The following is a 142,879-nucleotide window of genomic DNA, read 5'->3' as shown; positions in this document are numbered from 1 at the left end:
AATGGGGTTTTGAACTCACTTAATTGTTCACTATGTAAAGTCACATCCGCAATAATTCTTCACCATTGTACCTGCAAAATTAGCAACAACAACACAACTATTGGAGAACAGAAAACAACGCACAAGAAGAGAAGTACTAGAGAAGAGAGAAGAATGCGAGATTGAGTACTACAATGGTGAAGTAAGCACTACAATTGTGGAAGAAATAGATTAAGAACCCTAATTTACCTTTCAATTGATTTGATTTGGGGGAGATTTGCCCTAATTTTTCATTGGAGTGATTTGGGGAGGCTTGCCCTAAGTTTAATTACCCAACAATAGGCTGCAAGTAGGTAAAATAAAGGGTCAACGCCTGAAAATTCGAGTCAATACCGGAAAAGAGAAGAGAGGTTTCATTAAACAAAATAAGTGATCGTGGTGGTTTTTTTTTTTTTTTTTTTTTTTTTAACAAAGATCCTTTTAAAAGGTTTTTTCTTACAAAAGGAGGCATTTAAAAGGTTTTTTTTGACAAATTTTCCTTTTATTTATAAGACTGAATTACCGTAAATGATTAATATTTTCCTTTGACGTGTAACATATGCCAGGGGGATTAGAACATAATTCAAAATACAACATATATTAGATTGTGATTAGTTGCTTATCTTTTTACTTTAGTAATCTTATTAAACGAAGTGTAAGATTTCTTCGGTATGTATTTTGGACCAGTTGGATTATGATTCCAATTTCAATTTTCATAAGGGCGGATGTTGAAAATCGATCTTGGGATCAAAATAATTTTTCCACTGCCGATATGTCAGTTAAAAGAACCAAAGAAGTGTTAATATTCCCTCCGTTTTAAAATACTTGTTCCACTTTCATTTTTCGGTCATTTTTAAACATTTGCTCCATTTCCTTATTTGAAAAGCTTTTATAATGATTATTTCATTTCTTTCATCTAGTGAACCTAACATAAATTATATTTTATTAATTTCATATTCTCTCTCCTCCAATTCTCTCCACTACTTTTACTTTTTACAATTTTATATTCTTCCACCTACCCCACTATATCTCTATATTTTATTCATTTTTTCAATTTATCTTAAAATTCCGCACATGAAGAAATAGAGCAAGTATTTAAAAACGGAAGAAGTATTTCAATATTCAATTCAGTCTAGTTCAATTTAATTCCTCTTTGAAGCGATGAACCAAACCTGTAAAGCTAACTCCGTATCTACATAGAAGGTCAGGTGAAAGTAAACATAACATGAGTCACAATCAGCTTTAATTGAACCATCTCCCCACCATTAAACCATCTCCTCTAAAGCTAAAACATAATTACAGTGGACCTCACACAAAGCAATCACCGCTTTATAAGTCCGGCAAATCCGGAATCCTGACTACACGGCGGCGATGAGGCGGAGACAACAGCGGCTGCTACAAACCGGGTGGCGGAAAGAAGATTCAAACTTCAATTGGAGTCGTACATGGCGGAGACTCGCCGGAAACCACCGGAATCTTATAATGCTGCTTGCTGTCATTGCTCTTGCTCCTCCTATCTTCTTCCACTTTCGTCTTAGACGCTTTTATCAGGTACCCATTTTCACCTTTACTTGCTGCTCTTTTGAAATAGCTTTTTTGGTGAATTTTTGATGCTGAATGAATCTTATTAAATGAATCAAACCCAATTTATAAATGATCAATTGTTTTTTTTTTGGATCATCTTCAATGTTATCCTATTGAAAGTTGCTTTATTGACTGTGATTTATGTATGGTTATACTTGGTTCAAAGCTAGGTTGGAAAAGTTTTGATTTTTGCTGCTTAATTGAGGTGTCTATTATACACTCGGGAGTACCATGTCTTTTGTTATGTTCATTGAAAAAAAAACCTGGTGCACGATGCATTCAGGTGTATACTGTATAATGGAAATTGTTGTAAACATTTGCTTGGTCTTAATCTTCCTCTATAGAGTGATAGAGTTCATATGCAATTAACATTAAGCAATTTGCAGTGGTACATTAAAAGGGTAGGAGGTTAAGAACTCCTCTTGCTCATATAAACCCATTGTCATGTTTAAGATTTCCCCATTTTCATGCTTTTCACTTACATTACCTCACTTTTATTGCATACAAATTTCAAGTTTATAATGGCTTAGTATCTCAAAGTATTATCTTTAATCTTTATCTAGTGTGGAAGTTTGATGCGTGGCATTTCATATTAGATGAGCCTCGTTATTCTCAATGTTGGTGTATGACTAGATCCTTTACATTGAGTTTTTGTAGATTCAAATGAAGAATTGTGGTTGGATGAGACACCCACCTCTTGTTTGTGCTCATGGTGGTGACTCGACCAATGCTTTCCCTAATACGGTATGATTGCTTATTTATTGCCTTTTACAGATCTCTAGGGTCGACTTTTTGAAGTTCTTGTTGCCTAAAATACCCCCCCCCCCCCAAAAAAAAAAAAACCCAAACACACCCCTCTCCATAACAGAAAACTTGTAGGAATCCCAGTGTAAAAGATCTATTAAGATTAAATGCAATTCTATTCGATGGTGATTACAGGTGGCTGCCTACCACAGCGCGCTTCGTTCTCGAGTAGACTGCATTGAAATTGATGTTTCTTGTTCAGCTGATGGGGTTCTTTTTGCACTGCATGACAGGTATATTAAGCTATCAACTTATTTGTCAAACTCTTCATGATGTTTCTTTGCTTTCATTTTTGGCATTACTATTGTTTGATGGAGTGCCTATTAAACTATCATCAGAATTCCAACACATTTTTCCAGTTAGGCATGCAACTGAGAGATGTGGAGGGTATCGGGGTAAGAGAGAAGAAATTTGAAGTTATGGAACGCTACAAAACACAGTGCAATAACACTTCATTGATAGCAATTGCCTTAATTTTGGTGCCAAACCCTATTATATAAAAAAGGACAGTGGGAGTAATCTAGATTTTCTTTATGTGCAACTATGGCTTTATCAAATTTATTTGGTTGTGTGGCTAGGTTCAGCATTCTCCACTTGTAGAGTTTCATTGTTGGAATTGGGAAGGATATAAGGGATAAGAAATTAAGAATTATCCAACAATTAAGGTCAGCCCATTAAGGAATTTTTAATGTGAATGCCCCTTTTTACTCAATTTATTGGCTCATCTCAGAGAATTTTTTGCTGATGTCAGCATTTTTGAGTAAAAGATGTCACTCCTCACAAATATGTCACTTCTCACTTGTAGCACACAAATTTGTTGAGTCCTTTGAGAGGGGTCATTGTAGAAGTGGAGGGAGACCAAGTAAAGGGGAGTAAGATTAGCATTCATTTTGTAAGAAATTCTCTAGAATGACACTATTTTGGAAATTGTCAATTATTGAAGTGATAAAGTTATGGTTTTGAAGTTTTTGGAGATTGATTCAAATTTGACATAGACAGGGAGTTGCAGCGGATATCTGGAAATCATACTTCTAGAGTGGGCTACTTGAGTATGAAAGAAGTGAGTATCTTTGTTTACTTGTTAGTTCTAATTGTCACCGTAAGAATTCTAAGCCACTCGGTTTGCTTTCTTACACTCATACATGCACACACACAAATTCCTTGTGAGTTGCAAGTCATCATCTTGATTGGAAAACTATATTTGTTGCTTATATAATTATATGGTATACTACTAATATTCCTTCCTGGATGTCAGTCTTCAATTTAAGGAAGACAAGCGACACCCTTTTGTTGCATACCTTCTATCCCAGTAAACCAAATCGCTGCACAAATCCTGGTTGTTTCCCCATTTTCTGTATGGATTAAACTCACATGGAAGCATGATTATTTTTCTTGTTTATTACTCTGATCTGGGTACTTGTTTCAACATGGGTGTATATCCAAGAATTAGACTCAACTATTTTATTTAAGCTTTCAATATTTCTGATCCAAATTCCTATATGAAAATGCCACGGGTCTCTGTCGGAGTGTCAAAGATCAAACACCGGTACTTAAGAATGTTGAGGTGAAATGAAGAGTTTGGGACTTTGGGTTACATAGATAGGATGTATAAAATTATAAAATTTCTATTATATTTTTCTTGCCAGGTTGCTGAGTACTTGTATGAAAAAAACAGTTATGAGTGAAGGGAGCTTGGTTAATGTCGTAGTTATTGTCGGCAAATTTATATTTCTTTGCTTTGTCATTTTGTGATTGACTTCTTATTGATCTCTTTGGCACTAAGCCTTGAGGAAACTTAGTTTGAAATGGTGCAGGGTTATTATATCTATTTTTTGTATCAATTGTGAGATCAAGATTCAATAATTAAGTCTCCTTGCTTAGATTCTAAAACATGTAGATTTTGGTATTTTCTGTTGAATATGCTTATCCACCTTTTTGCAATTTTAAAATAGAATTTGACTTGTTGGTAATGCAATAATATCTTTAACTTTTGCATGTAGATTAATGAACTGGATGCAGCACTTCAATTTCCAAAAGTTCTTGATGATCAGAAAGTTCCTACGCTTGAAGATGCTTTAAGGGTATATCAAATCTCGTTACTTGTACTGCTTTCATGCTATTTAGCAACTATTGGATTTTTTTGTAGCTTATATCTTTGTTTATGAACTTTTCTTATTCTTGTACACATCACATTATTTGTTAATACTGTTTGTGAGAAATTATTTCCAGATTATAGTGCAATTATTTCTGGCTGACTCCTGGTTGCTGTTCTTATCAGTTGGTGTCAGGTTCAGTACGGCAAGTCATCCTTGATGCAAAAGTTGGGCCTCCATTATATGAAAAAGGTCTTGTCGAGAAAATTTTAGCTGTTGTAAGTTTGATGTTTCTATTGTAGTATGCTTTGTCCTATCTTGAGTGTAATCCTTTCTTTCTTTCTTTCAACTGAACATCTATGTTATTGGCTTATTGCTGTATGAATTTCTGAAAAAAGTGAATTTATCCCCAAAATCATATTCTATTTTTGTTCATGAACTCTTAAGGGTCACTGATGAGTTTGACATGTTAAAAAATACAAAATTAGTTCTCTACACTTGAAAGAAAATGTGTTTTAGTTCGATTTTATTAATGTTTGGTCTAATCTGATTTGATCTGATTAGGTCTAATGTCTTGGTCTGTGTAAGCATTGACTGTATTTTTAGACCCGCTATGCATATTAACCATATATCTAATCTTCCTGATTTTTTATTCATATGCACTTAATGATATATAATAACAACTTAATAAGTATATGGATTAAGAAGTTTTGATCTTGTCTGGTCTGATTCATTCCGTCCCCACTTTATTTAGACTTCTGATATATTTCAATGTATTTCTGAGCTTTTTGTTGCTGTTGGGAGAGGAAGAGTTACAATATCAAGTCACTTAAATACGAGAACTGAAATAAGCACAATTAAGTTGAACACTGGGAGGTTTTTATTTTGGTTGTTCTCTAGTTGATTATCACTTGATATCCTCAATTTGCAAGTGTATTCTTTTTACAGTTCTCAGCTGTAGCTCCTGTTCTCTACATTAACCTTGAAGTATCTACTGTATACTTACAGGTAAGGAGAACACATTGTGCGAATTGCATTATATGGGCAAAAAGTGACACTTTAGTGAGGGAAATTATAAGACTCTCCCCAAACACTACGGTAAACATCTATTTTGTTCTTGTAAAATCATTTTCTCTATAGGACCTGTTCTAATTATGAATGCTTGTGTTTTCATATCTGTTTTTCATGAATTTGTTAAAGAAAAGATCAATATGCTTTTTCTATGCTTATGTAATCTGGTGGCAATTAATGGCACACTGGTCAGTAATTTGGTAGGTAAGCATATTTATTTTGCTTGTGGTGCATGCTGGCTATTTGTTCTTAGAAGCTATTCCTGCAAGTCATGGTCCTGTTTAGAGTTTGGGTAGAGTAATCACTATTGAATAATTGTTCTTGCTGAACATTTCCTTAAAAGATTGCTCTTCACAATTTCACAAATTTTCTGACTATTCTAAACAGCTTTAGTCATTTAACATCCATTATTGTTGTTTGAGCCATTCCTTCTGTTAGCCTTTTAAGGCCCTTTTCTTATCTATGTCATAGGTCATATTTTGATGTCATCTTGTGGTGTTCTGTAGGTTGGTTATATCGTTATGAAAGATCCAAAAACTGGGTTTCGATCCAATTTGCTGAGGATGAAAAGGGCAGGAATTGTTGGGGTTTACCATCCACTAATTGATGAAAAGCTTGTCCAAATCCTTCACTGGTAAGCATGTTGACAAGTTTTGTTGGTCAACTTTACACAACCGCCTTGTACATACAATTATGCCCTTATTGCTGGACTAATACTGTATCGGTTTGGCAGGAGAAACAAAAAAATCTATGCTTGGACGGTGGATGACATGGTTTCGATGCAGGATATGTTAATTAATAGTGTTGATGCTGTTGTCACCAGTAATCCAGCTCTTCTTCAGCAACTCATGCTAGACACTAGAACTCTGTGTCTAGAGGAAGGCTTTTCTTTGCTCTGATGATGCTGTTGTGTCTTCCTGTTGATTCTGCCTGAGCAGATAAAGACCACAACACCACATATTACTTGAGTAATCAGGTTGGCTCAACACTTCAGTTGATTAAAGATTCTACTAGCATCAACTCTAGTTGTGTTATTCAACGCCAGCTTATATTCAGATCAATTCTAGAGTGCCAGAATGTTGGCACTTATTAATTACAAACAGATTGGAGATTGCACAGGGAGTACAGAAGTATACTAACAGCAGGGATTCAGATGGCTTGTTTTTTTTTGGTGGTTGTCTAGTTCATGTCGGTAAGGAAGGCTCTACTTAATTACAATAGATGCAGTAGGTTCTCGTTTGCTCCCTATATAGGCTCCTAATGTTTCCTTGACTGAGACTGGCATTATTGTGTACGAACAATTATAATACGATCAAAGTTATACATATTTATAAAATATACGAAGTAACTCTTTTATTTTCCAAAAAGATTACTCCTAGCTTATAAGATGTACTTTACGGACTTAACATCTGTGTTATTAAACCTAAAGAAAATGTTTTTGGATGAAAAACCATTAGATATTTCTAGTGTAAAAGGCTAAGATTAGGCTATTCAGGTTCAATTCAAAGTCAAATCAGCTAACTTGTTTATAGGTGAAAAAATTACGATGGTCAAAGTCTAAAGTATAGAAAGTTAAAAATGATGATGCATGAAAGCATATAAAATCTTAGTGTATTGATGTTGTGAATTGTGATTTGTTAAGTTGTTATGAAACGTCATCAAGACATGAAACATGGTAATAGCAAGTGGAAGTTGATTACAAAATCTCCTAAATAATTTTGTTAAATATATGTCATGACATCACTACAACCATTTGCGACATGTATTCGAGTTTAATGTGTTAGTATGCCTAATATGGAGCAAATTCCAATTATCTTCTTATGGCTTGTTTTTTTTTCTACTGAACTTTCTGGGAAAGAACTTAATTGAGGCAACTATTCGAACGTGACTATAAGGTACAAGCATTTGGAATTCTTTTTCATGGATGTGTGAGAACACTCTAAGCGATAAAATCAGAAATGAGATTATCCGCAAGAAAGTAGGCGTGGCAAGCATTGGAGACAAACTAAGGGAAAATCGTCAGCGTTGGTTTGGGCATGTGAGACGGAAATCGAGGGTGTACCAGTGCGAAGAGTGGAAGGGTGGGACCATGGAGGGGTTAAATGAGGAAGACTAAAAATGACTTGGTTGGAAGGAGTTAAGAAGGATATGAAGTATATGGACTTGCGTGAGGATGAAGTATTGGAGCGTAAGGGATGGAGGAGGAAGATTTTTGTGGACGACCACACGGAATAATCATATTTGGTTCATGTAGCCAACCCCATATGGGATTAAGGTTTTGATTGATTGATTGATTATGCATTCTAATTAACATGTGGCAAAATTGTATGCAATTATACTTGTTATATTCAACTTGTTTGAAGTTAAATAGTTTTTATTTTATTTTATTTTATTTTATTTTATTTTGTTGAAAGGATGTTTGAAGTTAAAGAAATGGTAATTTATCAATTCAGATATTTTAGCTGATATGGTCATAAAAGGAAGTGTACAAGTATTGGACTATATTTTAATCCACCATGAGTCCACAATAAATTATAATTGGGGTTGTTTAGGTTTTGAATCAGGCAAGGTTTCAACTTTCAAGCATATAATGAAGTAGTCAAATTAGGGGCAGGAAGGATTTAGTGTTTTTAATAATTAAGTTTGGAGATTTTGCAATAAATAGCAAATTTGGGGGAAAATGTATGAAAAGAGGGGTAATAGAGCATCATGAAGAATCATATCTATTGTATATATATTTAGTATTTGTTTATTATTTTTTTCCATTGACTTTTACTGCACAAATTCACATTGTAATTCGGAGTAATAGACATGGCACATTTTCCACAAAAAGTGAATATCTACATTATATGTTTCATATTTTTTTTAAAAAAGGTTTAGTTCATGTATGATTTGAACTTGAGATCTCAATGTATATCACTAAACACTTAACTATTGAGTCATATCATATTGCATGTTAGTGTAAATTTCACCCTTAAAAAAAAGGGGAAGAAGATAATATTTCAAAGAGATTTGGTCATAAATCGTGTAAACTAGGAAGAAGAAAGTGTGACAAATATGGAGTATATGAAGAATTGGAAGTAGTCTCAAATGGAAGGCAAAAACAAAATATACTCTCTATTCGTATAAATTAAGATAAAAATGCTCATTAGTAAATCGACCGACTTGAAACGATCTACTCTAAGCATGAGGTTCTTTTTCTTCCAATAACAAACATTATTTTCATTGAAAAGAAAACAAAACACTTTGCAAAAACTGACCAACTAATGACTTGATCTAAGTGATTTTTCCAAACTCTAAAACTATAAATTGAATTAGATAGTGTAATTTTTCATCAAAATCTGAATGCACTCGACCCCACCTAGTATTAATAGAATTGAATTTGATTATACCAAAACAACCTTTTTCAATCCAAATCAGTGACAATACAAATAACGAATGAGAATGGGAGAATTTGAACATGTGACCTGTTTTACACTAATCATTAATTTTCATAATCTCATTGGTATCATACGAAGTAACAAATTAAGTTACATGAGCAATTTAAACCGAATAGTTTAATCTCACCCTAATAAGGTTTGAAACAGATTAAAATACACCAAATCTGATCCGTTGATCCGAATAACCCATTTGTCACCTTAAAGATGAGGAGGGGAGCAGCCAGCTCTCTCAGCAGGAGAAGAAAGCTGACCCGGCAAGACACCGCGTCAACCCATAAATTATGAACAAATCAGTTACCCCATCATTACATTTTTGCTGATACTGCTTTCCCATAAACTGCCTTCCAATTTCCCTCCTGTGACCAGGTCTACCACCATGGAAGCTTTCCAAGAAGGTGCTTTTACACGCAATTCTGCTTGCTTTCACTAGAATTATTCCTTCCTTCTACTTCAGTAAGTTCATTCTTCGAAATTTTTGTATAAGTTTTTCAGTATTCTTGACAACTTCGCCATTGAATTTCCTGTATTTTGATGGGATTTGTTTGTTGGTAATACTTAATCCAAAAGAACGAATTTTTATTGAGTTTCAATTAGGTTATGATGTGGGAATTGATTCACTATGTTAGGGATGAATCATGACTGACTTTTTTCTAGAGTTTGAAGATTTTGCGTTGGAATTGTTCTGGTATTTTTTGGATGCTTTTGAGTTACTTGCCGATGAAATTATTGCTTTCTGCTTAGTATTTGCTTCGTTAATTGAAGATTTGGTTCAATTCTACTTTATTCGAATCAAGATTCTTGCTTAATTGGACTGGAATTGAGTACTGTAAATGCTAATTGATGGGTTCCATGGAAAAGGGTTTTGTGCATTATTGTTGTGTTGCGAAAGGGGGTAGGATATTACAGGCATACAGTGGAGGAGACGATGAAATCGAGAAATTGGCGGCGTTGTGTCTGGAAAAAGCTCCTCTATGCCATAGATGGTATTCTCAGACCATGAGTAAGAGGACTTTTATGTTTTTGATGGAAGAGGGATATGTTTATTTTGCCATTGCCAATAGGGGTATTAGAAATCCTGCCCTTCTCCGTTTCTTAGAGCATGTTAGGATCGAGTTTAAGAAGATTGCCAAGAAGGGTTCGGGTGGTCGGAAGGGGGGTGCTTCCAATGTTAACTTACAGGAACAATTGGTTCCTGTGATTCGTCAATTGATTACCTCCTTACAAAATGTTTCACAAACCGGAGCAAATGGTGGTAGTGCGAACACATCTTCATCTCCTTGTGTTTCGTATTATGGGGAGGTGGTGGAAGTTGCAACTTCTACTAAGGCGCCTTTGTTAGGTACTAGTAAGCCCTTTAAGCAAGACAAGAAAGTTAAGGATCATCACATGATTGCCATGAGAGGTATTGAGCTTGAAGAAAGCCGCAGGTCTACAGACCGAGGGCACAGGGGTGATTCAGACTCTAATCCTGCAGGTGCAACAGTTTCTCCATTGGCATTGCACAAGGATATGAGCTCTTCCATGAGGCTGAGGTCCCAAACCTCAAGAAGAAAATGGTGTCGCCTAGTACGGTTAGTTCTTATCGTTGATGCTGCAGTATGCATTATATTGTTTCTAGTTTGGCTGCTGATTTGTCAGGGTCTTCAGTGTGTTCGTCGTTGAGTAATTTTTTTTTTAAAAATGTTATGGATATTGGAGGACATAGTTCCAATAACCATCATTTTACAGGATTCTGGAGTATGTATAGCAGTTACTTTTTTAGCCTGTGGCGTAAACATTCCTATTCTGTAGCATTCAGTGCTAGAATATGTGTACAGGTCTATAGTTTCAGAACTCGAATGTTACATGAGCTGTAAGCTATCATATTATTTAACAGGATTACTCGATACTTGAGCTCTCAGCATTTCCTGCTTCTTAGTTGAAATTGAAATCCAACAGTTTTACTTATTTAAGTTGTTTGGGTTGTTTTCAAGCCTGATCCAGGTTCACAGACCTGGTATTGTTAACGGAAGGGCACTTAGGCATAAGCTCAAGGGTCAATTACTTTGGCCACATAACCTTTGTTAGCTCATACTCATGTTATTCTTGTGAACTGGTTTTGCATTAAACACTTGTTCTTAGTAGTACAATATAGTATCATTTTGTACTTTTTTTTTGGGGGATGATATACATATGTAGCTCTCTTTCTTGGTAAAAAAGCTTCATGATAACTGGTAGGTATCATTGTATTAACTTTCTGATGATTGGTGACAGTGACTCCCCAAATCATTTTGCGACTAAGGCTTTGTTGTTGAAGACTGTGTTTCTGTGAGACCAAGGTTTAGTGTAATTGTGAGGCAGTTAGACTTGTTCTAGATTAGCTTTGAGTTTAATATGCATCACAAGAGCCTATGAATAGTGAGTAAGACCTTTTTACATTCAAGTTCGATGGTTAAAAATAATTCTTTATACTTTCCTCTTACTCTTGTCAATTAAGCCCATCTGATTTACCATACACTAAAATTAGTAAAATATAAATACACGTATTATGAAGAAAAAGAACGAATCCATATTACTGTAGTATATTTTGGTAAATTGATGCATGAAGTGATAATGGTCAAGTAAGACTTTATTTGAAATGGACCAAAGGACATAAGCAGAGCACTAGAGCAGTAGTTGGAACATTGGTTGGATCGAGTTCAACAATGTGAGATGTTTGGTTGATGCATGAGTTCATACGACGTTTGATTGATGCATGAGTTCATACGACTTTTGACTGATGCATGAGTTCATATACTATACGTTAGTGTAGTTCCTTCTCTGTTACAATTTAATTTGGTTTCCTGATAAGCTCAAACATTGGTCAGTATACTTAATTACTTAGAGGCATTTTCTTATAGTTTGAGAGGATATCAGGAGTTTGGCTATGGTTTTTGGTCGAGAAATTTCTAACAGGAAGAAACCCAGCCGAGCAAGGTTGGGCTTTAAACCAAAACCAGGACGAAGAAAAAATTGCTCGTGAAGCATAGATACACAGCCTCAAATAATGGTTTGAGCAATCAGATTGGCAAATGGCAACCCAATCCCGGCTTAATTTTGGTTGAGTCAGACATGATCTGCTGTTGTTTAAATGAGACAACTCAGACAACACTCCAACAGTCCTACCATGCCTTAAAAGAGGTTGATAAGTGGTTGGAGGTGCTACAGCTCATAAGGCCAGGTTATAGAAGAGACCACGCTTGTATAATAAGAGTAGCATACAAGTTCTCGGTGCATACATTCTACAGATAAGAATTCGTATACGTAATATGTGAATTAAGTAGCTATGGAACTTTGTTACATCCTTCGTTTTCTTTTACTTGCTACATAACATCTTGCACTTTTAAAGAGATCGATGTAAACGTTAACGAATAGGGGCTACCTTGTAATGTAAATAAAAGAATATGGGAGGAAGTATATTCTAGCTTCATGCAAATTCTCAAATGTTACACGAGACAAACCAGGCTTATACATTTTGTTTTAACAACCGTTACAAAGTATATTAAAATTAGATTTTATTAAACTTATTTGTGCATAAATTAATTTGGAAAAAAACTCATTATCCGAAATTGTCTAAATTAAACACAGTGTGTCTAAACTTATTTTATTTTAATAAAATCTAAGGCCTTATACGAGAACAATTTAATGTTAAATTTATGATCGTTCTTACTAAGTTCGACGTTCAATCCTCCTCTCAACTCCAGATTAGAATCTTCTGATTGTCTGATTGCCATGACAAAACCTTAGCAGCATTGACTAATCTTCTTTCCCATGTTTTATACACATGAAAACATTGATTAAAAAAAATATATAATAATTTTACATAATTTTACTACAAGCAACTATAGGAGATAATTTAAATAGCTTACTAGTTTTACATACTTCTACACACATACAACGAGACAACACAATCAATATCTCTCTTTGGAGTCTGGACAAGTGCAGGTTCCTCGGTTGATAAACACACTCGCAGGATACAATGCCATTTGATTCAACACTGACATAAGAGTTCACATGATATCAATTTCATAGGAAACCCTTTCTTGCTCACTTAAATTCAGGCAAATGTTCCAATACAGCCGAACTCATCCAAAACACAACAAGAAGCAATGAGATTGCTGATAAGATTTACCTACAGCCATCTCGTATCCTAGATTTCTGTCTTCCCTGTACAGGTTCCTACCTTCTTTAAAATCATCTCACACATTCCTGTTTCTCCCATAAAGGAGAGCTAAATCACAAAACCTGCACTCTGCTTAGCCGAAGGGTATCATCTACATTCTCTGAGTCTTCAGATCTACTACTATCAGTCTGATCGTTACTCTCAGACTCCGAGGCTGGTGGGGTTTTGGATGAACTGATAAGGGAAAGGCGACAGAGTGGACAGGTGGTATGAGTGGCTAGCCAAAGGTCGATGCAGTACAAATGAAATGTATGACCACACCCAGGTATCTGTTGAAGCTTATCTTCTGCTTGGTACTCCCCTAAGCACACTGAGCATCTGAGATGTGGTTGATTTAATGAGATATTTATACGTGCAAATAAGCAGAAATTTTCTGGAAGAAAAAAAAAAAAAAAGAAAAAAAAAAGAGATGCAAGAAAATAAAGAGAAAGAGAGTAGAAGTCAATTGACAATGTAGGCTGACATGATCAGCTCAGTTCCTAGATCACCAACAAAACAAGGTGAGAGAACTCAATCAAAGAAAAATCTATTTACCAGTAGTATTGGCAAGAGTTCATATAGCACAACCACATCAAAATATACAAGGTGAATGGAAATATATCAGCTGAAGCTATTCATCAGTATTGGCAAGAGTTCATAAAACACCACCACGTCAAAATATAGAAGGCGTACGGATATATATCAGCTAAAGTTATATCAGTATTGGCAAGAGTTCATATAACAACACCACATCCAGATATACAAGGCGTATGGTTTACCGGTATCGGCAAGCGTTCATATACCATCACCACGTCAAAATATACAAGGTGTATGGAAATATGTCAAATCTCCAAAAATAATCAAATCTTCATCTCACACTTTCCAGTATCACTCTGACACTGAGCAATCCCTACATAGTAACTCTAAATCTTCACTAAAAAAAAGGCCTCATAGGAGTCATATCGCAGATATTTGTTCTAGAAAAAAAAAGAAAAAAAAAAAAAACAAGCAAGGTACGTTACACAACTCAAATCAAGGAAAGTTAGCGCATAACTACCTTTTATGTGGGATCTCAAAAAACAAAATCACCACTTATGTGGACTTCTTTTTCCTAGTGTAATACCTTATAAGAACTATGACTTTTTTTTTGACAGGAAAGAGAACTATGACTTTTTGATCAACTATCCCTTTACAACTTTAAAAAATAAACTTTTAAAAGTATGATGCTCTAACTTAATCAGTAAGGGTATCAAAACCTCTTTTAACACATAATGGTGACTAGATGGAGGTCACACAAGATAGCTGCATTAGAATCATAGGGAGTGATTTTTAGGGTGTGTGTGTGGGGGGGGGGGGGGGGGGGGGGGGGGACAGTACACAAAGTTTAAAATGAATTTTACCAGTCAGATGATTTCACAACAATGGTGAAGGACGATGGAGAAGATCTTTAGAGAATTGGGCAGATTGTAGGACTCATGAAGAAAAACAAATCAAAAAGCTTTACAAAAACAATTCTACCAATTAAAACAAGAATTTTCACAATTAAATAGGATTAATGAATCATATAAACCAAATTTGAGTATTCTTTTTTCCTATTCTTTCCCCCCAGCAATCACATCCTACACATGGACATAACTTTCTTTAGTTACTATAACTAAAACGTTAGATGGGTCAAAAATTCACAGTGATATGCACCTCCGTATTCTAAAAGCTCGCTGTGACCAAAGATTACTCTATCGACTGATCAATTATTTTCGATAAGGAAAGAAAGAATAACCCACGGGTTGTTGACAAGATAAATATAATCACCACTGAATTGTTTTAAGTGCCCATGGAGCAGTTTAAATTATAAGGTAGAATAAATCCAAGCTTTAACGGTAGTTCTAAATTGAAGATGATGACCACATGTATATCAATTAACATCCAAGCACCCAGGTATAACTCTTACATCAGTTACGTAGGAGCAAAGCTACCACTTGATAGATTTCAAGAATGAAGTAACCAAAGAAACAAAAAGAATAATACATAGAACTAATTGAAGGAAACCACAATATCACCCATCTTATGTAACATCCTTGAAAAATTATTACTTGTATAAAACTTGGGACTGGGTTTTAAATAACCAAACATAGTGAAGATATAACGATGTATGAAAACATGACACTGCTTGGAGTTCAAGGAAAATTGTGTGAACCGTAGGCATGACATGTGTTCTGAATTTGGCACGGCCAAGCCAAACCAGCTCACAGGTCAAACCTGGCTGCAATTCAACACAGGCAAGAAAGATGCATTACCAGGCAAACCAATTCAAGTGACAAGTGGGCATAACAGAACCAAGCACAAGACCAGCTTGGCCTGTTGGGACAAAAAGCCCACCCACCTGGCCTATGGTCTAATCCAGGTCATAAGTTATGTGGACCAGTTTGGGGATGATTAGGCCCCAGACTAGCCCACAGATCATGTATAGGAAATTGGTTGATGACAAATATATATAGACCAGCAATTAGAAAAACAAAGTTAGTTGTGTCACGTTATAGAAAATCAAAATGGCTTATCTTGAATACGTTTATTGATCTTAACTACTCTGTCTGTCTGGATTCTGGAGCTTTCACTCGTCACACCATGACAATTTCACAAGATTACATATATCATATACCTTACCATATATCTTTATATTACTAGTGGTATGTCTATCACTCTATCATACATCACTTGCTATCGTCAAGACGCCAACCAATTACGTAGTACATAATTTATGTAAGGAAATATTAGGGATCTGATGATTTGATCATAAATCATTACTATTTCATTCAAGATTAATGACATTATTCAATAAATCCCGATATAGTATCTAAGATTCCAAAGTATTAACAAGATGAAAACACCATACACAAAATTTCTACTTAGGATGATAATGGACCAGATCAACTATCTGGATTCAACAACTAGACACATTTTCAGTTGGCCTTAATTCGTGCTATACTGCTATCTAGATTGTAGTAGGCTTGTGGGGATGCTATTTATGTACATAGGAACCCCTTGACCATGTTAAAAATGGGAGCCTTATGCACTCATTTGACATTGAGTTGCATGCTATAAGATGCAAACACAAGTAATACTAAGAGTGTATCCATCCTACTACTCGCTTTGTCTCAAATATGTTTCAAAAGCTGAAAAAGAACAAAAATACTACAAAACTAGTTTAGATAAAAGCAATTTTTTGATGATTTTAAACATGTAAAAGTGAGTTATGTCATGCATTAATTGATACTTACCATAATGAAATGTGTGAAAAGGAAAACATGTTACTCCATATTTGGGTGTATACAATAGAAACTAGAAAGCAAACAAACGTTTCAGGGTATCCAAAGAAAGAATGTTGAACAAAAAGGGACAGAAGGAGCATAAATAATATCTTGTTTGTTGACCAATGGCCATATCGATTAATGATGACCCCACTTATTTAGCTGCTAGTGCTCTCATAATGTTTTATTTTATTTGAATCACATTAATTCATTTATTTATTATATTCAGGGGTGGAGGAAGTAAATTAAGTGGAGCAATTCTAAAGAGATCAAACTAGTTAGGGGCAGGGTAATTTGGATAATTCTCCATGTTGGATGGTCATTCCTCTTTAGTCTGTACAAACTAAGAATAAAATCTAATGAAAGTTTGAATTCAGTCGGCCCTAAAATAAAGTAACAGACTAAGAGTAAAACCTAATGAACATTTGAATTCATTGAAGTCCTTGAATATGAATGCAGAACATTGCATACTCCAAATTTCACGCTGGAAGACTATGAGATGTGCCATTAATGATTGGTTTGATAAAAAAATTAGTGACCCAATGTAAAGAATAAAAACTTCCTTATATGTACGGATCATCTTACATAAGACAACTAGGGTTTTATCACTGGTGACGTAGTAGTTTGGATGATTGCAGTTGCAATAGGAGTGCATGGCTTATATAGTTATATTGTTTCTTGACCAATTTTATTGGGAGGTTAGAAAGGTTCCAGGTACAATAGTTAAACAAGCACATACTAACCAGTGAAGACCCTGAATAGCATCTCTAACAGCATGTTTGGATAACAATTTAGAAGGGAAAGGGAGGGGAAGGAAATAGGAAGAAGGGAAGGGAAAGAAAGGGAGGGAGAAAGTGGAGCTTCACTTTCCCTCCAAATCTCTCCAATCTTGGAGGGATAGTAAAAAGAGGAGGGAAAATGAATCCCTCCCTTTCCCTCCCCTTGTGTCCCTCAATCCATTATCCAAACAAGGTGATTTATCCCCCTCCCTTTCTCTTCATTTCCTCCCATAAGGGAATAAAGAAAACATGATAGAAAATAAAATATACTCAATTCACTAATCAGAAATAAGTGAAGGGATGGAGGACATAGTACTAAAGGAATCAGTTTGGGCACCACAAATCCAACTCCAAGTTGCTTCAGGCACAACATTAGGTTTGGACTGAAACTGCTCCACATTTGAAAGTTCTATTCTCCATTGTCCCTGTAATCATGTCATTGCACAGATTCACCAAGTACGCATACAATACATAATCTCATCACACTGGCTATGTCACGTGGACTCTACAACAAACATCCAACGCCAGTACATTTTCTCTACTACACCATTTTCCGAAAATTTTGCATAATTTAACTTTTAGTCAAAGTGGCTAAATCTCCATACTGAAACTTGAGGTAATGTGATTTGTGAAGAGTCCATGCAACATAGCTCATCAATTACGATTCATAAAATCATGCCTGTCCAAGGCCGCCCCGGTTCCCCAATTGTTTCAAACTTTCAACCATAATTGCTAAATTGAAAGATTTAAAAAACCGCTCTAGATTTCGTAACCTGGAAAGAAACCCACTATAATATCTTGTTTATCCACTATCCAACAAGAAAATTTGAGTCTCAATGAACAGTTGTCTAATCCAAATTCAGTATCCCCACATCTTTAATAACTTCTAAAATCACATAAATACTTCCATCACTTTATAAACCAAACTCCACTACCTTAATTTAGTACACTAACTACTTTTTACTATTAAAAATTGAAATTAAAATTAAAATTTAAAAAAAAAATGCATATTAGTACAAAAACAAAAATGCAAGAAAAGGGAAATTACTCACTGTGTATCTCTAACAGAAAAGCTCTCCTTATACACAATAATTGGCAGCATCTCCCTAAATTCTTTCTTCAACCCCAATTCAACCACCTAAAAATGAAATCAAACCATATTTCATCATACAAATCAATAAACAATGCTTGTAAATCCATCAATCAACTAACAAACAACCATTACCACAACAGCATCGGAAGCGGCGGCGGCAACAGCAGCAGAATTAGAAGCTCGCATACGAAGAGACGACCAATCAACACTATGCCTTCGAAGATAAAAGAAGTAAAACAAGAAAATGATGATCAATGTGAACACGATTGGCCCAGAAAATATAATTGCTTCATACAATTTCACTGCTTCTGGATTACTACCACTAACACCGCCGCCATTGTTGCTTGTAATCAAGCTCGTATCACTTTCCATTGGATTCGATTCAATAATGCGGCGATTACTGCTACTTCTCCTACCATTGTAGGATGCATTTGCAGTCGACATTTACAGATCAAGCCTTAAAATTGTCCGATATTAGGGTTTTGAAGCAATGAAAAAGGGAAGAAAAAAAGAAATTAAATTGTAAAATCCTAGGATTTAAGCAGATTTATAGTAGAAAAATGATGTAATTTGATAATGATGTCAGATGAAATCATGCCGGGAAAAGATTAATCTGAAGAGTGTAGCATGCAGTTCCATCTGTCAAATAATGAAGACAAATTTTCTAAAATGACGAAACTCCCAAATCTCTAGTATGAGTCATGCCCTATATTTTTATATTAGGTTTAATATAATAATTAATCTAAGTATATTGTCAATTTTCGGATTAGCGATATCGATATGCTACACTACAAAAATCTCATTCAATCGGATTATTTTATGGTGTTTTATTAAAGTCTTAGGAGGCGGTATTTTATATTGGATTACATAGTATTAAAAATTTAATCTAGTTTATATTTCATAAATAAGGGGAGATATTTTGATATTAGTACATATGGATATTAAAAACAAGTACTACTTGTAATAATCTGTTGTCAATTTTTGGATTAGCGATATCGATATGCTACACTACAAAATTTTCATTCAATCGATTTATTTTAAGGTGTTTCGTTAAAGTCTTAGGAAACGGTATTTTATATTGGAACATTTAAGAAATGAATTTTATCTATTTTATAGAAAACAAGTGGTAAGGTTTTAATATTAGTATAGATATTAAAAAACAAGTAGTCCGTATTACTTACAATAATCTATTTTACGGTGTTTTGTTAAAGTCATGAGAAGGTAGTATTTTGTTTGGACTATTAAAATTAAATCTCGTCTATATTATAGAAAACAAGTGGTAATGTTTTGATATTAGTATACCTTCATTGGTTTATTAAATGCAAGTACAATAATCTTTAACAACAAACATGCTTTGTTTTGAACAATTATTTTGCTCTAAAAACAAATTTAGTCTTCTAAATTGTTATAATAATCACTTAATTTGTTATGTGAGTGCTTAAAACAAAGGTATGAAATATCTATTGTTTTTGCTTCACAAGGGTATAAATTCTTTTATCTTTGTCGGAAAAAAAATAATCTCATTTGACTTACTTTTGTGTAAACATAACTTATTTTTGAAAAAGTTTAGCTTAATCTATTTGTGCTTCTCATTTATTTTCATTTGACTTACTTATGATAAACATAACTTATCTTGTGTTTTGCTTTAACTCAATTTATTTTACACCTGGCAATTCTGACCCAAATCCGATGACCCGAAATCGACCTGAAAATAGTGACTCAAAATTGACCCAAAACCCGAATCAACCCGACCCGACCCCATACCCGACCCGAAGTGAAATTGACCCGACCTTAACCCGAAACCCAAAATGACCCGACCCGAAAATGACCCGACCCGAAGTGACCCGAGACCCGAAGTTGACTCAATACCCAAAGTGACCCGACCTTTAGCTTGAATTAATTGACCCAAATAGACTCGAAACCCAAAGTGACCCGAACCAAAATTATCTTATACCTTAAATGAGCATAATCTATTTAAGCTAAAGACTTGACCTGAGCAAACCGAAATAGAAAAAAACCGCAATCAAACTAACTTAATTTTTTTTATTAATTTGTAATGTGTAACATTGTAAGTAATTTAAATATTTTGAGTATTACTTTTCTCGATTTTTTCGGTCTTTTATCTCTATAAGTTATTAAAAAATCGTAAAAAGATTGAAATTTAACAACTATTCTACGGAGTTTGTTCATAAGATTAAAAAAATTAACTAAAGCTCGAAATAAAAGTCACAATTCTCACAAGTCTAGAAAAAAAATAGTACAATAATAATGCGTACATAACATAATGTTCAATACCAAATGAAATTACAAAATAATCTAAAGTCACACAATTACTGTATTCCATGAAAAAAGTAGCCTTAATAAATATAGTGAGTTTCTCGTCAAAAAATATATAAATATGTACTTATATAGAGTTGAATTTAACCCAATGCATCGACCCGAATATGACCCGACCCGAAAATTGGACCCGAAAATTGGCCCGACCCGAACTGACTCGACCCGAAAATTGACCCGACCTAAACTTGACCCGACCTGAACTCGACCCGAAATGTTGACCCGAAACCTGACCCAACCAGATTATCAGTTGACCTGAAATCAACTCGAAACTCGAAATGACCCGACCCGATAACTATTTGACCTGAACTTGACCCGACCCGATAACTATTTGACCTGAACTTGACCCGACCCGAAATGACCCGACCCATACCCGACCCGAATGACCCATTTGCCAGGTCTAATTAATTTATTTTTGCTACTCATATTTCCTCAAACATATCCTATATATAAAGTGAAAGGAGGTTTTGGGTGATAAATTTCACTTTCCCAAAATACCCCTCTCATTTTTGTTTTTGTTTTTTTTTTTTTTTTTTTATAAAAAAACTACAATCCTTAAAATTAAAAAAAAAAAAAAAAACTATTGCCTAAAAATAAACTACCATTTGAAAAGAAAAAAAAAATCATCTGAAAAAAAACCGCAGAATCAAGCTTAATAGATACAAATAACTTATATTCACACGCACAAATTTTCGTGCGTCTCTTAGCTTGTTTAAATTAGGTGAGCAAAACATAGTAAAGTCTAATTCAATGTTTATAACCGTTTAGAGAATTCGAACTTCACCCTTTATGGTTAGTGTAATCTTAAATTTACGTGTATTACCTTCACCTTCCATAAATGGTTAACTTCTCTGCCCAATCGAATGCAAAAAGTACCCTGTACTAAACAGAATCAAACTAATTCTTGTTTAGGGAGTTAATCTAAAATCTTCTTGGATTCGGTTTTAAGTGGGAGTAGCTCAAAAAAATCCAACTTAAATTTTGATAAGAGTTGATCTATTAATCTAGTTGTCTATCCTGCATAACCCTTTGATGTATGTGCAAAGAAGCCAGATAAAGATGTCACCTGCACCTCCCACACTTAAGTCTAGGGTTCGAGTTACCACACTTCATTTGGAAACCATACTCAACTAGCCAAAGAGAGCATGTTGCTTTCAAAGTACATACGAAGTGCTACGTACAAATTTTTACTATAACCGTCATTACCACCAACTGAATAGACCGTTTGAGATTTCGGGCTAACCAAATCCTCACTAAGGAGTGGTAAAAAGTCAAAGAGAGCACTCCATGAATCTTTTTCACTGTTTCACAAACATATATGAGTACGAAGTATATTGCAGTATCAAGTTGGTACTTGGTTGTATGATGCTGCAGTTGCCTGATAAAATCCAGCCAGAATTGCACATTCATGTATAAACAAACTGTGATGTCAATAATATACAATCTTCACTAAGAGTTCATTGCCTCATCTTCATGATAGAATGTATATGTGCCTTCTCTCTCCATAATTTTGGTTATTTACATATTTGAAATGGAGGTTGATAACTGAATAGGACAAGAAGGGGTTTCACTTTAGATAGTTCTTTCAACAGCAATCCATTGGAATCGATCATCCTCCATACAGACAGCAGCATAAATTGTTCAACAGAGGTCATTGTTTTTGCTGGGATTCACATGTACATAAAACGCTGAACAAAGATCAGTTCTTTGTGAAAAGAGCAACTCTTGATCAGAGCTAGCAATTCAACTAAACATATCCACGAGCATATAGTCTATACTATCAAGGCCTGGAGAAAAAACATGGATGGCCTGAATGCCTAACATTTATAGGAGCAAACTACATGTGTTCTAAACATAAAATAGATCAGGCAGCCCTCACCTTGAGCCTAAGTTCTTCATCGCCTTTTAGCTTCTTAGGGCTTAGGGGGGCAGAGCTGAATTTCTGCACAAGAATCTTGTAACAAGGCAAAAGTACGACATAAAGTAGGGCCAGGATGAACGGTGCTGCAAGCAGCCACCCCACCAACTGTAAACAGAGAAAAAAAAAAAAAAACAAAAAAATCAAATCAGCATCACAATTTACCGCAAGTGCAGAAAATAACTTAGACAAAAGAACAGTACAAGCATGAAAACATAACATTGAGAAGGCCACTGATGTATAAGTTTATAATAAGGGGAACTTATGATGTATTAATGTAATGGGTTAGTAACTTCGGATGAATGATCCTAAGCAGCACAATAAAGCAAGTTCTATTATATAATCACGCAAAAGAAAATCCAGTGTCTTTTAGAGTATGTTCTACTCAACTTATTTTGACTTGTCTCAGATTAAAATAAAAAAAATTCAAAAAGTTCAATAAGTACAGCATAAAAGGGGAAAAAAACAACATAGGTTTAGATAAGTCAAATTGAGCTGAAAAGGTTATACCCCTAGTGGTGTTGTTTTTTTTTTTTTCCTTTGGTTGACAACAGTAGAGTACCAGATTTCAGTTGAGAAACAAATTGATGACACAAAAGTAATAATGAACATGTTAGGAAAGGTCAGTTTGAAACTTAATAAAATATAAAGAAAAAGCACGTTGAAATATTAGGTGGTTAAGTGATCATCATCGTCATCATAAGCTTCTAAAATTTCAAATCAGTTTGGTACATTAGGATCTTTCATCAAGATTTCTAATGGATAAAACAGTTATGATCAAGGATAAAAACAGACCATACAAACAAAAACCAAATTCTGATGACTGAACTTAACCTAAAGAGATGATGTTGCACCAAAGATTAAAAAAAATAATAATAAGGAAAACATGTCCCTTTAAGCTAGATAGATAGGAGCACCAACATGAGAACGCCTTGATGAACAAAAGGTTTCACGGCACCTTGAATCATATCTATAAGAAAATTTATATACCCTTTCTCCATATTTTTGGATCGGAACTTTCATACAAGGGGAATATGTTGTACTTGCACTTGAATACTAACAATTTCTTTATGAATTTTAACTGACAGTGAATCTAATGAACCCATATGATATATATGATCTATATTTTGCTCTATTATTGCTAAATTTGAATAACAAGGAGAAGGAGCATATGACTTTGAAAACGAATTTGATAGAGGGTCGCTATTTTTTTTTTTTTTTATTTAAAGACTGGACAATCAACTAAATGAGATTTCCTAATATCAACCATAGGAGTACATTTTTTAGGAAACCTAGGGTTGAGTGTTATCCACGTGAATATAATTTTAGCAATGAACTGTCATCAAAGAATGTCTAACAAGTTCATTTAACTCATTAGCTGCCTGTATTAATTGCTTACTTGAGAAAAGCAGTCAACCAAACAACAAATTTCTGGCTATTATTTGGTAGCTTATGTTTACCATTTTGAAGTGATAGGGAGGTTAGATATACGAAATAATCATATATCTAATCTTCAAAACAAAGAAAGGTATTTTATTCCACCTTTTATCCATCCTTTTTTGTTAACTATACATAACTGAATCAATAAACCCGAAAAAGAGGTACCAATACATACTTGGTATCTTTTAAACTGCACAAAAATGTAAAAGCCATACATAATAGCACTTTGGATTTTGGAATTTAAAAGACCAAAGCAAATGTCTCTTTAAACTCTACATATATTTCCTATATGCTGCTATAACTAGATTACCAAATAACCCTTTTTCTAATCATCTTCAAGACGGAGAAAAAAGCCATATGAGATTGTCAAAAAGTCTCTGAAGTTGTGTAGAATAGGCTGGCACTGCCACCTTTCCTTCTGCCTTACCCATGGTAGAAGTTTCATACTTTCATTAAAGCCACTAGGGCTATGGTATACAGGTGTTGTTTGGTGTGCAAGGTATACTGTACACACTTGCCCAAAATAATAGAGAGAGCAAACAAGTAGAGGGGCGGGAAGAAGAAATATAATAGGTTGAATTCATACCGCATGAACAATGCTTAGTAGAACATCAGTTGAAGCTTGGCCCGTCAGAACCTTCTTCAAAGCATCAGAGGTCAATGGAAATTGAGGACCACCACAGATAGCTTCACCAAGACGCAGGAAGGGTATCACCAAACTACAAAGCATAGAAACTATAGTTTAGTAGATCACTAAATTAAGGGTACAAATGAACCACAAAGGTGGTTACAGATGAACCACAAACGTGGGTACAAATGATCCACAAAGGTAAAATTATAAGACCAGCAACCCAATCACAGTCAGAAATACATTGAAGTAGACTTAACCTCATAGCAGCTGTTTACAATTATTCATTTAAAAGAAAATTACCTCAACTCAATGGGAGTAGCCACAAAATTTGCCAGCAGCACACTTGCAGGATGGCAACGTGACCCCAACAAAGGAATAGCAATTCCACATAAAAAAACAGTTACCCCTGTTAAAGTTAAACTTAGCATGTGCATTCTCAAATGAACATTACTTAAGCTCAGTTGTCGCACTTAGAAGCATGATAGCAATAAAGCAATTATAACAATCGACTTCTACTGCAACTTCCAAGGGAACACACTCTACTTAATACATGACTATCTTATTTCAGCAATATATACATGGTGTGTTTACGCACACACACGAGCCCACACACACACACACACACAAACGCTATAATATTACCTAAAACGCATATACTCTATTGGAAGTCACATATGTGAGGCATGATTTATCATTTCAAGACAAATAGGTGAAGGTAAATGGTGAACCACAATGGATGGTCGAAAATAAATATTTTTATACTAGTTTAGTAAAAAATTCTTAGATATTTGAGTAATAAATAAACTCCCAATAAATTGAGACGTGAAGGTAAATGGTGAATACCACAAAACAATAAAATGAGTCAAAAATCCTTTGTGAAGATAGTTTCAAAGTTTTAAACTTAGATATTAATTCTCTAGTTACTAGTTGTAGAGTTCCAAATAACTTCACAAAGCAATTTAGAGGTACAACCATACAAACATGCATCTTAGAGCAAAAGAAGAAAACACTGAGAACATGGAAACTAAAACACATTCATCATCACATTATTTATCCCTTTGAAATGCGGAGTATACATGGCCCATACAGTATATGGTAATGTATGGAGGTGATGTAAGAAATGTTTAATGTCAATATTCAAGGTTAAGCTTTTCCATCTCTCTTTTTTTTTTTTTTCATAATTTCCAATTTTCCCTAGCAAGATTAACAACTCATCAACAAATGTAGAGGTAGTAAGGTAGTATTTTTTTTTTTTTTTTTTTTTTGAAAGAAAGGTAGTAATGTAGTATTGAGTATTGACTATTGAGTAAAAACTAGGAACTTGTGAAGAAAACACATATTTAAGGATTGGAGTTCCATCAACATGAACATTAGTAAGTGACATCCTTTACAAGATTATATAGAAATGACTATTCCTATCACCCCCCTTATTACCACTTACCAAACAGGCCGATAGAGTAATACATATCACAGTACCAACAATTTAAATCCATAAAACAACACCATTTATAATTGCAGATAGCTCAACACAAACACATTTTTTTTGAGGCAAGCTATATCCAAAAACACAAACACATAATCAACTTTAACAACAAGCTATATCCAAAAACAATTCATTTAAACAGCAAAAAAAATACTAAGTATTAAATGTAGTCATACAATCATACCCAAAAGCTCAAAATATCACATCAACAGTAAAAACACAAAATTTCTACTCAATTAAACAGGAAAATTGGAAAAAGAGGAGATAACATACCACATATTGCCCGTCAAAAAAAAAAAAAAAAAAAAAAAAAAAACATACCACATATTGGGAATACACCCAAGGTAAAACCCAGAGCTGTTGAAAATGCCAATTGCTTAGGCTCAGCACCCCTGTAATCATTCCAGTTACACAATAATTAATTACATTAATCATGATATAAAGCAATATATGCTAATTCCGAAAATGGTCAATAAACCCAAATAAAAGCTCGGAAATTTGAACTGAAACAAACATTAAAAAAGATTATTTGACATAGATTAGGGTCAATAATTTGGAGATTATCAAAGTAAAAAGGTCCAAAATTTAAGAAAAATGAGTAGAAAAAATACACAAATAATCACTAAAAATAGATAGAGAAGACTAGAAGATTACCTGCGTAAAATTTGGAGAAGGGGTTCGACGATCTTGTTGTGAAGCCATGTACCCAAAGCAGACGTAGGATTCCGCATTTCTCGGGTCGGGTCGGGTCGGGTCGGGTTGAGAGAGAAAAGAAGAGTAACAATGATTTGAGATCCGAAATAGAGTAGAGGCAAAACTGAAATTAAAGTTTCCAATTTTGTTCTCACTTCATGTTTATTTTATTTTTATTTTCTTGTGACTCACTATTTTCATTTTTGTTCTCACCTCATGTTTAATTATTGTTATTTTCATGTCACAATCACATGATATATTCTATTAGTCAAAAGATATACGGAGTAGAAGATTTAAGAACGAAATATCAATGGCTGAATGACTCAACTTGAAAAATTTAGTATACTTTTGAGTTTAAAGTGTACTATCTTGAATAAATTTTACTATGGAGTACAATGTATAAGATTCATTTTAATACTCGTCAACTTTAAAAAAAAAAAAAAGGGTTTTTCTTACAGTAACCTTGTTTTTTGCACTTTTCTACGCTGTACCCTAACATATATGAGTTTCTACGCTGTAACCTTAAATTTTGAAAAATTAATGTACGGTAACCTCGCCGTTAAAACTGCAGTTTCTTGCTTCCGTTAAATTAAATGAGTCAGCGTTTTAGTAGTCTTTTATTAGATTTTGGGGGGAATATTTCCCTCCAAAAAGGCTCTGCTCCCCTCATTTCTTCTTCTTCTTCCTTTTATAAATCCCCTGATTTTATTTCATTTATTCTAGGATTCCAATTTTTTCACTTAAGGTTTATGCTCAATCAAGAAGCCATGTCTAGTTCTCACTGCTCGTTTCCCTCCAATTCGTCATGTCCCCTGCAATTTTTGAGCCCACGATGCTTTTGCAACCCTCCAAAGATGGCGAAATTGAAGGTTTCAACCACAACTCACAACCCTAGGAAAGCGTTCTTTAAGTGCAATGACTGCGGCTTTTTCAAGTGGATGGATGAAGGTGATGTGCAGGGTCTTGAAGCATTGAGAGGTGATGAAACTGAGATAGCATCTGTGAAGGAGAAAATAACAGACTTGATTAGCTACATTAGGGAAGTAGTTAAAATTGGTCTTTTTATGTATGTTGTGTTAGTTATAATTGTGCTGTTAAAAAGTGTGGGGTGAGGTGATTGTAATAGCAAACTGTCATGTTACTTGAATGTGTTAATGAATGAAATGGGTGGAAAAACCCTTTTTTAAGTTGAATGAAATTTCAATTTGTTTTAGTTGTTGTCATAATGTTAATATGAGGAATTTCACAATGAAGCAATATATACAACAATAACAGTAACAGCCTACAACAATCAAAAGAAGGAATAAATAGGCAACACATAATGCCAACAGCCCAATATATACATATTGTTAAAAGTTTGATAGCCATGATCTACCATCAGTTTTTTACACCCAAAAAATCATCCACCATTTCCTAGCATAAGTGTGATAACACTAAACCATAATTACATGTTATATGGGGCTTAAATACAATATTCAACCAAGTTTGATCCCAAAAAAAAGTTCAAATGTCCAAAAAAAGGCACTGTCATGCTCAAATCATCCTTCAATTGTCCAAAAAAAATCCACTGTCATGCTCATAACATGGCTAGCTTGTTCATGATCTTTTGCCTTTTAGGGCTGATACTTTGGTGCAAAGAAGATGTAGCTGGGACAGGCTGAGAGAAAGGTCCTTCAGTAGCAGGGGCACCTCTGTTTCTGTTCCTGGTTGGAAGTACAGGTTGGCTTGAGCACTCTGCATTTGACTGTGTTAAGTTGGTTCCAATCATCTGCTCAATCAAGTTGAAATCCATCTGAGTGTGGCAGGTTTGCTGCCTTGTTCTCTTGCCTTTTGTTGCTGTGGTGGGTGCTTTACCTTGCTGCTTTAGGATTTCCTTCTTAGTCAAACCACCCTTGCATGTAGCAGAGTTATGCCCTTTTTGTTTGCAAATCTTACACTGAACAGTAGCAAACCTCTTTCCTTTTCTCTTCTCTCTTTCTTCTCTTCTCCTATTTCTGGAAAGTCTGCCAACACTTCTTTTCATTGGAGGGGGGACAAGTTTGGGAACATCAATGTCAGGCCACTAGTCAGGGGATGGAATGGGCAATATATTCCCACTGTATGCCAACTTATACCTAGAAAGAGAGTACCATTCCCTCACAAAGTCATTTGGATCTTTCCCAGCATCAAGTATGGCCCTAATTCCATGCCTACATGGAATGCAACTTACTTGCCACCTTCCACAAACACATGAATGGATGTTCAATGACACCGGGAGCATACTTCTTCCATCAGACACTTCATACTCTCCCCTCCCAGATGGGTATGCATGGCATAACCTAGATTCCTTGGTGACAACCCTTACCCTCTCTCTAATGTTAGGCAGATCCTTGTTCTACCCATTGCCGAGCCAATTGTTGCCTTGTAGCATGCCTTACCATAGCAATCCTCCTAATTCCTGTCATTGTAACAAAAGAGTACACAAAGTCAATAATCACATATCCAAATTAGATAGTGATGGTGTAAAGAGATATGCTTTACCTTCAAGTAGTGTCTGGATGGGATAAAAACTATCTACACCAATAGTATTGTTGAAACTTTCAACAAAGTTATTGGTATTCTCATCAGAGGACAGTTGGGGGTCAAATTTCCATTTTGTCCATCTATCAAGGGGCCCCAAGTCTTTAAACCACTTCACAACTCCAACTCCAGCAACAGACTGTAGTTTTTGCATGCCTTTTTGAAACTGAAGGCAGAGAATGCATTAGTCACAGCCCAAAAAAGTTTATGCATGAGGATACCTGGATAATCACCCTTAAAGTTTTTGCATAAATGCCTTGCACAGTATCTTCTAGGTACTTTTGGCCACACTTGATCCAAAGTAGGGTCAATTCCCTAGGACAAATACAGAAATAGTAATTAATATGACTATGATTATTACAAAAAGAGAAAACTAGAATTAATATCTGACATTATAGTCCAGTCAATCCTTCCTGTGCCAGTAAGAATGTTCTTGAGGTGATGAAAGAACCAAGACCAGCTAGTCTTGTTCTCTGAATCTACTACAGCAACTGCAACAGGGAAAATTTCATTATTCCCATCTAAGGACACAGCTGATAATAATATCCCTCCATAGTTACCTTTCAAATGGCAACCATCTACACCAACTAATCCCCTACATCCTTGAATCAGTCCTTCAAACTGTGCTGCAAAGCTGATGAAGATTGACTTGAATTGGAGAGGGTGTTCAGGTTGCTGTAGGGCTTTCTAGGTACAAAATGCCACTGTCCTTGGGTTTCTCTCCTGTAGCAAATGACAGTACACATTCAAATTTTGATATGACTCATCATGCCCTCCCTGAATGAGCTCCATTGCTATACTCTTCATTTTGTATATGGTTGAGGTAGCCATTGTAATACCATATCTCTCCTATAGTAACTGATTAAGGGCTTTCCCTTTGATATCTGGGCTGGCTCTAATATCCTCTAACAACTTCTCAGCTGCCCAATTACAATTACACATTGGGTTGTTGACCATATTCAAGTCACATGTGTGCCCATGCTTGATGCTTTTGATGGCCCAAGTAAACCCATCAATGAGTAAAGTTGAATAAATCCTCCACCTACATCTGATGTTAGCACATTCAGCAGTGTATCTGTCATGTTCAGCTTTCCTAACTACTAAGCTGAAACCTTCTTGGATGCAATAGTCCCTAAGTGCATCCTTGAAATGATCCCTATCAACAAATAATTTCCATGGCTTTAAAGTAATTCTCCCAAACTCTACATCATCATACACCTCACCCTTATTATACAACTTTCCCATGTAACCCCCATCAGCATCATAATGTTTCTCATTACACCTGAATGGCTCCCACCCTCCATCAACATAATTCTGCTGCATTAAGTCAGCCACATTCTCCTGCACTAAATCAGGGTCACTATCCTCACCTTCACTCTCACACTCAACCTCTTGCTCTGCTTCAGGCATGTATTCACCATCACTCTCAGAACTGTTGTCATCATCACCATGCAAGCTTTCATCATCATTAATCTGGACCCCTCTTGCAGCTGATGGCCTTAGTACCCTACTACTCCCACCTTCTAGTGTAGTTTGGGAGGACTGACTATTTGGAACAAACACACCCTTAACCCTTGCAGTGGTGTTAGGTAATTTCTTACCATGAGGAAAGAGAACAGCTCTGCTTTGGCAAGATCTAGTATTCTTGGTAGGCTCAAAAAGGGCTGCATTTTGCTAAATTTGTGGTGGTCTCAATGGTGCTTGCCTAAGATTTGGGCTGGGGTTACCTTGTAATAGCCTTGGACTTCTTCTGGGTGGCGGAGATGACAATTGGGATTCAGAGTTATTTCTATGGAAAAACTCATCATCACCTACTGTGATATGTGGGGGAGAATCAGGGGATATTTCTTCTAACATCCTAGGTAACCTCCTAGGCTGAGTGAATGAGGGATTTAGCTTTGGGGGTGATACAGAATAGGTCAACCTTGGGCTCCTCCTAACAGGTTCTACTGTACTCAAGGTCCCTGATTCATTATAATTATGTTCAGCTTGTGCAGGTTTTGTGATTTTCCAAGGGGTTAATTTTGGTCTAAAAGGTTTGGGTGGGCTAGGTTTAAAGTTGCCTGGTTTAGAAGAACAAGGTTTAGATGTGGATGGGTTGGATGGGCCTGCTACAAATGGGCTAGTGATAGGTGGTTCTATGCAAGCAGAAGATGGCCCAACAACAAGAGCTGGCCCACTAGCAGAATATGGGCCAGTGGCAGAATCTGGCACCAAAGCAAAACTTGATGCCTGTGGCTTAGGCATAAGTTGTTGGGGTTTCACTGTCCTAGCCAAATTTATTATAAAACTAGGCTCAATCAAACAATGCACCCACAAATCTATCTCTTTGTCTTTAGTCCCAAACATTTTCAGCAATGTAACATCATCCACTAAATTAAAAGCCTTCTCATTATGGCAATAATATAACCTAGGATACTCAGGCAACTCAAACCCACTATTAGCAAATTCCTCACACATATCATTAAACACATCAATTAGCAAGCACTTATCAACATCATCAATTGTTAATTGAACATAATTAGCACCATAGTGGATTTTCAAAATCCTCTCTTCATCCATCTGCAACATTTTACCAATACATCTATCAATACTTAAGCAACTTCATAGCAGTTACAGTCATCATACCCAACAACAAATTAGCCACAACAAAACAAAGAAACAATCACGAAATTATACAAATAAATACCCCCATAATTAAAAAAAAACCCACAAACGAATCTACCTACGCCTAAGCTCGCAATTTTCCATTCCACAACAACAAACACACTACAAACCACCAAAATTCACAAACTTTATCAAATATTCAACACAATACCTTCAAAATTCATCAAAAATAAAGATTCACAACTGTGAAGGGCTAGATAAACGAGCGAAATACGTACCTCGATTGATGCTTCTCCTCCACAATTAATATCCACGAATGTGTGGCAACAATAACCCCAATTTTTCGCGTATGATTTCTCTGAATTTTGTCTGAAGTTCTCTTTTTAGGGTTTATGATCAACGAATGAAACAGGGAGGAATGAAGTGACGTAAGAGAAGAGGAGGGATTTTGAAAGGAGAGAGAAATTAGAGTGTACAGTATTAGTTAGGTGACGGAATAAATGCCAACCACCAACGTTCGTCATAAATGCATGCTGACATAGCTTACCGTACATTAATTTTTCAAAATTTAAGGTTACAGCGTAGAAACTCATATATGTTAGGGTACAGCGTAGAAAAGTGCAAAAAACAAGGTTACTATATAGAAAAACCCAAAAAAAAAAAAAAAAGTGCGGGTTTGAGCAAATTTGGAATACCAAAACCCAGCCTAGCGACCTTAGCCCTAAGCTTAATTAGTGTATTAATTTCCATCTTTGCTTAAAAACTTGAGGTGCACTCACATTAATCTGATTAGACATTCCATTTGTCCTAAATTACTACACATCCTTTACATGTATAGGATTTTTATCATCATAAGTTAGTTACATTATATATTAGTGTATAATGAGATTATTTTTTAAGTGGATTCAAAGAAAAGTGAGAGTTGTTATAAAATAACGAAACATATATGTTGTTTTGCAAAAATGTTTTAAGAGGTATAAGATAGACGGATGGAGACATGTTTCTTTCCGATATAGACAGATAAGTTTATCTTGGTGGTAAAATTATAAATAATTTCACATAGAAAAAATATTTATAAAAAATATCATCTTCCTCCTACCCAATCATGACCGACCTCTATGGTTTCATGTTCTTCCTCCTTCGAATTCCACCCAACTTTATCTTCTTCCTCCTCTGATCCTCACCCATCTTCAATTCCTTCTTCGAGTTGCTTCAACGGAGAACACCAAACCCCAACACCACCTTTGTCAAATCCAACAATAACCCTAAGATAAAAATTAAGGGACTTGTTAACTCTAAGTGGAAGGTATGTCTCGTTTGCTTGTGTGAATTCCCTCCTCTATTGAGTTCACCATTGATGGTGTCCAAGGTGTTCGTGAGCTTCTTTGTACTCATGAGTTCTCCAATCTTCATTGAAGTTGTTCTAGAGTGTCTCTTCTTGAATATGGCAAAAATAACCTTTAACTTGAGAAATGACAAAAATGTCATGTAATATAACTTGTATTTTCTCCAAGTATAGGATGGCCTAATAAGAAAAGTGTAACAAAACATCTTGAACATATATAAGTGCTTAACATATAGGTCGCCTGCCTAAAACATCAAAAAGAAAAGTGGAACAAATGGATTATAACAGCATCATGGAATAAATGAACCAGGTACAAGTCCTTTGACATAATATTCGCAAGTCATGTACCTTCCATACACACCCCAGGTTTAGGGCAACAAAACTCAAAGAAGCATAAGAAGGATACAACTAACCCCATACCAAATTCAGGCCCTTGAATATTGCAACGAAATTATGTACTATATTACATATACTGGCATCCTAGGATAACTTTAACAAAGTCGACTTCCTAATCATCATGGAGTTGGCAAAAGGCGTTCCTTACAAAATGAAAATTCGATTGGTACAGTCCAAACAAGTCCTATGTTCATTAGTCTGTCGTGTCTCAGTTCATCTATCCCATTCTGAATCCATGCTCCGCAAACCAACTTTCGTTGCATTCTCCTCCTTAAAAACGGGCGGCTGGCTGGAGTATCGATCCCAACCCATGATGTGAGGCAATGCAAACTACAAAACCAAGTCAAATCAAAGGCCAGCAAGAAGCAAATATACTGATGAAGTGATGATAGAATGTGGCTATGTGCTGACAAAATAGATGCATTCAACAGAACCGCGGCAACTGTCAGTCACTAAGTTGACAAGCAGTACCAAATACTAAATCAGTCACTAGATGGTCTATTATTTGAGAAATCGTTTGAACTCTTCTTTTGTACTTAGTATTATTTTCTTAATTCCATACCACACCCCCCCCCCCCCCCCCCCCCCCCCCCCCCCCCCCCCTCAAAAAAAAAAAAAAAAAAAAATCTCTACCCTAAGACCAGGTGGAGAAAAAAGGGCAATACAATTCAAGGGATAGAGTTGGAGAGTTGTAGGAGGACAACAGACATAAGATTTGCAAGAATTGGTTCCTTTTCACAGCTGTTATACTAGCACCAAAGAAAGGGGGATATTACACCTCAAATATTTGAGTATCCTATCCAATATCCACAAATTCGTAAAATTTTATAATGCAACTCTTAACATTTAACAAAAAATCAAAACCTTTGCAAATTTCCATTACTGCTCCTACATAAACTTATCAGTTACAATAGAACACCGAAAAAAGCTAAAAGTTATTGCTGGTAGTTTCTTCAAATTAATTACAGGCAACTAACTACAAGATATCTCCACCTTTGAGTATGGAGAAGAGAAATGAGAAAAAACTTATAATTGTTACCCAGAAGAAATAATAGCTGCCCTTACATTTATAAAGCTAGACATCTCCAGCTTTGAGTATGGAGAAGAGGAATGAGAAAAAAAACTCATAATTGTAGTCCAAAAGAAATAATTAGCTGCCCATACATTTAAAAAGCTAGACAAACTGAATATCAATAGAAGGGATGCAAGTATATGAAACATCTTACAAAGGTTCCAAGTCATGAGCATGATAATCAAGAAGCGGAAGTCTGAATGGTCATACATTAAACATGAAACCACCTAATCCCACTAATATTGCATATTTCCAAGAAATGATTGATTAGTTTCAGGAATTTGATTACAATTGAATACAGTGACGTGATAGGAGCAAAGAAGAAAATTGAAGAAATGTACGACAATGACTACTGTCAACTCTGACTATTTTTTGACTGAGATTAACCCTTGAAAATCTCTGAAATTAACAAAGAGATCCCGATTCCCGGCAAATACCTCTTGGTCCACATATCCAACTACTAATACCCATCACCAGATTTTTCTTCAAAATTATAAGTGAAAACTGAGGTTCACTTATTATCAATTAGAGTTCAGATTGTTTAAGAACATAAGAAAGCAAGCAACAAATTTCAAGATGAGAAATGTGCAAAACTCTGTCAGAGTAATTTTTTTATTAACCAGGATACAATAATATTTACTCCCCTCCCACCCACCGAGCCACTGGCCACCACCCACACACAAATTTGAATAATGCGAGGAATCTAAAAGAGGGAGTTTAAGGTCTCATACACTGAATGATGTGCGCATGACAGCAAATTCAGCACTTGTCACAGGAACAGAAAAGCGATCATTGGTCTTCGTGATGTTATTGGTGACACCTAGAAAGATGGAAAGCAGAAGGATCAATTGAATAGACAAACAGTTATCTAAAAAATTGTTGCAGGCCAAGGTAACCTTTAACTCTTTAAGGCAAACATCCAGTGAACTAGTATAATTGAGAAAGGAAATTTATTCAAATTTAACATATTCATAGCACAGTAATTTAAACTTTAAAAATAGGTGCCTATTACTCCCTCCATCCCTTTTTACTTGCCCCAATTCCTTTTTAAGATATTCTCTTAGTTTTTTCTCTTGACCCACCTGTTATTTTTTTATTTCTCAGCTATTTTACTTGCATAATACCTCATGCAAATGGCTATGGGACTAGTAAATAGGGATGGAGGAAGTATACAAGAATTTTAAAGCTAACCTTGTATGAATTTTTCTAGCAAACTGTAAGCCAATACCACCAGGCCTACATATAATTAATAAATACATAAAACCTGATTTGGCATTCAATTATAGAGGATTCAAAAGGCAGCAAAGTATTCATCTACAGCTAACCCAAACTTGTAGGAATGAACATAGAGAGAAAAGATACAGTAGAAACAAGACTTACTCAAAGACATGAAATAACCAGTACCGTCTGGACTTGGTTTAATTGATAAGCTCTTTCGCACTTGGCCAGCATTACTAACATTGTCATATACAAGGTAAGGATTAATTTCACGACGCAGTCATGCAAAACATGATAGAAAACTGTTCTATGACAAAAATTAACCTTGTCTGCATAGCAGGATCATGGAAAAAATCACAAGAACCATTAGGACCCAATGCAAGCAAAGAGCCAACCTCAGTGGGTGACAACGCAAACATCTGAAGAATCAGACCAAGTCAGTCAAACAATAAAAAGGTAGGAGAATGACAAGAAGAATATGGGACACTTGTCTCACCTTTAACAGAAATTTATAAACTAAATAGGTGACTATGTGACATACAAGATGGTAATGCAGATCAACAACTGGAATAGTTGAGCTACATGCTCCAAGTCCAAGGTTAGCATCTACTTTGTATTCAAGGGATAATGCTCAGAAGATCAGTATATATACCCTTGCTTTCTGACTTATGAAGAATCATATACACTGATCTACTTCAAAAATGATTCTGAATATTAGCAGATAAGTATCAATTGCTCAGCCCGTCAAACCAATATTTCTCTGGTTATTAAGGATAGTTACATATTCACTAGTCACAATTAATGGGACAATGAAAGAATAATTTGGCCAATAAGAATGATATATGAATCATGCCACATCAACTATAATTTTTATGAGACATCACAATAATGCATGCTTCTACAATCAGCAAACATCACCGTGTTATAGACTACAACTACAATTTAAAAACCTGTTTTGATCTTGATTGCAAACCAAGAACAGGTCTCTTCCATATGATAAATAGTCAAGAAACTGTAACAGATGATGGGCAATATCGTATGCATAATCTCAAAACAGAAAAATCAACAGTGTCCTTGCAGCTTTTCCTAAGACTGCTTGTTCAGCATACGAAGTAAAGAGGGTTTCATGCCTGAATTTCAGGTAATGCAGCCCTGTGAAGACAGAAAGCTAACATATACTATGTACTACAGCTATTCATCTGTTTAAAACTTAAACACTATGTTCTTCAAAAAAAACTTAAACACTATGATCCAATCCAAACATAACAGCTACGTTGAGGAGTCTATATCTTAGTGGGAAAAAGGATGTATCAACTTATCATGCATATAAGCCTGACAGTAAACTGTTCAATAGACCCGCAGAACAAGCAATTGTCTACCTGCTTCCTCTGCCAGTCGTACTTGCGCTCTCCCACAGAAGGAGAAAAGGTCATCATAATAAATCCTTGACGCTTAACTCTGATACCAGACTGCACACCAAAAATTTTATTATTAACCACCACAGAAAAAATAATTAAGAATAGCTTATGTTCATACTTCATACATCAACTTTACAAAATTTTGGAGGAATGGGTTCAGCAGAGAATGCCGCTTTTCCCTTGTACACATAGTATGGTGCAAAAATGCGATCTGCACGTAGTAAGAAACATCTCAGATACATGAAAGGGCTCATCAAACTCAATCAACCACGATGCAATTCCAAAAGGAAGAATAAAAAGAATCCATTTGATATTGCTATTACCATTGGTAAAAGTCTTTTGCCCAACTGTAGACATGCCAGCACAGCCCATTAAAGCGTGCAAGCCAAAGACATCTTGTGTAGGATTGTTCCGGTTGAGGAGTTGTCCAGAAACATTGCCCCTTAATCTCAAGAGAAAATAGAATAAAATGTCACTAACAAAAATCAGAAATAAAACAGCTTATTCTACTTTGGCAATTGGCATCCTCATAATCAAAACAGCATTGATGACAATGCTAAGGTAGGGCTCTATTTAATTAAGAAGAAAATGATTTACTTCTACTTGATGATAAAACTAAGCCGGGAAAATTAGTAAATAACACTTGTTCCATCACAATAAGAGTGTATGAACAAGCTCCCCAGTCAACCTCCTCCGTCAGTCAATGCATTACCATCACTCTTTGCGGATTAGAATTCTATACCATAAGGTCATTACTCTAAAATATGTGCTAAAACTTTCTGCATCTGCCACCATTTCAAAAACTTCCCTTCTAGTCAAATCAATTTACGCCGAAATCTATTTGCAAACCCACTTTTATTTTGGCGAAACATACTCCGAAACATCAATACAAAGTACAACAACCTCTTCAGCCAAATTCAGTCAGCCCAAAAGTATCCCAAAGCTCCAAATGCATGAAAACCACTTAACCATCAAAACAAAGAACAAATTCAAACGTTTCAATCCACATTTTAATCTTAATTTTAATATATTTATTAGGAGGAAGATTGCCATCAAAAATCAACATCACTCACAAATTATTAACAAATATTTTCAATTAAACAAGCAAATACGAAATCAATGCTTAAATAAAATAAAACAGAGAAATGCACATTCAGTTCGACGCAAGCATAAAACTATAGCAGAAATGTAGTCAATTTACAGAACAATGCTACAATAAACAGAAAACCAAAACCCTAAAAGCAGCATATAAAGGGTATAAATAAAATTGAAAAGACGAATTAAAGGAAAGGGGAAATAAATAAGAACCCTAATTGCAAAGATTGAAATTAAGCAGAAAGTAGAGTAAACCTGGACTTAAAAATGGAGGCTAATTTCATCATGTTGCTATAAATTTCGGAAGAGAATGTCAGAAGCAAATGGGGTTTTCAGCGGGAAGAGAGTGAGAATACAGACTTGACTGTCTAGAATTTAGAAGTAGACTGTATATTAAGATTTTCAAATTTTTGTTTTTAAAATAACAAATAAACAAATAAAAATGTAAAATACAGGTAAAGTCTAGAACAGACCTGATACATAAAATAAAAAATGCTTTGAAGTAAATAGGTTAAAAGTTTAGGAATTAGGAGATTTTTAGGGCATTCTTTATTCAAGATTATTCAAAATTGGATATCTTCACCAATTCATCTTAGTGGAACTACTCGGTTCTTCCATTCGGTTTGTTAACACAGTTTCACGGAAAAAATTGCAAAAAAAATCATGTTATATATAAAAACTTTTAGTTAAATAAAAAAAAATTGCAAATCATCATGGGGTTTTATGAAAATAAATGAGGTTTCAATAAAAAAAAAAAAAAATAAATAAAGATTGAATATTTAAAGGTTTCAAGTTTACGAATTGAAAATTAATTTAAATTGATAATGAAACAAATTACTTCGTACCAAACATATCCTTGGAGGCGTCAAAAGTGGTGGTGGTGGTTGTGGTAGCTTAGCTTCAAGGTTAAAGATAAGAGGGAAGGAAGATGTAAGGATAGTATGGATTAACCCACCATTATATTTGAACGTCAAGCCTAAAGGAACGGTTGAGTAAACCATGCAATAACCACCCAAAATATACAACTCAAGGCTATAAGAAGTGGCAACCATTCCACCTTAGGGGATGACCAATCAAGCGAAAATCACATAATAGCAGCCATGATAGGTGAGTATTTCGACTAAATGTAGTTAAATAGTCCCAAAAGAAATATTTTTCTTCATCTTAAGCAGGGCAATAGGCACCTGTGATAACATTTTCTTTGTTAAGAGGTTTGAAATTAACAATTAAGTGAGCACACCTGTCATTTAAATCTGAACTTTTGACATAAATGTTAGAATTATCCCAACAAATCCATATAAGAGTGTGATATTTTTGAAGATATTATGTGTGCATGGTGCATCTATAGTTAAGATATTGTGATGTTAACAGAATGTATATGTTCCATCCAATAGTAATGATTCATCAAATAAAAAAAGGTTTAATAGTAATGATATTGGAAAAAAAAATTAGTGTGATTATATACACGTGTATATTAAAGAGTCAATTTATTATAATCAATTTATCACAAAGAATCAATTTATTATAATTTTGAATCAAATATATTCATTGTTATATAATGTTTCCTATTATGATATTTATATGTTTAAAATATTTTATCAAAATATATTCAAATATATATTTGATATATATAATTAAAAAAAATTAATAGTGAAAAATATTTTATATAAGGAATGAGATAATTTAATTAAAAAAAAAAAGAGAGAGAGAAAAAAAGAGATTTTGGAAGGAAAATGACAGCACCGGGAAGTGACATGTGTCATTCTAGGTGTTTGTTTTAGTATTATGTTATTGATTAAGTTTGAACAAAATCTTACATTAATTCGAATATTTATACTCTTATATTTTCCAAATCACACATGAAAAAATTTGAGTTATTATAATACTGATTTTGTAAATTAGTGTTACAATGATAAAAGAGTACTTTATATCTTTAGTCAGTACTTCTTATTTATTAGCTGGAACAACCATTAAAATTGCCAATCTAACAAACTCAAATGAAATAAAGCTCCACATAAACAAGCCTTGTGATAATCATGCATAAGGTCTACATGCATTGCCTTCGCCACAATAGTTTCTTCCACAGCATAAGGGGGTGACTCCCTCGTAGCAAAATCCACCCGCAGGCGTGCAATGTTGCTTGGGGTCTACAAACAAAGTTTTACGAAGCATATTGCATTAGGAGTAAAAGTGTCAAAATCTGACTCGACTCAAAATAATTTGACTTGAACCAAATTATCACAATTTGTTGCCAAAAAAAAAAAAAAAATATTATCACAATTCAATTACTTATATCATAAGAAAATAATGACATAGTTTGTCACTTACCTTCTACACATTTGTGACCAGCACCTTTGTTGCACCTATATCCCGTACAACAACTATTAAAAAATAAGAAAGATGAACATTTTTCTCCGGTAATACCGCAACTCTCAGATTTATCAACCATGATTTGCACTGCAAAAGTTTCATATATAGCATCAATTTGTAGGGTTAATAATCTTATGATCCATTTGATACATGTATGCAATAATAAATCAAGGTCATGAACATGAATTTGTGTTGTAAGTTTATTTAAGAGATTCAATTCAAACACTAAGGTCCATGGTACGTAATGCTAAGTTAATTGACCTTATTTATTATAAAAACCATATTAATTATGATGTTACTTTATATCTTGTCAAAATTACACTCAAATTCATTCTCATTACCGTCATCAATTATCAACTACTGTATCGAATAAACCATTAGTACTTAAATGATAAAGTTTATCTAATAATGATCGAAATACCTACAAAAATATAATGGACTAATTAATTGCATCATATTTGATTACAAAGAAATTACTTATATTACCTAGAGTCAGGATGAAAAGAATGGCTACTACATTCTTCTTGGATTTGTAGAAAACCATTTTCCCCTCCATTTCGAGTGATAGATTTTTGAAAACTATTAGTAAATTTATTTATTAATTAAATAATTTGGAAATGTTTGTCTTATATAAGGGATTTTCCGTCTATTTATATACAAATTTAACTGGCTTAATTTGATATAATTCTCCTATGTACCTATATAATTAGTACTACAACCTAGCAACCAACATCGGTGGTACATATTGTTTAAATTTGGATTTTTTTAATTTATCCATCCATCAAAATACAAGCATGAATGCATATGGTATTAAGAATTTTAATTAGTGCCTTCTTGGAATTTGCCGTGAATTCCTTGGAAGAAAATAAAAAGTACTTGTATATCTCTTACAGCAAATTTTCTTAGGAAGCGCACTTGATTCACAGAATTACTTTAACCCCAGTTACATCCGAATTAATCTCATGCCACATACCAAGCTTATGGTGGGTGATTAACACTTGAATCTATAGTTAGTATACTATTTAGCTTTTAAATTCGTAGCTTTTCGACTATTTTTTTTAACTTAACATCTTGTTCATTCTCTTATGTTCAAATATCAAATTATTATTCAACTAAAAACAAGTAATTAAGCCCAAATCATTCTGATTCTCAAGCTATCATAGTACGTACTAATGACCATTACATTGTGACCTTTATGTGTTAATATTTTTTACTACTTAGAGTTTTTTTAAAGTTTTTTTTAAAATTGTAATTTAATTTATATTTGTATCTCCTCGTCAGCCACAACATTATTTAATCTATATTTGGGGGATTTGACAAGTGGATAATTCATTACTACTACTTCGTATTTATCTTCTATTTGTTATAGATGTTACACTTTCCATAAACAAGAATGTCACGATACACGTTATGATAAGTGTGTATGCTATACTCTTTATTTTGTCCAAGATTCGCCACTACTTGACATTATCATCAGTCATCAAGTTATTCGAAGCTCTTGGAGCCAAAGATAATTGAAGAAAAGAGATGACACTACTTACAAATCATCACTTGGGCCACGAATTATGCTACGGGTTTTCAAATTTTTTGGCAATTTTACAGCTTGTCACGGTAAAAATAGAATTTTCTATAAACTAAAAGTGACAACCAAAATTTATGCCACAGGTAAACAAATTTTGTGGCAAGTAAATACTTTCGCCATGAATTACGTCATGGCAAAAAAGTTTTAGAGGTGATCATTGGGTGGGCCGGGCTGAAGCTAAAAAATTAAGCCCACTTCTCGGGCCGGGCCAAGCTTCGGGCCGGAATTTTTATGCCTTAACCCGCCCAAAAAGATCGCGTCGTACAGGCTTTTCGGGCCATTTTCAGGCCGGGCCTGAAAAATCAACGAAATATGCATAAAAACGCATTCCCAAACCCGCCCAAAAAATTAAATTTTCGAGTCGGGCCGAAAAATTCTGTCCAAAATCAGGCCGGGCTAACCTTAATCACCTCTACAAACAAGTATTTTTGCCACAATTTATGTCGCAGAAATATTTAACGTGGCAATCTAATAAAGTTGCCACAAGTAATTTTTACCATGGCATGAAAATCACTTATAGCCACAAAATTAGCCACGATCTCTCTTTTTGCATGATAAAATTTTCTTATGGTATAATTTTATCTATGTGTACATTTTTTAATATACAAGATTACACTTAGTACATTGACTTTTTATATTGGGGTTTACTAATGAATCTTTTATATAATTTAAGAGTTATTTTGCAGCACTTAACCTCAACTTTCAAAAACCCTAACTCTCAATTCTTATGCATTCTTTTTTTTTCTTTTAGAAAATAACTTCCACAACTCCAAATAATTAACCTTTAAAAAAAACCATAACTTCCTTTCCACAACTCCAAATAATTAACTTAAAAAAATAAATAAATAAAACCACAACTTCCTTTTCAAAAAAAAAATCTATAACTTCACTTTACTAATTTTTTTTTCAAAACATACATTACTTAATTTTGATCCATATATCTCATGTATTAGCATGTGTACATTCTAGTGACAATAAATTGAATAAATTGCAGATTGTTGTAAAATAAAGAGAAACATAAGAGATTGAGAAATGATTATTCTGTAGATCTTTATTCCATATAATGGGATATGTATATACATACAGTATAATTAGAGTTTGGTTAGATAACAGTATAAACCTTAGATCTAGAATATTCCGAAATGATACAAGGAGGATAATGGATATCCATAAATATTTCATAACACTCCCCCTTGGATAGGGGTGTCCATTATTCGGATAAAAATCGAAATCCAATTCAATCCAAACCGAATTATTAATTTGGATTGGATCCAAACTTTAAATCGAATCGGATCGGATTGAAATTTTTGAAAATTCAGATTTTCGGATCGAATCGGATTGACCTTGTTTGGATCTAAAAAACCTAATTGACCGAAATATGAAACATGCTTTTACAAATAAGGATACTTTATATAAATCACGTAAAATTGTGTTGATGAGTACATTAATATAAATTATGTTTTTAATATTTTTATTAATCTCGTACAACTATATATGTATTTAAGAAAAAAAAATTTATAATTGCATTTTTATTTTTATAATTACTTTTGGCCCCTAAAATTTGCAATGTATTTTAATTCGGATTTTTGGATTGGATCCAAATAACCGAATTTTTATTCGGATTGGATCAAATTGGATTCATGTGAAATTTGGATCGGATTGGATTCATACGAAATTTGGATCGGATTGGATTTAAATCAAAAATCGAATTTTATTTCGGATCGGATTGGATTTAGACTAAATCCAAACCGAAAACCGAATAGACACCCCTACCCTTGGATGTCCATTATTGAAGACTTTGCCTCGTTAAAACCTTATTAGGAAAAACCATGTGGAATAAAAACCTATTGAAGGAAAAAAGAGTACAACATTCTTCGTAATACACTCGAAATGCTGCCTCATTAAAAACCTTACCAGGAAAACCCAATATGGGACAAAACCATGGTTAAGGGAAAAAAAGTGCAGTGCGTAATTTCTCCCCCTGATCAATACATAACTTGAGGTCTTCTAATGTAATAAATCCAATATAGTTGAGTGTCTTCTCACATGACGCAGAATAGTATCATTCTTTGATTTTCGATCCTCCCAAATCTTCAAATCTTCACGCAAACAAGTGAGCTGAGTCTTCATATCACCATACCTGTAATAATAGGATAATACATGTGTTTGTCCACATTTCATTCGAAATCTTAGTTTAAAGTTGCCTTAACCATTATACTTATACCTTCTTCTAGAGGATGTGAATAACACAAATTGATGATCATTATTTGATCAAGCATTCCTTAATAATTATATGACAACACATGATATTATTAATGTTGTTTTTCAATCTTGTATGAAATAATAATAATAATAATAATAATAATAATAATAATAATAATAATAATATAACACATGTAATTATATACACTGACCATGGTTCTTCTAGACCATAAGAAAACAGTCTCACACATAAGTATCCTGTTGATATTCTTTAAAAGTTTCATAAATGACATGATAATTCTCATGCAAATACAAATAGTAATTCTCGATCTCACTAATTCTCATATGCTCAAACTTTAGTTTGAGATATCAATAATATAGTCACATAAACCAAAAGTTTGATGTAATTATAAGAGTTTATAGGTACTATAATGCGGAAAAACATGAATCATATTCACAAAGCACCTAATCCCAAGATCACATGCATAACACACAAGACACGTAATTATACCTTTAAAGTGTGAATTCCATGAAGCTATTTGACAGGCAAATCAAGAAGAGAATAGAGCCCCCAAGCGTTGCTCCTCTACTTAGTCCACGGGATTCGAACGAGTCGTCCACAATACTAGATTGGTCGAGTGAAGGGAAGAACTGCGATCACCACCTTTAACGGACAAGACCGACCACCACGAACCACCTTAAGCAGCGCCGGGGAGGAGAGAGAGCCGTGTGAGAGAGAGAGAGAGATTTGAGAGGGATTGGCTTCGTGTTTGCTAATTCGAGTTTGATCAAACTGATCACTGAATTCTTTTTTTTTTATCAAACCCTAGGCACCTAGTCTATATATAATCCCTATTATAATTAAAATAGGTCACGAAGCTCGAAATCCTCCTTATTCCTCCATATGGCCGGCCATCATGGGCCTCGTCCTCTCGTGCTCGATCTAGGCCCTTTGTGTGACCTTATAGGATCCGTCCAATTGGGCTTTGGCCTATTTTACTAGGCCAAAGATCGTTATTACCTCTAGTTATGATATAACGACGATCTAAATGTACGAACTTAATTATCTCCATAATTTGATCCATTTATATATCTAGTAATTGCACATGACAAAGACATGAATCCTTCAATAATTACAATATTCAAAGTATAAAATCTGTAGGGCTGGATATATAAATACGTCGTACATAATAAGTTCTTCAGGAACTCCACTTACATGATTCATAACATGCTATAAAATCGACGTCATCAATAATTTCATCAAACTATAAGCCCATTGGAATATAAATATTTCTTTGCAATTTTCCATCAAAGTTACAAATACGCCTTACTTTATTTTGAACAAACATTCGATCACATATACCAAATTATTGTATTGAAACTAATGCAACAATATGAGATATAGAAAACAAAATATACATAGAGTAATTCATCTATCAACTTTCGATATATGCAATGAATAATACAATAACCTAGACTCACACATGCATAAGAACATAAATAGGACTCAAAATAATGCAAGACATTGTACAGTGTGGATTTAAAAATCCATATTTCATTGGACTTCTAATCCGTGATAAAATTATCATGATTATTATTATGACGACATCAAAATGGACATATAGTCCAGATACCTTATTTACTAGTCCATTCTATCATGCATATGAATGCATTATTTAATTTATCGGTTCCATCATATACCGATATCATCACATAATTCCTTAAGGTACAATTTTAATTTGCATGCTATTTTGACAATGATATCTGAATACATTTTTCATTGTTACCATCATAATTTTTTCTTACATCATAGGCCATTTATTGTAATAATTCAGATAACTATACCACTTTTGGAGTATTTATATACTATTACACTATTAAAAGTGTTAACTACACAATTGGTATAAGTCCCTCGAGTAGGGTTAAAAAATTCTCTCTACTAGGGTTCTGTATTTTGCCTTCTTAATAACTTTCGTATTCCTTTTGATGCGTATTAATCCATAAAATCAATCAAAAATAGTGTAATTGTGCCTTCTAGGTGTGATGGATGATCAATTGGTGAAAACCTAGGAGAATTTGAAGTTGACTGACGAAGAGAATTTCGTGCTTGAAGGGTCGAGTGCTATGAAAGACGAGTTTGCTCCGAATCAGAAGATATCCCTTTCGCTGGTGGGTAAACTTCTTACCAAGAAACTTTCAATGTCGAGGCAATGAAAAGGGTGCTGAAAAATTTATGGAGAATTGATGACAACGTTTTTATCAGGTCTGTCGATACAAATTTGTTTGTTTTTCAATTCTTTAAAGCTGAGGATCGGAAGAAGGTTTTATATGGGAGACCATGGGCTTTTGACAATCAAACCCTCTTGCTGAAGGAGATTTGTGCAGATGAACAACCCTCGGAAGTTACCTTTGACTCATGCACTTTCTGGATTAGGCTTCTTGATGTCCCCTTTGGTAAACGCTCCTCGTGGTTTGCTAGGGAGGTTGGAGATTGTATTGGAGAATGCTTAAAGGTACGTGGATGAATCTGATCCTCTAGGATGGGAGGAGTATATGAGGGTTAAAGTGATGGTGAACATTAACAAACCCCTTCGTAGAGGCATGAAAGTTGTGGTTGACTCGGGGCACACTAAGTGGGTGGGCTTTAAGTGTGAGCGTCTTGGTGATTTTTGCAATTATTGTGGTCGGATTGGCCACAATGATAAAGATTGTGAGGAGAAGGATAGCTGCAATGATGATTTGCCAATGGTCTTTCAATATGGCCCTTTCTTGACCGCTTCCCCTCATCGCTCAAAAGTGTCTGCTTTAGAAAGGGAAATGGAAAAGAAATGGGTGGAGAGTCTATCAAAAAGAGGTAGGGTGCAAAGGTCTGACTGTAATGACCCTGCTGCGATCCGTCTTGGACCACCTGGCGCTACCAGGAAATTGTTATTCTCGTCACCATTTGTGAGCTCTGGTGATACTCCAAAGCCTAGAGCTATATCTCTGAAAGCTGTGACTAATGTGGCTGGGAATAAGTTGGTGTTGCGACCTGTCGAAATTCAGAAGGAGGGTGATAAAATTACTGATGGGCAGACCTCTCGTATCGAGGGGGAGAATCCGAGTGTGGGAAGTATGGATGTTCAAATGGGACTGGGGGAAGGCGAGAAGGATGTCAGTATGAGAATGGGGCTGCGTCAACAGTCAGTAAAATGGGTCGTAAAAGGGTTCGAAAGGATGCTGCTATTGACATGGATACGACTGAAAGTAGTGTTGGAGCTAGTTGTTCAAGGAAAAGGAGTGTCGATGCAGTGTTGGATACAAACCAACACGTTCCTGCCTACATTCCAGAGAAGAAGCTGAAACTTTTTGTGAGTAGTGATTCTTCTATTATTCTTGTATATAAAGTAGAGGGTCTTGGGGATGTCCAAGCCCTCGAAAAGCAATGAAAATTTTTAGTTGAAATTGCCACGGGCTTGGCAACCCGAGTGCAGTTAGAGGCCTCCAAGATATGTGTTGGAGGGAAAAGCCAAATATTGTCTTTGTAATGGAGACTATGATTGATGAAAAAATTCTTAATAAAATAAAGAACCGTTGTGGATATACGAATGGTGTTTGCTTTAGTAGTGTAGGTAGATCGGATGGTTTGGGGATGTGGTGGAAGGACATTAATGTGCAAATTGTTTCTTACTCTATTCACCATATAGCTGCTAATGTGTGGATGACAATAATGTTCCTATTTGGAGAGCTATTGGTGTGTATGGTTGGCCGGAACAAGCAAACCAACACCAAACTTGGTCCCTTATGACCCAACTTAAAGGGGTCAATGATCTCCCATGTATCATGTTTGATTCTATGCTTTTCCAAAAAGGAAGGTGGGGTGCCGAGGTGTGAGAGGTTTATGGATGCATTCCGGGAAGCAATTGATAGGTGTGTATTCAAGGACCTTGGTTTTTCTAGGAGTATCTTTACATGGGAAAGGGGAAATTCTATGGCAACTTTTGTTAGAGAGCGGCTTGACCGGTTTCTTGCGGATGAAGGATGGTGTTCTTTGTTCCCTGATATTGAGGTCCGTCATCTACCAATCTTGAAGCCAAACCATGCTCCAATTATTTTGACAACTGAAAACAAACGCAATGATGACTGGGGTTATTCGGCTCTCAAGTTCGAAAGTTTCTGGTTAGCAGATGAGGGGTGTGGCGACGTGGTTAGTGAAGCGTGGGCTGCCTCGGGTAGGCTTGGTTTGCGGCTGAAATTATCAATGTGTGGGGAGAAATTGGCTAGCTGGGCAGCGCTAACATTTGGCTCCATAAAGAAGAAAATCAAAAAGGCAGAAAAAGCTCTCAAGTCCCTAAAAGAAGGCGCCATGGATGGGGGAAAATTGGAGTTGTGCCACTCACTTTCGAAGGAGCTAAACTCTTTATACTTACTTGAAGAGTCATATTGGTTTGCTCGTGCAAGGGCAAATGAGTTGTGTGATGGTGACAAAAACACAAAATATTTTCACCATAAGGCTAGTTAAAGAAAGGCGCGGAATAGGATAGCTAGTCTTTTTTATGATAATGGGGTATGGAGGAATAAAAGAGTCGACATTGAAAAACTGATTGCTGCATATTTTACTAAGCTGTTTGCCACAAGCTCGCCTACCGAATTTCAGGATGCAATGGAAGGCCTCGACACTTTGGTAACATCAGAGATGAATTCAATCCTGGATAGAGAACCTACGAGGGAAGAAGTAAAACAAGCGTTGTTTCAAATGCACCCAAACAAAGCTCCGGGCCCTAACGGTATGCACGCTCTATTTTTTCAGAAATTTTGGCATGTTGTAGGGTCAGATATTATTGCTTATGTTTAGAGTTGGTGGAATGGGAATGTGAATCTGGCTGAGATAAATAACACTTGTATTGTGCTTATTCCGAAATGTGATAAACCTACTCTAATTTTGGAATTTAGGCCTATTAGCTGCTGTAATGTTATTTATAAAATCATCTCTAAGGTGCTGGAAAATAAATTGAAGAAATTTCTTGGGGAAATTATCTCTCCAAATCAGAGTGTTTTTGTCCTGCAGAGGCTCATCACTGATAATGCTATTGTAAGATTTGAGATTTTTCATTCAATGAAGAGAGGTGGTGAAGGGAAGGATGGCAAAGTTGCTTTAAAGTTGGATATGAGCAAAGCATATAATATAGTGGAGTGGGTTTTTTTAGAGCAGGTGATGATCAGATTGGGGTTCTCGAATAATTGGATTCATCGTATAATGTGTTGTCTTAATAGCATTTCTTTCGCTTTTAAGATCAACGGGCAAATTTCTGGGAATGTGATTCCATCTAGAGGATTACGCCAGGGTGATCCGATTTCTCCGTACTTATTTCTGTTGTGTGCGGATGCTTTTTCGACTCTAATTTCAAAAGCGGTCAATGGTAATTTAATGCATGGTGCTAGAATTTGCAGAAATGCGCCAAGAGTATCTCATTTATTTTTTACGGATAATAGTATACTTTTTGCTAGAGAAAATGTGCAAGAATGCTCGGTTATAGCTGATATTATCAGCAAATATGAGAGAGCTTCGGGTCAGAACGTCAATCTATGCAAAACTGAAGTTCTCTTGAGCAAAAAAGTATGTCTGAATCGAAGGCAAGAAATTATTGATATTTTGGGAGTAAGAGAGGTTGAAAGACATGAAAAGTACCTTGGGCTGCCGACTATCATTGGAAGGTCAAAATAAGCGATTTTTGCAGGATTGAAGGAGAGATTATGGAAGAAATTGCAGGGGTGGAAAGAAAAATTATTATCGAGGCCGGGAAAAGAGGTACTCATCAAAGCAGTGACCCAGGCTATTCCTACTTATATGATGAGTATTTTCAAACTTCCCGAAGGACTTATAGATGAGATTCACTCTATGCTTGCGAGATTTTGGTGGGGCTCAACGGAGACTACAAGTAAGATGCATTGGCAACGTTGGGATCTCTTGTGTCGTCCCAAAGCTCTTGGTGTATTGGGATTTAGAGACTTAAAATGTTTTAACCAGACGTTGTTGGCTAAGCAGCTATGGAGACTACATCACAATCCGGGTACTCTGATTCATTCAATTCTAAAAGCAAAATATTTTAAGAATTGTGATGTTCTCAAGGCTACATGTGGCTTTGATCCTAGCTATGCATGGAGGAGTATGTGGGGTGCTAGAGGTGTGCTATTAGAGGGTCTTAAGTGGAGGGTGGGGAATGGGAGTGCTATTAATGTTTGGAGTGAGGCTTGGTTACCAGGAAACTCCTCTGCAATTGTGCCAACCCCTTGTGCTACGAGTGATATGGGTCTAAGGGTGAGCAATTTGATCAACCATAATTGTTGCAAGTGGGATTTGAATATAATTGCTAGCAATTTCAGTGATGAAGACTCGGCTAAAATTTGCACAATACCGCTGTCTCCAAGCAGCCCCCCTGGTAGGATGTTTTGGTAGCCATCTAAGGATGGAAATTACTCTGTAAAATGTGGTTATTGGCTGTGCAAGAAAGTACCATCTGTGATGCAAGGTGCTGATATGAATGAGGTCTGGAAAATCATATGGTCTTTAGTATGCCCTCCTAAATTGAAACACTTTTTGTGGAGGGCATGTAAAGGCTTCCTTGCTGTCAAGGAAAGATTATTCTACCGCCGTATTGTTGCTGAACAAAACTGCAGCATCTGTAATGCTCCAGCAGAAACCATATTTCATGCCACTTTTGAATGCAAATCAGCTATGGAAATCTGCGCAGCAAGTCCGCTTCTTACACAGGTTAATGCGGCACCAACCAGCAGCTTTGTGGAACTTTTTTTATGGTGCTTTAAGAATGTATCAAGGGAGGACCTTATCACAATTGCTTCTCTTGCGTGGGCAGCATGGCATTGCAGGAACAAAGAGGTGTTTAAGCAAGAAACGTACAATGTGATTGATGTTGCAAGGGGATGGTTGCACTATGTCAAAGAGAGTAATGATTATGCGTCTAAGGTGTACAACAGAGCTATCTCTATGAGACCCCGTTCTGCTAGCTCTTGGAAGTACCCCGAGGCAGGTGTGATAAAGGTAAACTATGATGCCCATATTGGTGTGAAGACGGGGTTGGGTGTTGTCATTAGGGATGAGCAAGGCTCCCTTCTAGCTGCTGCTGTTCGCCATGTGGGAGCTGGGTGGGACGTAGGGACTGCTGAAGCCGCAGCTTGCAGATTTGGGTTACAAATTGCGAGAAGGTTGGGGTTTAGCGATGTCCAACTTGAATCAGATGCAGAGATTGTGGTTAATGCTGTCAAGTCAAAGGCCAAGGGGTTCTCTCCTATTTTCCTATTATATGATGATATTTCTAGTTTGGCTTCTTGTTTTAATTCTTTTTCGTTTTCTCATGTAAAGCGTGCGGGTAATACTCTAGCTCATAGTGTGGCAAGATGGGATGCTAGAGGTTGTAATGAACTTGTTTCTCTTGGTCATTTTCCCCAAAGCTTAACATCTTTTGCGGAAATTGATCTTCTCTAATTTTATTCGCAGCTTGGTTTCAAAAAAAAGTGTTAACTGCACTATCTTGCCACATATCGTATCTATATTTTGGAACCGATCATACAACCTACACTTCAGGTGTAGTGATTCAAGTATTATTGGCAAGATTTTATCTCAATGTACACTCATAATTAATTAATATGACCAAAATGTATCTTCAACGCTATGCAACATGAGTCGATCATAACTGAATACGAATCAAATCATAAATGTTTAACATATCTTGATAGTATATAGAAAAAAGTTGGCATATAACTTTTCAAACTACCATTATAGGGATCATAATTATTATTTATTTATTCATTTAATTTTTTCAACTTTTGCTAATTTGTTCTTCTCCCCCTAAATTGGTAAAATATCTCATTTATAGGGTTGTCTTATTCTATACCAACTTAGTAGATGAATTTGCATTAATAAAATTCACTTCATTGGGAGGATCACAATCAAAATTTATTTCTCATAAAATTTGTATTAAACAAGTTTCATCTCTTCTGGAGAACAATTCAATGAAGAATCATTTTTTCATTAACTTTACATTGCATGTGTATTTATTATTAACCTTTTCATAATATCTTCTGGAAAACAATGTCAATAGGGAGACATGTGTTGTGCAGTGGTACGTTTTCTCTTCTTTTCCAATTTCTTATGTGCTGACATATAATAGCCCCAATCAAAATAATTGTTTTACAAGCATAAATCATTTGCTTGTAATTCTACTAGGTGGTGATTTTCTAAATCTTTAAAGACTTAAATAGTGTTTTTGATGAGCTTCTAGTCACATAATTGTCGATAATAATATATAATAAGTTATTTTGGTGAACTTCTGGTCACCTATTACTTTTTTATATAAGAAATCAAAACCTATTAACTCTTGAAATTTTCATCAATACAAATTATTATCAAATGAAACTTCAGGTTTCATAACGGGTAATTATTAAACCCGAATGATCTAATTTAATTATCACTCCAATCACTTTTCTAAATTTGAACGCTGGTCAGTTTTCCAACACTAGTGATCACTTTATAAAACTTACTTTATGCATGGTCATGAATATGATGTGATATTATAACACCAACATGTGTTTCTTTATACAATTGGCAAGACAATCAATTAATATTATCCAATAATTACTCATACACTACAGGAATTTTAACTATAAACTTGATACATGTTAATCATGTTGGATATTTCATACTCTTCTGGAGTCTTTTATATAATCATGGAACATAAGAATTTTACTAAAAGTTATTTCTTTTAGAAATGTAATGTAGTTTATCACTTCCTGAAATTTGTCATTGAATTGTCAATATAGTGGCTCGTTTCCTTTTCAAAGATACTTAATTATCTTTAGATTCTATTGATCAATCACACTTCAAGCACGTTATGAGTTCATTAGCAATTGGTGTTGTCCTGACATCAATTTTAGTTGGAGCATTTACAATTAGTATATAATCAATGACATTTATTTATATCCATCTACATGATGGTATCATTTCAAAATATTTAATTAACATGTGGTCACTTTCATTAAATAAATCGTTATTACATAAAATAATGAAATGAATACAATATCCCCCTAATCCTTGCATATGGGGCATAAAATGAATCCAACATTAAATCTCATCCAAATTTTAAGGCATAAATTCTTTTAACAATGCATGCATGTATCAAGCATAATAAAGTTATTTTTTTATAAACTCTTATTCGTACATCTTGCCCAATTATATTAATTTCTTATTAGTATGGGCATAATAAATATATTTTACAAGTAAGTTTTCCACAATGTCATCTATCTCTTGCTCAAATAGATATTGTGCAATCATGTTTAATTTGCACATCGTATAACTTTTGCATGAATTATAGAAACATGCATGTATCATCTCAATCATACAATTATTTCTCATTCATTTTTGGGAATAAGAATTTAGTAATTTATGAATCATTAATACTTACCCAAAGTGTGGTATCTATAATAACCACCAAATTAAATTTAATATACACATCAATCAATACTTATACCATCATGTTAGTATATTTCATAATAGTACCCTCTTATAAGGTTACTAACAATATGACCATGGTACAAAGTTAATGTCAATTATAATATAATGTATTTACATGAGATAATATAAGGTACTTCCTCCGTTTTTTAATACTTGCAACATTTCCCTAAAATGGAAATGTCACAATACTTGCAACACCATAAATGGAAGTTATTTTGGGGAACAACTATAATATTTCTCTTATTTAAAGCACATGGCCCACTAAATTACACTCCTAATAACCACTCACCCCATGTGAACTCCACATACCTTAAATACTGTGAAAAAGTGTGTGTTGCAACTATTAAAAAAAAAAGAGGAAGTATATATTAAAAGAACAAAATTTGGAACTTCAAGTCCAAGATTGAAAAAGGAGTATGCGATTATAGAGTAATAATTAGCTTGCAACTTATTATCATTGATTTTATAGTTTAAATATAATTGTACAAACATGCATCTGACCCAAGCATCAAGCGATTCCTCAACAAAACTAATTAAGATAAATTAAAGTTGTAGATGAACACAATAAATAAAATATAGATATTTTAAGGATACAAAGTAGTCATGAAATACAAATAAAATAGTCTTTTGGTTAATAGTGCTCCATTGATAAAGTTAATCTTATCTTTATTAGTTTCTAATATATAAATATCTTGGTGAGTAAAATATCTTAGAGCAAGTTTAGCCCCAAGTCTTAAGACTTGAGGTGACATTATCATCTTGAATCTTAAGACTTATGTTTAAGACTTTTCTCATTTTTCTTCTTAAATCTCAAGCAAGTCTCAAGTTGAGTCTTAAAATTCCAAGACTCAACTTAAGACTTGAGATTGGGACCCACCTCAATTTTATTTTATTATCCTTTTTTTTATTACACTTTGTTCATTAATGTTGTCATTATATAGATAATATAAAGAGATAAAAAAGTTAATGTGTCATATATTTGAGTCATAGGGCTAAAGTGATAAATTTGGACAAGTCTTAATGAGTTTTAACAAGAATTTGATGATATCATTTTCAATGAAAACCACCAAAAATGATGTCACATCCAAGTCTTGGGCTAAACTTGCTCTTAGAATTATGGTTAATAAGCTAAAGACCTGATATTATGTGAGATTGTGAGGTAATAACCAAATACTCCATATGCAATCAAAATAATAAAATCAAACATCTCACAGTAATACTTATATCATGATTTATTATAATAAGGTAGCAACAATAATCATAAATCATGCCTTAAAATAAACAAGGTAACATTGTTTAATAATATAACTTGGCATATGTTATAATCATGTAACAAAAGCATATGTTAACTAGTATGGAAGTAATTATTCCTCATTTAATTTACATCTTCATTCACTTGAGGTATAAAGCAATACAAAGAAAAACTCATACGGAGAAATAGTTAGAAATAATACAAAGTAACAATTAGTCTTGCAATAGTGACGCATATATCCTCAATTATGATCTTCTAGTTATAAATCAAGGAGCCCTTCGGTTTGATTCAGTTACTCATTACCATACAACAACAAAAATAGAAAAATACAAGCACAATATTACGCATAATGTTCTGAGTTTATTGATGTACCAGGTACAATATTTATACAAGGAAGAAAACAAAAGCCTTGCTCACCAAGGTTGTTACTTGTTAGTTTCCTAATAAAAGATATACTTAATAAAAGATATCCTACCAAAACGATAGTTCATCAAATATACGAGAATATATGAAATTATTATCCTTTATAACATTAGTATATTCTATCTATCAATATATTTTATAATTTGATATAATGAGTCGTACCAAATAGAAAGATTTATACACTAGTAGAAAAATATAAAAGAGCACCGGTTCAAAACCCCCCATAGCACCGGTTTTGAACCGGTGCTCATTTGAGGGATGCCAAAAAACTAAAAAAATCGCACCGGTTCAAAACCGGTGGCAATTATTACCTTTGGCATCGGTTAACCAATGCGATAAATGCCTAAAGAAATTTTTAAAAAAGGTTTTTCGCACCGGTTCGGTTCTGAACCGGTGCTAATAATGCCCAAAATTTTATTTTTTTTTATTGCTTTTTTTATTTTTTGCATTTTTTTCATTTAAATTGACATATAAACACTAACAAATATATAAACTTAAACTTTTCATTAATACAAAGCTATGATATTACAATTTCCATTTAAACAAAAGGTTACAGAATATAGTAAAACATTCTAAACAAACCAGCTGTAATTCATTAACACAAGTTTTGGGGGAGGAGGGTTTTTGGGTTTGGTGGTTTTTGGGGGCGAAACGGTTGCGGGAAAGGGAGGGGGAGAGTTCAGGTGGTTGGGGGTGCGGGTACGTCACCGGTGGTGGGTTCAGGAAGGGCGGTGGTGGGGCGTTTGGGGGCCGGGTAGTTTTAGGTTTTTTATTTTTATTTTTAAATTTTTTTTTTTCTTTTTTTGGCCAATAATAAAGCGACACATGATTTTATAGTCCCACTAAACGGAATCAGTTAAGTGGTGGTAAAATCCATTTTTTTAAAATTTTTCTGGTGTTAAAATAATTTTTTCTTATGGGGGTTTTAAAAGTCAATTTCGGGTTTTTTTGTGGTGTTAAAATCTAAAATTTCCTTTCTTAAACTTGTGTTAATGAAAAGTTATTGAAAAAATATAAACAATTATACTACAACTCTGTATATTACATGAAACAACATTTGACAACGAAACTAATAGGATCCATTTAAATAATTTATTTCTAATTAATGTGAACGAGTGATCAACATTCTTAACCTTTAACTCTCTAAAATCAAATGTAACAAACATTAAAGGGAGAGTATCAGGTTAAATTTGACACCAGTCTACCTAATTTGTGCAATTAAAAATTGATCCCTACACGTCATTCTGTCTTTGTACTGTCTGATATTTAAGGATACTCATTGATAAAAGCGACCAAAATGTCAAAAGTATTTCTTCAAATCTCTAAAAATTCAAATAAAGGGAATCAATCCATTACAATGAAATCATCATCATACTATCTGTATCAGAATTCAGAAACCAACTTTCTGCTGCTTTCACACATTCTAGTACTGATTCCTTCTGGAAAGTCCTCTGGTCTCACTAGTTACAACCAAAGTGAAAGTTGTTTTTATGGAAACTGTTACATCGTGCTCTTGCAGTTAAGGTGGAACTCCATCATCGCGGTGTTCCAATTCAAGATGTTTTCTATGACCTCTGTAGATCAGACCCAGAGGATTTACAACATCTCTTTAGAATGTGCTTTAGTGCACGAACAGTTTGGAGGGGTGGATGCCTCGGTGTCCGCTCAGAATTTAATGGAGACCTTTCTCTCTTAGATCGGATCCAAGATTATATTCGACTTTTTATTAGTCAAGATGGGCCTTCTTGTACCCACTTAGGTACCTTTGTTGGTACGCTTTGGAGTCTGTGGTTATATCGGAATTCCAGAATCTTTAGGGATTCTACTACTACTTCCCGGCCGTTTGCTTCTCAATTTGCGGAGGTTATGGACGCACATACAATTTTTGTCAACTCGGATGCATCTACAAATTCCCCCGGTCTTGCGGGGGATGATGGTGGTGCCTCTCCTCCACCAGGTTTTTACAGCACTCAGCTTGGACTAGGTAACCAAGGGACAACTTCACTTTCTCTACAATTAGATGGGTCTTGGTTCAAAGATTTTCATCAAGTTGGGATGGGATGGTGTTTGGATAATGATGATCCATTGGATGATAGGATCATTGGCGGAAGTAACTTCGGGGTTTGTACCTCGGCTTTACATGCGGTGGCTTTGGCATGCATGTATGGGTTACAGTGGGCTTTGGATCGGGGGTTTCATCCCCTTATAGTTTTTACTGATTCCTACAATCTTGTTTCCCTTTTTCGAGGGGATGGTCATGGTAACGTTGCTTGGCTCTACCTTTCAATATTGTAGCATACATAAGACGGATCGTCAACGCATTCATCCTGGAGAAACCGCGGTTAATTTTATTTGCTTTAGTATTAATATGTAATATGTTTGTATCCTTTGTCAAAAATAAAAAAATAAAAAAAAAATTCAGAAACCAAATGTGTCATTGACTCTTTGATCTTCTTTTATACAACAGTAGTTAATTTTCTCAAATAAAATTAAAGTAGAAAAGAGTTTGAAATGGTGAATTAATTCACAATTCAAAAAGAATTTTGGCGGTTGATAAAGTTAGATAACAAAACATGACATAAAGCTAACAGTGCTAACACCATAATGCAAAAATAATTACAGTAAGCAACTAATACAGTAATAACAGTTATACATTGTCGTAATTCAGAACATCAGAATATCAAATCTAAACAACTAATAATAAGGATTAACATTTAACAAGTCTTATTCTTAGCAACACACCACAATCCTGATTGATGGTGTGAGACCATGAACCAACAAAGGTGAAATACATGAAGAGCACCGAATTTAAAAGGAGATACCGAAAGTTACTTATGAGCTACTACATTCATAGACATTAGAGACGTAAAAATGATGGATCCCATTCCACGCCTCCTTTCTTTTGGGTCGAGGAGAGGGGAAGAAGGATGTGTTATGAAGTCACATTATTGAACTCTATTAACCATTAATAGAGTTCAACGATGTATTAGAATGCTACATGCTGATCAATGGGGATTACCAACTAAAAGAAAATCTCCCCATGACTAGTAATAATAATAATGTACAGCGAAAATAAGGCTAAAATTCCAAGTTTAGCCACCATGAGCCAACAATGAAGATATTTTGTCGACTCAAAGATGGATTCCCCTACCGCGGGGAAGCTCCACTGCTAGATGTTTTCACAGGTAAACAATCGCTAAAATGATACAGAGGTAAGAAGTAATAGGGCAGCCCATGCCCCATACTCGTCGAGCAAGTAGCCTTGACATTTGACCTCATCAATAGTCAAGACTTGTTAGTTAACATCAAAGTAGGTTAGTGTGACTAATAGCTATACCCTACATCACAAAGCTATGTACTTCCATATGCCTTCACTATTACTGGCACAATTGAAGCTAAACTTGGTAGTAGTTGTCACGCGGTTAGCCTTTCCTGAGGCTAAATGTACGATCAATCTATATGCATCCAACTTCGCTCTCCAAAATAGCCAAGTTGGTTGATGGTTACTTCAGGAGACTTATCTCTTTGATTAAGACTCCTTGAAGATAAATGCAATGAGAATGCATGAATGAAGTTTTTTTTTTTGGGGGGGGGGATCCCTATGGGGGACCAACAAATGTTTCTCAACCTCAGCCAACTGCCTACACGAGTAGGGAGTCTGGCATGAGATGGAGATGGTTCATGAGTGAGGAAAAAAGAGAACCATGGTTGGGCCAAATATGGCTTTAAACATGCAGAAGGATTGTGCTGATACGAGCTAAACCAGTTGCAGCGTGTCCCATTAACAACGAGGAATCGGAGCCTGAAGAGCCATGGTCATGCCTGTGGAACAGCAAAACACACTATTATAGAAGTCAGTTGACAGTAAACACATTAATAAGTATAAACAGATGTAGTAGGACAGTTCAGAATTCTGGGAATGGGTCAATTCCTTGTCCTAATTTTAGCAACAAGAAAATCTAGTACGGATATTTCTATGAACAAGATCGTCGGATTAGTCACACATATGTAGGGACTAGGACAGCACAAGGAGGGACTGGTACAAGCTGGGTTTCCCTAAAATTCCAAAACAGTACTTTGACAAATAACAGCTTTAATTTTCATTTGTTTGCAATTCTAACAAAATTAAAAGACACGCATTTTCGTTCCCTTTTAACTATCATTCAAGTTCTGCATGCAGTCTTAACTAGTTTAAAAACAACTAAACAAGACTTATAACATGATCAAATATTAAAGATCAGATAACAGTCTTTATATGGAAATAAATTCAAGCATAATGAGAAAATTAAAGTACAAACCTGATTGCATAGGGTTTGTGGCCGCAGCAAAAGACATGGGAGGACTGTAATACTGCTGAGGAGAGGTAGCAGAAGAAAATGGGAATAGGCCATGATGAGCGTAGTGGAGACCATAGGGCTGTGCCGCAGCAGTTGCATAAGCGGTATTAGCTGCAGCATTTCCTCCAGCAGTATTCACTTGATCCCCAAACTGCAGTTGATAAGGATAGAAGCAGTTCATCATGCCTCCTACAGCTGCCCCGGCAGCTCCATACAGCTGGTACTGATTGGCTACTCCTCCGTGCACTCCATAGTAACCCTGGAACCAAATAAGAGGCCAAATTAGTAATGTGAGCAATAATTCACTACACTTTTCCATCAGAAAATCATATTAATAGTCTGTTTTGGGATCTCTACTGAATTATCGTCACATTACCTATTTAGTAATGGATTATTGTTGTGTTGTCCATGAAACTCTCAGATGGAATCCATTAGAGAGCGACAAAAGTTAAGGTAAGAAAAAAAATTCCTAAACCAATATCCTACAGAAATGTTCATCACAATTGAATTTTATAGCTTAGCTTGTTACAATCCTTAATTAGTTGTCTAAATCAAGCACTTCCTTTGTCTTTCTTTGATGCAACTGTTAACACTATTATTTTCGTCCACAAGAAAATGTCTGACACTTTATCTTATACCAGATATTATCTACTATTTACATCAAATACCAAAAATACAAATCAAAACAATTTTATTGAATTAGAAGCCAATTTCAGAACAATGGTTAAGGTGAAGCAATCTTAGAGAGTGCAGAAAAGTTTGCACTAACCGCAGGGTAAGTGTAATCAGATGAATATGGAGGGTACCTGAAAAGTGTCCAAGAGAAAAAGAAATAAAAATAACGTAAGAAGAAGGCAATGATCTAGCTTATACTTCGTATTAAACAACCAATAAAACTCACGACAATTAAGTTTCTTAGATAAAAGTAAAATGAAAAGGATCGAATAATCAAACTAGATAATGCTTTCATTTTCATGATTATAACTCAAAAAGATACTGTAAAAATTGACAGAAAACGACATGATCGCAAATTAAAATGGCACAACAAAATTATTCGAACAATCGAATGATATACCATTTTTGTTCAAGAAAGAAAGAAGAACAAAATTAGCACATATCATTGTTTATAGGGTGTGGGGAACAGATTCATTGATCATCATACAAGAACTGCATTTTGTAATCATATATTTCCTAAGTGCTCTTTCTCCTTAAACAATATACTAGTACTTCTTTGCATTGTCCCACTTCATGCATATGCATATAGTAATTAAGCTTATAAAATGAGATATAAAGATAATCAATTTTATATCTATAATCAAATTCAACATTCTTATTTTAATCTTTAATACCTCGAAACAGTAATATGATACAGTGAAATCATTAGATAAGATCGTCTCACACTTATTTATTACAAGACTGCAATTGGGATAAAATGCAACAAAGAGAAAGACTTGAAGATCATGTAACATATAACAAGTCATCCATTAATCATGATTATAACTATCATTAGATAAAATGCTAGATTAATAATAAATAAATTGACCAGAAAAGTGATTACTAAAGAACCTAAGTAACTGGGCAATGTAATGAGAAGACCACACATGCTAGTCTTCTCAGTAACGCTGTCAATGTCCCAAAAAAAAATACAGGAGAGAGTGAGCATGCGGAGTAAAGCTTTAAATTGGGTTATGAAAATGAGCTGTCAAGCATGTGCATCCAACAGACTGAGCACGTGATGAGAGAGACAATAGGACAGACAAAGGGATACAGAAAAAAAAATCACTGAAAAAGCAAAAGATAGTCAATTTTACAAGTAGACTATACTCAAAAAATTAAAAAAAAATTAAAAAATAAAAAAAAAGGAATGAATTAAATGGAATAATACCCATAGAAATGAGCTAAAGGAATCCCTTGTTGGATGGCATAATGAGGAAAGGTAGTGGATGCTGTTGCTCCAATAAAGGCTGCTCCTCCATACCCACTCTCACCACCATTGTTGTTGTTCATTCCCTTCACATTCCTGCTTATTCCTGTTCTCCCAACCAATTTCGTCAGCGGAATCGAAAAAATTAAGGTAAAGTCTTGTATCAGACAGTCTCATAGTCAAACCAAGTATTAGTCACATAAAATATACGGAGTAAGTAAAAAGCAAGTTGCTTTTTACGTATTTGTATTAGCTTTAAAACCTTTTGTGTGGTATTACTTGGTGTATTAGTCGGGCTATGTAATACAAGACTATGGATAAAAATAAATAGTTATAAATCTAATATGAGGCAATATTTTATGTTGCCTAGAGAAAGTGGTCATCAGACTTGCCACTATATATATTCTAAATGAAGCATAGTTTATGATTGGATTTGATAATAATATGTCGGTAGTTAAATTAAAGAATGGGATAGACATAGAATTAATATAACACAATATTTAAGAACATTGTTTTTGTAAGAGGTTAAGAGACTTAAGACTGGACGACATGACAATCAATAGCCAAATAAAGCAATTGTTGCAATCTTGAAAAACATTGTGATTAAAAAAGAACGAAAAAGGTATTAAATGAAGAACAATCTCCCTCTTCCAAGCAATCAAAAGTGGTTGGAGGACAATCTAGTAATAACTTATCCAAAATAGCAAAATTGGTGGAGAAAGAAATTTTGATGTCTCACAAATTAGGTAAGAGAAAGCTAGAATTAACTTTAGCTAATCCCGTATCAAATTAATTGTGCATAGATATTCTAGGTGATACATATAGAATTATAGAGAATATATTTAGAGCATTCAAATTCTCTTTATGTCAAATCTTAGCCCCATAACACGATCAAATATGCATGATTACCCCTATTTAGGATAATAAACAGCATATTACTATCATAGTATCATGTGACTTTTGATTATTTTCTATAATTATCATCATTGTCTCTCTTAAATCAATATTAAAGTATCAAAAATCATAAAACAGCTTCATTCTATTCATTCTCACATCAGTATAAGCCAATATATCAGCCATTTTATGTATCACATTGCAATTGTAAAACAAGATTAAACGTGATCTATTATTTAAAATAGCGCAAACTAAAAAAAATATAGGATTAGTTAATTAATAAAAAAATGAAGAATGTACCATGAGTGGAGTGGTGGGAAGGAGTGGAAGGTTTAGATTTTTGAGCACCCAAAAAAGCAAGATTACAATTGGCCCTTCTTCCATCAATCACTGGAGTTGCATCAAGGCATGCTCTCATTGCAGCTTCTGGCTCTCGGAAAGTCACCTATTAAATAATTAAATAAAATCATGTATGCAATAAGTAAAAAGCAAGCAAGAATATCATTCTTTTAATTCCCAAAAATATTAAAAATATATTCCCTTTATAACCACCAAATGTATATTCAAGTTCAAGGAATCTCGGGAGATTATAATCTACCCCTCTTCATTGTGATCAAACATTAATTCTACAGAGCCTTGGGATGGATAGTCGGATGTGTATGACGGAAAATTTTGATAAGATCTTTTTTATATACGAGTATCACTGACTTGGATAGTCGGAAGATGAAAATTGAAGGAAATGAACTAGAAAGGCCCCTAATTCGAGTAACACGTGAAAAATGTACAACTTTAATCCTAAATTGAGTAACGGAGAAATTATTTAAACAAGTACAATAATCAAAACCTAAAATTCTTGTTATAATGTTAAATATTTTCTTGGATCATCGTCTCAATTTAAAAAATAAATAAATAAATAAATTAAAAAAAAAAAAAAAAAAAACAACAACAACAACAATTTTTCTTTTTTTAAGATAAAAACCCTAGGAAAATCTACGTAAATCAAAATTAGACCTTCTGTAATTTTGAAGATAAATAACAGAAAACGAAATCAAATGCTGAAAAATCAGCAAAAACGGAAGGATCTAAATTTTTGAAGATTGTAGTGAATGCAAGTAAAATTAAAAAGTAGTAAGAGACGTACAAAACCATAGCCCTTGGATCTAGCAGTAGCCTTATCAGTAATAACGACAGCTTCCAAGATATCACCAAACTGATGAAAATAATTTCTGAGAGTATCTTTCTGAGTTTCCCACGCTAATCCTCCGACGAACACCTTAGTGTACGTCGTATCGCCGAACTGATTATTATTATTGTTACCGGGTGCCGTCGTTGCAGGCGCGGGTGGTGCGGGAGTCATTTCTGATATTTTGAGGCACAGTGGAATTGACAGCGGAACTACTGATTAGGGCTGAGAGCAAGAGAGATCTGGTGGGAAGAGAGGGGAGGGGGAAGGGGAAAGGGAAAGGGAGGGAAGAGGAGAGAGAAAATTGGGAGGGAAGGGAATTAGAAAAGCAAAAGGTCGGATGATATAACTCTTTCAATTATTTAACTATGCTATAAAAGTGACTTGTATTGAAACCACTCTTTCTTTGCTTTTCTTGTTTACGCGCTTTGGTTGGAGTTTGAGTTTCACGAACTTTTTTTTTGTTTTTTTTTTCCATTTACGTGGGAATGGCGTGTGCGGAGTATTCCGTTATATACACTTGGGTGTATCTTTTACAAACTACGGTAGACTATGTGTGTTCATTTTATGTGATCTGATCTGATCTGTTCTGTTCTAAATTCTAATATGAATTTTAGATTTGATCAAGCTTTTACCTAGAGTGAATAATCCTTATATGCATTTTTCAAATTCTATAAGAAATTTTCATAATTTTTTAAATACATAAAGTTATTCAACAATAAATAAATCTAAATGAAAAGATCTAATCTGGTCTAATTATTTTTTTTTCTTTTTTTTTGGTGTTTAGATAGCCACATGGAGCAGGTGATGAGAATCAACTCTAGAATCACATGAAATCGAGAGCAGAGCTTGGTCTAATTATTTGTCAATGTATTAAATTATCTGTTATTTTATTAATTATGAATATTCAATAACAGTAGAAAGTTTATATTTTAAATTTTATCAAAACGTACTTTGTAGTATTTTACAAGATACTCCCTTTGATCGGGAATTTTTACATTGAAACATGTATATACTTTGTAGTATTTAACAATATACCCCCAATGGTTCTTTATTTTTTCTCCTTTCAACTATCCTACCAAAGATTGTCCCATTATGTACCCTATCTAACTCTATGTATTATGGATCAGAGGGAGGATCACATTACGTACACTCTGTGTATCTAAATAGTTGTCATTTACCCATATGATGTAAGCCCCACTACTAACTATCCTTTTGTCATTCTCTTTCTTCCTAAGTTCCTATCCTTTGACATGGGATCCTCAACTAAACATTTTTCTTCCATCATTTTTTATTTCGTATAAGGATCTGTTCTGATTTACTGAAAATAACTGAACTAAATAGAGCTGAAATAAATTGTTTATGAGAGAAAGAAATTAGGAACTGAAATGAACTAAATTGATTGGAGCTGAACTGAAATTAAGCTGAAAAAAACAGACCCTAAATCAAAATGTGTCAATTGATAAAAAATTGTCCAAGTGGTGGTCAGGCAGTCAACGTTGGTCACCAAGGTTGGCCATGGTGGGGGGTTGGTGGTTTACAGGGAAATAGAAGAGAAAAAATAAGTAGTGGAAGAGGAGAGTACGTGAGTAGGAAAGGGAGATGCAAATTCTAGTCAAAATTGAATACTCTACTCTATATTCTCCCGTGACGATGGGCCGCTACTAGGTATAGACCATGCAAGGGGCAAAAACAATATAAAATCAATAATAACATTATAAAATCAATAATAACAATACAATTAAAAAATATATATATGCTCTTTCCACTTTTTCTCTTTTTCCATTGAAAATCTGGTGGAATAATTAGGGATGTACAAGGTTTGGTTTGGTGCAGTTTGGGGGTAAAACTGCACCAAACCGCAATTATGCGGTTTCGATTTTTCCCAAACCGCATTCTTAACGTTTGGTGTGGTCCGATTTGTGGTTTAACCGCAATTTTTCAAAGAAAAAAAAAACACCTCCTCAAATTCATTTAACTGATAGCAACTTATCAGCTACAATAACAAACAACAATCAACAATGAATACAGCTTTCAACTTATACTTTTACAATCAAACACTCAAAATTTGAGAATATACTACCACAGGTACACAACTAATTTCAAAAGCGTTTGAAAGTAAAACAAACGGTTATGATTATACAAAATCTAATCGAAAAAGGGTATAAACATACTATTAATTGAACTAATTAATTGATAATCTGACATATAATTAAACTAATAAGTTGAGAATCTAACATATACTCCCTCCATTTTTAAATACTTACTCCATTTCTCCATGCGCGGAATTTTAGGAGAAATTGGAGAAAGTAGTAAAATATGGAGGTAGTGAGGTTGATGGAAGGATTTAAAAAATTGTAAAAATACAAAAGTAGTGGAGAGAATTGAAGGAGAGAGAATATGGAATTAATATTGTTAGGTCCACTTGGTGAGAGAAATTAATTAAATATTGTAAAAGCTTTATAAATAAGGAAAGGGAGCAAGTATTTAAAAACGGCCGAAAAAAAAAAGCGGGGCAAGTATTTATAACGGAGGGAGTAATTGAAAATTCGTACAACAAATTAAACTACAAACCATCGAACATACAATTAAGCATATCCACTAAATTATTCCCTAAAAAACCCCAAATTCTATACTTCGTTGGAAAATTTTAATTTTCCCCAAAATAAAACAAGAGAAATTTGTAACTTCTCATTCTTACAACAAATTAACACCAAATAATTAAGCATACCCACTAAAAAGTAGCAAAGAAATAAAAAATATATCAATGAGAAGAAAGAGAAAGTGGATCTTGTGGATTTGTAACTTCAAACTTCTAGTAACGGAGGGCTGGAGGCTGTAGACGCATGGAGGGTTGGAGGGTTGGAGGTTTAGAGGAATGGAGGCAACAAATTAGAAGAGAGAGTAAGGTGATCAGTTGAGTGATAAACCCTAGTTTATTATTTTAACATTTATAAAAATAAAAGAGAAATATTTTTTTTTACAAGAGAAAATCTTATGTTTCTACCATATGAAATATCAATGTATTATACTTCGTATAAAAATGCGGTTTATATTTGCGGTTTGCAGTTTTGTGGTTTAAACCACAAACCGTAAAATTGCGGTTAGGTTTGGTTATATTTTTTGGAAACCCAAACCAAATCGCAATAATACGGTTTGGAAAAAATAAAAACCAAATGGCAAATTTCAAACCGCAAAATTGCGGTTTGGTGCGGTCTAAACCACACTCTGTACAGCCCTAGGAATAATAATAGTATAAAATAAAAAATAACAGTATAAAATCAACAATTTATACTACAAAGTATATACTAAAGTAATACCCATAATTATGGCTAAAGTACACGTGTCATTATCTCATAAAAAAATTTCCCGCTAAAAAGTTTGTTATGTTTTAGCCTTATAATTAGGGAAGGGAATGATACATTACCATAATAACTTAAATAAAATTAAAAAGCGAAGTAGCAAAGAATAAAAAATGTTACTCTGTACATAATACTATATAATACTACTTAATTAAGACTAAGAGAATGCTTTGGTATTACTAAAATATTATTACTCCATACTTCTTCCTTCTCACATTACTTGTACAGTAAAATATCACAATATAATGTTTTTTATCCATTTTTCATGTTTTTTCTACTAACAATAATGATTTTATACTGTACAACCATGCATAGCACAAGCACGGGTTCTAAACGAGTAACGGTATAAATAGAAACAAAAAAGAAGAAAATTAGGAATTGAACTAAACTTAACTGAAATTAAGCTAAAGAAAACAGACCCTTACTCTCCTATTCTTTTGGGTTAATCTTTTCAATTTGTCTCATATTTCGTACCTATATCTATAACTATTACTAAATTAAAACCGCTGACATCATCTTTGTACACATGTCATTTTTTAATTAAAAAATTTCCCTCCAAAATTGATTATGACATCATCTTTTTTTTTTCAATCATTTTTTTTTTCAATTTTTTATCTTTCCAACAAATAAATTCAAATATTAGGCAGATTATTTTTTAAAAAAATAAATAAAAGTATGAGTATCAATTATTAAAAACGCACTAATAAACACTTTCTTCCTAAAAGAACTCTTTCAAATGATTTGTTGCAAAATCATTAATTAATTAATTAATAATAATAATAATATCTTTTAAATTCTTAAATCGTGCATTGCACGAGTACTAATCTAGTATATGCTAAAATAACGACCGCTAATGTCATCATTGCCTATGTGTCACTTTTTTATTTAATTTTTTCCCTCCAAAATGCAAGAATGGTGTCATTTTTTTTTTCCTTTTTAAGCTACCCTATTTAACATAGCTTTGAAAATATATTCCATTTGAATTTTAAAATTTTAAATTTTGGGTTTTCTACACATATTATGCTATTTAGTTATTTACGAGACGTTAACAATAGTTAATAATATAATTTAATTGAAATTTCTTAATTAAATATGAAAATTATGCACTTTCGAAAATTGTATATTCATATTTAATTAGAAATAAATTAGGAAAAATGAGAAAGTTATTTTCTTTCAATACGTGTTAAAAGTCTATAATTCAATTCTTATTTTAAAATCGTGCATCGCAGAGGTTAATTCTAATTATAACTAATTAACTACTCATAAGAATCTACCAATCCCTTGCCAAAAAGAATCTACCAATCCACTCTTATAGTCAATGTACGGTCTTATCACTTATACTTCTCAACAATTCTGTCACACCAACTATTTACGAAGTAATGATACTTAATGGGAAAAAGAAAAGAAGAGGGAGGAATTAGGTCAAAGCTAAGTAGATTCGGGGCAATGCTTAATACAGTAGTATAGTATATTGAGGTAGTATTCAAATTGAGGTATTCAACCGCCATAATTACAAATTAGTGACGTTCCTTTAAAGTGTTAGTACAATCACACTACGAGACCTTTCTAGCTTTTATGTACAATAAGAATAGTCCTATAATCCGGAAACAATTTAGCAGTATTGAGGTAGTCGATTTCTAACATCATGAAACGAAGAGAATATTACGTAGTATAAAAGATTCATCTCATACTTGGATGCACCTACCTCACAAGAGTATAAGACAAATTTGTAGAAATATAATATACTCATAAAAGTCGTAATTCTTAAGTTAGGAATAAGGCAACAATATCCAGCACCCCTGAGCATATGAAACCATCTGTGATAATATAACAGCAGTCTTGGTTAACATAGTCATTTGATCCCCAAAATTACATTAATTAGGCGGTGTTTCTGTAGTGCCAATGTTAGGGTCGAACCCTATCAATGCATATACTCTTGACAACACCCCCCCCCCCCCAAATGGTCCGCCTCATGGTCTAATGACGAGACCAAGTTCTCCTTTGCCATGTGACACTATAAAAGCGTGTGTGTGCATAGGCTACAATATATAACTACTCATAAAAACTAGTCTAGCCAATACTTCACCACAGCAAGACCAAACCAAAAAAAACACTTATTAACAAAATGTCAAAATCAAATCACGAGAAGAAATGAAGAATATATTGCACGAGCAGTTGAGCATATTAAAAGAAAAGAGGCTAATTAGTGAAATAGACAAGCATGTAAGAGGTCTGGATTAGATTTTCAACGAATAACAGAGCAAGCTTTAATCAGACAATGACTAATTGGCTCGTGTTTCTTCAGTACTTTAATAATCGACCAGACGACCACCATCTCCTTCATACAATGACTTGCAAGGTGCATAGCAGTTCAAAATTAAGCTTATCCTCCGGCCCCATATACACAAGGGGGAAAAAAGTCAAAAACCACCCACATAGATAGAACAAGCTACAGCTATGCAACCTTTACAACCGCAAAAAGAAACAGCTACTGCCCACTGAATATGCTCAATAATGAAACCATACTATGACATATCTTCATGGTAGAGATGAAGCCCAAGTCCCAATCGTGCACATGCTCGACGGAAGGCCATTCCTTCAGCCTTCTGTACGGCGTCTCCATAGCCTTTCTCTTCCACTGAAGCAGTTCCTGTTGATTCCCTATATATCTTTTTGATGCAGAGGGGTAATTAATTCAGTACCATTTTCATCTTGAGATGTAAAATTTAAAAGGAAAAACATATTACGTATGAAAGTAATTGGGACAGACATTTTCACATCAAAATGATTTCATTCATGAACAAACTACAATTACCCAAGTATCTTAGCAATGTTAACATAGTGGATTACGATTGCATAATGCTTATGTAATAATGTAATTATGGCTTTTTTTTTTTTTTTTTGAGGTAAATTATGGTTAACTTTTGTCTGTTCTTTAACTTACACAAATTCCTTGTGGGGTCAGACTCCGATTCACAAATTACAATTCTTTAGTTAGGGGCGCACACCATTATGATTTATGAGGCATGAGAATGTTCGTTACTGAGCAATGTCAATGGCCTCAATGCAGTCTAGAAGAAGACTAGGTTACTTTTCTAATTGGTACAACCTGCATATTATTACTTGACTACTCCATTTTGGGAGGCAAGAGGAAGCTTGGTGGTAAGCTCTCAACCTAATGACTCTGAGGGCACAGGTTTGATTACCATCTCCCATTCTCGTCTCATCTTTCCCTCCCCCAAATGAGTGGGCATTTTGAAAGTTGGGTAACCAATCTCAGGTAAAACAAGTTATTCACTACTCCATATGTTCCAAAATGACAGGCTACAACAGAGTTTTATGGTCAAACCTTCTCAACTTCATTACATTACAATTATAATATACAAGTACATGATCATCCTTTTCATGATAAATCAAACAAATTTTCACATCATAGCTCATTATAGACTTTGACAAGTTACCGATTAAAGATGGAAGCTTTAAGTATTAAACTATTAAATACTTCCAATGATTTTGAATTAATTGTGGCATATTATTATTAATCATAAAGAAAAATCGTGTAGCCATGACTATAATAATATGGAGCTATACAATTGATATTGCTCAAAAAAAAAATTGATATTGCTCCAAGGAAATTGATTTGTCCAGGGAAATTCAAACAGTATGTAACCTTTTATCCCACTAAAAATTGCACCCAACATTGCTAATCCAATCAAAATCATAAGTATAACAATCCAACAATGAATGACATGGGAGCTAATAAGATATAAGAACATATACCTCAGCATCTGTCCCATGAAGTGTAACGCGATAAACAACAGTTACAGACTTGCCATCAGGTGAGTATGTGATATTCCGAACCTCGCCCGACCATTCTGAAATCCATGATATTATGGCAAAAACTGAGCTTTCAAGAAAAAAAAACATTCACCTAAAAATTACTACAAAACCAATGCTTTGTTGAATACCTGGAGCATGTAAGTTCATAATTCGATTCACAATATGCCTGCAATAGTGCAAAACATTAATTAAGCAGCAAATCAAGCACAAAATTCATATATTATCATCAATACTCAAACCTAAAACACACCAAAAAGAACCCCACAATATCTTAATCCCCAATAAGTAGACATATTACCCGACAGTAACAAAAAAAAAAACAATCATTAACAGACCAAACAAAATGTAGCAGCATTATAATTTTGAAGAAAATTTCAAGTTGACCAAACACCTACATTACTCCAACTCGTCACTTAACCTCAAATACCCGTGCCGAATCCTCAACAAGAACTAGCCAAGTCTAACTCTTGGACACATACCCATGTCTAATAGACTAAAACCAGCATCAATTTATCAATTTCAAGTTGACTAATTACCTACATTACTCCAACTCTTCATTTAACGTGTCAAATCCTCAACACGAACAAGCCTAAGTCTAGCTCTTGGACACATACCCATGTCTAGTAGACTAAAACCAGCATCAATTAACCAAAATTCATCTAAAAAGCACCAAAAACTGTGAAATTAAAACCAAAAAAGTTGCAGAAATTACCATGGAATATATTTGATAGAAACCCCATTTTCAGGGCGAACGCTAATAAGAGAATCAGGAACTTTTTTGTTGAGCTGTTTGAGAATTTCAGACATGGGTCTGCTAATTCCTTCAGTGGGTATTTCACCATACTCTTCTTCTTTACTTTTTCTTCTATCGTCATTTGCTGCGTTAGAGTAGCATAACTTGTTCTGCAACTGCGCACAGCCGCAGCCGCAGGGTTTGAGGAAAGAAGGGGTTGATGATGTTGAAGAAATCTGATTCAGAAATGATGATGATGATAAGCTGATTGATGCCATTGATTTTCTCAGGGATTTGAGCATAGAAAGCGCCATTTTTCTCTACATTTGTTAAACCCTTGTTGATAATGGATACTTTCGAAGTTTCGATTGCCAAGAATAAGGGTTTTAGGTTTTTGAATTTTGAGTTGGAAGTAACTTGGATTTTCCCTGAGTTTTAGCTAAAGGACAGCGGTTTGTATTTTTGATTCACTTAAAAAAAAAAACTAAAAAAAAAAAAAAAAAAAAAAAAAAAACTTTGTATTTAATAAGGAAAACGCTTTGACTTTTTGCACTATTAATTTAATTCACGTTGATTAATGTTTGAGACTTATAACTATGAAAAACTTGTTGGAATCATCTCAATAAATAATTTATTAACGAGTAATATTCAATTGTTATATTGTTTTACTAATTGATAATTAAAGATATCATCCGTTCAATTGGGGTGAGTGTGACGGTTTCCCTTTTTTTTTTATTTTTTTTTATTTTTTTTTTAAAAAAAAGGAAAAATAAAACGATGGATTTACAAATTATGTTATTCAAACTTATCAATTGGGGCTTCTTGTAAAAAAACTTATCAATTGGGGCTTGCTCTACACTAATATGAGAAGATTTGTAACTAAACTTAGGCTTTGTTTGGTTCACTTAACTAAGACTTTGTTTGGTTGTATTTAAATTATGGAAAAATACATATTAATCGGTAATTATTTAGTTAACATAATAAAGAAGTAAAAATGTGAGAAGTTGAAATTTCTTGGAAATTTAGAATTCCAACAAATCATAGAAAATATTTTACCCACCTCTACATGGGCTATATTAATAACTCAAACTTTCCACATTTATTTTGGTATAAAATTTCATTAGCTTTTAGGCTCGGCCGATGCCTCAAGTTACTGCATTATTCCATGATTGAAATCTTTATTTATATTTAAGTTTCATAACATGATATAATATGGTGATAGCTTAGTGGCTAATACTTTAGTTTTTAAACTTAAGAGTTCGTTTGACACCACTGTGGTTTTTCTGTTTTTTGGTTTTTGTTTTTCAAGATTATACGATATATGTCATATAATGAATAAAAAATTACTCAAATTTATTAAACTCATGACAATTTTAAAAATTGACAACTAAAAAGTGAAAAAAAACTTTTTCTTATTTTATGTTTTTGGTTTTTTGTTTAAAAAAAAAAAAACAAAAAACGATGCCAAATAGTTGTGGGTTTAAATATTGTACGGAGTATAATCTATAAACAATTTTCTTTAATGTCAATCAAACATGATAATGGAATTTCATTAAGGGGAGTACTAAATGCAGGACAATTTTACCTAAATACAGAATAAGTTATTTTTTTAAAAAAATTATATTCCAATTTTGTCCTTGTTTTAACTTAATCCTTTACACTTTTTTAAATGATTAAAATTAAATCAATCATTCCAACTGTTTAATTTACAACCATATTCTAACGTATTCAATCTTATATCCTATTTAATACGGAGTATTCAATACTAAACAAATTCCTAGACAATAATGATATGCACTACGACATTTTTTTGAGGTATGAAAATTATGTGTTGTAATAGATGAACAATCAAACAACATAAAATTTACATCTTATACGGCTAAGATTTTTGAAGGTCTCTAGCATCCCCTTATACAATTTCTGGGGGTCTTAAGTACCCGCCGGCTAGGAATTCCGGGGGTCTCCAATACAACATTTTTAGTCATTTTATTATTTTCATATTATTAATTAATTTCTGGATTTAGGTTATTTTGTACAGCATTTAGTACTTGCGTTTTTAAATTGATTATATTCCAATTTTGCGCTTGTTTTTATTTATCCTTTACACTCTTAACAATATAATCATCCGATCCTATTTTATTATTCAATACTATAAAAATTCATGGACAATAATGAAATGCAGTATGACGATTTTTTTTGAGGTATGAAATTTATGTGTTGTATTTTTTTTTTCCTACAAAATGAATTTATAGATAAACAATCAAACAAAGTAAAATTTCGATGTTACACGATTTTATTCAATGTCAGGGTGTAGGGATGTGTTTCTGGGGGTCAACAGTATCCCCCGGATCAGATTTCCGGGGGTCAATGGTAACCCCTGGATAAGATTTCCGGGGGTATACAATACCCCCCGAATCAGATTTCCGGGGGTCAATGGTATCCCCCGGATCAGATTTCCGGGGGTCAACAATACCCCCGGAAAAGATTTCCAGGGGTCAACAATACCCCCCGGAAAAGATTTCCAGGGGTCAACAGTAATTCCCAGATTTAAAAAAAAAAAAAGAACAAAACATTATATATATTTTAAAAAAAGAACGAAACATTATATATAAAATAAGAATGAAATTACACATAAATTTCTTTAGATGGGAGGAAAATTGAATGTAAAATTTATGGGATTAGCAAAGTGGGGCGGGATTAGCAAATGTAGATCATAAAAATGGAGAATTTTTGAAGTTGAATTTTACGTTCAAGTTAAAATGAGATATTGAGTTCTAAAAATTAATTAAGGGTATTTTAGTCTATTATTATTTTCATATAAATAAATAATTTCTGCATTTAGGTTATTTTGTACTGCATTTAGTACTTGTGTTCATTAAGTTATAATATCAATCTATCATACTTCTTGAAAATCAAGAATTATCTGAGACTTGCAAACTAAATAGACCAGATAAGTCTAACCATTGTTCGAGACCAAAAATTAGATAGTCCATGTTTATATAAAACAAAGGGGATACACCGATGGGTCATGGACTCATGGGTGCAAGTGGGTGCAACCGTGCAAGTGCAAGCGCAAGCGCAAGCGCAAGCGGTTATATAGGAGAAAGCAGACGATTGAGAGAAACAAAAGGAAAAAAAAAAAAAAAGCGAGGGAAAACAAAAATGCTCAACTCTTCTCATCTCTCTTTCTCCTACACTTTCGCTTCTTCTCCAATTCCTCTCATTTCTTCTCCTCTTTCTCTCTCCTCCATCACTTTAAATCTACCATTTTTGCATTCTTCAAAGCTCCAAAAATGTCTGCCTTATTCCATTGGAGAAGGTTGTTGGGGCAATCTGCGTTGCGTCGAATCCTCTTTTCCGGCGATGATCGGTGGAGGAAGATGATTCAATCGCCGGCGATCATCAACTTTCCGGCGAGAAATCAGGAGAGATGCAATTGGGGCGGCGATTTCCCTAATCGTCGGAGAATTATGGCGGAGGTGAATTGCCCTAGGTGTTCTAGGATTATAGATGTATTTTTATCTAATAATCAAAATCAAAGTCATGTTCATAATTCGTCGATTGAGGGTGATAATGTTGGAGTATTCGATTTTCAAGCTGTTTGTCTTTGTCCTAATTGTAAATCTGAATTTTATTTTCGTCCCCATGAAATGGATCCTGTTCATGGGAGTTTTCTGGAGATTGGGAGCTATGAGAATGGTAGAAATAATGCTAATAACAGTGTAATCAATAGTGATAATGCTAATGATAACGACGAGAAATTTAAGAATAATGAAGATTTTAGGATTTCCTTGAAATATTGGGAGGCTATGAAGAATTCATATATTGGTGGTGGTGGTGGTGGCGGGAGTAGTGGCGAATCGCCTTTGAATGTTGGAAATGAGATGATGATTCACAATCCACCAACTCCGCCGTACATAATGGGGGTTCATTATTCTAGGGGTCGTGGTCATGGTCATGGTCGTCGTGGTGGAAAGGGGAAAGATCGGCGAAATGAGAGTGATCAAACTGGTTGGGGAGGAGCATATTTAGGGAAGAATTTGCCTACACCAAAGGAAATTTGCAAGGGATTGGATAAGTTTGTCATTGGACAACACCATGCCAAAAAGGTTTACTCTTAACTATGAACTTATTGATTTAGTTTTTGAATTCCTGCTGTTTTGGGTTGATAGTTGTCTATTTGAGTTTATTTTATTTGGCTTTGTAGCTTAGAAAAAATTATTACTTGTTTGTAGGAACTAGTATTTTGTTAACCTTGTTAACTACGATTACATCATTTTGCACACTTTCCTTTGACAATTGACATAGTGATTAATGGGATGTAGTTAAAACTGTAAGGTTGGAGGAAGAACAATCAGTACACTGCACACCATATGAAGTTTACTTTAAATGGCGCTTGTGCTATTAGTTTCTGACAACCAGTTAAGGTAAGTGTGCAAGACCTATACGGTTAAAATTGCACCATACTATATCACACCATTGACCTAGCGCTTGAAACAAGAATCTTGCTTAGGGTGTAGCAGAATAGGCAACCGTAGGTCTGTAGTAATTGTAGAAACATTGTTGTCATTTGACCCTTTTCATCCTTGTAGACCTATGTGTACTAGTGATAATTTTTCTCCATTTCTTGAAGAAGATTCTATGGTTTTAAATAGTTGGATACTTGTTTTAGTAGTTCCCATTTTGCAGGTCCTTTCTGTGGCTGTCCATAATCATTATAAAAGGATTCAACATGCTTCGATGAAAGGGTTTGTCCTGAAAACCATCCCCTTTTTTGCTGCTCCTTATCATATTTGCGTTTCTTTTCAAGAGTGCAACAGCACATGCTCTGATCAGCAAGTTTTGAAGTTATAGCAATTCCATTTTTCTTAAGCTATCTGTTGCTGGTTATTGTGTGCCGTTTTGTGCTTATATGATTTTGATACTAGATCAGAAGTGCAATTACATGTTATGGGGTCAGAGGATGACGATGTAGAGTTAGAGAAGAGTAATGTCATATTGATGGGCCCAACTGGTTCTGGTAATGATTTCTGATTCCTTTCTATTATTGTAAACAATGTTTTTCTTGGCAATTTTAAGTAATATATATGTTAAACCTAAATTTGTTGGTTGCCAAATACAAAACAGGAAAGACACTTCTTGCAAAGACACTTGCTCGTTTTGTAAATGTGCCCTTCGTTGTTGCAGATGCAACAGCCTTGACACAGGCAAGATTTCTCTCCTTAGTTCATTATAGGGGTTTAAGTTGTGACCATTTTACTACAATTTGGCATACTTTGGGTCCAAAAAAAATATCATGTTCCTAATTTCATATCAGAATGTTAAACTTCAACATTGGAACTTGAGGTAAAGATTATATTGAATAAGGGTATGAATAACATAGGTAAAAGAAAAAGTAGAAGTCCACCAAAAAAGAAAAAAGATACCTCACTGATGCTTACTCTTTTAGTACTCCTGTTTGTTTCCTCCCAATTTATTACTCCCTCTGTCTTTTTTTATACAAAGTAGTAACCATTTCTCATTTTTCAGGGGTATCAAGAAAAGAGGAGTATTAGAGTATATTATTGAAAAATTAATCAAAAAATTTATAAAAGTGCAACAATTATATTAATTTAACTCTTTAAACTGTTTTCAAGGAAAATAATAACAGCACGCTGCACAGTTAATCATGGATAAGTGTTGAAATGTAAAAAATTTGTTTTCAATGGATAATTAATACATTTCGGCTCAAATTTTTAAAGTGAAATGAGGAAAAATTTGGGACAAAAATTAGCGTTATGAGGGCAATTTGGTAAAAGAAGTATGATTATAGAGGAAAGATTCCAAAGAGGCACATCATTTTGAGGCACCCAAAAAGCAATACAAATGTTACAATATGGGACGGAGGGAGTTCATCCATATCCTTACTATGTAAATATAATTTGAATTGGGGAACTAGTTACTAGTGCCGGGGGGGGGGGGGGGGGGGGGGACACTATATAGTATATGGAGTCTTGACTTCCAAATTGGCGTTGGAATTTGAATCCCATATACTTTATCCTCATGAGCGTATTATGATGTTCAGCTCAAGCCTCTTGGCAGCATTCTTATCCCAAGGCTTGGTACTCTAGGGGTTTATAGGGAACATCTTGCCCAAACTTAAACAATTATAGCTCATATATATTTAAATCTATTCTTATCCCAAATGCTTGTCAATTCACTCTTGTCCAGAAGGGTGATAGGCTGATGGGTGACATAGTTAAACCCTCATTTCGGTTGAGTTCTAACTTCCAAACTTAAACAATCATAGTTCATAGATATTCAAATCCAATTTTTTTTTTTGCCTTTAGCTCCGTGTGCTTTATAAAACTGAGTTTGTAATACCTTTTGTAATTTTTATTGTCTTGGATTCTCTAGCAGTCTAGCCTCTTTCAGGGTCCTATAATGTGTGATTCCTTTCTTTGCAGGCTGGCTATGTTGGAGAAGATGTCGAAGCAATATTATACAAGTTGCTTATGGTATGGCTAGGTTGCCACAATATTGAAGTTCAGTGATTCTTTCATTTATTGGCTTATTTTGTTTCACTTCAATTACTTGCAGAATTATGTGCATTGATTTTAAATTTTTTCTTTGGATAAAGGGGTGTTTTTTTTTGGGGTGGTGGTGATGGTGCATGAACTTAAAATTACCCTAGGCAGAGCTTATGGACTCCCATTAGTTTAAGACAATGGGATCACTGTACTTGTGCTTCTTTACTTTTATTCTTCAACTTTTTGAGTTGCTAGTTCATGGTATGGGCTGGGTTGAAGCCAATTTATGGTAATATGAGTAAGGTCAGTTCTGCCTGCAAAAGTGCTGAGAGTGCTCGATTTGATATTTATGAAATTTCATTTCTTAGTGCTTAGACTACTTCAATGTCATTACTGGTTTTGCCTTCTTGGTGAAAGACTTTAAAGATGTCATTTTTTTATGGAAGTGTTTAAAAATTGTTAATTTGTACAAGTGAGGTTGTGCTTGAGTAAACTAAAGGATTTTCTACTCTTTGTGAGGAGTGCTCATGGTTTGGACATGCACAATGGAAGTGTAAACACTAAAGATTTGCTAGACCAACCATTATTGTATGAGTGTTGCTGGGTTAGGAGGTTTTTGGATTTCCATCAAGAAATTCTTGCCAGTCTAGAAAGATTGAGGAGTAATTTTGTGATGGGGTAAAGTTTGAAAGCAAAAGCTAATTGTCAACTGGTAGAGAAGCTATGATATGATAGGAAATTATCTATCTTATGTTCACATTAAAATGATTAACTTCTCAATTTATGTAAAATTATGCATGTTTTGCAGCTACATGCAGCTGTTCCATTGCAAATCAAGTTTCTTGTTTAATACTTTAATGTATTCCCATTGAATCTGTACTACTAAGGCTTAATATTTGTGTTATATATAAGGCTTACTCCTTCATTATCTGTTTGTAACTTTGTGCTGATTCATCTGTTTGAAACTTTGTGCTGGTTCATCAAATTTCATTAGTCTTTTAACCATTGTTATAAAAACTCTTATATGATATGTAAACATAAATTTTAAAATGCTCAGGCTGCAGATCTCAATGTTCAAGCTGCTCAGCAAGGAATAGTCTACATTGATGAGATTGATAAGATAACTAAAAAGGTTATTTGATTTCCGTAAAGAAATGCTCTGATATTTCTATGGTTTCATGCTCTAATTTTTTATAAAAGTGAAGTTGGTGATATACAGGCTGATAGCATGAATGTTAGTAGAGATGTGTCTGGTGAAGGTGTTCAGCAAGCCTTGTTGAAGATCCTCGAAGGGACTGTAAGTGATTTGTTCCATGTTAATCACTTGTTATTTTATTATTGTGCTATGACAGTTATAACATCTATCTATAGTTTCTAAACTCCGGTCCTATGATAATCTAACACTTGGTTTTGGCACAATTACAAACACTAGATGATAAACGTTAACGAATTTTGGAAGTGGATTTATAGGGTAAAAGATAAAAAGGTGCAGGTATGGATTGAGAGAGAAATGGAAAAAAGACTCAATTATTGACTTTAACTTAATTTTGAATTGTAAAATAAATTTTAGATTGACAAGATGGAGAAGGAAAAGGTTTGATGGGATGAAGAGACATTAGGGGAAAGATAGCTATTTTTTTGAAAAGGAGAGGGACTTAATGATTTATTGAGCACTCGGAGCCTCGATATACATGATAAAATATAAGGTTGTTTGTAAGTGAAGGATTGATGTAATGGTCTTGCTATTTATACAGTGGTTAGTTGTTTCTTATATCGTTCAAAAAGACACCATTGGGTTTGAGTTAAAAAGGGAAGAAGAGAGCCTAACCTTTTATTTTTAAATACTGTTTGCATTTTTTTCTATTCTGTGTGGCATTGCAATTGATGTTTGTGGCATTTAAGTATTTAACTCTTTGTCAGATTGTGACTGTTCCTGAAAAGGGAGGAAAAAAGCCTTTTTGTGGAGACCCTGTTCAGGTACTTTCGTACTTACAATCGAATTATCTTCCATTAAATGTTTACTTTTCACACAATTTCAATGATACTGGGGTGGGGGAAGGCTTTGGGAGAGTGGCTGTATCACTTGTGTGCGAGAATAGTTTCCATAGCTTGTGATTGTTTTCAAGGGTACGAATAAAGGACCAACATAGCAGAAAAGACATTAGTCAACACATCAAATGTGAAATAAAACTCTATTAAGAGGGGGGGGGGGGGGGGGGGGAACCTGGTCAAGCCAACTTCAAGGTACGATTTTTGGGACTTGGAATGAAAATACTTTTGTCTTATCAAGGATTTTGAACTAACTTTCAGTTTATCTGCTGAAGCTGCTGTAGGCTCCTTAATAGCTGAGCCGTAGTAGTACAGTGGAAAGAGGGAAGGAGCTGATGAAAGATTCAGGTTTGAGGTGTATTGTTTAGGTAGAGAATTAACAATTTAGGACCATAGCATAGTTTCATATGTACGAAGTATGGTACATTAATCTTCCTTTTACTGAATTAGTTTTGTATGCTTGAATTGATTAGTCAGTATATAAAACTTTCTCATCAACCTGTCAAATCTCTTTTCCTTTTTCTGGTTTTATCTTTTGGCGGGGGTAGGGGCTCACTTTTGCAAAATATAAATGTGATCCTAGTAGAGGAAAGACTGAAAATCAGGCATTCAATTATCACTGTTGCTGTATTTGAAAATAATATACCTTGCAAATTATGAAAACAGGATTCTATTAGCTTTAGAAGTTTCATGCTTGCTGGCTCTTTAATCATGTAGTAAATAGTTTGCTTCAATAAATACATAAGTGAGAATATTAATTCCCTTTGAATCAGTGTTGTGGTTCAAGACACCTGTACATGCCAGAGTATGTACACGCAGATCTTATTGACTTAAAAGAATATGGATCCCTCTTATGTGATTGTGTCAACTATATAAAGCATAAATTTCCAAATTATCCATGTCCATGATTTTAGTAACTTCTTGGGGGCGAGTCTTGCCATATTATCTCTGATTATGGCAAGAATGGAGGTTATAAATAAGAAGTGAATATGACCTGAAAGATGGCGTGATTTACAGTCTGTTAGGTACTTCGAGTTTTATTGGGTTCATTTTGCATTAAAGATCACGCATGCATGTTTCATATATGCTCAACCATGAGCATTGTTTAATAAAAAGTTTCTGGTCATTAGCATTGCTGTTGCCTCATTTTATCCTTGACTATAACCCCTGAATTCTTTAGTTTACTGTTTACTCTGGATTGGGTGATCCTGGATTTCTGGTTGCAGAAGTTTTTTAACTTTGTTCATAATCCTAGTATTGGCTTTGGGTCCAAGCAGCTTTTCTCAGGTTTACTTCTCAGGATAAGTGTGTAATGACAAGACTGTAAAAACTTAATAAACTGCCATGCCCCCGTTATGTTTTGTGTCATGCTTCTTGTATTTTCTGTATAGTAAATGATGAATGATTGAATGTCTCTCTGTTTCCACTGTCCAACCCCTTCCCTTGGGTTTCACAGTGATCTGGATTCAGGCTACTGCTAATTGCTATACTAAAAATCATCTAGTTCTTTGAATGCCCTTTTAAACTTCAGCATGCCCCTTGCAGATTGACACTAGAGATATTCTTTTCATCTGCGGTGGTGCCTTTGCTGATTTGGAGAAAACAATTTCGGAGAGGTAATATAAAAGGGAATAGATTGCCAGAAGGAGATCATTTGATATGTTATTTTTTTCCTTCTTGTTTTATATCTTTATTAAAACTTGATTACTGCCAGACGACAAGATTCTTCAATTGGTTTTGGTGCACCCGTCCGCGAAAACTTGAGAACTGCTGGAGTGGCTAGTGCTGTGGTGACTTCAGCTTTACTTAAGACTGTGAGAAACCACTCCCTGTTACATTGCAAAGATTTAATTCTCTTTTACTATTGCACAAATATGTGAAACTTTAACTTATAAGCTGTCTGCCTTAATCATTTTTTAGTTTCTTTTGGTTTGGACTTGCCTTTATTTAGATATTAAGTTTTTAAATAATCTTCTTACTTTCAGGTAGAAAGTACTGATCTTATTGCCTATGGTCTCATTCCGGAATTCATCGGCCGCTTCCCAATTTTGGTCAGTCTATCATCATTGACTGAGGACCAACTAATGCAGGTAACGTGCCTTATGAGTTTTGATAACATATGTTGATGTTATTATGGTGAATAATTGCTTCTACATACAAAGATAACTCAATTGATTGTGAATATAGGATCTTTCCTTGCGTATGAGCTAAAGTTAACCGAACTAATGTTCAAAGTTTCAACTGTTGTTTTCCCTCTTCCTTTTCAAAGTTGTAGCATTTGGCCTTTATATTACATGTTGGGTATTTAGGTAAGCCTCAGTACATTTGTATGTCTAGTTTGTGTGTAGGCCTTTGGGATCCTGTCATATTGACTAGATGTTATCTATGATGTTTAATTGTTCTACCTGTCTATTTATGCATTGAAGATTGGAAGTGGATATAATTTTCTTTTGAGAATATGTCTCAGTTTCTATTTGATTGGGAGGAAGTGTTTACTTTTTACCTTGTGTGTAATCAGTCAATCTTGGCTTGATTGGTAGAAAGTATTGTATTTCATCCGTATACTAATGATAAGTAGCAGAGATGTATAGAAAGACACCAAGGGTGTATCATCCATGTACTTAAGGAGGGTTAAGGAATATTAATCATGTGCTCAAGCTATCATGAAACTTTGATGAGGGGAGGCTTTTCCCTCAAAATTCAGTGGTTTCTTTGTTTCCAAATTTACCACCAAATTGTCAGTAAAACCATCTTCCACATTTCATCAAGCCAACCTTTTTTCTCTTTTTTCTATGATGCCAACTTCATGCAAGATATGTCTTTAGATAGCTTATGTGATACTTTTCTTCCCCCTCTCCCCCCCCCCCCCCCCCCCCCCCACAACCCTTCTTTTCCCAATCAGACAGAGCCTTAGTTGTACGTGCTTATATTGTTTCTGTAGGTTGGATGATGATTCCTCATGTGTATATGTGTAAAAGGTCCAGTTTTGCAGGCTCATGTGTGCACTGGGGTTGTTGGTTTGCTATCTTTGTCTATGAAAATCTAATTCTAGTAGCTGTTCATTTGCTGATCTAAATTGTCTCTGCAGGTCCTTACTGAACCAAGGAATGCTCTTGGGAAGCAGTATAAGAAATTGTTTATTATGAACAATGTAAGATTTTAGGCACTTATCTTTGTTACCATCCTCCCCCTCTTCAGCTTTTGAGCTACAAGAATTTCTTATCATGAATGATTGCTATATTTTGCATATTATATTAATTTCTCTTATGATTTGCGCATACTTGGAAGTATGTTATCTTGCTACACATATAGTAATTCGAAATCATGGCTCTGAGATACTTAGGTGCATATCTTTATTTTGCCACACATATAGCAATTCTTCCGTTAATTGATTTGTGAACATCTTTTATTTCAATACTTAGGTGAATCTTCACTTTACAGAAGGGGCTCTGAGATTAATTGCCAAGAAATCAATGGTCAAGAACACTGGTGCAAGGGGTTTAAGATCCCAACTGGAAAGTGTATTAACAGAGGCTATGTATGAGGTATGTGGTTCCTGTTAACATATGTGGCTATCGAAAACTGTAATAACCTGATATTTATAATACTTATATGAAGGCGTGTGCTCATCTGCAGATCCCAGATATGAAGTTGGGAAATGATGAGGTAGTTGCTGTTGTTGTTGATGAAGAGTCTGTGGGCTCTGTTAATTCTCCTGGATGTGGGGCCAAAATTTTTCGTGGAGATGGTGCATTGCAACACCATCTTGCTTTCGTTGATGATGGAGTATGTTAATTCAGCTTTTGTAGCGTTGTTGCTGCTCATAACCATCTAAGGTTCTGTTCTTTCAACTGTACTTACTGGACCTACTTTTGCTGAATTGAACTTGTTTGCTGAAGTTTGATTTTTTTGTTAAAAACCTATTCTTGCTGAAGTTTGATTGTTTTTACTAAAATAGAACAGAGCCTTAGTAGGTAGTTGTAGAATGCAAATCATAGCAATGATTAAGGGTCCTATCATTTTGTTTCTGCCATTACTGTGTCTGATGGACAGAATGTTTATCTGTCAACTGACTTATGCCCATTTGTTTTTTCCGCAGGAAAGTGCTGAATCGGTGATCAAAGAGTTGCAAAGGGGTAAAAGAGGGATTATTCAGACAGGTGTTAGCGTATAATATAGGATGGGGTTTGTAGAAGCAGCCAATCCTAGAGTTTGTCATACTGTCGTATTCTTTTTCACAATTGTTAGCTTCTCTTTACTGATCTTGCTTGTAGAGTTTTCAGTCTTTACCCTGTACCTTGATCTTCCTAGATCAGGTAGATCTTGCCAATTAAGGATCACATGTTAGGATGTGGTCGTTGTACTGTTATAGATATTATTCTCCTCTCACTCTTATTCATTACCAAGGAATACAGATAGGAAATGGAAGTTCATGTATAGTGTATACTAGTCGCCTCACCATATGATATTGGTGATCAGGTTCAAATCTAACATTTGTAGTATACACTAAACTGATTCATATTTAACATTTTGTATTATACACTAAACTGATTCATTTTCTAGCAGTGAAGTTTGTAAACGGGCAGTTTTTTCTTTAGATTTTCAATTTCTTAGGATCAATTGTATCTTGTTACCTTTTTGTAATCATTTTTTTTGACAACCAATTGTAAGCATTACTGTTTATAACTTCATAATAATATCAAAATATTCCAGATTTCTGCACTTTACACTGTACTTTACATATTTTTTTTTCATGGTCAATAAGAAACTTTTATCTTTTTCGACAATTCTTTGTTTCTAATTTCTTTAGTGGCAAATGGGACCCAAAATAAAAGGAAGGAATGAAGAATTCATTTGTTCTAAATTTTTAATGAAGTGCTTTAATGAAGTGCGCTTATTGAGTTACACGCAAAGATCTTACTTCCTAGTTCTCATGTCAAGTAAAGCATAATAACTCAAAAGTTACATTTAACATTTGTGAGAATTTGTTGTGTTTTTATATTTTTGGTATATTAATTTAATATTTGACTTTAGTTAATAATACTTCATTAACTTTGGTACTAGTATGATTGAAAGTTGTCTTCTCGAAAAGTTGGCATGGTAGTTTAAGTTGGGCAAGGCATCAAGCATAATTTGGTTTAATGGTGGGAGCTTGAGCTTTTAAGTATTTAGGTTCTAAGTTTGGTTACCTCTACAAGTGCATGTGGGAAGTTTAGCTCCATTCCCTTCCCTGACATGCATCAAGTTCATAAATGGACTGACTTTAATATACGTGAGATAGATGGGTCAGACGCAGAATTCATTCAATCATATACGTACATTAATCCAATCAATTATTGAATGAGAAAACGAAAAAAAGGTAAATGAAATGACAATAAAATCATATACTATAATTAGATGCTTATAAATTAGTAATTTTAAAATGAACTCAACTGTATTTTATACATATTATTAGCAATAAACAAAATTAAATCATACAAATCAACATGGAGTCAAGAAGTAATATACAAGTATATCTTTATTAGTGATTTTTTTTGAAGACTCTTTATTTATTTATTTTTTTTCAAATATTGAAGACTCTTTATTACTGAAATTGGTATATGAGAAATTTATGAATTGCTTGTATCATGTTCATAGGTCACTTTCTACAATCCACTTCATTTATTTGTCATTTAATATAATATTAATAAAATTTGATAGCATAGATAATTAATTTCCCTACATTATTTATTCTTAAAAAAAAAAAGAAAAAAAAAATTAGTGTCAAACAAACCACCAAAGAAGAGCAGTATAAAAATGAAAAAAAGCAGAGTCCAAATGAAATGAGAGGAAGAAGAAGAGGAGAGAGAAACAAGTTGAGTGATCAAACAATGAGTGGCGCAAATGACAGAGACGCTGACAAAGGATTACTCTGGAAACTTCCAGAAATCAAAACCAAGGAATTCGGCAAAATCGGTCCTGCTTTCAGCTTCGGAGCTGGCTGTGGTTTTGGCTTCGGTCTCGGAGTTATCGGCGGTAATCTCATTCATTCACTTTCCAATCAACAATGTTTTCTTTTAATACACTACTATGATTTAATTTAATTGTTAATTTTGTGAATTGAATTGTATGGAATTATTCCAATTTGAGCTCAAAAATTTAATTTTTTGGAGATATAAAATCGACTGGAAAGTTGAAGAGAGAATTATTTGAAGGAATTTAATGTTTGCACGTTGCAACTAGATTAATTGAGAATGTTATATTCAAAGGTGATTATTTAGTTTGATTAATGTTATGTTTCCTTAAATATTGTGTTAAATTTCTAGGTCCAAATTCTTGATGGTAATTAAAATTTTACAACTTAGCATGTGAGATACTTGTATGTGTACCAGTCATCGAATTTGAGTATTTGGGTTTTATTATAGCTACAAATATTCGACATGAATTCGTATTTAGAATACGGGTTTGATCATTTTAACCTTGATGGTTTCATGCCTTAAGTTGAAGTGCCCTAGAGGCATGGTTGTTCACAATTTTTATAAAGGATCAAGGGCATAATGCATAGGCAAGGCGTGTCTTTTTGTAGACTGGTTGCTCATACCCATGTTGATGTACTAAAATTTTAATAAGGGATACTTGAGGTGAAATGAAAAGTCCGTGTGACGTTGGCTGGATGTACAATTGTACACTAATACTGAACTAAATGATTCAGTAGAGCAAGACTATGCTTTGATGATATCATGATACTAGATTACTATTATCTTTATGATACAGGTTGATGCTTTTTTGCTTGATGCTAGAGATAAAAACTATTGGTAGTTAGGAGTTATAAGTCTGTTATATCTAAAATTTTTGCCTTTTCCTAATTTCTGTTTGTTTTCTCAGGTTTCGGCATTGGCCCTGGGATTCCTGGACTGCAGTTAGGTTTAGGCGTTGGTGCTGGATGTGGAGTTGGTTTAGGTTTTGGATATGGAGTTGGCAGAGGTGTTGCTTATGATGACAGCAAAAGATATTCTAACATTGGTAGACCTTTTAACGGTTCATATGTTCCATCTCAGTAAGTATATCTTCTTTTCTTTGTCCTGAAATGTTTATCTGGCTCAACTATTTCAGAGCTTTCTTTGTATTGAAATGTTAATTTGGTTCCTTATTTTGCATTCAATCTGTTTTACTCCCTCCTAAATCCAAATTGATTGAGGCCAAATCAGGCTGTAGGACAAATTTTGTTCGAATTTCTTTTCATTATTGAAATTTGAAAATGCATTTGTAGAGAATCATTATTAGGCTTTTCTGATGTACCATTTGATTGATTTTGTTTGGTTATGAGTATTGAGATAATATAATGAAGAAATTGAAAAACACTGTCCAGTGTAGTTGTCTATCTCTTTATTTGCTATTGTGATCAAACGACTCGTGCACCTCAAAACTGTTTGGGATTTTTGTCTAATGTGTTGATGATTGAATTGTTTGGGATTTTTGTCAATGTAGCCAGTTAAGTGTTAAAATCTTTGACTGGCCTGCTAAAACATATAAAGAAGAAGACTGTTGATGCACCTCAAAACTGCTGTCACTATGTGCAAAGATTATGAGTCGATATATTTACTATCATTCCTTCTCTCCTAACTATCCTGACTCCTTTTATCAGAAGCATAAGTCTTCTATTACTCATCCTCTCTCTTTACTGAAAATAGCATCACCATCAATTGCATTATTGTTTCAGTTGCTACCTTTTTCTTTCCTTAACTAAATGCACATCTTTCTTAGATATTTATCCTCCAAACTGAGAATAGTGCCATCATCAGTTGCCCAAGCACCATAAATTGCAGTAGTTTGTCAGCATTAAAAGATCTGGATATCCCTTGAACATAACTTGTTTCTAATTTGGTGAAGCATCTCTTCCGGTTAGCTTATTGATGCTTCAATGCTTTTCAAAGGCTATAACCTTCCTAGCATGAGTAGATTCTGCAACTTTCTTGAAAATATTAGGTATTAACAGCTGTAGCTCTGCAGTCACTTACTGACTTACATATTCTTTTACAAATGAAACTATGTCCAGACTATTAGTTCAACATCTCAGCTTCTGAAAGTTTTGTCGTTGATAAACAGATCAAACATTATGCCTCATATTCTCTGGAAAGCTGAGCCATAACTTTTGAATGGGGTCCAGAATATTGTCAGGACACATTACTAAAAGTCTGGTCCTCAAATCTGATAACTGTATGTGTATTCAGTCTTCACTCCCTAATGCTACCATAGAAGAGAGTATTAATTTGTCTTGGGTGAATTGTATAGTACAACCATATGAGGATTCTCTAAAATTTCTGTAAATTCTATAAATGGGAGGAATGTGATCTGCTTTTTGGCAACACTTTGTAGGCTAATTGTTCTAACTTATGATGCATAACGTGCACATTGTGAAATTATGATATTAGATTTGTATACAGCTTTAAATTTTTGGAGTGAAAAGGTTTTCTTCAGTATGTCAGGCTGGGTGAAATGTTCACTTGGTTAATGCTTTAAAAGATATAGCAGTTCAAGTTAGCCTGATTTGTGGCCTAAATTTTCATACCTACCTTTGTCGCATTAGCCATTTGGTTAATTTTGGTACGTGTGCTTTCCAGTAATGAGGTAGGTGCACTGGTGGATGAGCTTGTCATCAACACCAAGAAGCTGATGGTAGCAGCTTCAAAGGAAATGGACAAATGGAGACGTTAGACAGAAGCATCCCAGGTCTTAATATAGGTAAAACCTTCTCATGTCTTCTAAGTCATTGATTCTGAGGTGGAGCACATTTAAATCCTCCAACAAAAATAATTGTAGAGCCTTATACTTGTATATTGTTGAAATTATATTATGTAATTTTCTGCTAATCTTGGTTCCAATAATTCTATTCCAATGTATTGAATTTACGAATCTTTTCTTTATTTTGTTCTTTTATTTAAGATTATTTTTGCCGTGCTTATTTAGAAATAGGTTACTGATGCAAATAACATGAATAAATGTATCCAATTTGGTATACCTCTTCACTTGTACCGCCCCGAATTGTGTCGTGTTCTTTTTTGCTGCTTAACTATTGGGTTTATGCAAGAAAATGGGCGCCTTTGTTCAGCTCAGATATCTAGTCTGCATATTTCAGGTCTTGAGACGTGAATTTTCAGAGCAAATAATGAAGTACATGGATTTATGTAAATGTTATTAACTCCCTCGCTCCCCTAAAAGTACTCCAAAACAGAGAAGGCTTCCAATACAGATTAACAAAAAGGTACAGTAAATAAATTTTGAGCACCCACTTAAGTTTCTATTCTACCTTTCTGTATCTATACCTTGATAGACCAGGCTGGTAGTCTCAGAGATCAACATTCCAAACTGCCGCATCTCCTTCTCCACAGGAATCATGTACATCTTTCATCCTCTCGACTGATTTGCATATTCCACTGCAAGACCAGTCGAATGAAGCTACACATACGTTTCCTGCTTGTGATTTCCATTCGCAGTCTTTCACATGTTTGAAAATGAGAGTTCAAATTAGATGTATGGGTAAAGCAAACTAATAACAGATATTTCTTTCAAAAAAAAAAAAAAAAAAAACTAATAACAGATATTTATGGTCAATACTTGTTCTCAAAGACCATTTGGAAATCGCTTAGACAATTATCAAGGAACAGAGGAGACGTAATGATGTACCTGGAGGTGTTCCACAACACATGGAACGATCATCAACATGTTCAACTTCCAAGCCAAATAACCAGGCACCCAGAGAAACATCTTCATTAGCATAGCGGTGTAGAATGGGTCTGTAGACATGATGACAAATTGTTTTATAAAATAAGATGGAATGTCATGCAGTTGCTCTCTGCTAAAATACTCTGTAGTATGAGTACTGTAGTTTAGTAAACTGAAAACTCTATATAACTCACGCATTAATGGATATGTAAGTCGCAAGGTCCCTGGAAATGGCGTAGATTTGACCAGTAGCATGTCTGAAATACTTGTTTCCCTCTTCTCCAAATTTCCAGTATTCTGGTTCATGATACTTCACACCTCTGCACACAATGTAAGAACTATAAGTTATTAGACGAATTTTGTGAACTAGCTACGAGTTTTGCGATACTGATTTGTGCATGCTCTGTTTTCTTTTCTTATTAATGCTGAAATGTTGATAGTTATGCATGTTGGTTAATAATACTCACTTCTGAGATAAAACAGGTCCAGACTTCATGCAGCCAATATATATCCTGGGTTTTGATCGGTATCTTGCCAGAGAAGTGACTAATGTGCCTGCAGGATTAACACTCTGCGTTAGAATCTGAAGATGTAATCGAAGATAAATGTGAGAATCTAATAGCAGTACTTATTTTACTGACCCAAATTTAAATGAACATCATCATCGATTTTCATATAAAACTCTGCATTCCATAGAGAAACTGCTGTGGAAAAATACAGTCGTGTCTTGGTGGAAAGCTCGTGGTAACCTTCAACATGGTTGAGGCGAAGGAAGTCGTCATACTCTGCCTCTTCAGCATCAATAGTCTTGTCAAGAACTCCTCCAGGTGTTGCACTGTGTCCTATCACAAACCGAATCACTATGCCTTTTTCTTGCTCCAATTTCTTTAGTTTCTCGCCTGCATCATGAACTAAGCTGATAAGAAAATTTATTACACAGTAATAGTTCTAACACACTTGAATTTCTCACCTTGAGGCATCCATGTTTCTCTGACAGATTCTCTCCGTCTTCTGCTACTGAATGCAGTGTTGATTCCAATCACCACGAAAGCCTTCTGTAGAGTATGATTAGATGCCTTTTCACCTGTTATTTCGGGGTCTGCTTGACTCGTCCGAGCTACAGCTAGCTCCATTTCCAAAGCTGAGATTTTCTTATCCAGGGATCTTCATCATTTTTGTTTGCCAGTTCGAGGTATAACAGCTATAGTTAGTTCTCGGAAACAAGATTATTCTTAGGATAAACTTAAGATTAATGTCAACTTAAGGAATAAATTGCTTACTGAATTGCTTGGTGTGTCTTAGTAACTTCCCCCATAATATCTCCAGGTTTACCTTCAACCAAAATCTGACAAATTCAAAAATAAACAAATTTAGCACTCAAAATCTAGCTGCTGAAAAAACCATAAGCTGCTCAACTTACGCGCATATTATGATCCACATTCTTCGCCATTGCTGTGGCTTGGAGCTTCTTAGTTTTAACATGGGCAGGGATGAGTGCAACCTGTTCTTGTACCTCCGACTTATGACGGCTCCAAGTCTGACTAGTAAAGAGTGTTCCTGCCAGAAAGCTGGCAATGCAGAGTAACACTATAGCTTTCCCAGGAACAGCTTTTCCTCTCATTTTTTTCGATTCAATATCAGGCTGCATTGGTGACACCATTACGCACATAATTAATCTTAGTGTCCTGCTACGAGCTTCTTTTATTCCTGTCAAGTTTTAGCTTTCGTAAGACTATCAAATTAGCAATATCACTACATTCGTACGTGCAGTTAATTACTGTATAATGACACCTCCGAATATGATATATATACCTATTTCAAATTAATTATTTTTATGAAATAGCTTTATTCTTACTTTCTTAGTACATATCTATCAATAGGCACTTTAAAGGAAGCCAATTTACAAAAGTATAATGCAAAATTATGGGCAGGAAAATGGAATTTCTTGTATAAAGAAAACACTACCCTTTTTTTAATTTTATTTTTACTTTTTTTGGTAATTTAGTTGTGTAAAATTACTAAAATATAACTAAGGACATTTACATTTTACAGATAAAATTTGGGAAGACTTTTCAATGACTACAATAAAAATGTAGTCATTGTAACTGTTTTCAATCTTGACCCTTTAAATTTAATGAATCAATCTAGTCCGTTCATATAGTTGTTTTTGACATAAAATATAACTGGAAAAAAAAAAAAAAAAAAAACAAAAACAAAAACTAAACTGTTTGTCTTTCATACTAAAAATAAATTGGGTTGTCACCATTTATGATTTCTCAACCTACAAATTAAAGGACATCTTCATCAAATATACATATAAGTTGATAGACATAATGTAAACACAGATGATTATACAATTAAGATTTAATAACTTGGATTGTTTCCCACCCAAATTAAACATTCATCATCATCATCATGTATGCCTTTAAAAAAATTAAAATCATCCAACTCCCATCATCCCATGTACTACGTATGAGGAATTGTAATCTATTTTCATTATAAAAATTAAAAAAAAAAAAAAAAAAAAAGTAATTGCAAATATAAATCCTTGATCAATAAGGTGGGATTGCTAAGGAGAACGGAGCAAAACAAAGTACAGAGTATGATTGAAGGATAAAAACTGTAAATAAAAACGTGTAGTTTGCTTTTTTTTTTATTTTTTTTTTATTTTGTAAAAAAGTCATCCCAATTAAAGGTTTAGATTAGTCAAATTTTAATTAATGGTTGAGATTTAATCTAGTATAATGACTACAATTTTATTGTAGCCATTTGAAAACTATCCTAAAATTTGGGGTTGTTCTTTTTCTTTTCAGGTGTACCCTAACTCATAAATTTTCAGTTACCCATCAAAGTGCCATAAAAGTTACATGATCACTATAGTTTGTTGCATGAGATAGAAGCAAGCGGCCTAAGAAATTCCAGTTTTGGCCTAAGAGAATTTGTGGTATTTTTGCTAGTTAGTAGCAAGGTAGGTAAATATTTAGTCTGACCTTTCTTTTAAGGCTAGTACTTCGAATATAACTCAGAGGTGGGAATAATAATTGAAGTGATCATGGTAGAAAACATATAATTACAATTAGACTAATAATTTATTTTTCCGGAGAAGTTAATTAATTATTCTCAAATGCAAGAAAAATGAATTACACAGAATAAGGTAAAGAAAACAAAACATTAGAGTAATGAACCAGCAACAAACAGACTATGTATAATAAATAATTTTAACATCTATAATATGTTGTAACTTTTTCTTAAGGTCAAATGGGAAGATTAAAAGAACAAGACCTTAAACTTGAATTTATTAGAACTGAAATATCGTTAAATTTGTCGTACATAGAGAGGAAAATCAAAAGAAAAGAAATGAAAATTCGACATAAGATGAAATACCTTATAAGGAAAGTAATAATTAAGTAAACATCCAAAAAAAATACTAATAGTAAAAGGAAGAGTAATATACCTTATCATGGCTGACATAATGACTATACTAGCAACAGACTAGTAGACATTCCTCTTTATATATTTAATTTTTGTATATTTTGCCCCTAATTTTGCTGAATTTTCTCACTAGCTATTTTCTTACAAAATCTTTTATTTTTCAAGAAAAATTTGTAGATGAATAAACAATGAGCTTGAATATCATGGTAGCTCTCATATTAGATGGTCGAACTTCTGCTGCTAGCTAGGGTGGTAGTTTACTCATGTGGTTTCCATGGTTTAACAAACACTTTTCATATTTTAATATTACAGCCATTCAACTTCAACTCCCTTTATTTGTGGCTTGCTTTGTATTTCTTTATTTAACAAGAAATTGTTAGAATTTTATTTTATGAAAGTTATTTCAAAATTTTGAATTAAGTTCTAATAAGGGCCTAAAATGGTTCCAAGTTGTAGGTTGATTTTATTTTACTTCGTTTGACTTTGGTTTGACTTTACTTTCGTTGATTGACTTTTTAAGTTGACTTGTTTTGAAAGGGTTTGAAATTAGTCTTCCGCTGTGTGTCTTTGATAGTTGCCTTAGCCGTTATCACGGTGGCGGTAATGTCTTAGATATTCCTAATTAAAGTTTTAAACAGGTATTTTTAAAGAAAGGAATTTCTTGGGTGTTACAGCTGCTCCCACTGGACTTCTTGTATACACAAGGTTTCTCTTCTCTTTTGATAAAACCAAACTGTTTGATTGCTTCATCAAAACGAAGGTTCCAACTCCTTGATGCTTGCTTCAATCCATAAATGGATTTCTGAAGCTTGCATACCTTTCCAGGATTTTCTGGATCTTCAAAACCCTCATGTTGTGTCATATACACTTCCTCCATCAAAACCCATTCAAGAAGGCGGTTTTGACATCCATCTGCCAAATTTCGTAATCGAAAAATGCAGCAATTGCTAGAAGAATCCGAATGGACTTAAGCATTGCTATTGGAGAAAAGGTTTCATCATAGTCAATACCATGAATCTGTCTATACCCTTTTGCAACCAGTCTTGCTTTATAGATGCAGGCATTTCCATCCTTATCTGTTTTAATCTTGTAAACCCACTTGCAACCAATAGGTTTTACCCCATTAGGCAAGTCCACCAGGGTCCACACAGCATTTTCAGACATCGATTCCATTTTGGATTTCATGGCCTCAAGCCATTCATTTGAGTTGGGGCTCGCCAAAGCTTGCTTGTAGGTTATAGGTTCCTCATTCTCCAATAAGAAGATTTCAGAATCCTCAGTTAACAGAACTTCAACAAACTGTTTGTTTCTGATTCTGGCAGACCTACGTGGGGTAGGAGCAACAATAGAAATGTTCTCTTCAACTCTTTGAAGATTTTCGCAAGAATTAGATTCAAGTGGGACGATAGGAGTCTCGCTAGTTGAATTAGCTTGCTCCGACACATGATTATGCGCCCTTGCCTCTGATGTGGTGTTATCCACATCCATTTGTTGCTCGTCTCGAATTTCTTCGAGAACTACTTTACTCCCACTTGGCTTTCTAGAGAGTAATTCCTTTTCTAGAAAGACACCATCGCGAGCAACAAACACTTTGTTATCTTCGCGATTGTAGAAGTAATACCCTCTTGTCTCTTTGGGTTAACCCACAAAGAAACACTTGTCTGATTTAGGGTGTAGTTTGTCGCCTTGTAAACGTTTTACATAGGCTTCACATCCCCAAATCTTGAGAAAAGACAAACTTGGAACTCTTCCATTCCATATCTCATATGGTGTTTTTTCAACTGCTTTAGACGGGCTTCTGTTCAGTACTCTGGCAGCTACTTCTAGTGCATATCCCCAGAATGATATGTGAAGATCAATAAAACTCATCATGGACCGAACCATGTCCAGTAAGGTCCTATTTCTCCTTTCTGACACCCCATTTAACTGTGGCGTCCTTGGAGGGGTTAACTGTGAAAGTATTCCACAATTAATCAGATGTTCATCAAACTCTTGGGTTAAATACTCACCACCACGATCAGATCGTAATGCTTTAATTGTTCTCCCAAGTTGGTTTTGTACTTCACTCTGGAATTCTTTGAACTTTTCAAAGGCCTCCGACTTCTGCTTCATTAAGTAAATATAACCAAATCTACTTAAATCATCAGTAAAAGTAATGAAGTAACTAAATCCACCCTAGCCTTTGAACTTATTGGTCCACACACATCCGTATGTATGATTCCTAAAAGGTCACTTGCTCTTTCTCCTATACCCGTAAAGGGTGACTTAGTCATTTTTCCAAGCAAGCATGACTCACAATTTTCAAATGATTCATAATCAAATGTTGAAAGGAGTCCATCCTTGTGTAATTTATGGATGCGCTTTTGGTTAATATGTCCAAGCCTACAATGCCATAGGTAAGTTGGGTTTGATCCATTTGTTCTTTGTTTTTTATGATCTATGTTGTAGATATGAGTTGTATAATCTAAGACATACAAGCCATTAAATAATTTCGCTATAGCATATAACATATTTTCTTTGGAAAAAAAAAACAACACTTGTCTCTAATTTCAAAAAAAAAAAAACCTTCAGTATCTAAAATTGGAACTGAAATAATGTTCTTGGTAAATGTTGGAACATAATAATATTTATTAAGAACCAAAATTAAACCAGACGGAAGTCTTAAATGATAATCTTCAATAGCAAGTGCAGCAACTGTTGCTCCATTTCCTACTCGGAGTGTGACTTCCTCTTTTGCTAATGCCCTACTCCCTTCTAGGCCCTGCATGTTGTTAACAATGTGAGCACCACAACCGGTATCGAATACCCAAGTTGAAGAAGAAGTAAGATTAATTTCTACAACAAAAACATTAGGTAACTCTTTACCTTCAGTTTTCACTGGTGTGCAATAGGGACACCCTGGTGTATGGCAAAGCCAATTACCACAATAGAAGCATTCGCTTTGTCTCCTTTTCAGGTACCCCTCAGCATGGTTGAGTAAAAGGTTGACTAATGTCACCATCGAGCCCTCATCATTATGAGTAAGCCTGACTATATCAAATCCATCGTGGAGTGAGAACAAGATTATGTCATGCGCGGAGTCATCATCAAACGGTCTCCCAAGGATGTCCATCTGATTGAATAAATCAATCAGTTCATTGACATGGGTTCTTACTGACCGACCAGGCATGAGTTTCTTAGCCATTATTTTACAATGAACATTGTAAGCCTCATACATTATGCTGTCAGTCCAGGAGTAGTAAATCCGAGGGATCGAATTAACGACCTCTCTTACATTGTGGTCGTTGAAGTTTCCTCCTCCACTTCCTAATGCCCCAATGCCACCTTGACAGATGGCACGGAGACATTCACACAAGTTGGTTAACTCATATTACCTGAACCTTCTTTTCCAACAATTTGGAATAGATTCTAAAATGAGATTCCTGACTTTCTCTACATCCGAAACAATTTTCGCATGCCTTTCAGGATCATTACCTTCAGTATACTTGCCCTCAGCAGGTATATATAAACGAGATTCAAGCTTTTGGCTTATGAGAATATTTCTCAACTCGTTCTCCCATTCCCTGAAGTTTCTGAGATTCAGCCTTAAATTTAGTTTCGTTGGCAAAATAGTGTTGTCATTATAGTTATTCATCTACAAACAAAAACAAAACGAGGCAAAGTTCATAATTATGCTTAATAATTTTAAAGTACCATAAACGATTTAAATTGGTAACTTTAAAGCATTTATTCAATATTAAAATGAACCCCATTGAATTAAATGATTCCAAGACCCTTTATTTGTGTAATAGTTGACCGGACTGAGGCCCTACCATCAAGCATTACATTTTCAAGGCGAGTAAACTCTTTACTGATTACAACTCTTTGTAATTCTTGGTTGAATAATTAACCATCACATGTTTAATTATTACACTTAGCTTCAAGGTTCTAAACGCTTTAGGTAACCTTGTTGAATATAACCAATTAAATGTGTAGAACGTGATCTACCCTAAATTACCTACGATAACAAGTGACACTCTGCTGAGGCCGACCCATCACTCATGATCTAAGGATTGTTGGGTATTCAATTGGAAAAGCAACCTCAATATTACTGGGACCTAGATTCAATTATGTTTTGATTATTTAGTGAACTCTAACGCATCATCAATCAACATAAAATAAATCTAACATGCATAATCTACTAATACATAAATAAAACATGACATAGTATGGCCCCTTAATCCTAAGAAAACTAATAAAGCAGAAAAATGCTCCCACTTGAATCTTCATGGATCTCATCCATCTTATTCCTTTGGGCCTCCACTCCATTGGCTTCTTGGATCAACTGCAACCTGTAATATTATTCTATTCTATCTACTACTTAAATAAAATAAAATAAAATTACAAAATACTTAACGGTACGCAGACCGTATTTTAGATTACAAAAATACGAAACGATGCGCATATCGTATTTAGAATCTATGGGCCATACCAGTCTATATATAGCAATAAATAATATCATATATTATAAAGTGCCACATAATAAATCACTCATCATGCTTTCCTAAACTACAACATCGAATGTTCACAATTAAGGAAACATGGATCCAAAATATCACATATTTTTAATTAATTACTGCAATTAGATAATATCATATATTGTTCCTAAACAACCATAAAATATCATATATTTTATTTTAGGTAAGAGATAGAATCAAATCATATTTTAATTATGGAAGGTAAATCATATTTATTTTCCATGATTATCCTAACTAATTTAGGAGATTCTATCCTAATTGCCTAGCCAATCACATAATTTTAAATCAATTATTATCCAAAATTAATTATGGGATAATCTCATTAAATCAATTATTATCCAAATAGAATCTTTTGCTCCATAATTATCCAAACTTAACAAAATTAACCACTTTAACTTTGTTAATTATCTTTTACAAAATCTAAACTTATCTTTTAAATTTTAATTTCAAAATTAGATTTTTTTATTAAAATAAAATAATTTTTTTTGAGAGCCGTGCACCAGCCACCGTGGTGTGGCCAGCCGAAGCCGGCCACGATGGCCGTACACCGTGAGGTGTACACTGCTTGCAGCGGTGCACAACAGCAGTAGCGGTGCCGCGCAGCCCTTGCACGGTGCTGTTGTTGCTGCCCCTCCCTGACCCGCCTGCTGCCTCGCTCCGCCCTCCCTCCGAACCACCTGCAGCGGCAGCCGCCGTGGCTGTGCCACCCAGCCGCGGTTGCCGCTGCTTTAAAACCTTTTTTTTATTTTAATTTAAATAAAAACAAAACAATTTTGTAAAATTAAATTAATCTTAATGTGGTCCAATTAATTTCAAAATTAAATCATATTCAATCTTGAAATTAGGGTTATTCAGGAAATTAATCCCCAATTTGATTTAACTCTTAAATTAAATAATTTGATCATGAAAAATTCATAATTTAGCATGAAATCAAATAGATTAAATTCTATAAACACATAACAATCGAATTAAATCAAAACCAAAACACAAATTTCACAAATTAGGGTTTAGGGTTTCGAATTTTCAAAAAATTAGGGTAGGGGGTTCGAATTTTTTCGAGTGTTTAAGGGGCAAAATTCGGATCTTTGATGACTAATTTGGAGCAAATTAAACAACTTTTAATAATTCTATATTGTTAAATCACATTTAAAATAATAATTGACCCATAATTAAATTATTCTCCCTCCTAATTGAATTAAAATTGTGGACTATCAAAGAATTAATATTCAATACATGTACATGCATAGGCTAACTGATACCACTGTAGGAGTTTATAGGTACGAATGCGGAAAACATGAATCATATTCATATAGCACCTAATCCAAGATCATGCATAACACATAAAGAATTAGAATTAATACCTTTGTAGCGTGATTCCACGTGCGATCGAACAAGAACAAGGGAGACAAAGAACCTCAAACGTGATTCCTCTACTTGGTCCACAGGCACGGATTAAGACCTCTACTAATGCTAGTTAGTTGCAATTGAACCCTTCAATTGACCTTCTAAGGAGAAGAACGAGCAACGAACCAACCACGAACCACCACACGCGCCACTAGGGGTGGCCGGCCGTGAGTCCAAAGGGAAGGAGAGAGATAGAGCCGTGGGTTAGAGAGAGAGTGTGAGGGTTTTGGGATTTCTGGTTGCTTGATTCACAATCAACTGTTAATTGTTCTGTCAATTGTTATGTCATACAACCCTAGGCATGGATCTTATTTATAGATCTCATCTCTAAATAAGAGTACATGACAAAGCCCAAAACCTAACTATAATCTAACTATGCTAGCCTAATCTAATTCATGATTAGTTACTTGCTCATGAGGCCTATAAATGGGCCTCTAACTTGCTTAACCCAATACCCTTGTGTGTGACCTCATAGGATCCATTTTAGCGGGCTTTGGACTATTCGACTAGCCCAAAGATCATTGATCATAGTCTAGCAACAGATAATGACGACCCAAAAGAACGAACTTATTATCTCCATAATAGTGATCCTTGATATATCTAGTAATTGCACTTATCAAAGACATAATTCCTTCAGGTTGCATGCCATAATGTTGTTCTTCCCAAATTTGAGAGATTACTACATGACTCCAAGCACATTATGCAATCAAAGAGAACAAGAAAAGAAACAAAGAATCAATGAACATAAAAAAGTGATGATGAATTAATTGGTCTTAATTTTAATTAGAAAAATTAAATCAGCAAAGCTTGTGGCAAAAAGTACAAACAATTCAATTCAATAAAACAATTAGGTCTGTCTTCTCTCAAGAATAGAATGAATAATTGAATTCCAATAAAATTTAGATTTTAAGCATTCATGATCAAATCTAGCAATTAAACATCAAGGAAAAAACCCTCCCCTTTTTTTATTATTAAAAATGACCCCAATTAAAAAATTTATCTCACTTATGACGTTAATGAGAGTTAATTAATTAAAAAAAACTAACTATGCAAATGGTTAGCTTTGAAAAAAAAAGAAAAAAAAAGAAAAAGAAAAACCACCAACCAACCACCACCTCCACCCTTATCCCCACCAGATCTAGCCAGCACCACCTCCACCCTCATCGGAGCCACCTCCCACCCAACCCCCTCATCTGAAACACCGACCTCACACCCAAACCGTCGAACCCGAGCGCAACAACTCCCTCGCATAGCAGCCCGCAACCAACCACCTCCCTACCTCCACCTTCAACCCATCACCGCACAACCCCAGCGCAACAACTTCGCAAAGCAGCCCGCAACCAACCACTTCCCTACCTCCACCTTCAACCCATCACCACACAACCCCAGCGCAACAACTTCGCACAGCAGCCCGCAACCAACCAACAGCCGATTCCCACGAGACAACCACCATTAGTCGCCGAATTAACCACCAACACCTCCAATTCGATCACAATAGCCACCATCGCACTCAGTCCACAGCAAAGCCACCGCAAGATCCTTCAGAGCGGGCGCTCATTCCATTGAAGCGGTCGCTCCTAGTTCGATCTACAAAATCCCATTCGTGTTTGGGTTCAGCGGTTTGGGGGTGGTCGGGGTTCCGAGATTGGCGATCTAGTGGTGGTGACGGTGAGGAGGAGAGGGAAGGAGGGTTGTGGCGGTGTTTGAGGTGGAGTTGGCGCATCATCACTGGCGGTCGAGGGAGTCTGGGTAGCATTTCCAGCGATCGGAGGAACTTGGGGTAGTGTGCCGGAAGGGAGATGGTGGCTGGGCAGTTGGTGGCTGATTTTTGGTGGTTAGGGTTAATTTTTTAATTTTTCTTTATTTTTTTTAAATATAAATCTAACTATAGTTAATATTTAACGAAATTAGGTTATGAGTGAGATGAAATTTTTAACTAAGGTCATTTTGTATAATAAAAAAAAGGGAAGGTCGTCATTGGTGCGTAGCAGAAGTTGGGGGTCATCGTTGAGAATTTCCCATAATAATAATAATAATACTGGTACTGAATTAATAAGAAAGTAATACAGTAAAAATCTGTAATATGATTGATGCAAAGAAAGAAAATACTACTCCATAAAAACAAGGGCGAGTAAATTAGAATAGTGAATCTATTGTTTGGTATTTTTGAAGCGTTGTGCTTGAGCAAGAGCACGCAATTCCTCCTTGGCGATTTGTAGCCTGGCCAAGTAGGCCACTTCGAGCATCTGAGATTGCCTAGCACTTTGAGGATTAACAGGTTTCGCGAGCTCTGCCTCTGCTAACCTTGCCATATTATGATTGATTTCGAAAGCATCCGTCGTCGGATCTATAACATAATCCACCAATTTGATTTCTAAACCCCCCTTTCCATCCATCTCCCAAATCAATCTCTTGTATTGTAAGGAACTAAACTATCTATCGACTACAGTTTAACTATCTCGATCTTTTGCGAGTATCAATCAACTATATGATGCATTGGATGGATACCTTACCCCCTTATTATAATATACTTCCTCCGTTTATTTATAGTTGCAACACACACTTTAGTGCAATATTTAAGAAAAATGGGTCTCACATGATATAATACACTTAAAATGGGTTTAAAAGGTTATTATGAGTATAATCAAGTGGGTCATATGCTTTAAATAAAGGTAATAGTATAATTTTCATCATAAAAAACTTCTTTTTATGATTTATTGTAACTATTGTGACATTTCCATCTTAGGGAAGTGTTGCAAATATAAAAAAATGGAGGAAATAATAAAATTATCAAGGTTTTTTAATTTTTTTGAAACCCCAAATTATCAACGCTTTTAAGGAAACTAGAAACAACGAAATTTAGGAAAGTCTGATCTTTTTGTTTTTAAGGGAACATTTTGGAAAGTCGGTTAATATAATGGATGTGATTTTATCACTTTCCTTAAATAGGGAGAATATTAAATTAAAACTTTTACGGAGAATATATTCAAAAAAAATTTAACCCACAACTGTACTACTTGGCGAGCAACAATGGAAAATCGAACGAACATTACCTCAATTTGTAAATCTCTTCCATTAGAGATTGAATCCAATATCCTTTCAAGGCTACCTATTAAAGATCTTCTTCGTTACCAATGTGTTTGCAAGCGTTGGCGTGACGAAATCAAAAGCCCTAATTTCATCCGGTCTCACACATCCCAAATCATCAAACTAAACAACTCAAATTCAAGAGCTTCTGTCATCTTATTTTGTCGTTGGCCGGCTAAAGTATATTCCTTTGATTTCCATACTCCGGAAAACGTAAAGAGGCTAACTCGATTTTCTCACCCTTTGGCCTATGATGCTCAACTTGTTGGTTCGTGTAATGGCTTGCTTTGTTTCGTCAACAGGTTAAGCAGATGCTTTTCGATTTACAACCCGGCCACAAACGCGTCTAAGAATGTCTGTGTATCGCCCTTGAGATCTTATGAAGTGCTTGATGTCAATGCAAAATATAGGATAGGATTTGGTTACGATGCACGAGTAACGATTATAAGATTTTACAAGCAGAACAAGTCAATAAGCACTCGAAACGGGTTGAATCTCATGTTTACAGCTTGAAGAACAATTCATGGAAAGTCGTCCAACCTTTAAAGGTTAATATGTCGATGTATTCAAACCATATGATTTACTCTAATAATGCGTTGCATTGGACAGATTTCAAGCCTAAGAATGATTCAATAAGAATCATAATGTGTTTTGACCTTGCTACGGAAGAATATTGTGAATTATCGCTCCCTAATGATGATAATAATAATATGTTTGAGTTGGCTGATTTAAAGGGCTGCTCGCATTTGGTAATATATTCTACAATTCATAGAATGGAGATATGGATTATGAAACAAACATGGTCTAAATTTGTTAGCATTGAACTCGACGACATTAATGTTAGACGCTTCCTTCTTCCTAATAACCAACCTTTTAGGCCGTTGCTTCTTGCTTATTCAGAGGACGGACAAGAAATCCTAGTGGGTTTAGGGAAATTTGTTATGAATTTTATTCAATTTGATACGCGTAGTGGAGGTTTTAAGAAGATCAAAATACAAGCATGTGATTTGAACACTAGTTATGAAGTGATGCCATGGGTTGGTTCCTTTGTTTCCCCTCACTTATATTATAATTCAGCCGAATTAGTAAATTAGGTTCTAGTACCTATCTCTGTCTATGTCGTAATTTGGTTATTAAGTCTTGTTTCTAGATTTTGTCATAGTTTTAACAGTCTGGTCAAATGAATTCATACAGGTTTCAAATTGATTTTAACTTGTCATAGTTTAGATTAATTGATCAACAAATTTAATCAGTGTAGTTACTGGTATTGTTGCTATCGTTACTCATTATATTGCTCTTCATTTTTATTTTTTTTTTTTTTTTTTGAAACCATATTGCTCTTCATTTGATTGTAATGCAATAAGTGATTTTATGTTGTTCCTTGCTTACTACTCTATATATTATGAACTTGATTGTCTCTTCCTTGATATAAGTTATAAAGTTCTGTAAAGGGCTATTGTATGAATTAACTAGCATAACTGATCATAATCATGGCCAAGTTAATAGAAGAAGGTGCATGATAATTGTGATTAATAATCTGACAGAACAATTATATTGCTTGATCACTTAATGGATATATACTAAGCACAAGCTTTTGAATAGCTTGTTTCACTCCCAAGGTTAAACGAAACTAAGATTATTATCCCTCTTAGGTTTCTTAGCAACAATTTTCTATGTGCAACTTGTATTTTGTACATGGTACAATCAACGCTGTCGTCTTTGACAATGTGCTTAACGGTAGAAGTACCTTATAAGTGTAATTATATACTTTTTTTTATTTTGTAATAATCGTAACATTTTGACTTTTACACTATTTATGTGTTTACTTTGACTCTATTTTTTTTTTTTTTATCAACATATAAATAACATACGAAGTATATTGTTATTTAATATATTTTTGGTTAGTTTTTATGTATCTTTTCATCAGATCAAGCTTTTATACTTCTTAGTAATATGAGTATACAATTACAAACATTGATCAAAGTTGTACATCGGTATGTGTGTCAGTTAAAATATTGCGATTATTATAAAATAGAGGGAATAACGCAAAAATAGTCTTGATTGTTCCAAAGAGGTTAGGATTTTTTTCCTCGTATCGGAATGATTTGAGGTGGTGGGGTGCTAGTTCGTACAATACTATTTTCTCGACAAAGATGCACTATTGGTGATGCTGCAAAAAATCAAGTGGCTGTCAACCCCACCAATACTATCTTTGGTTTGTTCCTTTCTCTAATACTCTACTCTACATTGTAAGGTTTAATCAAGATTAATTCTCCTAGCTACTCATAGAGAGTATAAGCACATGAGCAAATTAAAGAAATAACTTTGATTATACTAGTACCACACAAAGTATAATTATTTGTACATCGAAATAACGCTTCAAAAATGATGGAAAAACTATTTAAACCAATATTTTACGCTTTGTATAGTACTCACCTATTTCCTACACTTTATTCAATGCGTGGTTCCTGTAGGCGGATGCACTATCCGTATGGTGCATCCCTTCAAAAAAAAAAAAAAAGCGGAAAGAACATTGTATATAAATGTAAAGAACATTGAGTTAAAGTGAAAAGAACATGTTATATAATGTTAAATAATATTCTTTATCTTCATGTTGTTTGATTGTCAGTATAATGTACTTTTATTTGTGACATAATGTTTATTATTTATTTTGAAATGTTCTTTGAATTTTGTCTTTAGATTATAGTGGTTGAATAAAAATAATGTTCATTACATTAAATTATCATTATAGGTGATCAAAAATTCGGGTCGGGCCGGGCCTTAACATAATATCTCGTGCCTAAACCCGGAAAATATAGCGGGATTTTCGGGCTTTTTTCGGGTTGGGTTTGAATTTTTAACTAAAAATGCATTTTAGGCTTGTCCAAACTCGCCTTATTTTCGGGCTGGATCGGGCCGGGCTGAAGTTGACCACCTCTAATTATCATGTTCTTTATTAGTATTACGGATATTCTTTAGATATATATAAAGAACATAAAGTTTGATGGTTTTTTTTTTTTTTACAAAATAGTTATGTGTTCTTTTACAAAACAACTACTACCTCCGTTTCATGTTTTTTTGCAACTTTGCAATATTTTATATCTCACAAATAATGCCCAAAGTTGCAAAAAACATGAAACGGAGGTAGTATATGTTCATTACAATACAATTATATATGATGTTATTTATAAAATAACTAGATGTTCTTTATAAAATAATTGTATGTTCTTTACTGAATAACTAAATGTTCATTCCGCCTTTTTAAAAAGAAAACGGATGCACGGAGCATTGTGCATCCGCCTCCATGGAAAAAATTTCAACTTTATTAACTTTTTTTTTTTACTAAACTAAAATTATTTTAGCCTCTTAAATTCGTGAGTAGTATTTTTTTTTTTTTATTGAATGTTTTTTATTTAGTGTGAAAAGAACCGAGCTAGCGTAGTTGAATAACATAGAATATGTTCCTTTATGGTGTGTTTGGATTGAAGGAATTGGAGGGAAAGGAAGGGAAGGGAAGGAAAATGGAGAGATGAAATATCTTTCATTTGGATTACAAATGAGGAAGGAAGGGAATTGGAGAGGAGAGAAATGGAGAGATTAAATTGCAAGAAATTTATCCCTCCAACAAAGGAGAGATTTGGAAGGAAAACTCACCATTCTTCCTTCCCCTCCCTCTCCCTGCCCTTCTCTTCTCCTCCCTCCCCTTCTTTTCCTTCCTCTTTATTTATTCAAACACAGTGTTAATTTCCACAATAAAGAAAACTAAAAACAGTGAAAGTTAAGGATTTTCATGATTTCACTTTCTGACTTTAGAGGTTCTTATAGGCCCTTTTTGGTTGGAAGGAATTGGGAGGAAAAGAAAAGAAAGAAAAGGAAAAATAAGCATTCTTATGTTTGGTTCTAAATATTAAAGGAAATGAAGGGAAATGGAAGGAAAGCTCCCTTCACTAAATCTTCCTTTTCCTTTCCTTTCCTTTCCTCTCAAAACGAGAGAAATTTGACAGAAAAGAAAGAAATTAAATCAGGAGTTGCTAAATGCAGCCTAGGTTTTCAATCCTAAAAGAACTATTACGTATAAAATTTATCTTTTTCTCCACCTCTTTCAGCTAGGTAAAAAATCTTAATAAATTTTAAGTTGTCACAAAAAGTACCAAAATCGATTTAAAATACTATTTGGATTGCAATGGATGACATTTTTTATCAAGAAGAACTCGGAATTGATTTAAGTTTTCGTTTTTTAATTTTTTTTTTTCGAGTACACTTCATGCAATATAAGTGAAACGTGTTGTTCTATTTCGAGCACATTGAACAAAATAGTATACTCTATTTTTATAAATATTGAACAAAGTAGTATACTCTATTTTTATAAATATTGAACAAAGTAGTATACTCTGTTTTGTACATATTGAACAAAATAGTATATTAAGTTTCATACATATTGAACCAATAGACTAAATTTCGTACAAATTTATTAACAATAATATATAATACTCTATAACTCTATTTCACACAAGTTGAACAAAGTTATGTTGGATGCATGAGGATGAACATCGATGGCCAACCGTGAGACATGAACTAATTATTGAAATTGAACATAGATATGCCTTGTACTTCAATGTATTAGGAGGACGTGACTACAAGAAGACTTTGCAGTCTGTTCTTATGCTGAGACCGGCACCTAAATTGATAGCAAAAGTATGCAGACTTAGTGAGAGTAAAATAATATTCTAAGAAAATGAGGGAGGACACGGCAGATTGAAAAGGGGTGATACATATATACGAATACATGATAAGAGTATTTACCATAAGAATATTACGCTTGTTTTGAAATTGATTATTAGTTGTTAAAGAAGAAGTGTGAAAATTAGATAATACAACCGGGCGCATGCAGGAAAACAGAAAAAAAGCCGGAAAGAACATATAGTGTATGATAAAGAACATACCTGTGTTTGACAAATATGTTCTTTTGAGTGTGATCAGTGTCTTATTTGGGTATAAATATATGTTCTTTACATTATAACTTATGTTATTTAACATATATTGATTATTTTTTTGGTGAAAAACATATGTTGTGTAAATATACATGGTTTTTGGGTTTCAATAATACAAAGTATGTTATTTGAATTTGGCTTGTATGTTCTTTATGGTAGTGACACACAAATTCTATTTTTGGAGAGAGAAAAAACTATTTATTGGGTAAATAATATATTTGGTAAAGATTTTTTTGGAAGTGATCAACATTGGCCCGACCCACTACTCGGCCCAATTCGGTCCGAAAATATGCGGGTTTGGACAGGCAAAGTTTAACATGCACCATGGTGCATGTTAAACTGTGTGCACCACCAGTAATAAGATGCCACGTATTTTACAATTTGTCATCACTACCAACATTATTATCTCTCAGCATTTTCTCTCTCCTCTCTTCTCCTCCCTCACACTTTCTTGATTTCTGATTTCTCTCTCCTCTATCTTCTCTCTTCTATTTTTCTTTCTCTTAAATTTATTCATTATTTTATTTTTGATTTAATTTCTTTTATCACCATAGATTGTGATCCTTCATATCCTCCTCTTACAATTCATAATTTCTAATTTCTCTCACCTCTATTTTTCTTTTTCTTAAATTCATTCATTGTTGTTGATTTAATTTCAAAATTCGTTTTCTTCAACCTTCAATTTGAAGCTTTGTTAATGGAGTTTTTGCAAAGAATTGAAGTTTAAAATGGCGGATTTGACGAGGAGAAGGTGTTTAAGACGACGGAGATGATTATATTCCAATGAGATTCCATTATCTAAATCACTATTGCTAGGTTTGAGTTTCAAAATATGTACTTTTCATATTATTTTGATTTTTTTTTTGTTAGTGATATTTGTGTAATCTATTATCAACTGTTCTTTTTTTGTTATCTTTTGGTATTTTGAACATTTAAGTTTAAAATATGAACGTAGGATACATTTCCTATAAATATATATTTTTACAGACATATATATTTGGATTTATGAACATCTTAATTATAATTTTGAACATGTGATACATTTCTTATGAACTTTTTTTAGATCTATGTATTTTGTAATAAATTTAAAAAATTGGCGTTCTGTACTTTACAATGTATATATCTGAACATTTGATTCTTTGCATATGAAAATTTATTTTGGTTTTCGATTTATGAATTTTTAAAACCTTTTTATGTTTTGTAATTATGAACCTATTATGTCAGATATCAGAACATGTATATGTTTTTTTATGAACAATTGAGTTAGATTGATTATTTGAAAGATATTCATATATTTAATGTTATTTAAGCTGCTAAAAGTGTGTTGAATTTGATTTTTGATTTTAATTGCTTTTTTTTTTTATGATTTTCAGTTTCATTTATAATTTAATTGTTGAATTGATGCTTTAATTTGTATTTTATGAATATAATTTGTTTATATCATGTCTTTGAACATTTTGTTCATATAATTCGAGTAACGTACTTTTCATTGTATTTATTATCAAAATTGTTATCAGCAATATCATATTATGAACATTGTTTCTATTTTTATGAACATTTAAGTTACTTTAATGAACCTTTCCGTTTTACATAATTCTCTGAGTATGTATATATGCTTTTTAGAAAATAATTGTAAACGTGATGAATTTGATCACTTGTTGATTGAACTATTCATGAATTTTGTTTTATATGATTCTGAACATTCGGTTCATATGATTTCTGAACTTGATTCTGATATTTGATTATAATTGCTTATTTTTTCCCGTATTTGAACTTTGTTGTTTTATTTTTGAACTCTAGTAATGGTTATTATAAACTGTGTTTGTTTACTGCAGTTAGAACGTATGAAGTTGTTTAGTGGTTTGTGATTGGGGTTCAAAAGTTTTTGTATGGGTTTAGAGGTTTTTGTAGAGTGTTCAATGGTTTGTGGTTGGGGTTCAGAAGTTTTTGTAAGGGGGTTAGAGGTTTTCGTAGGGTGTTCAGTGGTTCGTGGTTGGGGTTTAGAGGTTTTTGTAGGGTGTTTAATGGTTCGTGATTGGGGTTTAGAAGTTTTTACAAGGGTTTCAAAGGTTTTTGTAGGGTGTTCAGTGGTTCGTGGTTGGGGTTCAGAAGTTTTTGTAGGGTATTCAGTGGTTTGTGGTTGGGGTTCAAAAGTTTTTGTAGGGGTTCAGGGGTTTTGGTAGGGTGTTCAGTGGTTTGTGGTTGTGGTTCAGAGGTTTTTTAAGGTGGTTAAAATGTTTTTGAAGGGTGTTCTGTGGTTTGTAATTGAGGTTCAAAAGTTTTTGTAGGGGGTTTAGAGGTTGCTGGATGGTAGAGGGAAAGAATCGGTCGTTGGACGATCACCCTAAAACCAAACAATATTTCTACCTAAACCAACCTAAGACAAGTCTAGGGTAAGTAGAGGATCGTATCCACAGGGAATGGGTAAGTACACCGAGAGTATGAAACGGTTGCAATCTAGTTCGGTCACAAATTGGGGGTTTTGATTAGATAACTACTATGGAGACAAACACTAGGGGGAAATAGGGATCGACTCCAACCAAACCAACAGATCAAATCAATAGGAAAGCATAAACACAAATTGGGTGATAGAGAGGGCACTCAACATTGCCTTCTTTCGAAGCCATAACACTAAGCAATCCTAAACCAAACTCAACTAACAAGATAGGCCAACCAAGTCTTAACGATGGGAAGTAGACTACTAACTCGGGTTTGTCTTTCAATCGGTCCAAGAAAGCATTAAGGCACAAACAATTGGGATTTCTCACCTAATTGTTGCAACTAAGACTACTACATCATTCAAACAAGGAACCATAATCAAGAGGAATTTAGCATAATCATATAAGAATAGGCTCACAACTAGACTCCATCTCTCAATGCAAGCATAGAAGTGAATACATGAGCAATAAGTGGCCATCCAATTACACATGCAATTAACCAATTCTTTAACAATCAATCATCAACCCAAAATGAACATGCAAGCACAATTAACAATCAACCCATGGCTTGGTTGGGTCTTCACCCAACCCCTAGCTAATTAACTACTCACTAATCATGGTGGAAAACAATCTAACAATTAAATCTAGGGTTAACATGAATTCAATTAAACTAGGAGAGAGAATAAACAAGGATGGTTGGACATGCAAGAACAATTAACAAAGATTAAGCAAGAACTAAGATTAATAAAAGATAAAATCAGAAAATTAAATAGCAAAGGAGAGAGAAAGAGGTTACTAATTGATGCTCCAAAGTTGAGAATAATTGTTGTTGAAATTGATAGAACAAACTTCAAATATTGAGTTTTGAGGAAAACTAATCTAATTAAAGAGGGTTTAGAGAAACTAAGGGCCTAAGAAGTCTAAAGGGAGTTAAGAGAGAAGAAGATCCTACAAATGAGCCCCTTAAACCTATTTATAATCCCCAATTTCATAGTAAACTCCGCAATAGAAAGTTCGCGGAACCCGTCGGGAGAGGCCTCTCCAAGGTCTGGAGAGGCCGCTCCATGTCTTGGAGAGGCCGCTCCAAACTGGGGAAAATTGGGGCAGAATGCTCCGTAGCAGGGTGGAGAGGCCTCTCCAAAAAGGTGGAGAGGCCGCTCCAGGTGGAGAGGCCGCGACATAATGTTGGAGAGGCCTCTCCTCACAAAATCCTTGAAACTGCCAAGTTTGGCAGTAGCTACAGCAGCGGGGTGGAGAGGCCTCTCCACTGACCTGGAGAGGCAGCTCCTAGGGAGAGGCCGCGCCACTCTATGGAGAGGCCTCTCCACTGCACATCTCTCTTTATTCTTGACTTGACTCCTTTTCCTTGGCTTCTTTCCATCATCTTCTTGCTTCTAACCTTGGTTCATCATCCATAGGCTTCAATTGGTCGTCTTTTGGACCTAAAATCTCAACAAAAACACTAACAACCCGTGAAGCATAGGATACACAAAAATTGCATAAAAATAGAGTGAATAATGAACTAAGGCATCAATACCTCACATATTCAACGTTAAAAACCACTTTATAATCATACAAAATAGCATGCTATCAAATCCCCCCAAGCTAAGCTTTTGCTCGTCCCGAGCAAAATAGTCATAACACACCATAGTGAGGAAAGAACTTACTAAAGCCAAGCCAAGGGAAAACAACAAGAGAGGGAGGAAAGGTAAGCAAAATAACTTAAAGCAAACACGAATCACTTTTAGCACAAGTAAGAAGCCATATAAACCCACAAGTCGCCTTATGGGACGAGTTTTGATCTCGTAAGGGTTTCCCTTGAGCTTAACCCACAACTCACAGAAAAACCAAACACAAACCTTCAATGGTTACACAATATTCCAATGTTTTTATCGCCCAAGTCAACTCATCTGGATAAAAATCACAAGCAAGACAAGTGAGCAACTTTCGAGAATTACCAATCATACAAATGTACACATGAGTTGGGGGTAAAGAGAAGAACTAAGCAAGATTGCACTACGCTACTTCTTTAGACCTTTTACTAGTTCATTAGAGCACATCTAGATATTCCAAAGTTGTAACAAGCCCTTTTTCAGTTATAAAATCTCAAAATGCTAGTCCACCTCCCAAAATGAACACCCAAGGCCCTTTAACTACACTCTAACTCAGGAATTTCACAAGATATAACAATGTAGAAACGGTGTAGGAGGCATCCACAAGTTGACCTCTAAAGAAGAGAAAATAATTTTTTTTTTTTTTTGAGAATTTTTGGGGGAGTTTTTGTTCTCCTTTTTTCCTATGCTCTTCTTTTCTTTTCTTTTTTTTTTCAATTTCATTGCCCTCGCCTCTTTTAACTGTGAGCGGCTCTTTTTCTATTCAAAACATGTGGCTTATTATGCCACTTATTACACATGATACAAGTAGAACCAATTCCCTAATAGAGTTTCATTTTGGGGATGAGGAGGATGCACATCAAGGGCACAAGGGACCGCAATTCAAATAAAACATATCCTTCTTTGGGCAAATTTAGACAATATCTTATGCTAGATGTGCAATTGAGCATTCATCAGTTTTTATTTCATAGATACTAATGCAATCAAGGTTAATAATTCTCTAAATGACCCCAACTCTTGCATACACCCTTCTAAGAGAACTTTTACTCATCACACAAGAGTCAAGCAAGCGAAACACATAAATATCGTCATTTGAGTCTCATCCTTGGGCATTTTTTTCATTGTACACAATTCTTTTTTTTTTTTTTTTTTTTTTTTTTTTTTGAGAATAATTCACAATACTAACTAGAAAAGGGAAACTAATATTCACATTATAAGAATTTGGATTTCAAGGAAGCAAATTTGGATTTAGGGCCTTGGATATTAGAGAAATAATGAAACAACCAAAACAAACGCAACCAAAACAAACCAACATGTCAAGAAGGCACGCAAATGACTCCCCCCCCCCAAGCTATCATAAACATTGTCCTCAATGTTAAGCAATAAAAACACATAAAAAGGGAGAGAAAGAAGACTAACTCAAGGATTGGGTCTTCTTTGAAGCTTGAACCTCCTTGGTACCTTTGTTCTTCTTGGTTGTTGTTGGAAGACTTGCACCTTGTGTTGTTGTTGTTGTTGGTTTTTTTTTTCCTCGCTTAATCCACTACAAAAATACCCGGGTTGCCTCCCGGAAGCGCTTCTTTAACGTCACTAGCTTGACGCAAATTCGAAAAATATCCTCAAGGTGGGATAAAGTTCGAAACCAAATTGTCACCATTGTTTTCATTGTTACAACTCGCCATCTTGGGCAAAACCAAATTGTTTTCTTGACTAACACCTACAACAAATTCATTTTCATCAATTTTCTTTGAATCCTTCTTCTTCCTTTTTCTCTTTGATTTTCCCTTCCTCTTCTTCTTGGAAGCTTTGATGTCACCCTTATCATCCTTGTGAGCGTCGGACTCACCATCTTCAAGCATAGTCTTGAGGCAAGCAAGCATGGCAATCACCTCATCAAACCTATCCAAACCTTGCTTTGACTCATGAACATTGAAAAGAGGATTAGTAGCACAAAGCATTCTCAACATATGCAAATCATTATCACTAATAGCCTCTAAGGTCATGCAATCTTTTATGGGGGAAGGACATCCTCTCTTTGGGTCAATAGTAAGACAAAATTCATCATCACCCACATTTAATGTGAGTTTTCCTTCCCTAACATCAATGATTGCACCACCCGTTGCTAAGAAAGGTCGACCTAGGATAATAGGGGTGAGGACATCTTCCGTCATTCCTAACACAATAAAATCAACCGGAATGGTGAAATCACCTACCTTGAGAGGGACATCCTCAACCTTACCCCTAGGGAATTTGGTGGATCCATCGGCAAGTTGAAGAGTGACATTAGTGGGTACCAAACCACCTATACCAAGCTTCTCATAAACCGAAAAAGGCATCAAACTCACACTAGCTCCTAGATCACATAGGGCATTTTCAAAGGAAATGTTCTTAATAGAGCAAGGAATAGAGAAACTTCCGGGATCTTTTAGTTTAGTGGGAGAGTGGTTTTTGATAATTGCACTACAATTTTCGGTTAAGCTCACCGTGGTGGACTCACTCATGACAACCATCTCATCCTCACTTGACTTAGACACCTCACATTGTTTTTCCTCTCTAACCTCCTCATTCTCACTCTCTTTTTGCAAGCTCATAGGTGGAGTTTCATCTATGCTAGTCCCACATCTAGGTATGATTTCCTTACAATGTTCTTCTTGACTAGGCGAAGAGATGCTAGAATTGTTACTTTTAAGTGCATTAACTAGTTGAGTTAATTGAGTTTCTAGCATCTTATTGTGGACTTGTACTTGCTTGATAGACTCCTCTAAGTCATTGGTTTTCTTGGTTTGAGCATTAACAAATGTTTCCATTGTTGTTTCTAGACTTGACTTAGGAGGGGGAGCTTGAAGTTGGAGAGGAGGTTGAGGGATAGGAGCAAGGGTAGGTCTATTTCCTCCATTAAAACCGGGTGGGTTATGATTAGACGAATATTGACCTCTTTGGTGATACCTATTGTCATTTTGTTGATTAACTTGGTTGTTTGACACATAGTTACCATTACCTTGGTTCCTATAGTTTCCTTGATTATTTTGAACATTTCTTTGGCCACTATATTGACCTTGACCATTTCCTTGGGTTTGGCCCCCTTTCCAACCAAAGTTTGGGTGATGTTTCCATCCCTCATTATAGGTGTTGGAATAAGGGTCATACCTAGGATTGGTTTGACCATTGTTAATTGCATTTACTTGTTCCATGGAAGGGGAAGGGGAGCATGAATCATTTAGCAAATAGCATTCTGAAGTCACATGATCATCACTTCCACAAGCATCACAAGACATCATTTGTATCGACATGTTTTCATTTTCATTCAATGAACTAGATGCATGTGAATTTTGACGTGGGGAAGGGGATAGAGAAGAGGATTGCAATTGATCAAACTTAGAAGATAAAGTATCTAATTTTGAATTAATCATGTTTATAACATTTACCTCATACTTTCCTCCTTTCTTGGAAGTGCTTCTCTCATCGGGGCTCCAATCGGTGTAGTTTTGAACTACATCCTCTATGATCTTTAGTGCCTCCGTGGGTGGCTTGTTCATGATAGGTCCTCCCGATGCTCCATCCAAGAGTATGCGGTCCGATCTCAAGAGTCCTCTATAGAACCCATGGAGCAAGAGCCAATCTTCCATGCCATGGTGAGGGCATTGTTGTTGGTAGCTCTTGAATCTCTCCCAAGCATCATAGAGGGATTCATCGGGCTCTTGTTGGAAGTTAGATATCTTTGACCTCAACTCCGCCGTTTTCCCAAGAGGAATGAACCTCCCAAGGAATGCCAAAGTCACCTAATTCCAAGTATTCAATGAGTTCAGAGGCAACCTATCAAGCCAATCACTTGCCATGCCCGTTAAAGAGAATTTGAACATGCTTAAGAGAATGTACTCCGGAGTCACCCCATTTGCCTTCACGGTGCTACAATACCGTGTGAATTTCTTGAGATGTGCAATGGGATCTTCATGCTTTGCCCCGGAGAATTGATGACCCTCAATCAAGGTGATAAGGGCGGGCCTTATCTCAAAGTTGTTTGCTTCAATAGCGGGAGTAGCAATCCCACTTGCTTCTTGATATGGAGGAGGAACACCAAACTCTCTCAAAGTCTTGTTCGGAGCGGCCATTTTGAATTGGTGAAGAGGTGGAGAAGTTGGAGAATTTGTCCTTGGTGACTCTAATGGAATGGTGTCTCCACTAGAATCACTAGAACTAGAGTGATCGGACTCAACTACCACTTGTGGCTCACTTGATGTAGCACCACTAGCTATCACCCTCTTTTCTCTTCGATTTGCCCTTACCACTTTTTCAAGCTCGAGATTCAACGGCACAAGAGGAAGTGTCCTATTGCTGCGTTTGGGCATAAACAAAGAAGACTAGATGGGAGATTAGTAGGTTAGTCAAAGAAAACAAAGAAAAAAAATAAAGTTATACAAATGAACTAGTCTCACATATCCCATAAGTAACTCAATGCTTAATGTCATTCCCCGGCAACGGCGCCATTTTGGTAGAGGGAAAGAATCGGTCGTTGGACGATCACCCTAAAACCAAACAATATTTATACCTAAACCAACCTAAGACAAGTCTAGGGTAAGTAGAGGATCGTATCCACAGGGAATGGGTAAGTACACCGAGAGTATGAAACGGTTGCAATCTAGTTCGGTCACAAATTGGGGGTTTTGATTAGATAACTACTATGGAGACAAACACTAGGGGGAAATAGGGATCGACTCCAACCAAACCAACAGATCAAATCAATAGGAAAGCATAAACACAAATTGGGTGATAGAGAGGGCACTCAACATTGCCTTCTTTCGAAGCCATAACACTAAGCAATCCTAAACCAAACTCAACTAACAAGATAGGCCAACCAAGTCTTAACGATGGGAAGTAGACTACTAACTCGGGTTTGTCTTTCAATCGGTCCAAGAAAGCATTAAGGCACAAACAATTGGGATTTCTCACCTAATTGTTGCAACTAAGACTACTACATCATTCAAACAAGGAACCATAATCAAGAGGAATTTAGCATAATCATATAAGAATAGGCTCACAACTAGACTCCATCTCTCAATGCAAGCATAGAAGTGAATACATGAGCAATAAGTGGCCATCCAATTACACATGCAATTAACCAATTCTTTAACAATCAATCATCAACCCAAAATGAACATGCAAGCACAATTAACAATCAACCCATGGCTTGGTTGGGTCTTCACCCAACCCCTAGCTAATTAACTACTCACTAATCATGGTGGAAAACAATCTAACAATTAAATCTAGGGTTAACATGAATTCAATTAAACTAGGAGAGAGAATAAACAAGGATGGTTGGACATGCAAGAACAATTAACAAAGATTAAGCAAGAACTAAGATTAATAAAAGATAAAATCAGAAAATTAAATAGCAAAGGAGAGAGAAAGAGGTTACTAATTGATGCTCCAAAGTTGAGAATAATTGTTGTTGAAATTGATAGAACAAACTTCAAATATTGAGTTTTGAGGAAAACTAATCTAATTAAAGAGGGTTTAGAGAAACTAAGGGCCTAAGAAGTCTAAAGGGAGTTAAGAGAGAAGAAGATCCTACAAATGAGCCCCTTAAACATATTTATAATCCCCAATTTCATAGTAAACTCCGCAATAGAAAGTTCGCGGAACCCGTCGGGAGAGGCCTCTCCAAGGTCTGGAGAGGCCGCTCCATGTCTTGGAGAGGCCGCTCCAAACTGGGAAAAATTGGGGCAGAATGCTCCGTAGCAGGGTGGAGAGGCCTCTCCAAAAAGGTGGAGAGGCCGCTCCAAGTGGAGAGGCCGCGGCATAATGTTGGAGAGGCCTCTCCTCACAAAATCCTTGAAACTGCCAAGTTTGGCAGTAGCTACAGCAGCGGGGTGGAGAGGCCTCTCCACTGACCTGGAGAGGCCGCTCCTAGGGAGAGGCCGCGCCACTCTATGGAGAGGCCTCTCCACTGCACATCTCTCTTTATTCTTGACTTGACTCCTTTTCCTTGGCTTCTTTCCATCATCTTCTTGCTTCTAACCTTGGTTCATCATCCATAGGCTTCAATTGGTCGTCTTTGGACCTAAAATCTCAACAAAAACACTAACAACCCGTGAAGCATAGGATACACAAAAATTGCATAAAAATAGAGTGAATAATGAACTAAGGCATCAATACCTCACATATTCAACGTTAAAAACCACTTTATAATCATACAAAATAGCATGCTATCACTGGATGCTTTCACTTGTTTCTTGGGGCTTTTTAGCGGTTTCTGGTGGGTTATCTGTGTTTTCTGGTGGCTTTTCAATGGTTTGTGGGGGGCTTTTCAATGGTTTTTGGGGCTTTTCAGAAGTTGGTTGGGGTTGTTCAATATTTTGTGGGTGTAGTTCTGATGTCTATGGGGGCTGATCACTATTTTATGGGGGATAGTTCAGATATCTGTGGGGGTTGTTCGATGTTTTGTGGGGGCTGATCAGATGTTTTTGGGGGCTGATTAGTGGGTTTGTGGGGGCAAATAAGTGGTTTGTGGTGGCAATTCAGTGGTTTGTGGGGGGTGTTCAGTAGTTATTGTGTGTTGTTCATAAGTTTCTGGTGGCTGTTCAGTACTTGGTCGATCTGATAATTAAAAATCAAACAACAAAGTGAGCAAATAAATAATATCTAAACAAATTATTACATCATACGAACGTACTTAATTGAATTTCTAAACAAATTATTACTTCATAAAGCACATAATATATGGACATAAAGCACAATGTATATGAACATTAAACAAAAAATATATGAACATAAATATACCTGTTAATTGGACTTTCTGATATTTTTTTGTCTAATTCTTCCAATATTTTTTGATGAACAATTGGACTTCCTTTAGGTATATCATCTAACTTCTTTTTTTTTTTGGTATTCTGATGTTGAACATTTTACTAATTGGACTATTAAAAAAATTTAGGGTTTAATTTAGTATTCAATTCCAAAAATCAACAATTTAAGATAAAATTGGGATTTTGTGCAATAAATTAATTACACTTCTTCATCTTCATTAGTAAGAGAAGATAGTTTTGATTTTCTACAAAAATTAATTTAAACAAAAAATTAAAACGATAATTATGTTCATGAATTTTAAAATTTGTTGAATTATATTAGTAAATTTAAAGAAATGTAAGTAATGTTCACCTTTTAGAAGAGTAATCTTCTATTATTTGTTTTTATCCATGGCAGTAAAGCAGTATTTTAGAGAGAGAAAAATGGAGAGAGGAGAGAGAATTAAAATGAGTAAATAAGGAAAGATTTTGAAATTATGAGAAGAAACATAATTTTTCAACAAATTAAAAAAATTGATATGGCAGTTGAGAGAGGAGAAAACAATTTTTCTTAATAAAAATCTGAATCTGAATAGGTATTGGGCTTGTATGTATTAGGCATGTTTTTTGGGTGGATATAGCTATTAGGTTGTTATTTGGGTCTGATGCACCTATTTCTAGGTGCACCATGGTGTATGTAATACCAATTGGTTTGGACAAGCCTAATAATGCATTTTTATTTAAAAACCCGAACTTGGCCTGAAAAAAGCCCCAAAAGCCCGCTACTTTTTTACGGGTTTAGACACGGGGAATTATGTTAAGACCCGCCTTGACGTGATTTTTTATCACCTCTAGTTTTTCCGTTAACGTGTAATTTTTTAAGAAATTTTAAAAAAGTCATTATCACATTCTTTTTGTTATATCTTTATGTTCTTTGTCAAACACATGTATGTTGTATGTTCTTTGTGAAACACAGGTAGATCTGGCAATTTCACCTGAATCCGCGAATAACCGATCCACCCGACCCGAAAATATGGATAAAAATCCGACCAAAGGCGGATTATAAATGGATGACGGGTGGATCGGGTGACGGATCGGGTCAGATTCTGGTGGACCTTCATCCAATCCGTCACCCGATCCACCCATCCATCCACATATATATATATATATATATATATATATATATATATATATATATATATATATATATATATATATATATATATATATATAATTAGCCATTTAATAAATATAAACAAATATTAAAATAAATAAAAAATATATATAGTATTTACTACACCAAGAAGCTACTGATAGAATAGAAAATCAAATACAGTCTATTGTTTAATTCATGGGTGTTGATATTAGTGGACTACTTTTCCAAATCTAATTTTATTTTTTATTTATTTTTTTTTATTTTTTTTTGTTAATTAGAATGCAAATAGAACTTGAATTTCACTCATTTATCACCCGATTCACCCGATGTATCCGTGGATGATGGATGGATTGGATATGGATGGAGTTTGGATCAGGTGACGGATGGTTCAGGTAATGGATGGGCATAGACGGATGGATGCGGATGGAGCATAATCCGATCCGTATCCGATCCATTACCAGCCCTAAACACAGGATGTTCTTTCATGCGCATGGTGCATCCCGGTGTACAGATCAAGCATTAAAAAAGAGGGGGTTTTACAAGTTTACATGGTGTGCTCTGGACTTCTAGTGCATAGGGTATTTCTAACTGTTTCAAATGGCACCTTTTTTTTAAAAAAAATCTACATAAGAAGAACTGCCTAACCAAATTAAATAGGAATCTGTTATAAATTAACCTGATTCAGATTAGCAGGCTAAATGAAAGTCAGCATGTTTGAATAATTCAAAAATAATTCTTTTAATCTATAACTCATGCTATTATAAATAATTTAAAGGATGTATGACATGTGTATGATGGAAGATTTGAGACAATAAATCTTTTTTTTTTTCTTTCTTTTTAACACAAATGACAGTACAGTATTTGATCCTGAGTGTTGACATGTTGTGAATCCTTGCGATGGATGCGAGAAATTCTGATATGGCCAGCCACATATGAAAATTTATGAAGAAACTTTAATTCGTATTTTTTTGCACGTACTTGTAAGATCTTTGTTAGTTCATTTTAGTTTTGTGCTGAACACTACTCCATACGTAGTACTAGTTTGTAATTTGGAAATTTTGTCAGAAAAAACCATTTATAACAATTATTTTGTTGGAAAAAACCTTATAAAAAATTTTTGGCAAAGAGAAACCAGATTGTAAAATATTTTTGTTGAAGACAACCTAAGATCTCTAATCACTCAATTAACGACTAATTTCCCCTTAATTATTCTAATTAGTCATAACTTTCACTAACTATTGTAATAATTAAATTGATTTATAAATTAAAAAAAAAAAACCCAAAAACCACCCTCACCACCACCAGTCAACCACCCTCTCCTTCTCCCCTTCCCTTGGCAGCTAACCCCCTCCCGGCCTCCCCCATCCCCAGCCGGGCAGCCGCCGCCTAGAACCCCTCACCCCCACTGAACCGACCCCTCCCTTTCCCCTTCACCCTCGCCGACCACCCTCCTCTGGAACCCAATTCACCATTCTTCTAATTACTCTCTCTCTCCTCTTCTTCCCCAATTCACCATTTTCTCTCTCCTCTTCTTCCCCAATTCAACATTGTTCAACTGTTAAAGTTATTGTCATGATTATGTTCGTCTCATTTTCTCTCTCCTTCACTTCTTCCTATCTTCCTTTGGTTATCGAAATCGGCGATGCTTTTTTCCGGCAGATTTTCTCTCTCCTCCAGTTGGGGTGGTTTTATGGGTTGTGGTTATGGCAGAAGGTGGTATTGGTGGCTGGTTTTCCAGAGGAGGGTGGTCGAAGAGGGTAAAGGGGAAAGGGAGGGGGTCGATTTGGCGGGGGTGAGGTGTTCCAGGCGGCGGTTGGGGAGGGTGGAGGCCGGGAGGGGGTTGCTTCCATGGGAGGGAGAGAAGGAGAGGGTGGTTGACTGGTGGTGATGTGGGTGTATTATTTTTTTTTAATTTATAAATTAACTTAATTATTAAATAGTTAGTGAAAGTTATGGCTAGTTAGAAGAATTTAGGTGAAATTAGTGGTTAATTTAGTGATTAGAAATCTCAGGTTGTTTTCAACAAAAATATTTTACAATCTGGTTTCTTCTTGCCAGAAAATTTTTATAAGGTTTTTTTTCCAACAAGATAGTTGTTATAAATGGTTTTTTCTGACAAAATTTCCTTGTAATTTTGTTCACTTAAGTATACATTATTAATAAAAATAAAGGCTCTATTTCGCTATGAATTGATCATTACTTGAAATCTTGGACTAGATAACGTGACAAATTCCAATTCTATTTACACCCCCCCCCCCCCACATTTATGCTTATGTTGCCTCTTTCTCAACGATACCTATTTTATTTCTAATTTAGTCTCTAAGTTAAAGACCACAAAGATATGATGTGTCGATTCCTGTAATTAAAGTTTGATTTAACCAAATATTTCACTTTTAATTTTCATATACATCTGTAAAAGCTTTAGAACAACTCCAATGACATTAATTGTCAAATCACATTTAGTTTTGTCAAGTTAACGTTTTATTTACTTACTATTCTTATTTTTAACACTTTATATGCAAACCTTACATTTACTCTATATAAGCGTAAATTATAGTGATAATTTTGATAATCTTATAATATAGAGAGCTTTTATTTATTTTTATGTGAAATAAAGACTCAGAGTTTTGCACCGAACTCTCTTATTTAATTATGGTTTTATGATATTAAATAAAATGTCCAAAGTAATTATGGATTGATGGGCTCATCAGGTTGATGACCTGGTGAATGAAACCCCACAGGTGAACAAAATCCATATATTATTCCAGTTTCTAGTCCGGAGTCATTAAAGTGGACATAAATGATCTCTTTAAAATGGACTAGCATGTAAGATTGATTGGATAGCGCAGTTTCATGGGCTATAGGGGCATAGTGATGATGCTCGGTCAATCACATGGGTATGCATGAATGATGCATGATCGAACTATAGACCTACTTTGAAGCTCAAGTATAGAGCTTCCGGATATATTAGTGGATTCCTTTGACATGAGTGAAACACTGATTTCGTTCAATGATTGATTTAACTGTGGTACACTCAAACATCTGCCCGTAACTGGAGATTATAAAGTGTGTTTTCCGGTTACTTCATGAGTTGAGTGGGAGCTTTGGTTGCCGCAAGATTGGATTGAGTCTACCTGGCCTATTTAATTAGAAATGTGTCTTGGCCCCTTGAGGAGGGAGAATTTAGAAAATGCATGACCGTGCTCAAATGGATTACATAGTAATCATTTGTTTTGTAATTCTAACTCAGTTTCTCAAGAAAAGATTTGTAGATTAGTATGATCACGACATGAGATGCAATCATATTATCAAATCGACACACATTGAATTAAGGAATTTGAATATTGCGCACTGGTCTTAGACAAGTGGGAGATTGAAGGAATTATGTCTTCGATAAGTGCAATTACTAGATATATCAAGGATCACTATTATGGAGATAAAAAGTTCGTTCTTTTGGGTCGTCATTATCTATTGCTAGACTATAATCAATGATCTTTATGCTAGTCAAATAGTCCAAAGCCCGCTAGAATGGATCCTATGAGGTCACACACAAGGGTATTGGGTTAAGCAAGTTAGAGGCCCATTTATAGGCCTCATGAGCAAGTAACTAATCATAAATTAGATTAGGCTAGCATAGTTAGATTATAGTTAGGTTTTGGGCTTTGTCATGTACTCTTATTTAGAGATGAGATCTATAAATAAGATCCATGCCTAGGGTTGTATGACATAACAATTGACAGAACAATTAACAGTTGATTGTGAATCAAGCAACCAGAAATCCCAAAACCCTCACACTCTCTCTCTCTCTAACCCACGGCTCTCTCTTTCTCCTCCCCTTTGGACTCACGGCCGGCCACCCCTAGTGGTGCGTGTGGTGGTTCGTGGTGGTTCGTGGTTGGTTCGTTGCTCGTTCTTTTCCTTAGAAGGTCAATTGAAGGGTTCAATTGCAACTAACTAGCATTAGTGGAGGTCTTAATCCGTGCCTGTGGACCAAGTAGAGGAATCACGTTTGAGGTTCTTTGTCTCCCTTGTTCTTGTTCGATCGCACGTGGAATCACGCTACAAAGGTATTAATTCTAATTCTTTATGTGTTATGCATGATCTTGGGATTAGGTGCTATATGAATATGATTCATGTTTTCCGCATTCGTACCTATAAACTCCTACACAACCATGATTGTCAACAACATATATGTGTTGGGAAGGTTCTAAAAATCTCTTGCTTGTATAATCTGCAGCTATATTGCATATATCATGTAACCTTTATGAGATTCGAACCCGTGATTTTGTGTCACGCTGGCTCTTAATACCATGTTAGCGGACCATTTCAATCAAAACTTGAGCTTATGGTTGAGGGCAAGGAATATGTATTATAATCTATCATATACAATTATAAAGCTTACATATCTTGGATATCATTTTCAAGACTTTAACAAGTACTAATACAAGGTAATAGTGAAGTAACAAACCAAAGATAGTGTTGGTGGGGTTGACAGCCACTTGATTTTTTGCACCATCACCAATAACACGCTCATTATGAGTAAAGGCAACCCAAGACGGTGTCTTTTTGTTACCTTGATGGTTGGTGATGATCTCAACACGGTCATGCTGCCAAGCTCCGAAACACGAGTATTATTACAAAATCCACCGAAAATTCGAATTTGTCTTGTTTAAAATTAACACCCCCTAAAGGCTGTATTGTTACAAAATAATCCAAAGGTCGTATTATTAAAAAAAAGTCCAGCCAAAGGTTTTTTTTTTTTTTTTTTTGCAAATTTTCCTGATACAAATTACTTCCTCTGTCCTTATTTTTTTGCCCAATTGTTAAAATTTCCATAAATACCGTTATACAAAAGGTAAATGTGTTAACAAGTGTTATGGGGATCGTGAAAAGTCAAATGGAAAAAGATGTAGGGATAGAGGGTCAGGAGATATTAGTTATTGTAACGCACAAATTTACAAATCAGTTTAATAGACCAGGCCATGCCAATCAATGTGTTGTGCGACCAAAACCGCTAAATCAATCACTATTAAAATTGAAGATAATGTATTACTCTCTCTGTCCCATAATGCATGACACAGTCAAACATTGCGCACATATCAATACACTAGTTTGATTTTATTTTTATATAATTAAATATCAATGAAAATTATTTTAAAATTATTTTAGGAAACTTTATATTAGAACCTATCTAACAACATTTTTTATTATAAAATATATATTTTTATTATGTTAGTAAAAAATTAAATGTAAGCCTGTGCGATGCACGGTTCTAGTAAATTATTTTATTTAATTTAAAATTTTGTATATTTATGAAGATCATTCATTAAATATATGGATAAAATTTCTAATATCATAAGATAATTTTAACACTAAAATTATCTTTTGTTGTTTTATTTATTTTATGTGACGCTTGAATTTAAAATCTCAAACCTTATTCACTAATTTTGCTTATGTGACAATTTAAATTTTTAATTCAAAAAATAAATGACAAATTTCGTTTTTTTATTGATCAAAATAAGTCTTTTGCCTATGCGTTTATTTAATATACTCATTCTGTTTAAAATGTTAGTCTCCATTTATAATCGTTTAACTATTAAAAATTATGGGAAATTAGTCATATGAGATTTAGTTTTATACGTCTCGATGAGTACATTATTAAAATCAAACTTTTATAATATTTTCTAGGGAGAGATTAAAGATATTTGCGATCAAAAATTTGCATCCATATATGTAAAAAAGATAATTATTATTATTATTTTTTTTAGAGAAGATAATTATTGGTTTTTTTAAAATAATTTAAAATTTTAATTATTCTCTATTCGTTGTTTTTACCTATGTGTCAAAATTCTTAAATGTTATTCGTCACTTTTGCTTAGGTGGCGAGTAAATTTTTTAATTCTAAAATAAATTATTAATCTAATTTTTCATTGGACAAAATAATACCTTTTCTTATGTGGCGCACCATATGCTCCCGAAAAATGCCTACTTTATTTAGATATATTAGATTATGGTCAAACCTATAGCATGAATAGTGATAAAAAGTCTAACGTCTCATGTATTATGGGAGATAGTACAATGTAGTGGTGCATCGTGCATGATAGCTTTAAATTGTTTTACCAGAACTAATTAATAAAACTATCTTTTGGAGAATTGTTTCAAATTATTAACCAATTTTTATTTTTATTTTTTATTTTAGAATTCTTGCATCGTTTTTGAAAATTTTATTGTCTAACCATTAGTTCAATTCTTGCATGAGTTGCATCGATCACGAAGGATCGATGTACTCTATTTACCCAAAACAATATGCAGGATGTACCTTGAGCCGTATACACACTAGAATGAAAAAAGAGTTTAAGACTTACTATTCTTTATTGTCCGTTAAGGTGTACTTTCAACGAGGTTTGTTATCATTAAATGTTGCTATTGTCCAAAGAATGTGATCAGCCTGCAACGATGACGAATAATGTGAAGTAAGGCCTATGTGCCGCACTCTACGTGTTGTGTGCTGTGTGCTGTGTGCAAGCTTTGCTGCGTGTACTTCGTGCTGAAGCAAATTTGGTAAGATATGAACGAAGAGAAAAACAAGAAAAAGCAGGCTAAGATATGCTTTACTTCAACGTACTCATCCTTAGAAACACCCTCCCTAAATTAAGGATAAAGTGTGAGAAAAATGCTTTCTATGCATTCTGCAGTGCTTAAACCGTTTTCTTTCCTCATATTTCTCCTCTCATTTTTCTTGTTTTGAGGTCATAAAGTGTGTAAGAGCAAAATTGTTAATGTATTGAACACATTTATATCATTTTAGGACAATTAAGATGTTTAATAACATCCTAATTATCCTTAAACTTAACTAAGAAGTCATTTTGATGGGTAAACCGTCTGTTTTGACTATAAAATTAATATGTCCTCATTATTTGTACTTCTAAAATAGAGATGATTCCTGTGATATTACCATTAATGTCAAATTTGTCCTCAAGTATTTATCTCGTTTTCTACTGCCTATAAAACCATCACCCTGCATTTTGTCATAATCACAACACTTTCACTAAGATAAACTCAATTCACCAGAAGTTTACTTCCCTCCTTTTCTTCCTAAGTAATGGTATTAATGAAATTCTACTACATAGCAACTACGTTCTTAATTTTAAACTTAGTTGTAACAAATTCTACTAAGTTACCTTCACAAGTAGATGTAGGTGCATCTCCTGTTTCGGCCATCTTTGCATTCGGAGATTCGATAGTTGATTCAGGAAACACCAACTATCTTGCCTCCATTGCAAAATCAAATTACTGGCCTTATGGTTGTGACTTTCGCCAAGGTCCATCTGGAAGGTTTTGTAACGGCAGAACCGTGATTGACATACTCGGTAAGCTATGTGCATAATCTACCGTATGATAAATTATTGCTCACGTTTTTTCGGTCACTTAATTTAATTTGTTTAACAGGAGAAAGGCTAGCCATACCTTATCTTCCAGCGTTTGCAGACCCCGCTGCAATCGGCTTAAGAATTATTCGGGGTGTCAACTATGCTTCAGCAGGTGCTGGTATCCTTGATGTTACTAGTCGACATTGGGTAATTTCTACTTTATCTGTTTTTCTAAGATATACTCAATTTTTCATTACCAGATCTATATTTTCACGGATAGTTTCTTATGTTAGCTGACCTCAAATCATATTAGGACTAAGGGTTTGTCGTTGTTATGCAGGGTGATCGTTTTAGCTTAAGCCAACAAGTATTAAACTTCGAGAGGTCTTTGGATCAATTGAGGAACATGATGACAGGAAGGAATATGACTCAATATCTGGAAAAATCTGTAGCATTTTTAGCATTTGGAACCAACGATTACATCAACAATTATCTCATGTCTTCGTATGATTCTAGCTACAACTACAGGCCTCCTGAGTTTGCCAATCTTCTCCTCAACAGTTATGCTCGTCAGATTTTGGTATACATCCTTGTACTCTCGTCCTGATTTAATAGTCACATATATAACCGTTAAGAAATGTCAAATTTCCTAAAATAATACAAGTAGTTGTTTAAGTGTAACAATTTCATATATCCTCAAATATCTAATGACGTATACACCTTTGGCAAGGCGTTGTACAATGTCGGATTGCGAAAATTTTTCATAGTAGGATTAGCGCCTATTGGTTGCACACCAAATCAGAAGGCAGCAAGACAAGCACCTGAAGGGAGATGTGCAGACGATGTCAATCAGATTATAGGTACTTTTAATGAAGGCCTTCGATCACTCGTGACACAGCTTAACACTAATCATCCAGCTGCAATCTTTGTTTATTTCAATGCATATGGTGCTATGGGGGATGTGCTTAACAATCCTGCTGCCTATGGTAAAATTTATTAATTCATCTAGTTGTAAAAATATTGATCATAATTTATGTTAAACAATTAGTCTAATACATAAATTTCGATTTGTAAATGCAGGATTGTCGGTAGTTGATAGGGCGTGTTGTGGATTAGGACAGATTACATGCTTACCAAACGTAATTCCTTGTCCGAACAGGAACCAGTATCTGTTCTGGGATGCTTATCACACCACAGAAGCCGCCAATGCTATACTTGCTCAACGTGCTTTCGCCGGACCTCCTTCTGATTGCTATCCTATCAATTTCCAGCAGTTGGCTCTTATATAATCTTAATCAACAATTTCAAACATATGCTTAGTTTCCTTTAGTTTCAGTACCTGGCTTATGATATAAAATACTTTTGTACCCTGAAACGTAGTTTTGAGAAAACTTTGAGATGAGAAATAAAAAACAAAACAAGCTTACCATTAATCCAAACATTACATTGTTTTGCACATAAAACTACATAGTTCATTCAATATCCGTAGTCAATTCTAACATGATCACAAAAATACTCTTAGCTAATTATTCTATCACACAGATTGCAAACCTAAAGATGAACTTGACCTTAATCTTCTTCTAAGTAACCAAATGCTCATTGAGGGCAACATTCCGTTTTGTTTTCAAGTTCTCTGCTGACTGTGGATCACATAACTCAGAATACATCTTAGCAACAAGGAATGCCTCAATGCTACCATAGGTAATCAAATCATCAGAATATTCACCATAATGAACACCATTATTCCATAGAATGTGTCTAGGCTTCATCACCTCCCTTTCTGGTCCAAGAAGTGTCTTAGACAGCTTCCCCAAGTCAAGCTTCGCAAACTCACCACTGTATTTAGGATCACCAAATTTTTCTTGCATAAAATCTCTGATCTCAACTTGCTTAGAAATCAACAGATCAGTGTGGCTTTGGAGCTTCTTCACAACAGTGTCTATCCCTAACCCCACGACAATGGTTCGATCACTGCTTAGGAGGTCTTTAAGAAATTTGGGTAGTTCGCAGGGTTTAAAACCTTCTTTAAGATTATATCTATCTTTCGGTTGGATCTCAATTTCCCAGAGAAGACATTGCTCACCCACACATAATATGATTAAATCATATGGAGCATTTTGTTTGTACCCTGAAATTGTGAAATCAGATCAAATCACAGTAGTTTGTTAATTAATTTAAGCTACATTGACACTACGATCATACAAAGAAATCACATACAATTAATTTCACATATCAATCAAGTTTATCTCATAGAAACCAGCACTAAGTCTCAATATAAATAATCAATCATGGGTTCATATGAAGATATCAAATTCTGTTTTTTAAGGACTTTTGATAACTATCCACTCAGAGAAGTATTTAATAAACTAATTCTCTTCTCTTTCTAGACTTCAAATATCATCATAACATGTACAAGAAACCATTATATTACAAGAAAATGAGCAAATAAATCAATCCCACTATTAGTCTGAAAATATCTCATATACTCGTACGTATAATTACACATCATACACTTATAAATTACCGTACCCTAAATCAACCTCGTGGACATCCCACATTATTCACATATTTTGCTATACAAAATACCTATTATGATGCTCTTATCATATATTATAAGAATATGCTACATTTAATTAAGGTATAATTCTTATTATATGGTAAAAAAAAACTTTAAACAACAGATCAGATAGTATAAATTCAAGATAAAACATAGAATTGAAGGATAAGGGCAGGATTTGCGTACATTTAACCTGCTTAGGCTTAAGGAATATCTGTGCTTCACCATCAGAATGGTCGACTTTCCGAATTGCGCAGAGGCTAACAACAAGGGGTTGCTTCTTGTTCCTGTTTCGATGTATCTTTTGAACCTGACTGACCCACTCCTTCGCCTCCAACTGCGACTGCTCCCCCCATGGATAGGGTCTCCTGGGACATGTAGCCGTGATTTTGTCTTTCCCCATAGTGATCAAATATGTGTTGCCTTCGCGTTCGATGTCAATGTTCATGGCCATCTTTGCTGTTTGATTAATTTCCTGCTACACTTTTGACAAAGAAAGAGCAAAGCAGTAGCAATTTAGCATCATACTATAATCGAATAAGAACATATAAATTACTGCAGCAATTTTCTGACTAGACATGTTGCACAAACAGTAGGAATAATGTCCATTAGAACAAGTTCGACTATGAATTTCTAATCAAAATCACTTTTTAAACAAACAATCGAGTAAAACCCTAATTAATTAATTAATTCTAAGCGAATTTCCCAAAATGAATCTCATTGTTTGTACGAGTTGCAACAAAGAATGATCAAGAACCCTAAAGATTACAGTTGAACTGAAAACAAAACCAAGCATCGTAAACATTGCTGATGAAACTTGAAAAACTAGGGTTTTACAACGACATAGTTGATGAAACTTGAAAAACTAGGGTTTTACAACGACATAGTTGATGAAACAATTGGGCGTAAATTCAACATTATTGATGCAATTGAACGTAAATTGAACAGTATATTATCAGTAATTTCTGATAAAAGTATAATCAAAACCCAAGAAATTATAAAGAGAGATGTACCTGAAAATTGATGAGCGAACAGAGAAGAAGCTTCGTTGAAACTTGTCAAATCTTTTTATGGGTGTCAATTTTTGGGTTTCAGAGGGTAAAATTCTGTACGGAGTATCTGAAGTAAAATTCTGGAAAGCGCCTTTATTTAACGCTTTTACTTCCACCTGTAGATTCTACTGGGAGTCTGAAAAATGCTACGAGCGTTGATTATTTTAGGGCCTCTAAACGCCAACATTAAGGGGGAGGGCCCATTAGGGGCGTGGAATTATTTTTACTAGAATATACCCGTGTAAAATACACAAGATAAATACCCGGGATATATATTTTTTATATAATGATATTAAAAATAAAAAAATCTAATAATAAAATTTATATTTCAAATACGAGAAGTTGATTTTGAAATGGTAACTAACACTATGGCTCGCGACACCATCTGGCCAGCTATTATCGGAGTCACTTTATTAGGTTTTTAAAGGTTATTCATTCAGTGTTATAGAGGTAACCCCGTTAATATTGTAAGGGTAACTTTGCAATGTTAAAGGAGTTAGTTTGTTCTTTTGAGAGTAGCCACACCGGTGGTTTGTTGCACAAATAACGTGTTGTATATTTTTTTTTTTTTTTTTGGTTGATGATTATTGAATTAATAACAAGGAATTACTGAACGATGTTTTGAAATATCAGTCAATTTAATAAAGGTTACTTTGTTTTTCAGCAAGTATTCACACGGTGTGGCTAGTTGCACGGAATAAATAATGTATACATTTTTTATTTCACATAGTTTCATATGTTGGTGGCCACACCATGTGACCAAGCTATTAATTTAGGGGTGTTACTCGGCCAGTCAAGGGTTACCCGATCAATTAATGGTTACTTGGTCAGTTTGAGGTTACTCGATTAAGGATTACTCGGTAGTCATGGGTTAATCAGTTAGGGGATAGGTCAATCAAAGGTTACTCGGTCAGTCAGGGGTTACTCTATCCAGCAGGGGTTACTCAATCGAGCAAGGGTTATTCGGTCAAAGGTTTAGGGGTTACCTAATTAGTGTTTTGTGTGTGTTAGTCGGCCACACAATGTGGCGAACCAAACTAGAAAACATGCCATATTTGTTTTTTTTGTTTTTTGTTTTTAGAAAAGCCGTGCCATATTTGTTTTGGTAATTATTGATTTTTTTTTGGTGTCATAACTACAGGGGGTGAGAATCAATCCCAAAATCTCCTGAAACCGGGAAGAAAGCTCTAACCACTTGATTGTTTTTTAAAATATAAAAGAAAAACAATTGTGATATTTTTAACAAAAAATAGTGGAGCTTATGGTGGTAATTTTTTATTGTAAAAAAAGAATGAAGTATATATAATTTAAAGTTTGATTTTCAAGTGTTGTGCGGAAATGTTATAAGAAAAAATGTGCAATAATAATAATAATTCCTTGTAATTTTGGGGTTTCTAATGATATAATAAAATAGGTAATTTTTTTTTTTTTTTTTTTTTTTTTTTTTGGTAATATTAAGGAAAATGGATAGTATGTGTGTGTTACTAGGAAAAATATTAAAAATAGGAAAAGTGGAAGTAATTTGGAGGTTTTGTTCATTAAAAAAAAGGGAGTTAATTAGAATTGAGGATTGAGAACCTCATTCATTAACTCTTCAATTATATTATAAATAGGTGCCCGGATTGATATCTATAAAGTCGGGTCTATTTTAAAACTTGAGTCATATTCCTCCGTTTATAAATAATTATTTCATTTCTCCATATGTGAAGTTTTAGGAGAAAAATTGAAAAAAGTATTAAAGTATGGAGGTAGCGGAATAGATGGTTGAACAAAAAATTATAAAAAGCAAAAATAGTAGAGAAAATTGGAGGAGAAAGTATATGAAATTAATAAAATATGATTTATATTTGGTCCACTAGGTGAGAGAAATGAATTAAATATTATAAAAGCTTTCCAAATAAAGAAATAGAACAAGTATTTAAAAACGACCGAAAATGAACGTGAAACAAGTTTTTAGAAACAGAAGAAGTACTAAATTATTGTGTCCACACGAAAAAAATTCGGGTTGATTTTGAATCGATTGGGTCGGATGTGGTTTTAATTTCAGTACCTGGCTTATGAATGTTATGATATTAAAAATGTTTTTGTACCCTGAAAATTAGTTTCGAGTTTGATCTACATATTAAGTTAAAACTTTGAGTTGAGAAATAAAAAACAAAACAAGCTTACCAGGCCATTTATCCAAACATTACATTGTTTTGCACATAAAACTACATGATTCATTCAATATTCGTAGTCAATTCTAACATAATCACAAAAATCTCTTAGCCAATTTTTCCAACACACAAATTGCAAACCTTAAGATGAACTTGGCCTTAATCTTCTTCTAAGTCACCAAATATGCATTGAGGGCTACATTCTGTTTTGTTTTCAAGTTCTCTGTTGATTGTGTATCACATAACTCAGAATACATCTTAGCAACAAGGAATGCCTCAATGCTACCATAAGTAATCAAATCATCAGAAAATTCACCACAACGAACATCACTACTCCATAGAATGTGTCTAGGCTTCACCACCTCCCTTTCAGGCCCAAGTAGTGTCTTAGACAGCTTCCCCAAATCAAGCTTCGCAAACTCACCACAGAATTTAGGATCACCAAATTTTTCTTGCATAAAATCTCTGATCTCAACTTGCTTAGAAATCTACAGATCAGTATCGCTTTGGAGCTTCTTCAAAACAGTGTCTATCCCCAACCCCATGACAATCGTTCGACCACTGCTTAAGAAGTCCTTAAGAAATTTGGGTAGTTCGCAGAGTTTAAAACCTTCTTTTAGATGATAGCTATCCTTCGGTTCCATCTCAATTTCCAAGAGAAGACATTGCTCACCCACACATAATATGATTAAATCATATGGAGCATTTTGTTTGTACCCTGAAATTGTGAAATCAGATCGAATCAAAAAGTTTGTTGATCAATTTAAGCTACATTGACACTACGATCATACAAAGAAATCACATACAATTAATTTCACATATCAATCAAGTTTATCTCATAGAGACTAATCAACACTAAGTCTCAATATTATAATCAATCACGGTTTCATATGATATCATATTCTGTTTTTCAAGGACTTTTGATAATTATCCATTCATAAAAATATATCTTTATCCATGAAGTATTTAATACATTAATTCTCTTCTAATTCCAGACTCCTAATATCACAATAATATCATCATAACATGTACAAGAAACCATTATATTACAAGAAAATGAGCAAATAAATCAATTCCACAATTAGTCAGAAAAGATCTCATAAACTCGTGGTTCGTATGATTTACACATCATGTACTCATATATTACCCTAAGAATTTAATCAACCTCGGGTATGATTACACATCATATACTCATATATTACCCTGAGAATTTAATCAACCTCGTTGACATCCACATTATTCACATACTTTTCTATACAAGACAGAAGATACCTATTATGAACTTATGAAGCTCTTATCATATACTGCGTATTAAGAATATGCTACATTTGGTTAAGGTATAATTCTTATTACATGGTAAAAAACTTTAAACAACATATTGTATAAATTTATCCTAAAACATAGAATTGAAGGATAAGGGAGGATTTGCATACATTTAACCTGCTTAGGCTTAAGATACAACTCTGCTTGACCATCAGAATGGTCGAATTTCCAAACTGCGCAGAGGCCAACCACTTTTGAACATTACTGACCCACTCCTTCGCCTCCAACTTCGACTGCTCTGACCATGGATAGAGTCTCTTTGGACATGTAGCCGTGACTTTGTCTTTCCCCATGGTGATCAAATATGTGTTGCCTTGGCGTTCAATGTCAATGTTCATGGCCATCTTTGCAGTTTGATCAATTTCCTGCTACATTTTAGACAAAGAAAAAGCAAATCATTAACATCATACTATAATCGAATCGAATAAGAAAATAGAAAATATTGCAGCAATTTTCAGACTAAAAATCCAGCTCAAACAGTGGCAACAATGTCAATCAGAACAAGTTCGTCTATGAATTTCTAATCAAAGCACTTTCTAAACAAACAATCGAGTAAAACCCTAATTGATTAATTCTAGGCAATTTCCCCAAAATGAATATCATTGTTCGTACGAGTTGCAACAAAAAATGATCAAAAACCTTAAAGATTACATGCAGTTGAACTGAAAACAAAAACAAGCATCGTGAAAAATTCCGATGAAACTTGAAAATCTAGGGTTTTACAACGACAGTCATGATGAAATAATTGGGCATAAACTCGACAATGTTGATGCAATTGAACGTAAATTGAACAGTATAACAGTAATTTATGATTAAAGTATAATAAAAAACCCTAGAAATTATAAAGAGAAATGTACCTGAAAACTGATGAGAGAACAGAGAAGAAGCTTCGGTGAAACTTATCAACTCCTGGATTTTTTTATGGGTGTCAATTTTTGGGTTTCAGAAGAGTGAAATTCTGTATCTGAAATGGAATTCTGGAAGACGCTTTTATTTAACGCTTTTACTTCCACCTATAGAATCTACTGGAAGTCTGGAGAACCCGCTACGAGCGTTGATTATTTTAGGGCCTCTACGAGCCAGCATCAAAGGGAGGGCCCATTAGAGGTGTCAATTAATATGGGTGTGTGGATCGGATTCAATAAGTCGGGTCTATTTTAAATTAGAGTCACACCAAAATATTGTATCCGCGTGAATCAAAATCTGAACCAGATATTTTTTAGGTCGGTTTCAGATCAGGTCGATGTGGTTTTGACACCAACATGTTGAATAACCAATTTAAGAAAAAATAAAGTTGATAATATGTGACACGACACGACAATACGGTTGAAACTAATGTGAGTATATAAAGAGAGAAAATAGAAAGTTGACACGGGTAAAGCAATCAAAAACACGACTCGTTTTGATGAATTAGTCAAATTAAGTATCTTATCTTTACATAAACTTTGACAGATTTTGTGAAAAAAAAAAAACACGAAATGAGTAGATGTCGAGGAATGCGTGTTCTTCTTTTTTTCGGAGCAATGTCAAATAATGGCATCCATAAACTATTATATTATGTCATCTACTCATCTATTGCCTCACTTTTAAGACCCAGATAAATTTCTATACTTTTGATCTTTCTTATCTTTAAATTTAAATCCTCATTTTTACATTTCCTTGTTTTTGCTATTAAAACCTATATAAACATAGTGGAAATCATGAAACAAATGGATTATTATACATATACATACCTACTTATAATTTAAGCTTAAAATATGTGGACTTAAATAATTGGTAAAAGTTAACAAGCACCCTTAAAGCGTTAAATAAGAAAACATAAACATGCTAATGAATGAGGAAATTCAAGTTTATCAATATGATAAACATGAGTTGTTTATCAAAGGGTATAATAGACTATTTACATATGAATAGTAGGGCCAATTTGGTGTATGCATAATGGAAAAAATTTAGAAAATTATAATGGAGAAATTCAATCTTCAAGCCCAATTATAGCTTGAGCACAGGGTCACCCTTACCCTTTGGGGTTGACCATGTCCTTAATTTTACCCTTATTTCTAGGGTTTTTCGTTTATATTGGCGCCTCAGCGCCGAATGGGGTCATCTTCAATGTCAGCATCTTCAATGGTGTCGCCTTTGATGTGAGCTTCAATGGAGGAGGAAAGAGGAAGAAGAAGGAAGATTATTGCAATTGATCTGACAACTTCATTGTTGAAGAAAAGATGGTGATAAAAATGGTAGCATTCTCCATTGTTGAAAGGAGAATCTGGGTTTTCTTTCTCTTTCTTCTGTTTAGAAGGAGAAGATGAGTAACTTCAGAGGATGAAAATATTTTTTAATTAACCAGCGCGAGATTCTATGCAAAATAATTACCGAATTGCCATTTGATAAACATTTCAAGTTTATCAAATTGATAAACCTAGGCTTCCTCCTAATGAACATTATTAAAAACATAAGGAAAAATAATAATCCCTTGCTACATTAATTATAATATTCTAAATTCTAAGATAAAAATTATTGAAATATAGAAATATGAGAGGAAGTATTAATGCAGTTTGTTATGCATTTGTAAATGCATAACAAATATAAAAATATTAAAAAGTACATGGAAGAGAGAGAAAGGAGGAGAAAGATAGGTAAGAGGGACCACTTTTAAATGTGCCACTAAAAATTTATATAATAGCATTGTCTATTTAGTGATACTATTTTTACACATAGTTAGTAGGGGTGAGCAAACCGGGTACCCGGTTAAAATTTTAGGACCCGGACTTGGAATTGGTTGGAACCGGATCCTAAAATTCGGATTCGGAATTGAAATTGGTTCAACCGGGTCCTAAAATTTAGGGATTGGTATTGGAACCACCGGGTACCAGTTTCAGTTTCGGGTACCCACTTATGTATGTAATTGTTAAAATATAATACAAATTATAATTCTTATTTTAGTTAGGTTCATTTTTAGCGTTTAATACTTATATTTTATATGTATTAAGCTATTTGTATTTATGTTAGGTATTAATAATACTTTTTTAATTTACAAATTAGATACATTCAACATATTTTTATTATTTAAAATTTATTTAGTTTAGCATATATAAGGTAACCGGGTACCCAACCGGTTCCGGTTCCAAAAAGTTGAGAATTGGAATTGGAATTGGTTATAACCGGGTCCTTAATTTATTATCCGAAATTGGAAACACCAGATCCAATTCCGGTTTCGAGCCCGCCGGTTCCTAACCGATTCTAGTTCCAATTCCAGGTACCCGGAATTTTTGCTCACCTCTAATAGTTAGTACCACTACATGCATACATTGTACCACTGAATGTTCAATGGTACTCTTTGATCATCTAATGGTAGTAAAAACCACCCAATAACACTATTCTAAATTCAGAATATGCATTTACGTGTAATTACACCCTTGCCCCTTGTCTGCATTTCTCCATGCCTAACGAAACTCCATTAGGACAAGCTCGAAATATGAAAACAAAGAAGTACATAAGCATAGCAATTGGCTAACACTGATGACAAGGCGACGATAATGAGCTAGCACGCAAGATATGGGTGTGGCAAATTCGAATCTTGGACGTTGCTAGCGAATGTTGCGGGTGTAGCTTGTACTCCGGTCACAGGAATGTTTTGAACAAATTAAATCTTTAATTATTCTAGGAAGCGCATATAGATTTGTGCAGTGACATATTGTTTGAAAGCTCTTCAAGTCAAGTTTTCTAACCCAACTTGAATTACTTACACTACTAGAAATAGGCCGATTTCCGACGGATACAAAATTCCGTCGGAAACATCGGAACTTCCGATGGATTTCTATTCTGTCGGTTATTTCCGACGGATTTTAACAATTCATCGGAAATCCGTCGTAAATTTACGACGGAAAATAAATATGTCGGAAAAAATATGCTTTCCGACCAAAAATTCCGTCGGAAATGGAATACAATTATATATATAAAAAAAAAAATTTCGGCCTTCTTTGTTAAAACCCTAAACCAAGTAAACGTCCTCACTCCTCCTTCATTTCATTTCTGCCCTTTCTCTCTCTTCCGCCCTTCTCTTTCTCTCTCTTCCGCTTCTCTCTCTTCCTCTGCCCCTTCTCTTCTCCAATTTCCCTTTCTCTTCGCCTCCTCTCTCCTCCTCCATCTCTTTCTATCCACCATCTTCTCCTTCTTCCATCTCTTTCCTCATTTCTCTTCTCTTAGTGTTTTCCATGGCCGAAATTAATGGTTTTTTGGTCAAATTCGACCATGAAAAGTGTAGATCTACACTTTTTATGGTCGAATTTGGCCTATTTAAACCAAATTCAAGAATTCAAAGCCAATTTCAATTAATAAGGTATGTTTTTTGAGTCCTTAATTTTTTTTTTTTTTTTTTATAATTTTTTTTTAATATTTTCGGTTGCTGGCTGTTCGGTATGGTTGTGGTGGCTTGTGTGGTGGCTTAGTGCCGTTGTGGTTTGGTTTTTTGGTCAGATCTGGGTCGGTTATGAGGGTGGGTCGATTTTAGGGTTAGGTGGGTGGGTCGTTTTAGGGTTAGGTGAGTTGGTTTTTGGTTTGGGTGTGTGGGTTTGGGTCGGTTAAGTTGGTGGTTAGGTCGGTTAGGGTAGGTCTGGGTTTGGGTGTGGGTTAGGTAAAGTGGGGTGGTTGGTTCGGTTAAGGTAATGTGGGGTAGTGGGTTCAGTGGGGTGTAGGGGCTGGTGGTTGTGGGGGATTTTACGGTTTGGTGGTGGTCTGGTGGGGTGGAGGGGTTGGTGGTTGTGGGGAATTAGGGTTAGGGTTACGGGTTGGTGGTGGGCTGGTGGGGTGGAGGGGCTGGTGGTTGTGGGGGATTAGAGTTAGGGTTAGGGGCTGGTGGTGGTTTGATGGGGGTGGTGATACGCCGCGCCGGTGGTGGCGCGACATTTTTTTTTAAATTGCTGAAAATAACTTTCCGACGGACTTTTCCAGTGCTTGAAAATCTCATATGACGGAAAATTCCGTCGGAAAAGTGTTTTCGACGGAATTTCGGTCGAAAAAGGTTGTTTTTCCTACCAAGTCGTTTCCGACAACCACTTCCGACGGAATTCCGTCGAAAACCCCTTTTCCGACAGATTTCAGGTGCTTCCGACGGAATTTTTCCGTCGAAAATGGGCTGTTTTCTAGTAGTGTTGATTGGATTTGTAGTTCAAATTGAAGTTATGATAAAAAAAACTAAATAGAGGTATCAATCCAATGATTCACGTGTTTGTTCACATGAAACAATTTGGTAAGAAAATAATAATACGAAGTATTAGGAGACAATTGGCTTAGAATCATATATGTTCTGAATTGGCTTTGGATCAAATCGATCAGATTAGGTTTTGACTCATTTACTCGTGAATGTTTAATTTAATTCGTTTTAATGATTTTTTTTTTCAAAAAAAAAAAAAAAATTCTCCAATTTAATTTTTACATTTCAATAAATATTCCAATCATATTGTAAAACTCCAAATTATTTTGTTCTAGATGTATACATTATGCTTAATAGGGTACATTTTAATCAAATTTTTAAGGGCTAATGTTATGCGAAGTTCATATTAATAACAATCATCATAGATGATTGATTTTATCGTAATCATTTAATTGATGAACTTTGATTTAGAATTGAACATGTAACTTGCAGAGTCCATTCACTTTATGATCCATAGAGTTTCCGTGTTCATAGCAGGGTTGTTCCGGCAGCGGCGGAGGCAATTGCAGAGAAGCTGCGATTGCTTATTTCAAATTCTAAATTTAAAATTTCGAGTTTTATACAACACAAAATACCAGAGTACCTAAAATTGAATATTGGAATTTTCCAGATTAAAAAAAAACAAAAGGACAGTTTTTTTTTTTTTTTTTTTAAAAAATAAAGTAAATTGGTTTTTTTTTTAATTAAAAAATAATTTAAATTAGCCAAAAATAGTAAACAAGGAAAAAAAAAAGGAGAGAGCAAGTAGAAAAAAAAACCCTAATTTCCTCCATCGATCTATCTATCATGAACCTAATTCCCAAACATTGTAATTACTCGAAATTAAATTTTAATAATTTGACGAAAAAGTATAATTGTAAAATATGAAATAATTGAATTGACGTATTAAAAATTAAAAAAAAACCGTCGAACTTCCCCGTTAAAAAAAAGGCAAAAAACTAACGGAAAACTCCAACGCCGTTAGTTTCTCCAGCAACAAAAAATCCCCAAAAAAACCCTAATTCAATTCAACTTCCCCTAAAAAACCCTAACTCAATTCAATCTTATCAAAACTTAACCAAAGTTTCCGCGACCCTAACCATGGTAAAATCAAACCCTGATCACCCCTCAAAATCCTATAAATACCACCTCAAATTCATTCTTCTTCATTCACAAATCCCTCAATTCTTCAATTTTCTCTCATACAACACCCCAAATTCTCTCTCTAAAAAACAATGCCTCGACAAAGCAGCGGAGGAAGAAGACGGCGGAGATCGAAGAGAGAAGACGACGAAAAAGAGGATGAGTTGCCGGAGAAACGAAGGGCGAGTGTCTATTTTGAAGACATGGCTGATGAAAGTGATGGAAATTATGAGGATGAAGACGGTGATGGAGAAGAAGATGATGGTTTGTTTTTATTCTCTCCTCTGTTTTTTGTAGTTGTGGTTTCTGATTTTTAGGGTTTGTTGAATTCTTCTTTCTTAAATACCGTGATTTGCGGGGATTTGGGAGATTATGGATGGACGGCTCAGATTTAATCTTATTTTATTCGGAGCTAGCATATTAAAAAACATTTGGGCCTTTTTTAAAAGGCTTGGGCCGTTGCTATATGTAGGCTATCTCATTCTAAAGTCCAATTAGTTGAGGCCATTTACAACCTTTTTTTTTTTTTCTTTTTTTTTTTTTTTTCTGACTGTATATTTCATGTTATTGTGTTTTTTCTATCCCAAATTGTTCCTTGTGACTTTGTGGAATTATATTGAAAAAATAACAAATATATAAGTCAAAATTTTAAGGATCGACTTAAAAGGAAAAATGGGAAGTATTCATTTTGTGAAAAAAATAACTTATACTACGAAAGTATGGAGTATTGTATTTATGAGTGTGTTCTTTCTGACTATCTGATCATATGCACCCAAGTTTCATTTAAACGGGCTTATTAATTCTAATTTTGAAACCATTTTACCTTATTATACTTGGCACTCTTTGTTAACCACTTAACCCTTTTAGGACTTTGTTAGCAATAATTGTTATTGAGTAGGCCTTAGAATATTACTATTTATTTGTACTTGATTATTTTATAACTTGTAAGCTATCAATCAAAGCGTTAATCGTATAAGTGGAGTTGAATATATGAACAAATGTGATTATTCGATATATCATCCACTAAAATCTGTCTCCTCTGGCCAAACCTTTAGGACATGGTGTTCTAGCATTACAGTTTATCTATGATAGTTATTCCATACTTTTGATAAGCAACAACTATTTTGTCTATTTAATTTCTAGTTTGTTGATCAAATGATATAAATGCATATATATGCATACGTGACTGCATGATTTGAAACTTTTTTTTAAAAAACAAATTATATCAGAAGATCACTTGCATTACAGTTAAGTGGCTTAGTAATGAAACTAATAAATTGGATGTATATATGTAGGCTTTTTGGTTGATTCAGAGGATGATAACCCAGAAGAATATGAATTCGTTGAGAGAGTGCCTAAACCATCATTGGTGGATAGGAGAGACGAGGAAGAAATGGATGTCGCCGCTATGGAGAAGATGATCAACGAAAGGTATGGTTCTAGAAGTTCAATGAGCTATGATGAAGACTTTGAAGAAGAAATCATAGAGTTGGAGCAGCAGACTTTGTTGCCAAGTGTTAGGGACCCAAAACTATGGTTGGTTAAATGTTTGGTAAGGAAGGATACAAATGATGAGTCTTTACTCATTTATAATGCTTAATCTTTGTTTACACCATTATATGAAAGCTTATTGTATGTGATGTGTATTCAAATGTGTGTGTAGCCTGGCCGCAAAAAGGAAGTTGCTGCTTTTCTTATGCAGAAATAATTGGAGAAAGATTCTAAATCAAAGATTTTATCAGCTGTTGCCCTCGATCATCTGAAGAGTTATATCTATGTTGAATCATACTGTGAGACTCATGTTAAGCAGGTTTGTCATTCTGTTTTCGCTATGTAAATGACCATGTACTGATGTACATAATGATGCTGTTGAAAATCTAATTAGTTAATGTATATCTTTTGTCATAATTAGGCATGTAAGGGAATGCGTAATGTCTCTGCTAGGAGTGTAACAATGGTACCTCTGAAAGAAATGAGGAATGTTCTCTCAGTTGAGCCACATGATCGTACAGATGATCATGTTTCGAGAGGGGATTGGGTTAGACTGAAACGATCTAGTTACAAAGGCGACCTTGCTAAGGTTTGAATTTGATGTCCTTCTGTTAGTTTAGATGAACTACTACAAGAGGGGGGGGTGAATGGTAGTAGGTTCTAATCGCGGAACTTATGCGGAAATAAACAATTAAAACGTAAAGGAACTTAAAGCACACAGCAAGTTTTA

At 34.6% G+C, this 142,879-nt stretch overlaps 13 protein-coding genes, 2 non-coding genes and 2 pseudogenes across 21 annotated transcripts; 10 read left to right on the top strand and 7 right to left on the bottom strand.

Moving 5' to 3' along the window:
* Nucleotides 1-1,259: 1,259 nt before the first annotated feature.
* On the top strand, nt 1,260-8,085 carry LOC145585268 (glycerophosphodiester phosphodiesterase GDPD4-like). Of its 2 annotated transcripts, XR_014100616.1 has the most exons (10): nt 1,260-1,569; nt 2,260-2,346; nt 2,542-2,639; nt 3,406-3,466; nt 4,407-4,487; nt 4,685-4,777; nt 5,508-5,597; nt 6,077-6,204; nt 6,304-6,762; nt 7,466-8,085. XR_014100616.1 is itself a non-coding variant. In XM_081641982.1 (9 exons), exons 1-9 carry the CDS (start codon nt 1,390-1,392, stop codon nt 6,467-6,469), a joined length of 984 nt encoding a protein of 327 aa, XP_081498108.1. In that variant the 5' UTR covers nt 1,260-1,389; the 3' UTR covers nt 6,470-6,929. The 2 variants fall into 2 exon arrangements, 1 of the variants encoding a protein (XP_081498108.1); XM_081641982.1 differs by lacking the exon at nt 7,466-8,085 and having other exon boundaries at nt 6,304-6,929.
* A 1,144-nt stretch (nt 8,086-9,229) lies between these two features.
* LOC145585267 (phytolongin Phyl1.1 pseudogene) lies at nt 9,230-11,432 on the top strand (annotated as a pseudogene).
* A 1,348-nt stretch (nt 11,433-12,780) lies between these two features.
* Nucleotides 12,781-19,047, bottom strand: LOC145585266 (RING-H2 finger protein ATL7-like). Its single transcript, XM_081641981.1, has 3 exons — nt 18,500-19,047; nt 18,327-18,412; nt 12,781-13,529 (listed from the first exon to the last, which is right to left on the bottom strand). The coding sequence occupies exons 1-3, from the start codon at nt 18,809-18,811 to the stop codon at nt 13,265-13,267; spliced, it is 663 nt and encodes a 220-aa protein (XP_081498107.1). The 5' UTR covers nt 18,812-19,047; the 3' UTR covers nt 12,781-13,264.
* Nucleotides 19,048-22,112: 3,065 nt separating this feature from the next.
* Nucleotides 22,113-27,015, bottom strand: LOC145586486 (uncharacterized). Of its 3 annotated transcripts, none has more exons than XM_081643330.1 (6): nt 26,828-27,015; nt 26,495-26,565; nt 24,991-25,096; nt 24,646-24,778; nt 22,581-22,727; nt 22,113-22,389 (listed from the first exon to the last, which is right to left on the bottom strand). In XM_081643330.1, exons 1-6 carry the CDS (start codon nt 26,902-26,904, stop codon nt 22,372-22,374), a joined length of 552 nt encoding a protein of 183 aa, XP_081499456.1. In that variant the 5' UTR covers nt 26,905-27,015; the 3' UTR covers nt 22,113-22,371. The 3 variants fall into 3 exon arrangements, with proteins under 3 accessions (XP_081499456.1, XP_081499458.1, XP_081499457.1); XM_081643332.1 differs by having other exon boundaries at nt 22,113-22,364; nt 26,828-27,014; XM_081643331.1 differs by having other exon boundaries at nt 22,113-22,488; nt 26,828-27,013.
* A 6,660-nt stretch (nt 27,016-33,675) lies between these two features.
* LOC145585265 (single-stranded DNA-binding protein WHY2, mitochondrial-like) lies at nt 33,676-38,983 on the bottom strand. Of its 2 annotated transcripts, none has more exons than XM_081641980.1 (8): nt 38,832-38,983; nt 37,805-37,923; nt 37,607-37,692; nt 37,443-37,532; nt 36,388-36,482; nt 36,226-36,299; nt 35,577-35,665; nt 33,676-34,103 (listed from the first exon to the last, which is right to left on the bottom strand). In XM_081641980.1, the coding sequence occupies exons 1-8, from the start codon at nt 38,861-38,863 to the stop codon at nt 33,987-33,989; spliced, it is 702 nt and encodes a 233-aa protein (XP_081498106.1). In that variant the 5' UTR covers nt 38,864-38,983; the 3' UTR covers nt 33,676-33,986. The 2 variants fall into 2 exon arrangements, with proteins under 2 accessions (XP_081498106.1, XP_081498105.1); XM_081641979.1 differs by having other exon boundaries at nt 37,805-37,929; nt 38,832-38,943.
* Nucleotides 38,984-48,256: 9,273 nt separating this feature from the next.
* LOC145584279 (uncharacterized) lies at nt 48,257-50,434 on the top strand. The gene is made up of 4 exons (XM_081641155.1): nt 48,257-48,463; nt 48,581-49,222; nt 49,334-49,444; nt 49,565-50,434. Exons 1-4 carry the CDS (start codon nt 48,257-48,259, stop codon nt 50,432-50,434), a joined length of 1,830 nt encoding a protein of 609 aa, XP_081497281.1.
* Nucleotides 50,435-50,560: 126 nt separating this feature from the next.
* LOC145584278 (putative mitochondrial protein AtMg00310 pseudogene) lies at nt 50,561-51,166 on the top strand (annotated as a pseudogene).
* A 7,352-nt stretch (nt 51,167-58,518) lies between these two features.
* On the bottom strand, nt 58,519-64,565 carry LOC145585264 (uncharacterized). Of its 2 annotated transcripts, none has more exons than XM_081641977.1 (6): nt 64,210-64,565; nt 63,369-63,513; nt 62,136-62,280; nt 61,020-61,056; nt 60,212-60,509; nt 58,519-59,735 (listed from the first exon to the last, which is right to left on the bottom strand). In XM_081641977.1, exons 1-6 carry the CDS (start codon nt 64,423-64,425, stop codon nt 59,695-59,697), a joined length of 882 nt encoding a protein of 293 aa, XP_081498103.1. In that variant the 5' UTR covers nt 64,426-64,565; the 3' UTR covers nt 58,519-59,694. The 2 variants fall into 2 exon arrangements, with proteins under 2 accessions (XP_081498103.1, XP_081498104.1); XM_081641978.1 differs by having other exon boundaries at nt 58,519-59,755; nt 64,210-64,564.
* A 5,285-nt stretch (nt 64,566-69,850) lies between these two features.
* On the bottom strand, nt 69,851-72,626 carry LOC145585263 (DNA repair RAD52-like protein 1, mitochondrial). Its single transcript, XM_081641976.1, has 4 exons — nt 72,166-72,626; nt 71,582-71,619; nt 71,394-71,488; nt 69,851-70,282 (listed from the first exon to the last, which is right to left on the bottom strand). Exons 1-4 carry the CDS (start codon nt 72,498-72,500, stop codon nt 70,139-70,141), a joined length of 612 nt encoding a protein of 203 aa, XP_081498102.1. The 5' UTR covers nt 72,501-72,626; the 3' UTR covers nt 69,851-70,138.
* A 1,917-nt stretch (nt 72,627-74,543) lies between these two features.
* LOC145587173 (small nucleolar RNA ceN39) lies at nt 74,544-74,673 on the top strand. Its single transcript, XR_014101198.1, has one exon. It is a non-coding gene; the product is annotated as a small nucleolar RNA ceN39 (small nucleolar RNA).
* A 659-nt stretch (nt 74,674-75,332) lies between these two features.
* Nucleotides 75,333-85,352, top strand: LOC145586482 (CLP protease regulatory subunit CLPX1, mitochondrial-like). 2 transcript variants are annotated; one of them, XM_081643326.1, is made up of 15 exons: nt 75,333-76,295; nt 76,876-76,934; nt 77,115-77,206; nt 77,314-77,393; nt 78,633-78,683; nt 79,753-79,827; nt 79,915-79,992; nt 80,616-80,672; nt 82,290-82,360; nt 82,459-82,558; nt 82,730-82,834; nt 83,833-83,895; nt 84,167-84,289; nt 84,381-84,580; nt 84,844-85,352. In XM_081643326.1, the coding sequence occupies exons 1-14, from the start codon at nt 75,480-75,482 to the stop codon at nt 84,537-84,539; spliced, it is 1,929 nt and encodes a 642-aa protein (XP_081499452.1). In that variant the 5' UTR covers nt 75,333-75,479; the 3' UTR covers nt 84,540-84,580; nt 84,844-85,352. The 2 variants fall into 2 exon arrangements, with proteins under 2 accessions (XP_081499452.1, XP_081499451.1); XM_081643325.1 differs by lacking the exon at nt 84,844-85,352 and having other exon boundaries at nt 84,381-84,828.
* A 1,207-nt stretch (nt 85,353-86,559) lies between these two features.
* Nucleotides 86,560-89,647, top strand: LOC145586485 (uncharacterized). The gene is made up of 3 exons (XM_081643328.1): nt 86,560-86,759; nt 87,609-87,780; nt 89,345-89,647. The coding sequence occupies exons 1-3, from the start codon at nt 86,567-86,569 to the stop codon at nt 89,436-89,438; spliced, it is 459 nt and encodes a 152-aa protein (XP_081499454.1). The 5' UTR covers nt 86,560-86,566; the 3' UTR covers nt 89,439-89,647.
* Nucleotides 89,648-90,069: 422 nt separating this feature from the next.
* LOC145586484 (putative beta-1,3-galactosyltransferase 8) lies at nt 90,070-92,067 on the bottom strand. Its single transcript, XM_081643327.1, has 8 exons — nt 91,867-92,067; nt 91,727-91,791; nt 91,417-91,610; nt 91,088-91,345; nt 90,914-91,001; nt 90,641-90,766; nt 90,408-90,517; nt 90,070-90,218 (listed from the first exon to the last, which is right to left on the bottom strand). Exons 1-8 carry the CDS (start codon nt 92,065-92,067, stop codon nt 90,070-90,072), a joined length of 1,191 nt encoding a protein of 396 aa, XP_081499453.1.
* A 10,762-nt stretch (nt 92,068-102,829) lies between these two features.
* LOC145584277 (F-box/kelch-repeat protein At3g23880-like) lies at nt 102,830-103,399 on the top strand. The gene has a single exon (XM_081641154.1). The coding sequence runs from the start codon at nt 102,830-102,832 to the stop codon at nt 103,397-103,399; it is 570 nt and encodes a 189-aa protein (XP_081497280.1).
* A 12,153-nt stretch (nt 103,400-115,552) lies between these two features.
* Nucleotides 115,553-115,659, top strand: LOC145587083 (small nucleolar RNA R71). The gene has a single exon (XR_014101124.1). It is a non-coding gene; the product is annotated as a small nucleolar RNA R71 (small nucleolar RNA).
* An 11,309-nt stretch (nt 115,660-126,968) lies between these two features.
* Nucleotides 126,969-128,813, top strand: LOC145584276 (GDSL esterase/lipase At1g71250-like). Its single transcript, XM_081641153.1, has 5 exons — nt 126,969-127,236; nt 127,316-127,443; nt 127,577-127,816; nt 127,967-128,222; nt 128,317-128,813. The coding sequence occupies exons 1-5, from the start codon at nt 126,969-126,971 to the stop codon at nt 128,523-128,525; spliced, it is 1,101 nt and encodes a 366-aa protein (XP_081497279.1). The 3' UTR covers nt 128,526-128,813.
* A 3-nt stretch (nt 128,814-128,816) lies between these two features.
* LOC145584275 (uncharacterized) lies at nt 128,817-130,861 on the bottom strand. Its single transcript, XM_081641152.1, has 3 exons — nt 130,807-130,861; nt 129,980-130,268; nt 128,817-129,364 (listed from the first exon to the last, which is right to left on the bottom strand). Exons 2-3 carry the CDS (start codon nt 130,245-130,247, stop codon nt 128,817-128,819), a joined length of 816 nt encoding a protein of 271 aa, XP_081497278.1. The 5' UTR covers nt 130,248-130,268; nt 130,807-130,861.
* Between the last annotated feature and the right edge of the window lie 12,018 nt (nt 130,862-142,879).

Source organism: Chenopodium album, chromosome 16 (genome assembly GCF_948465745.1).
Source record: "Chenopodium album chromosome 16, dcCheAlbu1.1, whole genome shotgun sequence".
NCBI lineage: Eukaryota > Viridiplantae > Streptophyta > Magnoliopsida > Caryophyllales > Amaranthaceae > Chenopodium > Chenopodium album.
This window is presented reverse-complemented; position numbering and strand designations above follow the sequence as displayed.

Coding starts and splice junctions, on each gene's coding strand:
- LOC145585268 (XM_081641982.1), top strand. CDS start 1,390: ATGAGGCGGAGACAACAGCGGCTGCTACAAACCGGGTGGCGGAAAGAA. Junction 2,347..2,541: donor CCAATGCTTTCCCTAATACG/GTATGATTGCTT, acceptor TGGTGATTACAG/GTGGCTGCCTACCACAGCGC. Junction 6,205..6,303: donor CTTGTCCAAATCCTTCACTG/GTAAGCATGTTG, acceptor TCGGTTTGGCAG/GAGAAACAAAAAAATCTATG.
- LOC145585266 (XM_081641981.1), bottom strand. CDS start 18,811: ATGTCGACTGCAAATGCATCCTACAATGGTAGGAGAAGTAGCAGTAAT. Junction 18,413..18,499: donor CCGCTTCCGATGCTGTTGTG/GTAATGGTTGTT, acceptor TTTCATTTTTAG/GTGGTTGAATTGGGGTTGAA. Junction 13,530..18,326: donor TTTTCTGTTAGAGATACACA/GTGAGTAATTTC, acceptor ACCACATCTCAG/ATGCTCAGTGTGCTTAGGGG.
- LOC145586486 (XM_081643330.1), bottom strand. CDS start 26,904: ATGCGGAATCCTACGTCTGCTTTGGGTACATGGCTTCACAACAAGATC. Junction 26,566..26,827: donor CTTCTCCAAATTTTACGCAG/GTAATCTTCTAG, acceptor GAATGATTACAG/GGGTGCTGAGCCTAAGCAAT. Junction 24,779..24,990: donor GCTACTCCCATTGAGTTGAG/GTAATTTTCTTT, acceptor TATGCTTTGTAG/TTTGGTGATACCCTTCCTGC.
- LOC145585265 (XM_081641979.1), bottom strand. CDS start 38,863: ATGATGAAATTAGCCTCCATTTTTAAGTCCAG. Junction 37,693..37,804: donor GCAAAAGACTTTTACCAATG/GTAATAGCAATA, acceptor TACTACGTGCAG/ATCGCATTTTTGCACCATAC. Junction 35,666..36,225: donor TGGTTATTTCATGTCTTTGA/GTAAGTCTTGTT, acceptor CCATCTTTCTAG/GTGTCACCAATAACATCACG.
- LOC145584279 (XM_081641155.1), top strand. CDS start 48,257: ATGGAGACTATGATTGATGAAAAAATTCTTAATAAAATAAAGAACCGT. Junction 49,223..49,333: donor CAAAATATTTTCACCATAAG/GCTAGTTAAAGA, acceptor TATTTTACTAAG/CTGTTTGCCACAAGCTCGCC. Junction 49,445..49,564: donor GAGAACCTACGAGGGAAGAA/GTAAAACAAGCG, acceptor GCTTATGTTTAG/AGTTGGTGGAATGGGAATGT.
- LOC145585264 (XM_081641977.1), bottom strand. CDS start 64,425: ATGACTCCCGCACCACCCGCGCCTGCAACGACGGCACCCGGTAACAAT. Junction 62,281..63,368: donor TTCCCACCACTCCACTCATG/GTACATTCTTCA, acceptor TTGGGAGAACAG/GAATAAGCAGGAATGTGAAG. Junction 60,510..61,019: donor CTGATTACACTTACCCTGCG/GTTAGTGCAAAC, acceptor ATTTGGTTCCAG/GGTTACTATGGAGTGCACGG.
- LOC145585263 (XM_081641976.1), bottom strand. CDS start 72,500: ATGGCGCTTTCTATGCTCAAATCCCTGAGAAAATCAATGGCATCAATC. Junction 71,620..72,165: donor TCTATCAAATATATTCCATG/GTAATTTCTGCA, acceptor GCACTATTGCAG/GCATATTGTGAATCGAATTA. Junction 70,283..71,393: donor TTCATGGGACAGATGCTGAG/GTATATGTTCTT, acceptor TGCATCAAAAAG/ATATATAGGGAATCAACAGG.
- LOC145586482 (XM_081643326.1), top strand. CDS start 75,480: ATGTCTGCCTTATTCCATTGGAGAAGGTTGTTGGGGCAATCTGCGTTG. Junction 78,684..79,752: donor TATTATACAAGTTGCTTATG/GTATGGCTAGGT, acceptor TAAAATGCTCAG/GCTGCAGATCTCAATGTTCA. Junction 82,559..82,729: donor CTTCAGCTTTACTTAAGACT/GTGAGAAACCAC, acceptor TCTTACTTTCAG/GTAGAAAGTACTGATCTTAT.
- LOC145586485 (XM_081643328.1), top strand. CDS start 86,567: ATGAGAGGAAGAAGAAGAGGAGAGAGAAACAAGTTGAGTGATCAAACA. Junction 86,760..87,608: donor CGGTCTCGGAGTTATCGGCG/GTAATCTCATTC, acceptor TTGTTTTCTCAG/GTTTCGGCATTGGCCCTGGG. Junction 87,781..89,344: donor GGTTCATATGTTCCATCTCA/GTAAGTATATCT, acceptor TGTGCTTTCCAG/TAATGAGGTAGGTGCACTGG.
- LOC145586484 (XM_081643327.1), bottom strand. CDS start 92,067: ATGAGAGGAAAAGCTGTTCCTGGGAAAGCTATAGTGTTACTCTGCATT. Junction 91,792..91,866: donor ATGTGGATCATAATATGCGC/GTAAGTTGAGCA, acceptor TGAATTTGTCAG/ATTTTGGTTGAAGGTAAACC. Junction 91,346..91,416: donor AGAAACATGGATGCCTCAAG/GTGAGAAATTCA, acceptor TTCATGATGCAG/GCGAGAAACTAAAGAAATTG.
- LOC145584277 (XM_081641154.1), top strand. CDS start 102,830: ATGGAAAATCGAACGAACATTACCTCAATTTGTAAATCTCTTCCATTA.
- LOC145584276 (XM_081641153.1), top strand. CDS start 126,969: ATGGTATTAATGAAATTCTACTACATAGCAACTACGTTCTTAATTTTA. Junction 127,237..127,315: donor AACCGTGATTGACATACTCG/GTAAGCTATGTG, acceptor TTTGTTTAACAG/GAGAAAGGCTAGCCATACCT. Junction 127,444..127,576: donor ATGTTACTAGTCGACATTGG/GTAATTTCTACT, acceptor GTTGTTATGCAG/GGTGATCGTTTTAGCTTAAG.
- LOC145584275 (XM_081641152.1), bottom strand. CDS start 130,247: ATGGCCATGAACATTGACATCGAACGCGAAGGCAACACATATTTGATC. Junction 129,365..129,979: donor TAAGCCTAAGCAGGTTAAAT/GTACGCAAATCC, acceptor TCACAATTTCAG/GGTACAAACAAAATGCTCCA.